This window comes from Chiloscyllium punctatum, chromosome 30 (genome assembly GCF_047496795.1).
Source record: "Chiloscyllium punctatum isolate Juve2018m chromosome 30, sChiPun1.3, whole genome shotgun sequence".
NCBI classification, from domain to species: domain Eukaryota; kingdom Metazoa; phylum Chordata; class Chondrichthyes; order Orectolobiformes; family Hemiscylliidae; genus Chiloscyllium; species Chiloscyllium punctatum.
This window is the reverse complement of record NC_092768.1, coordinates 24,938,496-25,082,674: the sequence shown is the minus strand read 5'-3', so window position 1 is coordinate 25,082,674 and position 144,179 is coordinate 24,938,496. Positions and strand designations below refer to the sequence as shown.

The 144,179-nt window shown below is 45.5% G+C and overlaps 1 protein-coding gene and 2 pseudogenes across 2 annotated transcripts; all 3 read right to left on the bottom strand.

The window, feature by feature from the left end:
• Positions 1–29,693: 29,693 nt before the first annotated feature.
• LOC140455325 (nuclear factor 7, brain-like) lies at positions 29,694–47,387 on the bottom strand (annotated as a pseudogene).
• Positions 47,388–66,236: 18,849 nt separating this feature from the next.
• LOC140455321 (nuclear factor 7, brain-like) lies at positions 66,237–85,304 on the bottom strand (annotated as a pseudogene).
• A 13,889-nt stretch (positions 85,305–99,193) lies between these two features.
• LOC140455315 (zinc-binding protein A33-like) lies at positions 99,194–126,804 on the bottom strand. 2 transcript variants are annotated; one of them, XM_072550093.1, is made up of 6 exons: positions 126,166–126,804; positions 125,968–126,063; positions 125,641–125,874; positions 121,894–121,916; positions 120,665–120,780; positions 99,194–104,228 (listed from the first exon to the last, which is right to left on the bottom strand). In XM_072550093.1, the coding sequence occupies exons 1-6, from the start codon at positions 126,574–126,576 to the stop codon at positions 103,678–103,680; spliced, it is 1,431 nt and encodes a 476-aa protein (XP_072406194.1). In that variant the 5' UTR covers positions 126,577–126,804; the 3' UTR covers positions 99,194–103,677. The 2 variants fall into 2 exon arrangements, with proteins under 2 accessions (XP_072406194.1, XP_072406195.1); XM_072550094.1 differs by having other exon boundaries at positions 125,974–126,063.
• Between the last annotated feature and the right edge of the window lie 17,375 nt (positions 126,805–144,179).

Here is a 144,179-nt window from a genome sequence, read left to right as displayed (position 1 = left end):
CAGCAAATCCTTCTACGCCAGCCTGTATGACTCGAAGCCAACCGACAGCGCGGCCTCCCAGTCGTTCCTGTCCTCTATCACGGAGGTCCTAGATGACGGAACACGAGAGAGGCTGGACCAGCCGCTATCTCTGGATGAACTGACCAAGGCCCTCGAGTCCTTCGAAAAGAATAAAACTCCCGGAAGCGACGGCTTACCGGTCGAGGTTTATTCCGCTCTTTGGGACTTGATCGGCCAGGACCTGCTGGAGGTGTATGTCAGTATGCTTCGGGCAGGTACCATGAGTGAATCCATGAGGAAAGGCATCATCACCCTCGTCTACAAGCGGAAGGGGGAGAGGGAGGAAATTAGAAATTGGAGACCGATCTCACTGTTAAATGCAGACTACAAAATCTTGTCAAAGGTCATCGCCAACCGGGTCAGGTCTGCTCTGGGATCGGTGATCCACCCGGACCAAACCTGTGCTGTACCGGGCAGGAAGATCTCTGAGAGTCTCGCACTCCTCAGGGATACGATCGCTACGTGCAGGACAGGGGGGTGGACACCTGCCTCATCAGCCTGGACCAGGAGAAAGCCTTTGACAGGATATCGCATACATATATGAGGGATGTCCTCTCCAAAATGGGCTTTGGGGAGGGAATCGGAAATTGGATCAGACTGCTCTACACCAACATTGTCAGTGCAGTCTCAATCAATGGGTGGGAATCAGATAGCTTCCCTGTAAGATCTGGAGTCAGGCAGGGATGCCCCCTCTCACCCGCCTTGTTTGTGTGTTGCATAGAGCCATTTGCCGAATCCATCAGGAAGGATGCGAGCCTGAGAGGGGTGACTATTCCTGGCAGCGGGGGCCTGCAGGTTAAGACCTCCCTGTACATGGATGACGTCGCTGTTTTCTGCTCGGATCCGCTGTCCGTGCACAGACTCGTGTGCATCTGTGACCAGTTCGAACGGGCCTCGGGGGCCAAGGTAAACCGAGGCAAGAGCGAGGCCATGCTCTTCGGGAACTGGGCCGACCAATCCTCTATCCCCTTCACCGTCAGGACTGACCACCTGAAGGTGCTGGGTATTTGGTTCGGGGGGGCTGGGGCGTGCGCCAAGACCTGGGAGGAGCGGATCAGGAAGATGAGACAGAAACTAGGCAGATGGGGGCAACGGTCGCTCTCCATCGCGGGAAAAAACCTGGTCATCAGGTGTGAGGTACTCTCAGTATTGCTATATGTGGCACAGGTCTGGCCTATCCCCAGGACCTGTGCCGCCGCAGTCACCCGGGCCATCTTCCAATTCATTTGGAGATCAAAGATGGACCGGGTCCGAAGAGACTCTATGTACAAAGACCGGTGCAATGGGGGAAAAAGCACGCCCAATGCCACCCTCACCCTGATGGCCACCTTTGTGTGTGGCTGCATCAAGCTGTGCGTGGATCCCCGGTACGCAAACACCAAGTGTCACTACGTACTGAGGTTCTACCTGTCCCCGGTGTTGCGAAGGATGGGCCTGGCCTCGCTGCCGCGGAACGCTCCGAGTAGTTGGACCGTTCCGTATCACCTGTCCTTCGTGGAGAAATTTATGAGGAAAAACACCTTTGACCACAAGTCCATCAGGAAGTGGTCAGCACGTAGCGTCCTTGAGACCCTTCGGGAAAAGGAGAGGGCGGATCCTGTCGAGCGGTTCCCTGAGCAGACTGTCAAAGCCATTTGGCAGAATGCCTCATCGCCAGAACTTTCCAACAAGCACCAAGACGTGGCTTGGCTGGTGGTGAGAAGGGCTCTGCCTGTGAGATCCTTTATGCACGCCCGGACTCTCTGCCGCACCGCACGCTGCCCTCGAAGTGGCTGCGGGGGGGAACGAGACTGTCACACACCTCCTTCTGGAATGTGCCTATGCAGAGGAAGTCTGGAGAGGAATGCAGTGGTGCTTGTCGAGGTTCGTCCCGAGCTGCGCCGTGACGCGGGACTCCGTGCTCTACGGCCTGTTCCCTGGGACTCACACCGAGACGAACATTAACTGCGCCTGGAGGATCATCAACTCGGTGAAGGACGCTCTCTGGGCGGTCCGAAACCTGTTGATCTTCCAGCTGAAGGAGTTGACCCCGACCGAGTGTTGCAGACTGGCACATTCCAAGGTCCAAGACTACGTGCTGAGGGACGCACTGAAGCTTGGGGCAGCTGCCGCCAAGGCGCGGTGGGGAAAGACCACCGTGTAAGATTGGCCTGCCTAAAGAAGAACAGGGGGCCCATGCGGACGTTTTTTTGGGCTCTGCTGATGCCTCAGCCAAATATATGTATATGTACAAGATTGAAAAATGCACAGGATTGTAAATGCGAATGACAAGGATAAAGTCGAATCTGTGTTTGTAAATATGGACATATGTATGGCATGATCAAATGTACAGACCATAAAATCATTCTATGAATAAAGTATATTTTTGAAAATAAAAAAAAAGAGTAGATTATTCAGCCAATCACAGCTCTGCCATTCAAAGTTGATCTTGGTATTTCAATACTCCATGTTTCCACCCATTTGAATTGAATTGAATTGAATTTGAATTGTCTTGAAGTTAATTTAATTTATTGTCATGTGTACCAAGGCACAGTGAAAAGCTTTGTCTTGTGAGCAATACAGGCAGATCACATAGTTAAATAATATTGATTAGCAAATATGAGGTAAACAGTTGCAAAAATAAAAACACAGGTTCAGGCGAATGTGAAAGGTTTGTGAGTTCATTCAGTATTCTAACAACAGTAGGGTAGAAACCATTTCAAAACCAGCTGATTTGTGTGTTTAGGCTTCTGCACCTTCTCCCCAATGGTCGAGGTTGTAGAAAAGCATTGCCAGAGTGGGATGGATCTTTGAGAATGCTGGTGGCCTTTCCTTGACAGTGGGCCTGGTAGATGGATTCTGTAGATGGGAGGTTAGTCATTGTGATTGTCCGGGCGAGTTCACCACTCTCTGTCACCATCTCCGATATTGAATGGTACAGTTATCATACCATATAGTGACAATCCAGGCAGAATGCTCTCGGTAGTGCACCTATAAAAGTTGGCAAGGATATTCGCCGTCATGCCAAATTTTCTCTGCTGCCTGAAGAAGGAGAGATGTTGTTGGGCCTTTGTAACCAATGCGTACATATGAAGAATCCAAGCAAGCTCGTCGTTAATGACCACTCCCAGGAGTTTGACACTCGCCCCTCGATCCACTTCTATGCTGTTTATGTCTATGGCGGGGAGGGGGTGGGGGCAACATGAGTAAAATCCTGCCAAAAATCAATCACAATTTTCTTGGTTTTGCTGGCAGAGAGAGCTAGGTTGTTCTCAGTGCACCATTTTTCCAGGTCTTCCACCTCCAGTACGTAGTCTGTCTTGTCACCATCTGAGATTCGACTGACTATGGTGGTGTCATCAGCAAACTTGTACATTGCATTAGTATGGTATTTGGCGATGCAGTCATAGGTATACAGTGAGTGCCGTTGCTGGCTGAGTATGCACCCCTGTGGGGCTCCAGTGTTGAGTGTTAGTGAGGCTGAAATATTGTCCCCAATCTTCACTGTTTGTGGCCTGTGCGTCAAGAAACTAAGAATCCAGTTGCAGACACTGGAGCTTAGTCCAAGATCACTAAGTTTAGTAATCACTCTCAAGGGACAGTAATATTGAAGGCTGAATTGTAGTCAATGAGTAGGATTCTTATGTAGATGTTCTTGGTGTCAAGATGTTCTGGGGAGGAGTGAAGGGCAAGTGATATGACATCTGACGTGGATCTGTTGGTCTGATTCCCGCCTCAGGCGACTGTCTGTGTGGAATTTGCACATTCTTCCCGTGTCTGCGTGCGTTTCCTCCGGGTGCTACGGTTTCCTCCCACAATCCAAAAATGTGCAGGTCAGGTGAATTGGCCATGCTAAATTGCCCATAGTGTTAGGTGAAAGGGTAAATATAGGGGAATGGGTCTGGATGGGTTGCACTTCGGCGGGTCGGTGTGGACTTGTTGGGCTGAAGGGCCTGTTTCCACACTGTAAGTAATCTAAAAAAGATTGCAGTGGGTCAAGAGTAGTGAGGAGGTGGAGTTGATTAACACTATGACCAGCCTTTCAAAGCATATCATGACCACAGAAGTTCGGGCCACTGGGCGGTCGTGATTGAGACATGCTGCATGAGCCTTCTTAGGCACAGGGATGATGTTGGCCCACTTGAAACAGGCAGGGTAAGTGGCCTGCTGCAGGGAGAGGTTGAAGATGTCTGAGAAAACCTCTGCCAGTTAATCTGCGCATGTTCTGCGTGCAAGGCCTGGTACTCCGTTTGTTCCCATCACTTTCTTTGAATTTACACAAAGGAAAACTGATCTGACCTCTGATGCAGTGACTAGTGGGATAGGTTCATCAGGACTTGTTCGAATAGATGTTACCTCTCTGCCAAAATTCTGTTTGAAGCGAGAATACCAAGCGTTGAGACGATTTGGGAGGGATGTGTCATCGTCTGCTATCTTGCACTGTCTCTTTTTAGAACCTGTGATATCATTCACTCCTTGCCATAATTGCCGGGTGTCTGTCTGGGTCTCTAGTTTGAATCAGTGTTGGTCCTTGGCTGTCTTAACGGTTCTGCGAAGGTCATACTTAGATTCCTTATATTTGAGTTGATCTCCTTATCTGTCCTGATTCATCCAGGGTTTCCTGTTGGGGAACACCCAGATTGACTTCCTATTGGTTTGACATGTCCCTTGATTCCTAGAGAGGTCATAAATATTTCGATCTCAACCCTTAAACTATGGACAGTTGAGAGAAAGTTCAGTAGATTAACTTCAAAGCTGAAAGGCTTGTCTTACGAGAGATTGAGTGGGTTAGGTTTCTGCACATTAGAGGTTAGAAGAATAAGAGGAGATCTAATTGAGGTCTTTAAATACTTGAGGGTGTTGACAATTTAAGACACAGAGTGGACTTTTCTTCTTGTGGCGTAATCTAGAATGAGAGGTCATAGTTTGAGGATAAGGGAGTACCAGATTTAAAGTAGAGATGAAGAGGAATTATTTCTCTCAATGGGTCATGGATCTGTGGATACTGGGACACTGAATAAATTTAATTATGTAGATTATGAAGAGTGGGCAAGAAAGTGGAGTAGAAGCCGAGATGAGATCAGCCATGATTGAATCAAATGGGGGGACAAGATCTTATTAAATGATGGAACAGGCTCAAAACTCTGCAATATCTACTCCTGTTCCTAGTTCTTGTGTTCTTATGGTGAATGTATTCCACATTCTCACACGAACATCCTTCCATCTCCTCACATTTATGTGATGTGAGACAAAGATTATCACTCCCACACCCAGTGGGGAACAGGTACAAACAATTCCTGAGGTTCTTCTCTCACAGCACCAGGGACCCGGGTTTGATTCCTGCCTCAAGCGACTGGCTGTGCGGAATTTGCACATTCTCCCCGCGTCTGCATGGGTTTTCTCTGGGTGCTCCAGTTTCCCTCCACAATCCAAAGACGTGCTTGTCAGGTGAATTGGCCATGTTAAATTACACATAGTGCTAGATGCATTAGTCAGGGATAAATGTAATGGAATGGGTCTGGGTGGGTTGCTCTTCGGAGGGTTGGTGTGGACTTGTTGGGTTTCCATACTGCATGGAATCTAATCTAATCTAAAAATAAATGGGTTAGGACCGCTCCTCAGGACTCACCAGTTTGACTACTTGTCATTAGAGAGTCTACTATTACACACCACCCATTGTCACACACTAACAGTGTCCATTAACAGCTATTCACCATCCAAACCAGATTATTATCCATGCCTTTGTATGTCTAGCTACTGTTCTCTCTCTTTGGACTCTCTCCCCAACTATTGTTTACTCCTTCTGCTCCTCCCTGCCACCCTGTCTTCTGTATATAAACCAACATTTTTCCAGCTACCACGAGTTCTGAGGAAGGGTTAGAATTCTAAACATTAAATCTGATTTCTTTCCACAGATGTTACCAACCCAGCTGAGCCAGATAAATATGTATAGGTTTAACATAGTCACATGTTAAACAAGGCAGAGATGTTTGTAAACTTCCATAAAGAACATGAGAAGGCAGTTTACAGATAGTGAAGCTAATAGAACCAGTGTGGAAGCAGGCCATTCAGCCCATTGTGTGCACAATAACCCTCTGAAGTGCTTCCCACCCGGATCCAACCTCACCATATCCCTGTAACTCCACATTTCCCGTGACTTATCCACCTAGCCTGAACATCCCTGGACACGATGGACAGTGGTTAGGAGGGAGCTGTTGATGGGACCCAAAAAGATAGTGAGAAAAGAGATAAGTCTGAGGCTGATATAGTAGTAGAGTTCCCGGGGCCTGATGGTCTACATCCCAGGGTACTGAAGGAGGTGGCTCGAGAAATCGTGGATGCGTTGGTGATTATTTTCCAGAGTTCGATAGATTCGGGATCAGTTCCTGCAGATTGGAGGGTGGCTAATGTTGTACCACTTTTTAAGAAAGGTGGGAGAGCGAAAACAGGAAATTATAGACTAGTTAGTCTGACCTCAGTGGTGGGAAAGATGCTGGAGTCTATTATAAAGGATGAAATTAGGACACATCTGGATTGTAGTAACAGGACAGGTCAGAGTCAGCATGGATTTATGAAGGGGGAACCATGTTTGACTAATCTTCTGGAATTGTTTGAGGATGTAACTCTGAAGATGGACGAGGGAGATCCAGTAGATGTAGTGTACCTGGACTTTCAGAAAGCTTTTGATAATGTCCCACATAGGAGGTTAGTGAGCAAATTTAGGGTGCATGGTATTGGGGGCAAAGTACTAACTTGGATTGAAAGTTGGTTGGCTGACAGGAAACAAAGAGTAGTGATAAACGGCTCCATTTCGGAATGGTAGGCAGTGACCAGTGGGGTACCGCAGGTATCAGTGCTGGGACCGCAGCATTTTATAATATATATTAATGATATAGAAGATGGTATTAGTAATAACATTAGCAAATTTGCTGATGATACTAAGATGGGTGGCAGGGTAAAATGTGAGGAGGATGTTAGGAGATTACAGGGTGACCTGGTCAGGTTAGGTGAGTGGTCAGATGCATGGCAGATGCAGTTTAATGTGGGAAAATGTATGGTTATTCACTTTGGTGGCAAGAACAGGAAGGCAGATTACTACCTAAATGGAATCAATTTAGGTAAAGGGGCAGTACAAAGAGATCTGGGTGTTCTTGTACACCAGTCAGTGAAGGTAAGCATGCAGGTACAGCAGGTAGTGAAGAAGGCTAATAGCATGCAGGCCTTCATAACAAAAGGGGTGAGTATAGAAGCAAAGAGGTTCTTCTGCAGCTGTACAGGGCCCTGGTGAGACAACACCTGGAGTATTGTGTGCAGTTCTGGTCTCCAACTTTGAGGAAAGACATTCTGGCTATTGAGGGAGTGCAGCCTAGGTTCACAAGGTCAATTCCTGGAATGGCGGGACTACCTTACGCTGAAAGACTGGAGCGACTGGGCTTGTATACCCTTGAGTTTAGAAGACTGAGAGGGGATCTGATTGAGACATATAAGATTATTAAAGGATTGGACACTCTCGAGGCAGGAAACATGTTTCCGCTGATGGGTGAGTACCGAATCAGAGGACACAGCTTAAAAATACGGGATAGACCATTTAGGACAGAGATGAGGAGAACCTTCTTCACCCAGAGAGTGGTGGCTATGTGGAATGCTCTGCCCCAGAGGGCAGTGGACCCCAGTCTCTGGATTCATTTAAGAAAGAGTTGGATAGAGCTCTCAATGCTAGTGGAATCAAGGGTTATGGAGATAAGGCAGGAACAGGATACTGATTAAGGATGATCAGCCATGATCATATTGAATGGTGGTGCAGGCTCGAAGGGCAGAATGGCCTACTCCTGCACCTATTGTCTATTGTCTGAAAGGGAGCAAGTTCAATGCTCAAGGTGAACAACAGCATGGCAGAGAATGAGGTCAGACTCAGAAATTAAACTGCATTTATTTAAATGAAGTTAGGACATGAACATGGAACTGGGACATCATAGCTCTTAGCGATGAAAAGTGGCACAGGAAAAGGCAGCTAATATACAGGGGTACAGATGTTATAGTAAAGATACAGTATAGAAAAAGAGGCAAGAGGGGAGGGGAGTGGCATTTTAATTTAATGACAACATTACAGCTGGACTTAGGGAGGAAATTCCTGGAAGACAGTCCAGTGAAGCTACATGGTGTTACTAAGAAATAAAAAAAAAGATGATTACCTCATCAGGATAGTAGTATAGGCCCTCAAAGAGTTCATGGGAAATTGACAAGCAACATGTATGAAAATCTCAGATATCTGTATGATACATAGGGTTGAAATGGTAGGGGATATTCATTTCCCAAACATAAATTGGGACTGCCATTGTGTTAAGGGCTTGGACAGGAGAGGAATTCAAGTGTGTCCAAATAAAATGTTCTTATTCAACATGTGAATGCACCAAATAAAGAAGGAACAAAACCTAACTTTCTTTTGGGAAACATGGCAGGGCTCATGATTGAGGTGTTGGAGGTTCACTTTGGGATAAGTGATAATAATTCTATTAGCTTAAAAATAGTTATGGCAAAGGATAGACCAAATCTAAAAGTTAAGGGTCTAAATAGGAGTAAAGACAAATCTGATGATATAAGGCCACAACTTTCAAATGTTAATTGGGCAAACAGGTCACAGGTAGAGGCATGGTTGGAAAGAGGGAAACAATAAGATAACAGGAGTTTAGAGACAGTAGTTCAAATTAGTGAGAAAGGCAAAGTTGGTAGGACAAGAGAAATTGAGGCTCTGCTCAAGAAAAATAAGGAGGCATTTGTCAGGTATTGACAGCAGGAATGGAGTGAATCCCAAGAGTGTAAGAGCAGTAGGAGAATCAGGAGGGCAAAAATGGGACTTGATATAGCTTTGGCAAATAGGTTTAAAGAGATTCTATACATACATGAAGGGAGACAATAAGGCCCCTTACAAATCAGAAAGAATGTTGATGTGGGGGACTACAAGAGATGGCTGAGATGCTAAACGAATACTTCACGTCAGTGATTTACTCTGGAGAAGGACAAAGAGCTTGTGGAAATAATTCATGATGTCTTGAAAAGTCTATATTACAGAAGACGAGGTGCCAGACACATAAAACATATAAAGATGGACAAGACCCTGGGATCTGATCAGATTTATCCCAGAACTTAATGGGAAGCTGGGCCCATTGCTGAGATATTTGTATCATCAATAGCCAAGAGTGAGGTGTGAGAAAACTGGAGGATTGTTAATGTTGTGTCATTATTTAAGAAAGTCTGTAAGTAAACGCCAGGTGACCTGTGAGCCTGACGTCACTGGTAGGTAAGTTATTGCAGGGGGTTCTGTGGGACAGGATTTATATCCATTTGGAAAGGCAAGGACTGATTAGGGATAGTCATCATTTGTGAGTGAGATCCTTTAACTCACTGATGAGGTTGATATTTTTGAAGAGGTGACAAAGAAGATTGTCCTCATGCTCTGTCTCTCCCCTCACTCTCATACTCCCTTTCCCTTCTATCCCACAATGCACATTCCTGTCAGTTCCCATCACTGTCACTCTTACCCACAGCATTATGCTCCCTTCCACCCCATTCTCCTTTCTGCCCCACACTCCAATATTATCTCTCCCCTCCACCTGGCACTGCTATTACATTGATGTTCCCTCCATATCACTTCCCAGCTCTACATCCCCATTGTTCCAAATCCCACGCTTTATTAATCTCATATTATCCCCTCCCATTCTACAACACCCTCCGTCCTCATATTTTTTCTCAGTTTCCCTGGTCCATCCTCACATCAATACAATTAACCGCAAAATAAAATAAAGAACTGTGAATGCTGGCAATCTGAAACCAAAACAGCATCTACTAGAAAAAGTCAGTAGGTGTGAGAGACAGAGTTCTCTCTAGATTCGTTCCTGAGAGAAGTTAAATTTTCCCTTCTTACTTACATGGAAAAACTGGTCACCATAAAATAAAACTGTTTCTCATTTGCTCTGTCTCCAATCCACTCCTCTTGGTCGCTGGAAAAGCGAGCCATTGTCAAACAATTCTCACTGCTTAGAATGTTCCTGAAAAAAGACAAGTAGAGAGAAATTGTATGGTGTCAGTCTTCCCACACAGTAACACCATTTATTACGCACCCATTCAATTCTCTTGCTTTGCAAACTACATGCAAATTTAGCAAAAGTCATTTCTTTATAAACTGTGGTCATTTTCTGTCTACAGTTCAAAGCAATATGTTCCAATTTTGATCCATAGTTCAAATGTACGTAATTTTTAAAAAAACATGTTGTTCCTTTCAGTAGGGAAACCTGCAATTCTATTCTGGCCTCCAGGTTTCTCCAGAGTCACAGCAAAGTGGTTGAGTGCTAACTGGCTGTGGAAGTGTACAAATCACTTGAAAATACTACAATCAAAATGGATTGTAGCAAATGGACCAAAAATGAGTGCAACAGAATGTTCTCAGGGCAATTAAGAGTAGCAATAACAAAAGGCCATGCTGGTAGTAATGACAGGCTGTCGGGATTAACAAAGTGGCTGTGGACTACATCCCAAGGATTCCCTCTTTCTTCATGCATGAGCAGAAGTAAAATGCCTGCCTTGGAATATCGATGAGAATGTGATCTTGGCAGTTCCCATCAGAAAAGATTTGCTAAAGCATCTCACCTTCTGGGCATCACTGAGCTAACATCTGTTTGAAGGAATTGTTCCGGCTGTGATTGCTATTATGTGTGAGAATCCACTATATTTCTTGCTATGTGTGGAACTCCACTACTCCATTAGTTAGAAAACACCTGTCTTTACAATGTCACAACAAATGTGTAACCACAGCTAGCAAAAGGCTTCCAGTGGTGAGCTGTGGACCAACATACAGCATGGTGTGTTACTCCCTCTATCTCCTGCACTGTAAGATAGTGTGCACTTGCACGGAGCTGCCCTCTCCTGGGCCCTTAGTTGGATTTGCAGAATTTAAGCGGTGGCTGGACGGCTGTTTCGGACACTCAGTGTGGAGGCCACAAAGCCTGCAGAAAGAGCAGCTTGCATTTGCAGATCGTTCTTTTTAAACTCTCCCTGCCAGGAAGCATCACTTCAGGGAACAGCAACCATCCTGGGGCAGAGAAAGGGGGATGGTTCATGTCCCCGAGCTAGGATCCGGGGTGGGGCGGATATTGTGTGTAATAGAACAAAGAACAATATAGCACAGGACCAGGCCCTTCTGTCCTCTAAGCCAGCGTAGATACATTTGGCCCTTCCATCCTAAAACTGTCTTCAATTGCAGGATCCATATTCCTCAATTCCCTTCCCATTCAAGTATTTGTTCAGGTGTTTCTTGAATGCTGCTATTGTGTCTGCTTCCACCATCTCTTCTGGCAGCGCATTGCAGGAACTCACTCATCTTTGCATGAGAAACCTGCCTCACGCATCTCTTTTAAATCCTCCACCCCATCCCACCAACACCTTGAACCTCTGTCCCTTAGTAATTGACCGCTCCACCCTGGGAAAAATGCCTCATAATTTTTCACTCTATCCATGCTACTCACAATCTTATAAACTTCTCTCCTGTCTCCTTTTAACCTCTTGCATTTCAGTGATCTCAAACACAATCTATTCCCCCTTTCTTCTTCGCTAAAATCTCTCATAACAGACAACATCCTGGTAAATATCCTTTTCTGTACCCTGAGCAAATCATTGATATTCTTCTGGTCGGGAGACCCAGAACAGCAATATTCCAAGTGTGGAGTAACTAAATTTCTATGGACCTGCAGCATAATGTCTTTATCCTTACACTTAGTGCTCCTTCCAATGAAGCCAAGCATGGCATAGGCCTTTTTCCTACCTTAACTACCTGCATTGCCACCTTCAGTGATCTGTGAACCTGCACACCCAAATCCTTCCCCATATTAATCCTCCTAAGGCTCTGTCACCAAAGTTTCTATCTGTAATTTTTTTCAAAAAGGCATCACCTCATGTTTGCCCAGATTAAACTACATCTGCAATTTTCTGCCCATGCCTCCATCTGATCTATATTCTGCTGTATTTTCTGGAAGTTCTCCTCACTATCTGCAACTGCACTAATCTGTTTTACGTCAGCAAACTGACGAATTATACTAGCCACGTTTTCCACCAAATCATTTATGCAGGCCACAATCAGCAGAGATCCCAGTACTGATCCCTGTGGAACCACATGTCACAACATTCCATTCTGAACAGTATCCTTCCACCGCTATCTTCTGACTCCTGTGACTAAACCAATTCTGTATCGACATTAGCAGTTCACCCCTGATATCAGGTGACTTCACCTTTCACAACAATTTGCCACTGGGGCCCTTGTGAAAGGCTTTGCAGAAGTGTGTGATGTAAATAACATCAACCACTTGTACCTCATCAATCACCGTTGTTATCTGCTCAAAAAATGCAATCAGGTTACTGAGGCAAGACCTCCCCTGCACAAAACCATGCTGGCTGCAAACAAGACCTTTCACTCCTGGGGAATCCAGTGAAGCTCTAGATCTCTGGTGAGGAAGGAAACCCAGAGAGGACAGCTGGGAGGATTACTCATAAATGTCCATGACTCCTTGAATCAGTGATTTGTTTCTCAGTCTGGAGAGCTTAGAGGTTTATAAAATCACGAGGGACATGGATGGGGTCATTAACCAATCTCTCTTTTCTTAGGTGGGACAAGCCAAAATTAGAAAGCAGAGGTTTAAGGTGAGAGGAGAAAGATTATAAAATGGCCTGAGGGATAATACACAAAGGGCAGTGCATGTTTGCAACGAGCTGCCTGGGGAAGTTCTGGAGGCAGGTATAATTACAACATTTAAAAGGGTCCGGATGGCTGGATGAATAGGAATTGTTTTGAGGGCTAAATGTTGGCAGATGGGGCTAGGTCAGACTGTGATGTATGATCGGCATGGATGAGTGGGATCAAAGCATCTGTTTCTGCACTGTATGACTCTATGATTTCTATGTTCTGAATGATCTGAACTACATGGAAAGCATTATATAACTGCAGGTTCTCCTTGGGAATCTTAATCGATAGCACCTTCCAAATCCATGACCTCTTCCACTTAGAAATGTAAGGGCAGCAGATGTAAAGGAACCTACAAGTTACCCTCAAAGTCACGTAACATCCTGATTTTGAACTATTTTGGCATTTCCTCAATTTGGTTGCATGAAAATCTTGTAACCAGCTCTGTGTACATTCCACGGATTGCACCAGCACAAAAAGTTACTTTCTTCCACCTTCCCAAAGATTGTGAGAATGGGCAACAACTGCAGGCCAAGGCCATTCTGTCCACCTCTTCCTGTGCATTGAATTGAATTTGTCCAAGTTTTAACTACATACATTCCTTTCTCAATTAGATTCCCCACAGAGTGGAAACAGGCCATTTGGCCCAACAAGTCCTCACTGATCCTTCGAAGAGTAATCCACCCAGATTCATTTCCCTCTGACTAATGCACCTAACACCATGGGCAATTCAGCATAGCCAATTCACCTAACCTGCACATTTTTGGACTGTGGGAGGGGGCTGGAGAACCCAGAGGAAACTCACGCAGACACAGGGAGAATGTGCAAACTCTACACAGGCAGTCTCCTGAGGCTGGAATTGAGCCTGGGTTCCTGGTGTTGTGAGGTAGCAGTGCTAACCACTGAGCTACTACACCATCGGATAACCAAGATAATCTGTTATTTTATCTGTCGACTTATCCAAATCAATTACCTCTCCTACTGTGTAATCAGTTGCAACTTTGGGCTTATGCATTGATTTTATCAACCAGGTTTCATGTAAGCTCCAGGTGGAGAAGCATGAGACCACTGACACAGAAGTACATATGCTCCCATTACTTGCAACTTTTTGCGGGCCCTCAGAGAGCTGGCTTGACACAGAACTCAACATATTTTGAGGGCCAAATGTTGGCAGATGGGACTAGGTTGGATTGGGATGTATGGTCAGCATGGATGAATTGGATTAAAGGGTCTGTTTCTGTTCTGTATGACTCTATGATTTCTATGCACGGAATGAACTGAACTACTTGAAAAGCAATATATAACTGCAGGTTTTCCTTGGGAATCTTAATCGATAGCGCCTTCCAAATCCATGACCTCTGCCACCTAGAAATGTATGGTCAGCAGATATAAAGCGACCTACAAGTTACCCTCGAAACTAAGTTCCATCCCGATTTTGAATTATATTGACATTTCCTCAATGTGACTGCATCAAAATCTTGGAACTAACCCTGTGCATATCTCAACATGCCAAGCATTCCACTAGGTCCAAAACACTACTTGCTTCCATATTCCCAAAGATTGTGACAATGAGATACAAATTGAGGCCTACCCCTTGATGTCCACATCTTCCGCTGTCTCTTACTGTGCAGTGAATTGAATTTGTCCAAGTTTTAACTGTTTAGATTCCTTTCCCAAGTTAATCTGTTATTTTATCATCCAACTTATCAAAATCAATTACATCTCATGGTCTGCAATCAGTTGCAAACCTGAGCTTGTGATTTGATTTTATCTAACAGGTTTCTTGTAAGCTCCAGGTGGGGAGGGTATAAAACAAGCAGCCCAAGCATTAGACCAATGACACACAAGTGCCTTTCCTCCCATTACTTGCAACTTTTTGAGGTCCTTCTCAGAGCTGACTTTGCACACAACTCATCACATTTCATCAACAAACACAGAAGTTGCTGGAAAATCTCAGCAGGTCTGGCGGCATCTTTCCCGAAACATTAATTTTGATTTATCTTCACAATGCTGCAAGACCGGCAGAGCTGTTCCAGCAACTTCAATTTTTGAGCCTGATTTACAGCAGCCAGTTTTTTTTTTGGTTTTTATTCTATTGCAGTTCATGCTTTTCTTTCCCAACAGCATTGATCAGTGTGTTGTCAATCAATGTTTGTCGATTACAAAACAGATAAAGTACTCATTTCATGCTAACGAAGGCAAATCTCCATCAGTTTATAGCTGACAGTTTATAGCAGAAAGATGAAGATGGTGTGAAATTACATGCAGGCCCTTTGAGTGATCTTAAATCTCACAGATCGTCAGTGGCATTGAATTCTTTCCACCATTCTTAGATGCTGGATTGAAGAAGGGAAAGATCCTCTCAGTGAAAGTGTGGGTGAATGTGTGGAGATGGGACATGTTGACCGCATTGTAAAATAACACCTGTCCATTCTAATAGTCCAGCAAAGTGCCAATATTCCAGGGTTTAACATTCGCGGTGAGAGGGGTCGAGAAGGTGGTGGTGTTGGCCAAACAACATTTTCCAGAGAAAAGCCACATAATCCAATAGCCAGTGTCAAGTTTCAGACAAATTTCCTTTTTCTTTTTCCTCTCCACAGACTTCCAGACTCCTCCCAGAATCCATTGTTCCCTACCTCAACCTGCCAGTATCTCCCTGATATGAATCTGTTCAAGTGAAATAGGGATTGATAGGAAGGGTGAGGGAAGTAACAAATTAAAAATATTATATATGAATGCACAAAGCATTAGAAATAAGGTGGATGAGCTTGAGGCTTATTTGGAAATTGGCAGTTACAGTGTTGTGGGGATAACTGAGACGTGGCATCAGTTGACAGGGCCTGGGAAATGAGTATTCAAGGCTATACGTACTATCATAAGGACAGACTGACTGGCAGAGGGGGTGAGATGGCCCTGTTGGTAAGGAATGATATTCAGTCCCTTGCCCGGAGGGACCTAGAATCAGGGGCTTTAGAATCGGGATGGATAGTGCCGAGAAATTTTAAGAGTGGATAGACACTAATGGGAGTTAACTACAGGCCCCGAAATAGTAGCCTGGATTTGGTGTGTAAGTTGAATAAGGAGCTGAAATTGGCCTGTCACAAAGATATTACTACAGTTGTTATGGGGGATTTCAACATGCAGGTAGACTGGGAGAATCAGGATGGTACTGGACCCCAAGAAAGGGAGTTTATGCAGTTCCTCCAAGATGGATTCTTAGAATACCTTGTGCTGAAGCCGACCAGGGAGAAAGCAATTCTGGATCTGGTGTTGTGCAACAAATCGGATTTGATCAGGGACCTCGAAGGAAAGGAGCCATTCGGAGGTAGTGACCACAATACAATAAGCTTTAATCTGCAGTTTGAAAGGGAGAGGGTAGAATCGGAAGTGACAGTATTTCAGTTGAATAAGGGGAACTATGGAGCTCTGAGGGAGGAGCTGGCAATGGTAGGGATGGCAGTGGAACAACAATGGCAGGTATTGCTGGGGATAATGTAGAAGATACAGGATCAGTTCATTCCAAAAAGGAAGAAAGATCCTAAGGGGTGGCCGTGGCTGACGAGGGAGATTAAGGACCATATAAAGACAAAAGGGAAAAAGTACAACATAGCAAAAAGATGAGTGGGAAATCAGAGGACTGGGAAGCTTTTAAAGAACAACAGAGGATAACTAAAAAGGAAATACACAAAGAAATAATAAGGTACGAAGGTAAATTGGCCAAAAATATAAAGGAGGATAGTAAAGTCTTTTTTAGGTATTTGAAAAAAAAAGTTTAAGACTAAACTTGGGCCCTTAAAGACAGAAACAGGTGAATTTATTACGGGGAATAAAGAAATGGAAAAAGAGTTGAATCGGTACTTTAGATCTGTCTTCACTGAGGAAGATGCGAGCAATCTCCCAGATGTAATAGTGGCTGAAGGACCTGAACTGAAGGGAATTTATATTAAGCAGGAAATGGTGTTGGAGAGACTGTTAGGCCTGAAGGCTGAAAAATCCCTGGGACCTGATGGTCTGCATCCCAGGGTACGAAAGGAGATGGCTCTAGAAATCATGGATGCATTGGTGAGCATTTTCCAATATTCTCTCGATTCAGGATCAGTTCCTGTGGATTGGAGGGTGGCAAATGTTGCCCCACTTTTTAAGAAAAAAGGGAGAGAGAAAACAGAGAATTATAGACCAGTTAGTCTGACCTCAGTGTTGAGAAAACTGCTGGAGTCAATTATAAATGATGAAATTACGACACATCTGGTTCGCTGTAACAGGATAGGTCAGAGTCAGCATGGATTTATGAAGGGGAAATCATGCTTGACTAATCTGCTGGAATATTTTGAGGATGTAACTCTGAAGATGGACAAGGGAGATCCAGTGGATGTAGTATACCTGGACTTTCAGAAAGCCTTTGATAAAATCCTACATTGGACGTTTTGAGCAAAATTAGGGCACAAGGTTTTAGGGACAAAACACTGACATGGATTGAAAATTGTTTGGCTGTAGTGATAAACAGCTTCCTTTTGGAATGGCAGGCGGTCACCAGTGGTGTGCCGCAGGGATCAGTGCTGGGACTGCAGCCTTTTACAATGTACATTAATGATATAGATGAAGGTATTAAAAGTAATATTAGTAAATTTGCTGATGACACAAAGCTGGGTGGCAGGGTGAAATGTGAGGAGGATGTTAGGAGAATACAGGGTGACTTGGACAGGCTAGGTGAGTGGACGAATGAATGGCAGATGCAGTTTAATGTGGACAAATGTGTGGTTATCCACTTTGGTGGCAAGAACAGGAAGGCAGATTACTCCCTAAATGGAGTCAAGTTAGGTAAAGGGGCAGTACAACAAGATCGAGGTGTTCTTGTACATCAGTCAATGAAAGCAAGCATGCAGGTACAGCAGGCAGTGAAGAAAGCTAATAGCATGCTGGCCTTCATAACAAGAGGAATTGAGTATAGAAGCAAAGAGATCCTTCTGCAGCTGTACAGGGCCCTGGTGAGACCGCACTTGGAATATTGTGTGCAGTTTTGGTCTCTAAATTTGAGGAAAGACATTCTGGCTATTGAGGGAGTGCAGTGTAGGTTCACGAGGTCAATTCCCAGAATGGTGAGACTATCTTATGCTGAAAGATTGGATTGACTGGGCTTGTATACGCTTGAGTTTAGAAGGCTGAAAGGGGATCTATTGAGATGTATAAGATTATTAAAAGATTGGACACTCTGGAGGCAGGAAGCGTGTTTCTGCTGATGGGTGAGTCCCGAACCAGAGGACACTGTTTCAAAATAAGGGGTAGGCCACTTAGAACAGAGTTGAGGAGAAACTTCTTCACCCAGAGAGTGGTGGGTATATGGAATGCTCTGCCCCAGAAGGCTGTGGAGTCCAAGTCACAGGATACTTTCAAGGAAGAGTTGGATAGAGCTCTTAAGGATAGTGGAATCAAGGGTTATGGGGATAAGGCAGGACAGGATACTGATTGAGGATGATCAGCCATGATCTTAATGAATGGTGGTGCTGGCTTGAAGGGCAGAATGGCCTACTCCTGCATGTATTGTCTATTGTCTATTGATCCCAGGACAAAGGGCCAGTTCACAAATCTCTCCAGATTGTTAGGTAGCCGTTGCATTTGTCTCCAAGTCTTCCACTACGCCAGCCCTCAGACAAGATGAACCAAGGATTCGCTGTATTGGATCCAGTATCAGAGAAACCGGAGCTGGAGAAATTTAAGTAACATAGCTATGTAAATTTGTGCTATCATATATTTAAACAATTATATTTGACAATGTCTCTCCATGTTTTGTGTGGTGTGTGAGATTTGCTGCCACAACAGGGCTTTAACCCTGTGGAGGAGATATCTCAGCCTATCGCCACACTGAATCAGGGTTTTATTGTCTGGAATCTTGGAAAACACCAGAAACAGTGTTGAAAGGAGGGGAAAGCCATCATGTGGAGCTGGGGAGACACAATCATTGTGGCAAGATGAGAAAGTATGTGAGTGGTCATAAAGGTAACAGGCGATATAAAGAGATACTGGGCTGAGAGGCAACGACGGAGAGGACCCACAATGTTTGGGGAACTGGAGAGTGTGTTGACTAGGACAATCAGAGCTCAGACAAGAGAGATACAGGTGGATAGAAGAGGTGGAAGAGGACAGGAGGATGCAAATTGATGCCATTAGGACAAAAAGCAGTTGTGGAGTAGAGAGACAACCGTGAAGGTGAGACAACTGATGAGATAAATGCACAGAAGGTATGGAGGGCTAATGAGTAGAAATGGCATCTGGAAGAGACATAATGGTGGAGAGTTTAGGCAAAGGCAATTTATAGGAGAAAGTGAGGACTGCAAGTGCTGGGGATCAGAGTCAAAAAGTGTGCTGCTAGAAAAGCACAGCAGGTCAGGCAGCACCTGAGGACCAGAGTAGATGTTTCGAGCAAAAGCCCTTCATCAGGAAATGTGGGGTTGGTGCAAGGGGCTGAAAGATAAATGGGAGATGGATGGGGCTAGTTGGAAACTAGATAGGAACATGATAGGTAGATGGAAGTTGTGGAATTATGGTGACAGGTTGGAAAGGAAGGTTGTGAAGGTAGATATGCAGGTAGGACAGTTCAAGAGGGTGGTGCTCAGTTAGAGGGTTGAATCTGGGAAAAGGTGGTGAGAGAGGAAAGAAAGAAACTGGTGAAATCTACACTAATCCCATGTGGTTGGAGACTCCCAAGGCAGAAGATGAGACGTTCTTCCTCCAGGCATCGGGTGGTTAGAGTTTGGCAGTGAAGGACGCCCAGGACCTGCATGTTCTTGGTGGAGTGTGAGGGTGAGTTCAAGTGTTTGGCCACAGGGTGGTGGGGTTGTTTAGTGCTTGTATCACTGAGTTGAGGATGGGTTGGTGGGGGCAGTGGACTTAACAATGGAGTCGCGGAGGGAATGGTCTCTGCAGAATACAGGTAGGGATGGGGAGGGAACTATATTCCTGGTAGTGTGATCTGTTTTCTAGGTGGTGGAAATGGTGGAGGATGATGCATTGTCTCCAGAGGTTGGTGGGGTGGAAGGCGAGGACCAGGGGTGGGTTCTATCCTTGTTCAAGGACTGGGGGTGTGGGAAGTGGAGGGGAATTGGGTTGAGAAACAGATCAGACATGGTTGAATGGTGGAGCAGTCCAGATGGGTCGAATGGCCTATATCATTTCAGGTCAGGATTCATGTTAATGAAAAGACACAGAATTGGTTTTCCAACTGTTTTCCAACTCCTGAAAGGCAGTTGTATAGGTTACAGCACTTCAAGGACAATTCCCAATGTTGTTTAAAGATAGAGAGCAGTTTTTACCCTCGAGCACCACGTCGAGCAGCAAGTTCAAGGTTCTTCCCCCAAACTCCGCATCCCATGGATTCCTTGCACAATGTGTTCAGCTAAACATAGCTCCTCAGAAGCTCAGCCAGGAGCTCCCTCATTCCAGAGATTTGAGAGCAAAATCCAGGTTAACACCCTCCATACAGTACAGAGAGAAAAACCTGCATTCGTACGATACCTTTCTTGATGTCAGGATGCCCCAAAGTTCTTCATAGCCAATGAAGTGATAGAATGCCGAAATGCCCCTCAACACATTCTTGTCTAGAGGCATCTCCATCATGTGATGAGGGACATTATTTTTTTTCTAATCTGCACAAGTGTATTAGGATTGATCTTTTCGTAACTTCTGTGTTATCCTTTTATTCAGTAATATCTTGTACAATTGAAAATATTACTATTTCTGACTATGCTGCAATATCAATAGAGATTGAGGTTCAGGGCAATGTCACAAGCTCTTGACACTGGCAAATGGACTTCTTCATTCTTAAGGACAGTAAGTTCATCAAATAATTCTTTAATGAATTCAGATATGGCCAGTAACTCCTTTATTCTTTGGGAGACTGCTAAGATGTATGCCAGGGGATAATTATTTTTTATTCTGCCAGATAGAAATGACAGAAGAGGGAGCAGCAATGCCTGCTTGAGGCACGGCTAAAAACAGCAGGGAAGGTATATTTTGATCGGCCCTCAGTGGCTAAGCTGCAGTGGGTTACAGCTCTTCGGTCCACCTTGAACTCCACGCTCACGCAGACAGAAAGGAAGGAACTTTCTTTTATAAAACAAAGACTGTCAGAGCATGGTGACAATCCGGGAAAGTACTTCACATTTCTTGCCAGGAGGAGTAATGCCCCCTAAACGATTACCTCAATTAGGGACGGGACTGGAATGGTTACTTGCGGTTCTAAAAAGATCAATGCTGCATTTTGGAAATTTTATTTTGAACTATACCAGTCTGAACGTTGTGAGGGCTAAGATGGAGTCCTTCTTTAAGAACCTTCCAGGCATTACCTCCGAACAGGCATCTTTCCTCAATGCCCCTTTAACAGAGCAAGAGATGCAGGAGGCTGTGAAGCAGACACAGAATGGGAAGGTGCCTGGCCCGAACGATCTTCCTACCAAGTTTTACAAAGAAATTAGAAATAGATGTTAGACATATATAACTACATGTACAGCCACGATTGCCTCCCGCCATCCTCAAGAGAGGCTAATATTTCTCTTAGCCTTAAGAAAGGGAAGACCCCAGAGGAATGTGCCTCCTATAGGTCCATCTCACATTTAAATGCTGATTTTAAAATCTTGTCCAAGGATCTTGCATTCAGTTTGGAAACTGTGCTGCCTTCCATTGTTAGAGACGACCAGACTGGTTTTATAAAAGCCCATGGATCCTCCAATAATATCTCAAAATTACTGAATATGATTCAAATGTGTCAGCAACAGTCGGTTCAGGGATTGGTGATCACCTTGGATGCAGAAAAGGCATTTGATTGGGTCGAGTGGCCATATCTTGTTTGTACCTTGAACGATCTGGTATTGGGGAGTTTTTAATTAAGTAGGTAAGGGTCCTCTACAGTGATTCTCTGACAGTGGTTCTCACCAATTGTGTGAGAACTAGTAATTTTAATATCTGTAGGGACAGTCAGCAAGGCTGTCCCCTCTCATCACTACTTTTTATATTGATGATTGAGCTGCTGGCAGAGGCTATCTGCAGGGATCCTCATATAATCCTCATATAAGCTTTTTATAAAGTCCCACACAACAGGTTAGTGAGTAAAATTAGGGCGCACGGTATTGGGGGCAAAGTACTAGATTGGATAGAGAATTGGTTGGCTAATAGGAAACAAAGGGTGGTGATTAACGGCTCCATTTTGGAATGGCAGGCAGTGACCAGTGGGGTACCGCAGGGATCCGTGCTGGGACCGCAGCTTTTTACAATATATGTAAATCATATAGAAGATGGCATCAGCAATAACATTAGCAAATTTGCTGATGATACAAAGCTGGATGGTAGGGTGAAATGTGATGAGGATGTTAGGAGATTACAGGGTGACCTGGACAAGTTAGGTGAGTGGGCAGATGCATGGCAGATGCAGTTTAATGTGGATAAATGTCTGGTTATCCACTTTGGTGGCAAGAACAGGAAGGCAGATTACTACCTCAATGGTATCAAATTAGGTAAAGGGGCTGTTCAGAGAGATCTGGGTGTTCTTGTCCACCAGTCAATGAAGGCAAGCATGCAGGTACAGCAGGTCGTGAAGAAGGCTAATAGCATGCTGGCCTTCATAACAAGAGGAATTGAGTATAGAAGCAAAGAGGTGCTTCTGCAACTGTACAGGGCCCTGGTGAGACCACACCTGGAGTACTGTGTACAGTTCTGGTCTCCAAATTTGAGGAAAGACATTCTGGCTATTGAGGGAGTGCAGCGTAGGTTCACGAGGTCAATTCCTGGAATGGCAGGATTGCCTTACACGGAAAGACTGAAGCGACTGGGCTTGTATACCCTTGAGTTTAGAAGACCGAGAGGGGATCTGATTTAAACGTATAGGATTATGAAAGGATTGGACACTCTGGCAGGAGGAAACATATTTCCGCTGATGGGGGAGTGCCGAACCAGAGGACACAACTTAAAAATATGGGGCTAGACCATTTAGGACAGAGATGAGGAGAAACTACTTCACCCAGAGAGTGGTGGCTGTGTGGAATGCTCTGCCCCAGAGGGCAGTGGAGGCCCAGTCTCTGGATTCATTTAAGAAAGAATTGGATAGAGCTCTTAAAGAGAGTGGAGTCAAGGGTTATGGAGATAAGGCTGGAACAGGATACTGATTGGGAATGATCAGCTATGATCATATTGAATGGCGGTGCAGGCTCGAAGGGCAGAATGGCCTACTCCTGAATCTATTGTCTATTGTCTATAATTGCCCCGGAAGTCGGATCAAAATCACAAAATATCGTGTTATACGCGGATGATATTCTTGTCTTCTTGTTGAATCCAGTGGTCTCAGTACCCCATTTGATACAATGTATCAATTCATTTGGCTCCTTCTCGGGTTATAAGATTAATTTCTCAAAACCGGAGGCTATGCCAATGTTGTGGGGTGGGGGGTTGGGGGGGGGTGGGTGGGTGTGGGTGTGGGGGTTTGACAAGAATATCTGATGTACAGGTGAATCATGGTTCCCCTTGAAATGGTCATAGCGGATTTGTTTTGGTATCTTTGTTCCTCTTGTTTTTGGTCAGTTGCTTAAGGACAATTTTGCCCATTTGCTTCACAGGATTAAGCAAGACCTTTCCCCAAGTGAGGTGCTTCCAATATCCTGGCTAGGCTGAGTGACTCTCACTAAAATGAATGTCCTTCCCCATTTGCTATATCCTGAACGAATGCTCCCCTTGGTTTTTCCTAGGCAAACATTCCGGAAGCGTAATGGCTGGTTTATTTCCTTTATCTGGCACCGGAGGCGGCCACTCATTAAGCTGGCTAAATTCTGCTTGCCCCATGGGTTGGGGAGAGTGGACGTCCTGATAAAAAAGATATCAACGAAGTTCTCTATTATCTTTTGTTAGTGACGGGGCTTGTGAGGATCCAGCAGAGGTATGGCTAGATATTGAGGCCTTCCAGGCAAAATGCCCCCTCATTAGCCTGTTGTATTTAGATAAATTGAAGAGAGTTCCGGAACATTTTCATCATTCTACAATTATTAATACTGTTAAAGCATGGAGGGCAACTTGGCAGAATGAGGGTAATGTATTCAAAAGGTCTTTTCTTACCTTTATAGCTGATATGCCAGGTTTTCAGCTGGGGATTATGGACCCCGTGTTTAAGCTTTGGGAAGCTATTGGAATCTCCTGTCTGGGTGTTTTATGTGAAGGTGAAATAATGATGTCCTTGGACCAAATCACCCGTAAGTATGATTCGGAGATGCCGGTGTTGGACTGGGGTGTACAAAGTTAAAAATCACACAACACCAGGTTATAGTCCAACAGGTTTAATTGGAAGCACACTAGCTTTTGGAGCGACCCTCCTTCATCAGGTGATTTTTAACTTTGTACACCCATAAGTATGGTTTGGCTGGCAATGAACTTTTTTGTTTTATTCAGGTCAGGGATTTTATTCAAAAACGGACTAAACTTTCACCCGACTCCTACAGATCTGTCACAGAGGAAAGGGCGCTTTATGCTATAATTGACTTCTCTGTTAGTACTGTTTATCATATATTCAGAAGTAATCTTTCAGAAGATGTTGAGCGGCTTTGTGGGTTCTGGGAGAGAGTGCTCAGGGTTGAGATGTCTATGGAGACATGGGAGGACATTTGTGCAAATGCGAGAAAGGTTTCAATCTGTGACAGGACCCTTGCCATGCAGGTAAAGATTCTGCACAGGGCCCATTTGACCCCAGAGCATCTCACAAAATTTAAGGTGGGAGTATCTGCCCTTTGTCCTAAATGTAAAGTAAGTATCGGGATTCTCACTCAATGTCAGTGGTCTTGCATCAGGCAGATATTGGAGTGCTGTGGCAGGAGTAATAGAGAGGTTCTTGGGAATCGAAGTCTCTCTTCTCGTGGCCCTCCTTAATTTTTTTCTTTAGATGATCATGGGAAAAATATCTTAATATTCTCACTTTTTGTGTGAGGAAAAGGATTGTGATGTGCTGGACCTCTGAAAACCCCCAGAGTCACTGTTAGTTTGGTGTTGGCTAATTATGGAACATATTCCTTTGGACTTTCTTATGAATATGGTAGGCCGAAAAACTGAAAATTTGTGCAAGATATGGCCACCCTTTTGGATTACCTGGATGTAGATTTATCTGCCATCTTAACTAGGGCTTTTGTGTTACCATAACAATCTGATTTAGTGAACTTCCTTGAAGGAAGAATTTCAAATAAATTCATGTGTAATACTCAATGCTCTCGGAGGTTGAGAGCTCATGTTACCTTGTGCTGAGCTGTTTTATTTATTTATTGCATTTACTGATTTCTTCAGTTTACACCTGAGTATAGTTGTGTTTTGTCTGCATTCTTGTTTCTAGAGAGAGAGAGAGACAGAGATAGTCGTGTTTTTTGTTGCTTTATTTTGGTTGTACTTTTGTAATTTTACAAAAAAATCCGCTTCTTTCAATAAAAATATCTGGAAAAATATAAAAGAGAAAGGACTGAAGGGGCAATGTTTTCAAAGAAACTGCCATAGGTAGTGGTGGTGACTGGTAAAATTACAAAGTGAAAAGGCACTTGGATAGGTATATGAGTAGAAAGGGTTGAGACCGTAACAGCCAAATGCTGACAAATGGGACTAGATTAATTCAGGATCTCTGATTTGCATGGACAAGTTAGATCATAGGGTCTGTTTCTATGCTAAACGTCCCTATGATTGTTGTGGTTCTGTTCGCCGAGCTGGGAATTTGTCTTGCAAACGTTTCGTCCCCTGTCTAGGTGACATCTTCAGTGCTTGGGACCCTCCTGTGAAGCGCTTCTGTGCTGTTTCCTCCGGCATTTATAGTGGTCTGTCTCTGCCGCTTCCGGTTGTCAGTTTGAGCTGTCCGCTGTAGTGGTATATTGGGTCCAGATCGATGTGTTTGTTGATAGAGTCTGTGGATGAGTGACATGCCTCTAGGAATTCCCTGGCTGTTCTCTGTTTGGCTTGCCCTATAATGGTAGTGTTGTCCCAGTTGAACTCATGTTGCTTGTCGTCTGTGTGTGTGGCTACTAAGGATAGCTGGTCGTGTCATTTCGTGGCTAGTTGGTGTTTGTGTATACGGATCATTAACTGTCTTCCTGTTTGTCCGATGTAGTGTTTTGTGCAGTCCTTGCATGGGATTTTGTACACTACATTAGTTTTGCTCATGTTGGGTATCGGGTCCTTTGTTCTGGTGAGTTGTCTGAGCGTGGCTCTTGGTTTGTGTGCTGTTATGAGTCCTAGTGGTCGCAGTAGTCTGGCTGTCAGTTCTGAAATGCTCCTGATGTATGGTAGGATGCCCAACATGTGCAAAACTAATGTAGTATACAAAATCCCATGCAAGGACTGCATAAAACACTACATCGGACAAACAGGAAGACAATTAACGATCCGTATCCATGAACACCAACTAGCCACGAAATGACACGACCAGCTATCCTTAGTAGCCACACACACAGACGACAAGCAACATGAATTCGACTGGGACAACACTACCATTATAGGGCAAGCCAAACAGAGAACAGCCAGGGAATTCCTAGAGGCATGGCACTCATCCACAGACTCTATCAACAAACACATCGACCTGGACCCAATATACCGGCCACTACAGCGGACAGCTCGAACTGACAACCGGAAGCGGCAGAGACAGGCCATTATAAATGCCGGAGGAAACAGCACAGAAGTGCTTCACAGGAGGCTCCCAAGCACTGATGATGTCACCTAGACAGGGGATGAAATGTTTGCAAGACAAATTCCCAGCTCGGCGAACAGAACCACAACAACGAGCACCCGAGCTACAAATCTTCTCCCAAACTTTGTCTCTATGATTCTTTGACTCTATAACTGAAATGAGGAGGAATTTCTTCAACCAGAGGGTGTTTAATCTGTCGAACTCATTGTTACAGAAAGATGTGGAGACCAAGTCATTGAGTGTGTTTAAGACAGAGATGGATAGCTTCTTGATTAGTAAAGGGACCAGGGTTACAGAGAGTAAGCAGGAGAATGGGAACTGAGAAATATATCAGCCACGATCAAATGGTGGAGGAGACCCGGGGTGGTTTTCAGAGATGCAACACATCACATTTCTTTGACTTCATTCAGCTGCTGCATCTTATAGTCAACAGAGGGGAAGGCTGCAACTGGATATATTCGTGACTGTCTTATATTTATAACTGCGAGTCACTGTCACAAGTGATTGAATAGATTAGGGACCCTGTCAAGTCCTGAATAACCTATTGAATGCCTCAGATAAAAAGACTGGAATTTGCAAAGCACTTGTAATGACATCTCATAGCTTCTTACAGTCTATGAAGTATTTCAAAATTATATTTAATGTTGCAAAATGGAACATAAAGCAGCCAGTCTGTACAGAGCAAGCTCCCAAAAACAGCAATGTGAACACATCATCTAATGGATTTGGTGTTGTATGGGGGATAGACATTGGCCATGGGACCTTTTTGATATTCACCCCTACATGAGGTTTGGATCAAAGTGTCATTGAATGGAGTGCAGTCCCAATACTGCAGCACTCCCCCAGTCCTGAACTCAAGTGTCAGTCTGGGTTTTTATCATCATGTCAAACACTGCAAGCTCAGACATCCACATTCCTCTCCAAATTATTATTGTACGGTGTCTCAACACAGATCACTGCACAACACTGCTGGTCACAGAAAAACACACTTCCATCGCACTCATCAATCTTCTTTGTCACTTCCTCAAAAAACTCACTGAGGTTTGTCAGGTGTCACCTCTCCTCTGCTTTGCCATTGAATAAGATTATAGCTAATCTGAGCACTCTCAAATCGACTTTGCGGCCTGAACTCCATAACTTTTGATTTCCTTCCTTGTTAAAAATCTGTTCAACTGAGCCTTGTATATCCTGAATGACCCAGCCTCAACAGCCCTCTGCAGCTTCAAATTCCACACAAGCACAGAGAATGCTGGAGAAACTCAGCAGGTTTGGCAGCAGCTGTGGTGTGAGAAATGTTTCAAATCCAGTGTGACTCTTGTTCATATCTGCTTGTGTCTGTCCAGTGGGAGGGTGTAGAAACGTGTTGATTTATGTGATGGGCTCGAGAGGCTTCAGGGTCCCTTTCTCACCACAGAGGCACAGCCCTGCAATGAAAAAGGGAATTCAAGAAGATAACGTGGAGTCCTTGGTCAGCAGTGGGGAAGTTAATGCCTCAGCCTACTTGAAACTTAACTCATCAACCCTTTAAAATGATCCGGAAGAATCTACATTTCACTGCCAATCACAAGGTTTCCAACAAAAATAAAAAAATGCTCGAGAAACTGGAGCAGTTTCACTGAACCCAAATGTTGTCTCTTCTTTCTCTCCACTCGCGCTACCAGATTGCTGATTCTCACCAGCAATTTCTGTTTTTGTAGCTCACCTTGGAAGTGAAAATTGAAGTTTGTAACACACCTAGTGTTCAACAAACAAAGAATTACAAATGCTGGAAATCTGAAACAAAACAGAAATTGATTGAGAAAATATTTTCTCTGCACAAATGCTGCCAGACCTGTGCCTGGAACAGACCAACACGGAACATTGCTGTAAAACACATCTCAAAAGTCCGATTCACTGTCACCCTGTCAAATTCATCTTCATGTTTTGATTAGATTAGATTCCCTACAGTCTGGAAACAGGCCCTTTGGCCCAACAAGTCCACACCGACCCTCCAAAGATTAACCCACCCAGACCCATTCCCCTATATCTACCCCTAACTAACGCACCTTTCACTATGGGCAACTCAGCATGGCCAATTCACCTAAATGGACATCTTTGGATTGTTGGAGGAAACCGGAATACCCAGAGGAAACCCATGCAGACACGGGGAGAGCATGTAAACTCCACACAGGCTGTCGCCCAAAGTTGGAATTGAACCTGGATCCCGTGAGGCAGCAGTGCTGACCACTGAGCCACCATGCCACCCTGGCATTATCACTGGCATTTCATTCCATGGGCTTCCATTTTAATTCTAATTCTTTCAGGTGACAATTTCTCAAAAGCATTTTCCAAGTTCAGGATCAAATTCCTTCTGAATCCTAATTGTGTCTTCAGTTGTAAGTTCAATCAACTTAATGGTCTCAAACATGGTTAAATATTATATGATCATGACATAAATGATCAGTTCACCCATCAATTTCAAATCTGAGGTTTTCAAATTTTCCAATTTTATGAAAGAGCAGCAACATTCTGGGCAATAGTTACAAACCTGAGCAAAACAAGACCAGTTTCTCAATGTTATTACATCATGTTGTTGTTCAGAAAGCATGTGGTGTTTTGGCTTTCATTAACAGGGGGATTGAGTTTAAGAGCGATGAGATCTTGTTGCAGCTGTTTAAAATTTTGGTCAGACCACACTTGGAATACTGTTCTGGTCGCCCTATTATAGGAAAGATGTGGATGCTTTGGAGAGGGTTCAGAGGAGGTTTACCAGGATGCTGCCTGGAATGGAGGGCTTATTTTACGAAGAGAGGTTGACTGGGCTCGGACTTTTTTCATTGGAAAAAAGAAGGAAGAGAGGGGACCGAACTGAGGTGTACAAGATAATGAGAGGCATAGATAGAGTTGATAGCCAGAGAATTTTTTCCAGGGCAGAAATTGTTAAAACGAGGGGTCATAGTTTTCAGCTGTTTGGTGGAAAGTATAGAGGGGATGTCAGAGGCGGGTTTTTTGCGCAGAGAATTGTGAGAGCATGGAATGTGTTGCCAGCAGCAGTTGTGGAAGCGAGGTCATTGAGGATATTTAAGAGACTGCTGGACATGCATATGGTCACAGAAATTTGAGGGTTCGTACATTAGGTTTACCTCACATAAGGACCAATGGTCGGCACAACATCGTGGGCGGAAGGGCGTGTTCTGTGCTGTACTGTTCTATGTTCTATGTATGGGGTATACATTATTGACACATGGTGGAAGTCTAAAGAAGATCGATCTGACATTTTTATTTTGATTCAGCCCAGTCCCCCTGGAAAGACCCCACTGACCCTGCAGTGAAATGATTTGGTGTCCCCCCTGGAAAGACTCCCCTGAGCCCAGTCTGAGACCCACTGACTGATTCATCTCCAACACCGTCATGTAGCGCCACCTCCCGCCTGTGGAGCAACATTACAGGCAGGAAGGTCCCCGGGTTCCTGCAGCTCACAGCTCATTCTACCCAGTCAGTCCCTCTCTACAATTGAGCTTCTATTTGTTTCTTCCCTCCCCCTCCCTCTTGCCCCCAGACTGAGACCGACCCCCATCAGTTTACGGCTGGCAGGAGGCAAGGGGACGGGGTGAAATTATGGGAAGGATCTGTCAGTGCCCTTTAATCCCGCAGATTGTCAGCGGGGCGGAGTTTTTCCCACCGTGATTCCATCCCGAATAGAAGATGGGAAAGATCCTCTCAGTGAAAGTGTGGGTGAAAGTGTGGAGATGGGACATGGTGTCCGCATTGTAAAATGACCCCTGTCCACTCTCATAGTCCAGGAAAACCCCGATCTTCCGGGGATTCACACTCGGGGAGAGGGTGGTCAGTGAGGGGGAGGTGATGGCAAAATAACCACATCTGGGTCCCAGCCACACAATCCAGAATCCAGTCTCCGGGCTCGGGGTGATCTCCCCTTTCCTCTCCACAGACTCTCGGGCCAGTCCCAGACCCCACTCCATCTTCTCTCCCACCTCCACCTCCCAGTAATGTCTCCCTGATGTGAATCCCTCTGATCCAAGGACACATTCCCAGGGATCAAATCTCTCCGGGGAGTCAGGGAGCGGCTGTTCTGTATCTCCGAGTCTCACACTGGTCCGGTCCTCAGACAGGATGAGCCGGGGATGGGCTGTGTTCGGATCCAGAGTCAGAGAGGCTGGAGCTGGGGGAGAGATCAAATAACACCGTCAGAGAGAGGGAGCAGGTAGTGAGGGACGAAGCGATAGAGGGTGTGGGAGTGAAAGGGAGATGGAGCGAGTCGGGAAAAGGTGAATTGATGGAGGGGAGGGACAGGGAAAGAGGAGTGAGTGAGGGAGAGTGCAGTGAGTGATGAGAGTGGAGGAATGAGGTGGAAGGATGGGTGAGGCAGAGGGATGGAGAGGGAGGAGTAAGGGAGGGGAGGTGAGAGGGCTCATTTGGAGGAGAGTGGGTGGGGAAATGAAGTGCATAGGAAGAACAGAACCCTAAACCTAACCCTATCGCAGGATGGAGGGCAATGTTAAAAAGAGGGGGAGAGTGAGTAGATGTGGGATAGAGGGTGGAAAGTGAGGAGATGTGGGAGTGAGAGGAGAGGAGAGTGAAGAGGTGGTATGAGAGCGAGAGAGATGTAGAGAATGAGGGGAGCTCAGAGGGGGGATGAGCACCGGAGGGTTGAGTGCTCAGATGAGAGCGATGGGAAGGGGTATCCCTCGGGATGAGATCATCCGGGGAGCCAGGAGGAGCGGGCAGAAGATGGGAAAAGTGTGATGGTAGTGGCAAGGGAGAGTGTGGTGGAGAGAGTAAACTGAAACAGAAGGTGAGGGGAAAGTGAGGGGCAGAGAGTGTGGCAGAGTTAGAGGGAGAAGAAGCACTAGGGGGTGGGAAAGGTGAGTGAGAATGAGGGGAGAAAGTAGCATAGAGTACAATAGGTGAATGTGGGTGGGGATGGAGGTGATATGTCAGAGAGGAGGGTGGGGGAAGGTAGCAAAGAGTACAATGGGTGAATGGGGGTGGGGATGAAGGTGATATGTCAGAGAGGAGGGTGGAGTGGATAGGTGGAAAGGAAGATAGGCAGGTAGGACAGGTCATGGGGACGGTGCTAAGCTGAAAGCTTGGAGCTGAGGTGAGGTGGGAGAAGGGGAAATGAGGAAACTGATGAAGTCCACATTGATGCCATGGGGTTGGAGTGTTCCGATGCAGAAGATGAGGCATTCATCCTCCAGGTGTCAGGTGGTGAGGGAGTGGCGGTGGCGGAGGCCCAGGACCTGCATGTCCTCAGCAGAGTGGGAGGGAGAGTTGAAATGTTGGGCCACAGGGCGGTGTGGTTGATTGGTGCGGGTGTCCCGGAGGTGTTCCCTGAAGTGCTCTGCTAGGAGGCATCCAGTCTCCCCCATGTAGAGGAGACCATATCAGGAGCAACAAATACAATAAATGATATTGGTGGATATGCAGGTAGACCTTTGATGGATGTGGAAGGTTCCTTTGGGGCCTTGGATGGAGTTCAGTGCCCAGGTTTTGCAATTCCTGCAGTGGCAGGTGAGGGTGCTAGGAAGGGAGGGTTGGTTGTTTGGGACGTGGACCTGACCAGGTAGTCACGGAGGGAATGGTCTTTCCGGAAAGCAGAAACGGATGGGGAGGGAAATAAAATCCTTGTGGTAGGGTCTGTTTGGAGGTGGCGGAAATGTCATCAAATGATGTGGTTTATGCGAAGGTTGGTAGGGTGGAAGATGAGCACCAGTGGGGTTCTGTCCTTGTTACAGTTGGAGGGGTGGGGTTTGAGGGCGGAGTGGTGGGATGTTGACGAGATGCGTTGGAGGGCATCTTTAACCATGTGGGAAGGGAAATTGCGGTGTCGAAAGAAGGGAGGTCATCTGGTCTGTTCTGTGGTGTAACTGGTCCTCCTGGGGGCAGATAAGGCAGAGGCGGAGAAATTTGGAATAGGGGATGGCATTTTTTCAGGAGGTAGATTGGGAAGACATGTAATCCAGGTAGCTGTGGGAGTCGGTGGGTTTATAAAATCTGTCGGTGTCAAGTCGGTTGTCATTAATGGAAATAGAGAGGTCCAGGAAGGGGAGGCAGGTGTCAGAGATGGTCCAGGTGAATTTAAAGTCGGGGTGGAATGTGTTGGTGAAGTTAATGAACTGCTCAACCTCTTCACGGGAGCATGAGGTGGCGCCAATGCAGTCATTAATGTAGTGGAAGAAGAGGTGGGGAGTGGTGCCGGTGTAACTACAGAAGATGGACTGTTCTACATAGCCAACAAAGAGACAGGCGTAGCTGGGGCCCATACGGGTGCCCATGGCAACCCCTTTGGTCTGGAAGAAGTAGGAGGATTTGAAGGAGAAATTGTTAAGTGTGAGGACCAGTTCAACCAAACGAATGAGAGTGTTGGTATAAGGGTACTGTGGGGACATCGGGAGAGGAAGAACCAGAGGGCTTGGAGGCCCTGATCATGGCAGATGGAGGCGTAGAGGGATTGGATATCCATGGTGAAGATGAGGCATTGGGGGTCAGGGAAACGGAAGTCTTGGAGGAGGTGGAGGGCATGGGTGGTGTCTCAAACGTATTTGGGGCATTCCTGGACTAGGGGGGATTGGACAGTATTGAGGTAGGTAGAGATGCATTTGGTTGGGCAGGAGAAAACTGAGGCAATGGGTCGGGCAGGGTGACCAGGTTTGTGGATCCTGCGAAGGAGGTGAAATTGGACAGTGCGGGGTTCCCGGACTATGAGGTTGGAAGCTGTGGGTGGGAGATCTCCTGAGGTGATGAGGTTCTGTACGGTCTGGGAGATGATGTTTTGGTGATGGGGGGGTGGGGTCATGGTCGAGGGGGCGGTAGGAAAAGGTGTCTTCGAGTTGGTGTTTGGTTTCAGCGGTGTAGAGGTCAGTGCACCAGACTTCCACTGCGCCCCCTTTATCTGCTGCTTTGATAGTGAGGTCGAGTTGAGATGTTGGAGTGGGGGAGGGAGGTCAATAGGTTGCGGCGGTTAATGTCTCGGCGGCAATTGGAAATGAAGAGGTCGAGGGCGGGTCATAGGCCAGCGCGGGGTGTCCAGATGGATGGAGTGTGCTGGAAGCGGGCAAAGGGGTCCTCAGAAGGTGGAGTCCTGATTGTGAAAGTAAGTAAGAGGCGGACGTGGCAGAAGAAGTGTTCGATGTCACGGTGTATATTAAATTCATTGATGCGTGGGCGGAGGGGGATGATGGTGAGGCCTTTGCTGAGGACTGATCGTTCATCCTCAGTGAGGGGGAGATAAGGGGGAATGTTGAAAACTTGGCAGGGCTGGGAGCTAGGACCGGGTGAAGATGTGGAGCTGAGAGTGGGGGCAGAGCCTGTAACTGGAGTGGGGTGTAGTGTTAGAGGGAATGGGGGTGGAGTCATGAGCAGGGGTGGTGTTCCCCTCAGGGTCCTGGTGGGCAGGGATGGTAACAGTGGGATCTGTGGGGGGTGGGGGGGGTGCATGTCAGCAGAATACAGGTGAGTAGCATTGATGAGGGGCGGAAGTGGTGGTGAACATGGCAGTGGGGCTGTGGAAGTCACTGAGCGTGTGACATCAGCGATGATGTGAGGAGCAGAAGTGATGTCACATGTGGTGCATGAGGAATTGTGAGGGGCGGAACTGGCTGTGGGAATGGCTGTGGGAGCTTGAAGTGTTCCGAGGCGGAAGATGAGGCGTTCTTCCTCTAGCCGTCAGGTGGTGAGGGAGCAGCAGTGGAGGAGGCCCAGGACCTGCATGTCCTTGGCAGAGTGGGAGGGGCAGTTGAAATGTTGGGCCACAGGGCAGTGGGGTTGATTGGTGCAGGTGTCCCAGAAATGTTCGTTGAAGCGCTCTGCTATGAGGCGTCCAGTCTCCACAATACAGAGGAGACCACATCGGGAACAACGGTTACAATAAATGATATTGCTGGATGTGCAGGTAAAGCTTTGATGGATGTTGCATTTTGTTCGGCCAAACCAGGCCAGAGTAATACAGTTGATGGTATGGCCCTGGGGGGTGTTATTGAATGGGAGGCCTGGGGGTGCAGGTACATGGGGTAGAGTTGCAGGGAGACACGGTGGTGAAGAGAGAGTATGGCATGCTTGCCTTCATTGGTCGGTGCGTTGAGTATTGGAGTTGCGACATCATGTTGTGGCTGTGCGGCACACTGGAGTGTGATTCTGGTCACCCTACCATGGGGTAAGTATGTTGTGAGGCCTGAGAGTGTGGAAGGAATTTGCAGCACTGTTTCTGGGACTGGAGGGTTTGAGTTATAAGGAGTGGCTGAATAGGCTGGGGCTTTTTTCCCTGTAGCATTGCAGGCTGAGGGGTGACCTTTTAGAGATTTATAAAACCGTGAAGGGCATGGAATGGGTGAATACCTCATGTATTTTTCCCAGGGTAGGTGACTCCAGAACTGGAGGGCTCAGATTTAAGGTGAGTTGGGAAAGATTCCAGAAGAACCTGAGAAACAACTTGTTCATGCAGAGGTTGGTGCATGTATGGAATGGTCTGCCAGGGGAAGTGGTGGAGGTTGGTCTCATTACAACATTTAAAATGCATCAGGATGGCAATATGAATAGGAAGGGTTTCGCGGGATTTGGACCAAATGCTGGCAAATGGGATGAGGATCTGTTTGGGATATCTGTTCTGTGTGGACTCATTCGATGGAAGAGCCTGTTTCTATCCTGTGTGACTCTATCACTCCATCTGAATAACTTCCTAAATGTTGCAAAGATTTCTGTCTCCTTTCAGGCAGTGAGGTCCTGATGCCAACTGAGATCTTGGGTAAAAATATTATCCTTAATTCCCCTTGAAAACCCCTGCTCCTTCTCTTAAATCTATGCACCTGTTATTGTCCAATCCATTCCTCATAACTTTCTACACCTTCATCAGGTTCTCCCCTCAGCCTTCTCTGCTTCAATGAAAACATCTCCAGCCAATCAAGTCTGTCTTCAGAGGTGAAACGCTCCAGCCCAGGCAACACCTTGGTGAATCTCAGCTGTTCCAGACTTGCCCTGTCTCCTGTTGGATCTTCGACACACTCCTCAAAAAGATTAAGTGGAGACATTTTAAGAATTTTGTCCTGTCTAAGCCCTTCACAATCTGCCTGTCCCAGTTCATCCTGGGGAGGCTGAATTCCTCTGATGTAACAACCCTTTTGTTTTTTCACTTGTCTGAGATTTGTCTGCCTGTTAGCATTTAATCTCTGACTGGGGTGGGTCTATGGTACATTCCTAAGAATGTAATCCCCAATTTTTATAATGTTCTCCCCATGTGGCTTCAGCAGAATGGAAAATAAGATGTTGCTAGAGTCATTAAGGTATCCAGCATGGAAACAGACCTTTTGGACCAACTCATCCAAATTAATCTCGTCCCATTTGCCAGCAGTTGGACTTAACTGTAAAAACCTTCTAAACCTTCCTGTGGTATATAAGTAAAGCAGTTGCTTCTGAGCTAATTTACACAATTGCATATTTGTTTCAGCAAAGAGCTGAGTTAGCTAAACTTGCATGCAAAGATGAAACTATATGAAGGGAGTCAGTTAAGATTAGGACGAGCAACAATTGAATATGTTAAGGACGAGTAGATAAGGAAGATGGTAGGAAGAAAAGGACACTGAGCCACACCAGCTCAGCAGATTGCCTTCACGTCGGCACCAGAATGAGCCAAGTTAGTTACAAATAAGGGATAAAACAAACAAGAGTAAGGGACGCCAGGCTTAGAGTAGTGGGAGAATTAAACAAGGGTGGAGTGCAGCTCGGCAGGAGCGGAATACAATAAGGAATAGTGATAGGTTTGACGCATAATATGCTAGGCCAATGAAGTAAACAGGGAAGTACCGAGAGAAACTCAGTTAAACTGTATAAATTGTGAAATAAGTTTTGGATTGGTGTGCCTACTTGTTAGCCACCCGTTTAGCTAGAACATTTCAATAAAGTTCGCTGCTTCAGAATTTGACTCGGACTGAAATTTATTGATACGTGAGCTTTGTTCCTCACACTTCCTATTTGTGTAACCATCAAGATGCCTTTGAAATTTTGGAATCGTACCACCACTTCCTCTGTATCTCACTGCATACACGCAGCAACCTTTGCATGAAACATTTGCCCCTTAGAGCCCTTTTAAACCTTTTCCCTCTCACTATAGACCTCTGCCAACTAGTTCTGGACTGCCCCACTCCTACCTTGTCTGTTTGCCCTTTCCATGCTCCTCATGATTTTATAAATCTCAATACGTTCACCCCTCAGCCTTTGACACTCCAGGAACACAGGTGCACCTGCATATTGAATAAGAAAATTTTCTTGGACACACATAGACTCCTATCCATCCAACTTCTTAGCACAATGGAATTCCCAGTTTACGCTTGGAAAGTTAAAATTCCCAATTATTGCAACCCTATTAACCTTACGGATATCTGAGATCTCCCTGCATGTTGCTTCTCAATTTTCCACTGTCTATTTGACAGCTTATACTACAATCCCAATGAGGTCTTTCCGAGTTCCACCCAAATAATGTCCCTTGATTGTCCCCAGGAGTATTCCCTTGAAGTGCAATCATAATGTAATCTTTAATTAAAAATACCACACCCCTCCTTTCTTGCCTCCCTTTCTATCTTTAGTATGACCCCCTTCCGTTCCCTGAGCCACGTTTCACCACTAATAGCTATGATATTCCAATCCTATGTTCCCAACCATGCCCTAAGTTAATCGGTCTTATCTTTCGGGCCTCTTGCATGAAATAAATGCAGTTCAATTGCTCATTCTTACCTCATTCTCTGCTGTGCTTATGCCGACCTTGAGTACTTAACTTACTCCCTTTATCTACTGCACCTTATTTCTTATCTCACTATCTGAGTCCCATCAATACATTCCCTCCCTGCTTACCAGTTTAAAGTCTCCCAAGTCACACGAGCAAATCTCCATGCCAGAATACTGATCCCCCTCCAATGCAGGAATGCAGGTGCAACCCATCTGTCTTCTACAGGTCTATTCCAACAAAGGTTCCAGTGGTCCAAAAATGTGAATTCTTGCTCCTTACTTCAGCTCCTTAGCCACACATTGTCCTACTGCTCCTACTCTCACTCGCATATGGTACTGGGAATAATCTAGATATTACTACCATTGAGGACCTCTTTGTAATCTCCCGCATCACCATTAGGAACAAAACAATGTATTAGTTTCCTCGGTGTCACTGAACCTTTCCACCACAACTGAGATAATCAAAACTGATGACTTTTCATCATCACACTGCTGTTTCTGTGACATCACTGTTCACAGATTAATTCTCTAATTTAGAGTCAGAGAGATGTACAGCACAGAAATAGACACTTCAGTCTGACTCATCTGTGCTGACCAGATATCATAACCGAATCTAGTTCCATTTGCCTGCACTTGGCCCATATCCCTCTTGAATCCATCCTCTTCATATAACAATTCAGATGCATTTTCAATGTTGTCATTGTGACAACCTCCTCCACTTCCTCTGGCAGCTCATTCCATAGATGGACCATCGTTTGCATGAAAACGTTTCTCTTTAGGTCCATTTTAACTGTTTTCCCTCTTACCCTAAACCTATGCCTTTTACTTGAGACTCCCCGACCCCAGGGAAAAGACTTTGCCAATTTACACTATCCATGCCCCTCATAATTTTGTAAACCTCTATAAGGTCACCCTTCAGCCTCTGACGCTCCAGGGAAAACAGTCCCAGCCTATTCAGCCTCTCCCTCTAGCTCAACTCCTCCAATCCTGGCAACACCCTTGTCAATCTTTTCTGAACTCTTTCAAGTTTCACAACAGCCTTCCAATAGGAGGGAGACCAGAACTGCACACAGTATTCCAAAACTGGTCTAATCACTGTGCTGTACAGTTGCAATATTACTTTCCAACTCCTATATTCGATGCTCTGACCAAGAAAGGAAAGCATACCAAATGTCTTCTTCACTATCCTATCTACCTGCGACTTCACTTTGAAGGAATTATGAACCTGCACTCCAACGTCTCTTTGTTCAGAAACACACCCCAGGACCTGACCATTAAGTGTGTCAGTCGTAACAACCTCACTAGCTGCAAGCTGGCTTTTCACCCTCCCCTTATGGAAGTTTATAAGTATCTGCTTTGTTTAATATTTGGCTATGTTACACTCATAGATATTTATCAGGTTCAACAGGTCTGCCAGCATCTGTGCAGAGAAATCAGAGTGAACATTTTGGATTGAGTGATGTTTCCTCAGAACTGGTGGTAGCTAGGAAATGTCAGTTTATATACAGGAGATATGGTGGGGGAGAAGGGGTGAAGAGTAAATGATAGGTGGGGATTGAGCCCAAAGAGAGAGAAGAGCAGTTAGACAGACAAATGAGAGGATAACAATCTGGCTCGGGGGGTGAATAGCTGTTAATGGAGACTGTTAGTGGCTAACAATGGTTTGTATGTAATAGCAGACTCTGTGATAACAAGGCCTGGTGGTGTGAGAGCGCAGATCCCAAAGTTATTCAATTTGATATTGGGCCTGGAAGGCTGCACGATCCCCAAGCTGAAAGTGACGTGCTGTACTTCCAGCTTGCATTGAGCTGCATTGGAGCACTGCAGTAAGCCTGAGGCAGAGGTGTTGGCAGGTTACAGCGATCTTTGGTTGCTGCCTGACCTGCTGTGCTTTTCCAGCAACACATTTTTCAGGTCTGATCTCCAGCAACTGCAGTCCTCACTTTCTCCCATTGTTTTTACCTCGATTTTAACCCTATTGCGAATCCTCTTGCAAGGATGCCTGCCTTGAAGAAGTTTTCCTCCTCTCTCTACAAGAATCTCAGGGAGTCCCTGTCCCACTGCAACTCTCAGATCATTTCCTACCTATCATCTTCATCCCCTCCCCCACTCACCTACTGTACTCTATGCGACTTTCTCCCCACCCCCATCCTCATCTCAGTTAACTCTCCACTCTGCAGGCTCTCTGCCTGGCTTCCTGATGAAGGGCTTTTGCCCGAAACGTCGATTCTCCTGATCGTTGGATGCTGCCTGAACTGCTGTGCTTTTCCAGCAACACATTTTACAGCTCTGATCGCCAGCATCTGCAGGCCTCACTTTCTCCCATTGTTTTTACCAGGTTACAGGGAAGTGTGTTAAAAGGCATCTGGAATTTCAGGGTCTTTTTTGGCAAGCAGAATGCAAGTGTTCTGAAGTCGACCCTTCATATCCCCAATAGAAAGGAGGCTGCACTGTGAGCAGTGGATACAGTAGACTAGATTGTGAGAAGTGCAGGCAGGTGAAGGTGTGTTTGGGCCCTTGGATACTGAGGAGGGAGGAAGTAAATTGACAGGTGTTCCACCTTCAGCAGTTGCGGGGAAGGTGCTATGACATTGTGAGGGGGCGTTGGAAGTAAACAGTGTCCCAAAGGGAATGGTTCCTGTGGAAGGGGAGGTGTGTGGTGTCTGGTGGTGACATCTCACTGGAAACGGAGGAAATGGCAGCTGATGATCCTCTGGAGATGGATGCTGTTGTGATGGTAGGTAAGGACAAGGGGAACCCTATCACTGTTGCAGAAGGGAAGAGAGGGGGTGAGGGCTGAAGTGTGAGAGATGGGTTGGTCCCACTTGAGGGCCCAGAGGAATCCTCGGTTGAGGAAAAAGGTGGACATTTCAGAGGATCCCTTGCCAAAGTTAACATCATCGGAACGAATATGATGGAGACGGAATAACTAGGAGAATGGAATGGAGACTTTACAGAGAGCAGTGTGTGAGAACGTAAAGGCCAGGTAATTGTGGGAGTCGGAGGGTTTACTGTGGATATTAGTGGCCAATCTATCCCCAGAAATAGAAATAGAGATGTTGAGGAAGGGAAGGGCGGATTCAGAGAGCGACTGGGTGAAGATGAGAGTAAGGTGGAAGTTGGAAAGAAAATCGATAAACCTTTTCAATTCTGAATGGTAGAGGGAAGCAGTACCATGCTCAATGCCTTCAGATCCAAACCTGACTTTGTGATTAAACCTGCTGATCAGGGTGGTGTTATAATAGTCAGCAAACTGACCACTGCATTGCAGAAGCTGAGATACCTCTCAGCTACCTCCTCCTATCTGCTTCTCGTCTGTGACCCCATGATGGAACATCAGGCCATTGTGCGAACCACGGTCACCAACCTCATTTCATCTGGGGATCCGCGCCCCCACTCCAACTGCCTCCAGCTGATCGTCCCCCAATCCCACACAACTTGCTTTTACCTCTTTCCCAAAATACACAAACAGGATTACCTGGGCAGACCCATTCTTTCTGCCTGCTCCTGCCTCACAGACCTCATCATTTCCTACCATGACGTAGTCCCTGCTCACTTGCAAATACCATTCCTCAAACAGTATGCCCATTCCAAAATTTCCTGCTTATGACGCTAGCTGCCTCCTCTTTCCCGTGGATATGCAATCTCTCTTCCTGAACCATGGATTCCCCAGCACTGTTGTTGACAAGGTCCTCAACTGGGTCCAACCCATCTCTGGCATTTTAACTCTTACCCCTTCTCTTCCCTCCTGCAACACTGATAAGATTCCCCTTGTCCTCATCAACAATCCCACCAGCACCAACATCCAGAAGATCATCAGCCATAATTTCTGTCACTACCAGACACCTATTCCTCTCCCCTCCCTTGTCCACCTTCCACAGGGACTGTTCCCTCCAGGATGCCCTGGTCTATTCTTCCCTCACTCCCAACAGCCCCCCACAGCCTCATGGCACCTACCCCTGAGACTGCTGAAAGTGGAACACCTGTCCGTTTCCTTCCTCCCTCCTCAGTATTCAAGGATCCAAACAGACCTCCAGGTGAAGCAATGCCTTATCTGCACTTAGAGTCAGAGAGTCATAGGGATGTACAGCATGGAAACAGACCCTCCTGTCCAACCCGTCCATGCCGACCAGATATCCCAACCCAATGTAGCCCCACCTGCCAACACCCGGCCCATATCCCTCCAAACCCTTCCTATTCATATACTCATTCAAATGCATCTTAAATGTTGCAATTGTACCAGCCTCCACCACTTCCTCTGGCAGCTCATTCCATACACATACCACCCTCTGCGTGAAAATGTTGCCACTTAGGACTCTTTTATATCTTTCCCCTCTCACCCTAAACCTATGCCCTATAGTTCTGGACTCCCCGGCACCAGGGAAAAGACTTTGCTGATTTACCCTATCCATCTCCCTCACAATTTTGTAAACCTCTATAAGGTCACCCCTCAGCCTCTGACACTCCAGGGAAAACAGCCCCAGCCTGTTCGGTCCCTCCCTATAGCTCAAATCCTTCAACCCTGGCAACATCCTTGTAAATCTTTTCTGAACTCTTTCCGGTTTCACAACATCTTTCCAATAGGAAGGAGACCAGAACTGCATGCAATATTCTAACAGTGGCCTAAGCAATGTTCTGTACAGTTGCGACATGACCTCTCAACTCCTGTACTCAATACACTGGCCAATAAAGGAAAGCATACCAAATGCCTTCTTCACTATCCTATCTACCTGTGACTCCATTTTCAAGGAGCTATGAACCTGCACTCCAAGGTCTCTTTGTTTAGCAACACTCACTAAGACCTGACCATTAAGTGTATAAGTCCTGCTAAGATTTGCTTTCCCAAAATGCAGCACTTCGCATTTATCTGAATTAAACTCCATTTGCTACTCCTCAGCCCATTGGCCCATCTGGTCCAGATTCTGTTGTAATCTGAGATAATCCTCTTCGCTGTCCACTACACCTGCAATTTTGTTGTAATCTGTAAATTTACTAACTGTACCTCTTATGCTCGCATCCAAGTCATTTATGTAAATAACAAAAAGTAGAGGACCCAGCACCAATCCTTGTGGCACTCCTCTGGTCACAGGCCTCCAGTCTGAAAAACAACCCTCCACCACCACCCTCTGTCTTCTATCTTTGAGCCAGTTCTGTATCCAAATGGCGAGTTCTCCCTGTATTTCATGAGATCTAACCTTGCTAATCAGTCTCCCATGGGGAACCTTGTCGAACGCATTACTGAAGTCGAAATAGATCAGATCTACTACTCTGCCCTCATCAATCCTCTTTGTTACTTTTTCAAAAATCTCAATCACTTCACTCAATCGAATCTACTGCATTCACTGCTCACAATGTGGTCTCCTCTACATTGGGGAAATAAAGCATTGACTGGGTGACAGCTTTGCTGTACACTTGCATTCTGTCTATGAAAAAAACCCTGAGCTTCCAGTTGCCTGCTCCTTTAACACATCACAGATGCTGCCAGGTGTGCTGAGCTTTTCCAGCAAATTCTGTTTTTGTCTCTTATTTACAGCATCCACAGTTCTTTCAATTGATATTTATTTGCTGCGGTTTTCATCATTGATCACTTCAGTAAGACCATCCAAAATCTTCTCTTATAAAAGGTAGTCTCTCAGTGTTTCCAACTCCTTCTCTTTGTTAAACTATCTAAATTCCACCTTCCCCACTTGACCATCCTCTCCCCCAATTCTGACACTGCCAATTATCAACTTCCATCCCACCCCCACCGCCACCTAGTCGATCACTGATTCCTCCTTTTTCTTTCCTTGGCATGTCTGTTTCCATTTCTGGGGACAGACTGAACAATAATATCCACTATAAACCCGACTCCCCTAGCTACCTAAAGTATACATCCTTGTATCCTGCTTCCTGTAAACAATCTTATTCCATTCTCCCAGTTCCTCCGTCTCCATTCTCATCTGCTCCGACAAGGCAAACTTTGACAAGGGAGCCTCGGAAATGCCCACATCCTTCCCCTACTGAAGTCTCCATAGCAATGTTGTTGAGAGTGCCCTCAATTGGGTCTGACCTACCTCCCACACTTCAGCCCACACCCCCTCTCTTTTCTGCCACAACAGTGATAGCATTCCCCTCATCCTAACCTACCATCCCACCAGCATCCACAACCAGAAGAGCATCAGACAGCATTTCTGCCACCAGGCACATATTTCCCTCTGCTCCCTTGTCAGCCTTTCACAGGGACCGTTCCCTTCCATTCACCCTGGTGCACTCTTCCTTCACTCCCAACACCCATGCACAGCCCCACAGCAACATCCTCAGCAACTGCCAAAGATACAACACTTGCCCATTTACCTCCTCCCTCCTCAGTATCCAGGGTCCAACACACCCACAAGGTGAGTAGCACTTTCACAATGTCGTGTCCTTCATTCACTGCTCACAATGTGGTCTCCTCTGTATTGGGGAAACAAAGCATCTGTGTTCTGCCTGAAAAAAAAGGACCCTGAGCTTCCAGCTGCTTACCACTTTAACTCAGCTTCCTGTTCTCTGGGCAACATCTCTGTCTCAAGCTTGTTGCAGAGCTCCACTGAAGCTCAGTGCAGGCTGGAATAACAACACTTAATTTTCCACATCCGGACCCTGCAAGTCTTTGGACACAATTTCAAGTCCAATAATTCTAGGCCCAGAGCTCTACCATGAACTAGACCACTACCCCACATATCAGGTCTTGTTATCACTGCCGTTACACTCTGCCTATTATTCGGCATTAACAGTCTTCATCACCAGGTATTCACTCTCCTAACCTAATCATTATCTACTCTTTTGTCTTTCTAACTGTTCTTCTCTCTCTTTGGGGTCGATCCCAACCTATCATTTCCTCCTTACCTCCTCCCCACTGTACCTTCTGCGTATAAACTGACTTTTCCCAGCTACTATCAGTTTTGAGGAAAGATCATTCAATCTGAAAGTTTAACTCTGATTTCTCTCCGCAGACCTGCTGAGGTTTTCAAGCAATTTCTGTTTTTGTTTTTCTCACAACCCCCATGAGATATGTGTCTTTTAACACTGGCTCTTTAATGTCTACATGCCTTCCTGATATTATGATAAAAACTGTTCCTCCAATGTCACTCCAGATGCAGCCAGCCCAGTCTCCTCTCGAAATCCTGTTTCCGTGCTCAATCCTCTGGTGAGACAGAACCCTTCACTGCTCTGACACACAGAGCTGGTGGCTTCAGACACTTACCCAAATGGACCCACAGAAAGTACAATGTTTCCAGGGAGAGTCTTCCAGAATTAACAACTAGTGATGTGAAGATGTAAACTGGGGACTTGGAGACCCTGCACATCTGAATCTATCATTAGGAAAATGAATGCACGTGTTTACCTGGGTGAATGGTGTGTATCATTTCTCTCCAGACAGTGTACTGTAAAGGGCCGGTGAACTGTCCCAGAGACAGAGAGGCATCAGCAGCTGAGAGTGTCATCTTCTCATCACTAATCCTGTAAACATTAAACAGATGACACGATAACCTCTGCTTTGTTCCAACATTGATGAAAACATTTAAGTATTCAAGCTTTCCGCATTTTTCATGTTTGAGTCCCTGGGTTAGAAAGTGAAATGTTCCTCTTATTTTTGTAACTGATCCAACAAGAATTTGACAATGCACGGGCAAGGATTGGAAATGTCCAGGTCCAGAGAAAGGCCCATGTCCTGACAACAGAATAGTAACTGAGACTTCACACACCATGGAGATGATATACATTTCCCCATCCCCTTGCTGTATTCTAAACAGAGCTTGTGGAACAGAAGCAAAAAACCTGAAACATCGAAAAGCCCCACGTCCATCTGTGCAATACATGGGTCCCACAACCCTCAGAGAGTCCTACTTCTCCGGCCTTCTGACCATCTCTGATTTTAGTCTCTCCCCCCATTGGATGTTGGACCTTCAGCTGCTGAGATCCTCAGCTCTGGAATTCCATTCCCCCAGACTCTCCATCTCTATATTCCTTTTTCTTCCTTTAAATTCTGCTAAAACTCACAGCAAACATCTGGATTAAAAGCTCAGTGACACTTTTCTACACTTTCCAACTCTCCTGTAAAATACCTCAGAACATTAGATTGTACTAATTAAAGACCTTTTTATTTTTGCATTTATTGTACCTTTTATAAAAGCTACGGTGAGAGTTAGTATTGTAAAAGGTAAAACAAAAATGATTTGCCCTTTAAACTCTGACTGTCTCAAGTTGGTCAGGAGCCATGCAGGGACAGGGATGGCCATTTCCTGGAAACATGGGCAGTGTGTCTCTCACAGGGTCAGGGGAAGGTCACAGTCAGGCAAACAGCCCAAGTCAGGGCAGTGATCACTTCCAGCCTGAGAACCAGGCTGTATTCACAGGCATCTTGTCATTGTTTACAATATTGTAGAACAGTTTTATAAAATGTAATACTGTTTAAAACCTGTAACAATATTCTTCTTATAAAAACAATCATGTATGAATCATAACCGAAGTTACTGTTATCCGATGAATCACCCTTTGAAGCGGTGACAATAACCAGGAAATAACCCCATAATAACCCGTCCCTGAGTTATTGAGCAAACTGTGCAGAGTTTGAGTAAAGCGTATGTCCTACCTTCTCTTCCGACAAGCTTCCTCCTGAAAGAAATGAATCACAAACAGTGAGGATGGCAGTAACAGATTTCAGGAGGAGACAGACACGCTGCTGAAATGAGCAGACACAACACGGAAGTGTAAAGTGATCAATTTTGGAAGGAAGATTGAGGAGAGTGTAAAATAAACTGGAACTAGCCATCAGTCCCGCTCACAGATCCAGTGACTCCCATTATACCAGTCACACCCACACACTATCCACATGGAACTGGAACTGGATTACAATGGGAGTTCCAGGAGATAATTAAAATTGGGAAACACGGAGATCATAACAAAACAAATTTTGTTCCAAAAAAATTACTGGAAAATCTCAGCAGGTTTGGAAGAATCTGTGGAAAGAAATCAGAGTGAACGTTTCGGGAGCATTGACCCTTCTTCAGTGTCAACAGCAGAAAGCCAGTGTGCTTCCAAGTAAATCTGTTGGTATAACCTAGTGTTGTGTGATTTTTAACTTTGAACAGCAGAACCGTCCGGACAGTCACAAGGTCAGTTCATTTTTTTACACGACATTCCATATTATTTTTACAGTTGTCATCATGTCCGAAATCTGTCTGAAATAACCTGCAATATATTCCCTCACCTTCAGAAACATCAGCTCGTCTTTTTGCTCCATCTGTTTCTGCAACTTTGAGAGATTCTCCTCAATAGAATTTAAATTCTCCTGAATCTCTCGAAGGTTTTTCTCCATTGGTTCCACAATCCTCTCCTCTTCTTCCCTGAGATCTCTGAGTAAACGCTACTCTTTCTCAGTGAGAATCTGGTGCATTTTAGTGAACTCGGATGTGATGTGGGTCTGCAGACTGCTCGCCTGTTCCTACCAAATGAAATGTGAAACCTCATTAATGTCCCGCGATAAAGGGAACAAAACTAACCCAGATCCCAGAGAATCAGCACAGGGAGAGCTCACCCTCACTTCGGTAATCTTCCGTTTCTGGGTCAGTTCTGTTTGTAGAACCGACGATTTCTTCTCAGTGAGAGAATCAAAGGAAGATTTCAGCTGATCCTGTGATTGAAAAAGAAATTGAAAAGTTAGCTGTGTTCGGTCTGGTGTGGGATCAGGGATATGTGATGAAACACGCTGTTTATAAAATATTCTCTCTTTTACCTTGTATATTTCAAAAGCCTCATTAATCGGCAGGAAGCGGTGCTCTCTGTGTTCCCGCGAATCTCTACAAATCAGACAGATCAATTTCTTGTCAGTTTCACAAAACAGTTTCAGATCTTCCTGATGTTTCTCACAGTGAGGTTTACTTTCCTTCTCTTTCGGATCCAGCTTTAATTTTCGATACTCCTCGGCCAGATTCGCTAAGGCCCGATTTACCCTGAGGTTTCTTTTCGGAAATTCCTCTCTACATTCCGGGCAGGAGTTTGCCTCCTTCTTTTCCCAACTCTTGGTGATACAGGAGCGGCAGAAGTTGTGTCCACACTCCAGTGTAACCGGATCGGTGAAGAAATCCAGACAAATGGGACAAATTACCTCCTCGATCAGTCTCAGGAGCTGCTGTTTGGAAGCCATGATCAATCTCAGCACTTTCTGTTTCAAACCACTTTCAGTTTCAATGTGACTGCGCTGGTGAACAAATTCAGTTCAATCATTTACTGATGGATTTCACGGCAAATGTCAGAGAAGAGTATTTAGTAACTATGTTTTATGAAGATTTTGACCTGGGAACCAGTGAAAGACAATATTTTGAGTTGAAACAGTTTTAGTCCGCCGAGGGGGACTTCACCCTGGCCGGGAGGGTTACCTTTGGGGGAGGGACAGTGAGAGAGAGGGCGGGAGGGAGGAGAGAAGGTGTGTAAGATGGGCTGGGACCCAGGTTTCACGAATCTCACTGCCGATCATAAACCCTTTGGTGAAACTCAGGGTCAGATCGGGATCCGGAACCTGAATTGTGTGAATGATTATAGGCACTCAACCTCAAACAAAAAGAATTATAAAATGACCAGATGATACTGCGGTGACAGATGCAGAAATGGGTCTGTGAGTTTCCTGCATTTATGTAGCGCCGATCACAACAACTGAAGCCATTCAGCCCCTCTGAAATTTTTTTAGATTAGATTATTTACAGTGTGGAAACAGGCCCTTCAGCCCAACAAGTCCACAACTATCCTCCGAAGAGCAACCCACCCAGACCCATTCCCCTATATTTACCCCTTCAACTTACACGACGGGCAATTTAGCACGGCCAATTCACCTCACCTGCACATTTTTGTGGGAGGAAACCGGAGCACCCGGAGGAAACCCACGCAGACACAGAGAGAATATGCAAACTCCACACATGTACTGACCAAAGTGATGAAGGAAATACATCAGGCACTTGAAGCCCAGCAATGACGTGAACCTGATCAATCCCCGAGATCTCTAAACATTTGTTCCCCTTGATAGCAGTGTCGCTGTCCCTGTGAAAACAAAACCCTGATGTCAATAAAATTGGTTGATGTCGACTAATTCAGAGCCAGTGAAACACTGCAGAATGTATCACACATTAACAGAGAATTCTAATATTTCCTTTGAGAAAAAAAGTCAAAACAACAAGTTTTAAAAGGGAGCAGCACAGACAAAGGAAGCACATGGTGAACACAGTGCAGCAGAGAGGGTATCTGCACAGTTACTGCAATTGCTGTTTTGAATTCATGTATCTCTGGAGTGCGTCTAGGAAAATTAACAAAGTGAAATTCACAACTGATCGTGGAGGAACTGTTTGGGTGAAGTTCACAGCACAGAATCAGATAATTTAGTTGTTTAAGTGGCCTACAGAAAGTCTGCAGTAGTGAGTAGAGTGGGTTGTTTCTTGTTTGTATGTTTTTGGAGATATGTCTCTTGATTAAATTTAAGCCATAATTATGTATTTAACCTGGTGAAGTGTTTTGTAGAGGAATAAGAGGGTGTTATTTTCTCAGTCTGTAGATTGTGAAGGAGCAAAAATGGCCTTTATGTACTTCTTGCCAGATGTGGGAGATTAAAGAGAGTTTAAGGATTACTGTGGATATAGGATTGAGGTTAGTAAGGAGGAGGTGTCATCAATTCTAGAAGGAGTGAAAGGAGACAAGTCTCCTGTGCCAGATGAAGTTTATCTGAGGATTCTCTGGGAAGGGAGGAGATGTTGGAGCTTTTGGTCTTGACCTTTGAGTCGTCATTATCTACAGGTATAGTACCAGAGGACTGGAGGAATGCAAACATTGTTCAAGAAGGGCAGTAGAGATGACCCATGTAATTATAGACCAGTAAGCCTTACATCCGTTGTAGGAAAAGTTTTGGAAAGGATTCTAAGAGATAGGATTTAAAACCATCTAGCAAGCAACAATTTGATTTCAGATAGTCAACATGGTTTGATGTCTCACAAAATCTCATTGAGATTTTTTGAGAAGGTGACGAAGCATGTGGATGAGGGTAGGGCAGTTGACTTGGTGTACATAGACTTCAGTAAAGCCTTTGATAAGGTTCCACATAGTAGACTGTTGGAGAAATTGCAGAGGAATGGGACTGAGGTTGATTTAGCAGTTTGGATTAGAAACTGGTTTTCTGTAAGAAGGCAGTGAGTGGTGGTTGATGGAAAATATTCAGCCTGGAGTCCGATAACTAGTGGTGTGCCACGAGCACCTATTCTAGGACCACTGCTGTTTGTCATTTTTATAAATGACTTGGATTCAGGCATAGGTGGATTGATTAGTGAGTTTGCAGAGGGCACTAAAGTCGGTGGAAAAGTTGACAGTGTGGAAGAATATTGCAGGTTGCAGGGGATCATGGATAAACTGCAGAATTGGGCTGAGCGGTCGCAAATGGAGTTCAATGCAAATAAATGTCACTTTATGAAGAATAACAGGAAGACAGAATACTGGGTCAATGGAAAGATTCTTGGTAATGTAGGTGTCCAGAGGGATCTTGGAGTCCATGTACATAGACCCCTGAAAGTTGCCATCCAGGTTGGCAGCGTTATTAAGAAAGCATATGGTGTGTTCGGTTTTATTGGTAGAGGGACTGAGTTCCAGAGCCATAATGTCATGCTGTAAGTATACAAAATGCTAGTGCAGCCACACTTGGAATATTGTGTACAGTTCTGGTTGCCCCATTACAGGAAAGATGTAAAAGCATTGGAAAAGGTGCAGAAGAGATTTACCAGGATGTTGCCTGCTCTGGAGGGATGGTTTTATGAAGAAAGGCTGAGAGAGTTGGGTCTGTTCTCCTTGGAGAGAAGAAGGCTAAGAGGGTATTTAATAGGGACATACAAGATGGGTAGACAGTTAAAGTCTTTTTCCGAGAATGATGACATCAGCTTGTATGAGGGGGCATAGCTACAAATTGAGGGGTGATAGATTTAAGACAGATGTCAGAGGCAGGTTCTATACTCAGAGAATGCTAAGAGCATGGAATGCCTGCCTGCCAATGTCGTTAACTCAGCAACATTAGTGAGATTTACACAATCCTTGGATACGCACATGGCTGATGAAGGGATAGTGTAGGGGGCTGGGCTTAGATTAGTTCACAGATTGGCACAATATCAAGGGCCAAAGGCCTGTTCTGTGCTGTATTGTTTTATGTTCCATGTTTTATATGTGCCATAAATGCTGCTGGATGTGAATCTTATCAGATCAAATGGATTAGTTGGAGAGATAGTTAGAAGCAATGAGGAATTTGCAACAGCAACAGTATGTGGATGGATGGCAGTTAAAGGAGGTGAGGGCGGATGTCTCAGATACAGGCACATAGATGGGTTAACTCCAGGAAAGGTAAGAGAGGTAGGCAGCTAGTGCAGGAGTCTTTTGTGGTTATGAGCTGAAAATGTGTTGCTGGAAAAGCGCAGCAGGTCAGCCAGCATCCAAGGAGTAGGAGAATCGACGTTTCGGGCATGAGCCCTTCTTTTGCGGATATACCCATTTCAAACAGGTATGCTGTTTTGGAAAATGTAGGGGGTGATGGATTCTTAGGGGAAAGTAGCACGAACAGCCAAGTTTCTGGTATTGAGACTGGCTCCAATGCAAGGAGAGGTAAGTTGGCTTCCAAGAGATCAATTGTGTCAGGGGATTCTGAAGTCTGAGGTACAGACAGATGTTTCTGTGGCTAGCAGCAAAAAAGCAGAATGGTGTGTTGCTTCCCTTGTGCAAGAATCAAGGATATCTCAGAGAGGGTGCAGAATGTTCTCACGGGGGAGAGGAGCCAGCAAGAGGTCACTGTCCACATTGAACCAATAACATTGGAAGGGAAAAGGTTGAGATTCTGAAGGGAAATTACAGAGAGTTAGGTAGAAATTAAAAAAAGGAGGTCCTTGAGAGTAGTAATATCTGAATTACTCCCAGTGCTACGAGCTAGTGAGGGCAGGAATAGAAGGATAGAGCAGATGAATGCATGAATGAGGAGCTGGTGTAAGGGAGAAGGATTCACATTTTTGAATCATTGGAACCTATTTTGGGGGAGAAGTGGCCTGTACAAGAAGGACGGATTGCACCTAAATTGGAAGGGGACTAATATACTGGCAGGGAAATGTGCTAGAGCTACTCAGGAGGATTTAAACTAGTAAGGTTCGGGGGGGCAGGGGGATACCCAGGGAGATAGTGAGGAAAGAGATCAATCTGAGACTGGTACAGTTGAGAAGAGAAGTGAGTCAAACAGTCAGGGCCAGCAGAGACAAGGTAGGACTAATAGATTAAACTGCATTTATTTCAATGCAAGGGGCCTAACTGGGAAAGCAAATGAACCCAGGGCATGGTTAGGAACATGGGACTGGGACATCATAGCAATTACAGAAACATGGCTCAGGAGTGGGCAGGACTGGTAGCTTCATGTTCCAGGATGCATGCTACAGGAAGGATAGAAAGGGAGGCAAGAGAGGAGGGGGAGTGGCTTTTTTGATAAGGGATAGCATTACAGCTGTGCTGAGGGAGGATATTCCCAGAAATACATCTAGAGAAGATATTTGAGTGGAACTGAGAAATAAGAAAGGGATGATCACGTTATTGGGATTGTATTATAGGCCCCGTAATAGTCAGAGGGGAAATTGAGAAACAAACTTGTGAGGAGATCTCAGCTATCTGTAAGAATAATAGGGTGGTTATTATAGGGGATTTTAACTTTCCAAACATAGACTGGGGCTGCCTTCGTGTTAAAGGTTTAGATGGAGAGGAATTTCTTAAGTGTGTGCAAGACAATTTTCTGATTCAGTATGTGGATGTACCTAATAGGGAAGGTGCAAAATTTGACCTACTCTTGGGAAATAAGGCAGGACAGATGACTGAGGTGTCAGTGGGGGAGGACTTTGGGGACAGCAACCATAATTCTATTAGATTTAAAATAGTGATGGTAAAGGGTAGATGAGATTTAAAAGTTGAAGTTCTAAATTGAAGAAAGTCCAATTTTGATGGTATTAGGCAAGAACTTTTGAAAGCTGACTGGGGCAGATGTTTGCAGGTTAAGGGATGGCTGGAAAATGGGATGCCTTCAGAAATGAGAAAATGAGAATCCAGAGAAAGTATATTCCTGTCAGGGTAAAAAGAAAGGCTGGTAGGTATAGGGAATGCTGGATGACTAAAGAAACTGAGGGTTTGGTTAAGAAAAAGAAGGAAGCATATGTAAGGTATAGACAGCATAGATCGAGTGAATCTTTAGAGTATAAAGGAAGTAGGAGTATACTTAAGAGGGAAATTAGGAGGGCGAAAAGGGGACATGAGATTGCTTTGGCAAATACTGTTAAGGAGAATCCAAAGGGTTTTTACAAATACATTAAGGACAAAAGGGTAACTAGGGAGAGAATTGGGCCCCTCAAAGATCAGCAAGGCGGCCTTTGTGTGGAGCCTCAGAAAATGGGGGAGATACTAAATGAATATTTTGCATCAGTATTTACTGTGCAAAAGGGTATGGAAGATATAGACTGTAGGGAAATAGATGGTGACATCTTGCAAAATGTCCAGATTACAGAGGAGGAAGTGCTGGATGTCTTGAAACGGGTAAAGGTGATAAATCCCCAGGATCTGTGGGAAGCTAGAGAAGTGATTGCTGGGCCTCTTGCTGAGATATTTGTATCATCGATAGTCACAGGTGAGGTGCCAGAAGATTGCAGGTTGGCAAACGTGGTGCCACTGTTTAAGAAGGGTGGTAAGGACAAGCCAGGGAACTATAGACCAGTGACCCTGACATCGATGGTGCGCAAGTTGTTGGAGAGAATCCTGAGGGACAGGATGTATGTGTATTTGGAAAGGCAAAGGCTTATTAGGGATAGTCAACATGGCTTTGTGCACGGGAAATCATGTCTCTCAACTTGACTGAGTTTTTTGAAGAGGTCATAAAGGGGATTGATGAGGGCAGAGCAGTAGATATGAATTATATGGACTTCAGTAAGGTGTTCAACAAGGTACCCCATGGGAGACTGATTAGCAAGGTTAGATCTCATGCCAGCCGGAAGAGCTAGTCATTTGGATACAGAACTGGCTCAAAGGTAGAAGAGAGAGGGTGTGGTGGAGGGTTGTTTTTCAGACTGGAGGCCTGTGAACCAGTGGAGTGCCACAAGGTTCGGTGCTGTGTTCTCTACTTTTTGTCACTTACATAAATGATTTGGATGCGAGTGTAAGAGGTACAGTTAGTAAGTTTGCAGATGACACCAAAATTGGAGGTGTAGTGGACAGTGAAGAGGGTTACCTCAGATTACAACAGGATCTTGACCAGAAGGGCCAATGGGCTGAGAAGTGGTAGATGGAGCTTAATTCAGATAAATGCGAGGTGCTGCATTTTGGGAAAGCAAATCCTAGCAGAACTTGTACACTTAATGGTAAGGTCCTAGGGAGTGTTGCTGAACAAAGACACCTTGGAGTGCAGGTTCATCATTCCTTGAAAGTAGAGTCGCAGATAGATAGGATAGCGAAGAAGGCATTTGGTATGCTTTCTTTTATTGGACTGAGTTTGAGTACAGGAGTTGGGAGGACATTGGTAGGCCACTGATGGAATATTGCGTGCAATTCTGGTCTCCTTCCTAAGATGTTTTGAAACTTGAAAGGGTTCAGAAAAGATTTACAAGGATATTGCCAGGAGGATTTGAGCTATTGGGAGAGGCTGAACAGGCTGGGGCTGTTTTCCCTGGAGCTTCAGAGGCTGAGAGGTCACCTTATAGACGTTTGCAAAATTATGAGGGGCAGGATAAGGTAAATAGGCAAAGTCTTTTCCCTGGGGTCAGGGAGTCCAGAGCTAGAGGACATAGGTTTTGGGTGAGAGGGGAAAGATATAAAAGAGACCTAAGGGGCAACTTTTTCACACAGAGGTTGGTATAGATATGGAATGAGCTGCCAGAGGAAGTAGTGGAGGCTGGTTAAATTGCAACATTTAAGATGCATTTGGATGGGTATATGAGTAGGAAGGGTTTGGAGGGATATGAGCTGGGTGCGGGTAGGTGAGACTAGGTTGGGTTGGGATAAATGGTTGGCATGGACGGATTGGACCAAAGGGTCTGTTTCCATGCTGTACATCTCTATGACTTTATGATGTGATATTCATTACGCTGCTACCAGTTCATATTTCTCAGTGATGATCATCCAGCAATCCTCACTTGCAAAAGGATTAACTATTTTCTCATTTCATTTTCTGATTGTACTTTTCAGGATCGCACTTTGTACACATTGCCCGCTCCATTTCCTTCATTCATTTCCGAGGGAGTCATTTTCTGGGATGGATTGAGGCACTGTGTTTTTTTTATTCATTCACGTGATGAGGGCTTCAGGCAGCATTTATTGTCCATCACTAATTACCCAGAGGGCAGTTAAGAATCAACCACATTGCTGTGGATCTAGGGTCACATGTTGGCCAGACCAGGTCAGGATGGCAGTTCTCTTCCCTAATGGACATTATTGAACTAGGTGGGTTTTCCTAACAATCAACAATGGCTTCATGGTCCTCACTAAACTCCAAGTTTCAAGATTTTTGTTGAATACAAATGTCACCATCTTCCATAGCGGTATTTGAACCGGTTACCTAGACCATGACCAGGGTTTCTGGATTAATAGATCCAACGATAAAACTGAACTTGACGATCACGGAAAACAATGAGAACCCAAGTGTCACGCTCACGATAATTTATTCCCGGAAAGATATCGGTATTTCTGGGATTTCACAGACAGTGGGCAAGTGCAGGAATTCGATGAAAATAAAACACACAGCCTCCCTCTAAAAGCACAAAACCGTTTCTCAGAAACTTAGAACAAAATTGTTTAATTTTGTCCCTGCTTTCCAGTAAAAGTACAGCCTTGCAATTCTCTCAGAGAGTCCTTGGCCATTCGGGCTAGTAACTATCAAAGGCATTGTTGGATTTTATTTTTGGTTTGAGGAACGGTCACCGGACTCGAAACGTTAAATCTGATTTCTCTCCACAGATGCTGCCAGACCTGCTGAACTTTTCTTGTTTCTGATGTACAGCATCCACAGTTCTTTGGGTATTCTCCTTTTCGTGCTCTTTTCAGTGAACATTTTCTTCCTGCAATTGTGAAGGGCTGTCAGCAGGTGGCAGCCATGCATCGTGTAACAAAGAAAGTCCGGCATCTCCACCCATTCCAGCCTCCGTGAATTCGGGAAATGGAGCAGCCATTACATACAAAGTACGGTCTTGAAAAGCACAATCAGGAAATAAAACGGATAGTCGGTTAATGTCTCTTGGAAGCTTACAGTTGTCTGAAAATAACTCTTCTTGTCTTGACCCCGGGAGAACACCCTGCTCCTCTAGACAGTGGGATCTGAAACTTCTGGTCCATCGAGCCTGCACTGACCTTTCTCAGCTCTTGATTTGGAGATGCCTGTGTTGGACTGGGGTGTACAAAGTTAAAAATCACACAACACCAGGTTATAGTCCAACAGGTTTAATTGGAAGCACACTAGCATCTGGTGGTGATGAAGGAGCGATGCTCCGAAAGCTAGTGTGCTTCCAATTAAACCTGTTGGACCATAACCTAGTGTTGTGTGATTTTTAACTTTCTCAACTCGTTCACTTCCCAGCAATTGATCCATAACTGTGAATGTTATGATAGCTCAAGAGTTCATCCAAGGACTTTTTCAAAGCTCATGAGGTTTCCTGCCTCAACTACCATCCCAAGCAATGCATTCCACTGAGGGAAAAATATTTTCCAGAAATCCCCTCTAAAACTCCTGCTATTCATCTTGAAATTAAAGTCCTCGGTATCCACCATTCAATTCTCCGATTAATGGGTTCAGATCCTCTCTGCCCAGCCTGTTCATGCCCTTTTAATCGTATACTCCTCAGTTAGGTCCCCTCTCACCCTTTCGTCGCTCTAAAGAACACAACCCTAGCCTATCCAGCTTCTCTTCAGAGCTAAACTACTCCATCCTGTGAATCTGGGCTGCACCTCCTCCAAGACAACAGTAAACTTCACTGTGAGCAACATCGAGAAGATCTGAAGCTGTTTTCTGAAACTAAGAAGAAATTGATCTGACTGATTTGTCGGGATTCCCGGGAGAACAGACAGCACCGCTTCCTGTCGATTACTGAGGCTGTTGCAATCTACAAAGTTGAAAACCATACAACACCAGGTTCTCGTGCAACACATTTATTGGGAAGCACTAGCTTTCGGAGGGCTGCTCCTTCATCAGGTAGCTGTGGAGCAGGTTCACAAGACACAGAGTACAAAGAAAAATACGGTGTCATGCAACTGAAACGATATACAGAGGAGTATACGATTAAAAGGGCATGAACAGGTATTGAACAAATCAAGATTGCTGTGGAGGTGTTGCTCCTGGCCAGAGTGAGCTGTGAGCTGCAGGAACCCTGGGACCTTCCTGCCTGAAATGTTGCTCCACAGGCGGGAGGTGGCGGTACATGACGGTGTTGGAGATGAATCAGTCAGTGGGTCACAGACTGGTTCTGGATTAGTGATGCTGGAAGAGCACAGCAGTTCAGGCAGCATCCAAGGAGCTTCGAAATTGATGTTTCGGGCAATAGCCCTTCACAGACTTTGCTCAGCGGGTCTTTCCAGGTGGACAGCATGGGCACAACGGACCGAATGGCTTCTTTTGCTGCTGTGAGCCATCGATAATCCAATAACTTTCCTGCATTTGATTTAATCCAGATTGATTTGTACCTCAACATAATTTGGAATACCTGTTCCAATTGAAAATTTATCCCAACTATAATCGATAAGGAATATGAGCAGCAATCTTCTCTCTCTCCTATCAGGGGCAGCAGAACCTGAATTCTGTCTATTATCACATTGAGACTCAGACCACAGCACGTGACAAAGAGTGAGGGAGACTTGATTCTGGGAAAATTGGAAGGCTACTAGCCATAGAAAGTGGGAGGTGGGTGATGGGAAGGAGGGGTAGGAGGGGAAAAGTAGGATAGGGTGAGGAGTGGTAGGCAGGGCGTGAGGTGGAGGAGTGGGAGGATTGGTGTGAAGATATGGATTTGGGGCTAAGTAGAAGGTAACAGATGGGGAGGAAAAGGATGCCCTATTCTGGCAATAGTACTGCTCCAGGAGTTACTGCATCCCTCGCTAAGCTGGCAATATTGGCAGCTACCTCATAATGTGAAACATTACACAGTTATGTCCTGTCCATACAAAACAGAACAAATCCAATCCAGCCAAATACTGCCCCATCCACATACTCATGAACATAAAAAAGTGATGAACAGTGGTCTCAAGTAGACTCTACTCAGTGACAACCTACTCAGTGACACCTAGTTTGGGTTCCACCAGGGCCACTCAGCTCCTGACCTCATTACAGTCATGGTTGAAACATGGAAAATGAAGTGAATTTCAGGGGTGACGTGACAGTGACTGCCCTTAAAGTCAAGGCTGCATTTGACTGAGGTGGCATGGGGGAGCCCTGGCAAAACTGCAGTCAATGGGAATCAGGAGGATCAATCTCCACTGGTTAGAGTCATACTCAGCACAGATAGAGGCTGGTAGTGGCTGTTGCAGGTAAATCATCTGAGTTCCAGGATATCAGAGGAAGGAATTTGCAGGATGGTGTCCTTGGCACAACCATCTTCAGCTGCTTCATCAATGACCTTCCCTTCATCATAAGGTCAGAAGTCGGGATGTTTGCTGATGATTGCACAAAGTTCAGCACCATTCGCTACTCATCAGGTACTGAAGCTGTTCATGCCCTAATGAGGCAACACTTGGGCAATATCAAGGCTTTGGCTGACAAGTGGCAAGTAACACTGATGCCACACAAATAATAAGCAATGATAGAATCTAACCTTTTGATATTCAATAGCATTACCATGACAGAGTTCCCTGCCATCAACACATTGCAGATTACCAATGAACAGAAATGAAACGATCCTCACCATATAAATACAATGGCTACACGTTCAAGTCAGAGGCTTGAATGACGTTGGGAAAAACTCCACCCCGCTGGCAATCTGCGGGATTAAAGGCACTGACAGATCCAACCCATAATTTCATCCTGTCCCCCTGCCTCCTCCCAGCTGTAAACTGATGGGGGTCGGTCTCAGTCTGGGGGAAAGAAGGAGTGGGGAGAGAAGAAACAAATAGAAGCTCAATTGTAGAGAGGGACTGACTGGGTAGAATGAGCTGTGAGCTGTAGGAACCCGGGGACCTTCCTGGCTGTAACGTTGCTCCACAGGTGGGACGTGGCGCTACATGACGGTGTTGGAGATGAGTCAGTTAGTGGGTCTCAGACTGGGCTCAGGGGAGTTTTTCCAGGGGGATACAAAATCATTTCTCCCGCGTGGGATTGAGGAACTCATGGGGGCTGGGTGATGAGGGAACGAATGGAAAATTGCAACAAATGCCACGTTCTGTAAGTTACCACAAGTTTGTCTTATTCTGGCATGGTGAGTGTGAAAGCCCTTGACATCAAAGCCATATTTCATCCAGTGTGGTATCAAGGAACTCCAGCAAATCTGGAATCCGTGACAATGAGGGGTGGAGGGCATCAAACTTTCCACTGGTTACCTGGCACATGGGAAGATGAACATGAACATGAATGTCATCAGTTGCTTCATCAGTGACCTTCCCTCAGTAATAAGGTCAGAAGTTGGCATGTTCGATGACTGTGCAATCTTTAACACTATTCATGTCTCTGCATATTCTGAAACATCACATGTACAAATGCAGCAAGACCTTGAGCAAAATCGAAGTTAAGGCTGATAGGTGTGAATTCAAATTTGTGCCACACTAATGCTGGGTCATGACCTTCTCCAATGACAGTCAATCCAGCCACTGCCCATTGACATAGAATGCCTTCATGAAATTTCCTGCTAAAAACATCCTAGGGGGAACCATTAACCAGATGTGCACCTGGCCTCACCATATAAATGAAGTAGTTTCAGATCAAGTCAGAGGATCAGAATACTGCGTGAAGTCACACACCTCCTGACTCCCAAAAGCTTGTCACTCGTCTGCAAGGCACAGATGGAATCTGCCCCATTTGCCTGGATGGGTGCAGCTCCAACAATACTGATGTGCAGGGTGAATCACAGTTCCCCTTTAAATGGTCATTGTGGATTTCTTTGTTTTGGAATCTTTGTTAGGCTTGTTTTTGGTCAGTTTCTTAAGGGCAATTTTGCCTATTTGCTTCACAGCATTAAGCAAGATCCTTCCCAATGTGAGGTGCTTCCAATATCCTGGCTAGGCTGAGTGGCTCTCATTAAAATCAATGTCCTTCCCCATTTGCTATATCCTGAACGAATTCACCTCTTGGTTTCTCCTCAGCAAACATTCTAGAAGCATAATGGTTGGTTTAGTTCCTTTATCTGGCACCATAGGCGGCCACTCATTAAGCTGGCTAAATTCTGCTTGGCCCATGGGTTGGAGAGAGTAGACCTCCCGATAAAAAAGATCTCTATTATCTTTTGTTAGCGACTGGGCTTGTGAGGATCTGGCAGCGGTATGGCTAGATATTGAGGCCTTCCAGGCAAAATGCCCCCTCATTAGCCTGTTGTTTTTAGATAAATTGAAGAGAGTTCCGGAACATTGTCATAATCCTACAATTATAAATACTGTCAAAGCATGGAGGGCAACTTGGCAGAATGAGGATAATATATTCAAAAGGTCTTTCTTACCTTTATAGCTGGTATGCCAGGTTTTCAGCTGGGGATAATGGACCCCGTGTTTAAGCCTTGGGTAGCTAGTGGAATCTCCTGTCTGGGTGTTTTATGTGAAGGTGAAATAATGATGTCCTTGGACCAAATCACCACTAAGTATGGTTTGGCTGGCAGTGAACTTTTTTGTTTTATTCAGGTCAGGGATTGTATTCAAAAAAGGACTATGCTTTTGACCGACTCCTACAGATCTGTCACAGAAGAGAGGGCGCTTTATGCTATAATTGACTTCTCTGTTAGTACTGTTTATCATATATTCAGAAGTAATCTTTCAGAAGACGTTGAACTGCTTTGTGGGTTCTGGGAGAGAGAGCTCAGGGTTGAGATGTATATGGAGACACGGGAGGACATTTGTGCAAATGCGAGAAAGGTTTCAATCTGTGACAGGACCCTTGCCATGCAGGTAAAGATTCTGCACAGGGCCCATTTGCCCCCAGAGCATCTCACAAAATGTAAGGTGGGAGTATCTGCCCTTTGTCCTAAATGTAAAGTAAGTATCGGGATTCTCACTCATTGTCAGTGGTCTTGCATCAGGCAGATATTGGAGTGCTGTGGTAGGAGTAATAGAGAGGTTCTTGGGAATCGAAGTCTCTCTTCTCGTGGCCCTCCTTAATTTTTTTCTTTAGACGATCATGGGAAAAAAATCTTAATATTCTCACTTTTCGTGTGAGGAAAAGAATTGTGATGTGTTGGACCTCTGAAAACCCCCAGAGTCACTGTTAGTTTGGTGTAGGCTAATTATGGAACTCAGTTTGCACCTGAGTATAGTTTTGTTTTGATTGCATTCTTGTTTCTTCTTTTTATTTATATATATATATAGAGAGAGAGAGACAGAGATAGTCACGTTTTTTGTTGGTTTATTCTGGTTGTACTTTTGTAATTTTACAAAAATATCTACTTCTTTCAAAAAAAATATCTGGAAAAATATAAAAGAAAAAGGACTGAAGGGGCAATGTTTTCAAAGAAACTGCCATAGGTAGTGGTGGTGACTGGTAAAATTACAAAGTGAAAAGGCACTTGGATAGGTATGTGAGTAGAAAGGGTTGAGAGGGTAACAGCCAAATGCTGACAAATGGGACTAGATTAATTCAGGATCTCTGATTTGCATGGACAAGTTAGATCATAGGGTCTGTTTCTATGCTAAACGTCTCTATGACTCTGACTCTATAACTGAAATGAGGAGGAATTTCTTCAACCAGAGGGTGTTTAATCTGTCGAACTCATTGTTACAGAATGATGTGGAGACCAAGTCATTGAGTGTGTTTAAGACAGAGACGGATAGCTTCTTGATTAGTAAAGGGACCAGGGTTACAGAGAGTAAGCAGGAGAATGGGAACTGAGAAATATATCAGCCACGATCAAATGGTGGAGGAGACCCGGGGTGGTTTTCAGAGATGCAACACATCACATTTCTTTGACCTCATCCTGCTGCTGCATCTTATAGTCGACAGAGGGGAAGCCTGCAACTGGATATATTCGTGACTGTCTTATATTTATAACCGCGAGTCACTGTCACAAGTGATTGAATGGATTAGGGACCCTGTCAAGCTCCTGAATAACCTATCGAATGCCTCTAAAAAAAGACTGGAATTTGCAAAGCACTTGTAATGACATCTCAAAGCTTCTTACAGTCTATGAAGTATTTCAAAATTGTATTTAATGTTGCAAAATGGAACATAAAGCAGCCAGTCTGTACAGAGCAAGCTCCCATAAACAGCAATGTGAACACATCATCTAATCGATTTGGTGTTGTATGGGGGATAGACATTGGCCATGGGACCTTTTTTATATTCACCCCTACATGAGGTTTTGATCAAAGTGTCATTGAATGGAGTGCAGTCCCAACACTGCAGCACCCCCCCAGTACTGATCTCAAGTGTCAGTCTGGGTTTTTATCATCATATCACACACTGCAAGCTCAGACATCCACATTCCTCTCCAAATTATTATTGTACAGTGTCTCAACACTGTAAATACGATGCTTCAATTTGTAAATATGCTGCTGTAAGACAGGATCTGAGGAGCATAAGTTGGGAGCATAGGCTGTCAGGGAAGGATGTCGTGGAAATGTGGAACTTTTTCAAGGAACAGATACGACGTGTCCTTGATATGTATGTACCTGTCAGGCAGGAAAGAGATGCTCGTGTGAGGGAACCTTGTTTGACGAGGGAGGTTGAATGTCTTGTAAAGAGGAAGAAGGAGGCTTACATAAGGTTGAGGAAGTAAGGTTCAGACAGAGCATTGGAGGGATACAGGATAGCCAGAAGGGAGCTGAAGAAAAGGATTAGGAGAGCGAAGAGAGGGCATGAAAAATCTTTGGCGGATAGGCTCAAGGTTAACCCCAAGGCATTTTATGCGTATGTGAGAAACATGAGAATGACGAGAATGAGGGTAGGTCCGATCAAGGACAGTAGTGGGAGACTTTGTATTGAGTCGGAAGAGATAGGAGAGGTCTTGAATGAGTACTTTTCTTCAGTATTTACAAACGAGAGTTACCGTATTGTTGAAGAGGAGAGTGTGAAACGGACTGGTAAGCTAGAAGAGATACTTGTTCGGAAGGAAGATGTGTTGGACATTTTGAACAACTTGAGGATAGACAAGTCCCCCAGGCCTGACGGGATATATCCTAGGATGATGTGGGAAGCAAGAGAGGAAATTGCAGAACCGTTGGCAATGACCTTTTCGTCTTCACTGTCAACGGGGGTGGCACCAGGGAACTGGAGATTGTCGAATGTTGTGCCCCTGTTCAAAAACGGGAATAGGGATAACCCCGGGAATTACAGGCCAGTTAGTCTTACTTCGGTGGTAGGCAAAGTAATGGAAAGGGTACTGAGGGATAGGATTTATGAGTATCTGGAAAGACACTGCTTGATTAGGGACAGCCAGCACGGATTTGTGAGGGGTAGGTCTTGCCTTACAAGTCTTATTGAATTCTTTGAGGACGTGACCAAGCATGTGGATGAGGGTAGAGCAGTGGTTGTAGTGTACATGAATTTTAGTAAGGCATTTGACAAAGTTCCCCATGGTAGGCTTATGTGGAGAGTCAGGAGGCATGGGATAGATGGACATTTGGCCAGTTGGATAAAAAACTGGCTAACTGGTCAAAGTCAGAGAGTGGTAGTAGATGGTAAATATTCAGCCTGGAGCCCAGTTACAAGTGGAGTTCCGCAAGGATCAGTTCTGGATCCTCTGCTGTTTGTAATTTTTATTAATGACTTGGAAGAGGGAGTTGAATGGTGGGTCAGTAAATTCGCAGATGATACGAAGATTGGTGGAGTTGTGGATAGTGAGGAGGGGTGTTGTCGCCTGCAAAAGGACTTAGATATGATGCAGAGCTGGGCTGAGGAGTAGCAGATGGAGTTCAACCCTGTCAAGTGTGAGGTTGTCCATTTTGGAAGGACAAATAAGAATGCGGAATATAGGGTGAACGGCAGGGTTCTTAGTAAGGTGGAGGAGCAGAGGAATCTTGGGGTCTATGTTCATAGATGGTTGAAAGTTGCCACTCAGGTGGATAGAGCTTGTAAGAAGGCCTATGGTGTATTAGTGTTCATTAGCAGAGGGATTGAATTCAAGAGTCGTGAAGTGATGTTGCAGCTGTACAGGGCCTTGGTTCGGCCACATTTGGAGCACTGTGTGCAGTTCTGGTCACCTCACTTTAGGAAAGATGTGGAAGCTTTGGAGAGAGTGGAGAGAGTGCAGAGAAGATTTTCCAGGATGTTGCCTGGAATGGAGAATATGTCGTACGAGGACAGGTTGAGAGTGCTAGGCCTTTTCTCATTGGAACAGTGAAGGATGAGGGGTGACTTGATAGAGGTTTATAGGATGATCAGAGGAATAGATAGACAGTCAGAAACCTTTTCCCCGGGTACAACAGAATGTTACAAGGGAAGGTAAATTTAAGGTGAAGGGTGGAAGGTATGGGGGAATGTCAGGGGTAGATTCTTTACCCAGAGAGTGGAGGGGGGGGGCATGGAATGCGCTGCCTGTGGGAGTGGCAGAGTCAGAATCATTGGCGACCTTTAAGCGGCAATTGGATAGGTACATGGATGGGTGCTTAAGCTAGGACAAATATTCGGCACAACATCGTGAAGGGCCTGTACTGTGCTGTATTGTTCTATGTTCTATGTTCTAACACAGGTTACTGCACATCACCGCTGGTCACAAATCTCCAGTCAGAAAAACACACTTCCATCGCACTCATCAATTTTCTTTGTCACTTCCTCAAAAAAACTCACTGAGGTTTGTCAGGTGTCACCTCTCCTTTGCTTTGCCATTGAATAAGATTAGAGCTAATCTGAGCACTCTCAAATTGACTTTCCGGCCTGAATTCCATGACTTTTGATTTCCTTCCTTGTTAAAAATCTGTCCATCTGAGCCTTGTATATCCTGAATGACCCAGCCTCAACAGCCCTCTGCAGCTTCAAATTCCACACAAGCACAGAGAATGCTGGAGAAACTCAGCAGGTCTGGCAGCAGCTGTGGTGTGCGAAATGTTTCAAATCCAGTGTGACACTTGTTCAGATCTGCTTGTGTCTGTCCAGTGGGAGGGTGTAGAAACATGTTGATTTCTGTGATGGGTTAGACAGGCTTCAGGGTCCCTTTCTCACCACAGAGGCACAGCCCTGCAATGTAAAAGGGAATTCAAGAAGATAACATGGAGTCCTTGGTCAGCAGTGGGGAAGTTAATGCCTCAGCCTACTTGAAACCTAATTCATCAATCCTTTGAAATGATCTGGAAGAATCTGCATTTCACTGCCAATCACAAGGTTTCCTACAAAAATAAAAAAATGCTCGAGAAACTGGAGCAGTCTCCCTGGACCTAAATGTTGTCTCTTCATTCTCTCCACTCACACTGCCAGATTGCTGATTCTCACCAGCAATTTCTGTTTTTATAGCATCCTTGGCAGTGAAAATTGAAGTTTTGTTACACGCCTGGTGTTCAACAAACAAAGAATTACAAATGTTGGAAACCTGAAACAAAATAGAGATTGATTGAGAAAATATTTTCTCTGCACAAATGCTGCCAGACCTGTGCCTGGAACAGACCAACACAGAACATTGCTGTAAAACTCATCACAAAAATCCTCATTCACTGTCACCCTGTCAAATTCATCTTCATGTTATGATTAGATTAGATTCCCCACAGTGTAGAAACAGGTCCTTTGGCCCAACAAGTCCACACCGACCCTCCAAAGATTAACCCACCCAGACCCATTCCCCTATATCTACCCCCAACTAACTCACCTAACATTATGGGCAACTCAGCATGGCCAATTCACATAAATGGACATCTTTGGATTGTTGGAGCAGACCGGAATACCCAGATGAAACCCACGCAGACACGGGGAGAGCATGTAAACTCCACACAGGCTGTCGCCCAAAGTTGGAATTGAACCTGGATCCCGTGAGGCAGCAGTGCTGACCACTGAGCCACCATACCGCCCTGGCATTATCACTGGCATTTCACTCCATGGGCTTCGATTTTAATTCTAATTCTTCCAGGTGACAATTTCTCAAAAGCATTTTCCAAGTTCAGGATCAAATTCCCTCTGAATCCTAATTGTGTCTTCAGTCAAAAACTCAATCAACTGAATAATTTCAAACATGGTTAAATATTATATGATCATGACATAAATGATCAGTTCACCCATCACTTTCAAATCTGAGGTTTTCAAATTTTCCAATTTTATGAAAGAGCAGCAACATTCTGGGCAATAGTTACAAACCTGAGCAAAACAAGACCAGTTTCTCAATGTTATTACATCATGTTGTTGTTCAGAAAGCATGTGGTGTTTTGGCTTTCATTAACAGGGGGATTGAGTTTAAGAGCCATGAGATCTTGTTGCAGCTGTTGAAAATTTTGGTCAGACCACACTTGGAATACTGTGTCCAGTTCTGGTTGCTCAATTATAGGAAAGATGTGGATGCATTGGAGAGGGTTCAGAGGAGGTTTTTTCATTGGAAAAAAGAAGGAAGAGAGTGGACCTAATTGAGGCGTACAAGGTAATGAGAGGCATAGGTAGAGTTGATAGCCAGAGATTTTTTCCCAGGGCAGAAATTGTTAAAACGAGGGGTCATAGTTTTAAGCTGTTTGGTGGAAAGTATAGAGGCGATGTCAGAGGCGGGTTCTTTACGCAGAGAGTTGTGAGAGCATGGAATGCGTTGCCAGCAGCAGTTGTGGAGGCAGGGTCATTGGGGATATTTAAGAGACTGCTGGACATGCATATGGTCACAGAAATTTGAGGGTGCATACATGAGGATCAGTGGTCGGCACAACATCGTGGGATGAACGGCCTGTTCTGTGCTGTACTGTTCTGTGTTCGATGTATGGGGTATACATTATTGACACATGGTGGAAGTCTAAAGAAGATCAATCTGACATGTTTATTTTGATTCAGCCCAGTCCTCCCTGGAAAGACTCCACTGACCCTGCAGTGAAATGATTTGGTGTCCCCCCTGAAAAAAGACTCCCCTGAGCCCAGTCTGAGACCCACTGATTCATCTCCAACACCGTCATGTAGCGCCACCTCCCGCCTGTGGAGCAACATTACAGGCAGGAAGGTCCCCGGGTTCCTGCAGCTCACAGCTCATTCTACCCAGTCAGTCCCTCTCTACAATTGAGCTTCTATTTGTTTCTTCTCTCCCTCTTTACCCCAGACTGAGTCCGACCCCCATCAGTTTACGGCTGGCAGGAGGCAGGGGGACGGGGTGAAATTATGGGATGGATCTGTCAGTGCCCTTTAATCCCGCAGATTGTCAGCGGGGCGGAGATTTTCCCGCCGTCATTCCATCCCGGATAGAAGATGGGAAAGATCCTCTCAGTGAAAGTGTGGGTGAAAGTGTGGAGATGGGACATGGTGTCCGCATTGTAAAATGACACCTGTCCACCCTCATAGTCCAGGAAAACCCCGATCTTCCGGGGATTCACACTCGGGGAGAGGGGGGTCTTCAAGGAGGAGGTGGCGGCTAAATAACCATCTCCAGGAAACAGCCCCACAATCCAGAATCCAGTCTCCGAGCTCGGGGTGATCTCCCCTTTCCTCATCACAGACTCTCGGGCCACTCCCAGAATCTACTGGGTCTTCTCTCCCACCTCCACCTCCCAGTAATGTCTCCCTGATGTGAATCCCTCTGATCCCAGGACGAAAGGCCAGGGATCAAATCTCTCAGGGGAGTCAGGGAGCGGCTGCTCTGTGTCTCCGAGTCTCACACTGGTCCGGTCCTCAGACAGGATGAGCCAGGGATTCGCTGTTTTCGGATCCAGAGTCAGAGAGGCTGGAGCTGGGGGAGAGATCAAATAACACCGTCAGGGAAAGTGAGCAGGCAGTGAGGGGCGCAGGGAGTGAGGGGCTGAGCGAAAGAGGGGGGTGGGAGTGAAGGGGAGATAGGGCGAGTCTGGAAAAGGGGAGTTGATGGAGGGGAGGGACAGGGAAAGAGGAGTGAGTGAGGGAGAGTGCAGTGAGTGATGAGAGTGGAGGAATGAGAAGGAAGGATGAGTGAGGCAGAGGGCTGGGGAGGGAGGAGTAAGGGAGGGGAGGTGAGAGGGCTCATTTGGAGGAGAGTGGGTGGGGAAATGAAGTGCACAGGAAGAACAGAACCCTAAAACTAACCCTATCGCAGGATGGAGGGCAAGGTTAAAAAGAGGGGGAGAATGAGTAGATGTGGGATAGAGGGTGGAAAGTGAGGAGATGTGGGAGTGAGAGGAGAGGAGAGTGAAGAGGTGGTATAAGAGAGAGAAGTGTAGAGAATGGGGGGGAACCTCAGAGGGGGAATGAGCAATGGGAGGATTGAGTGCCCAGGTGAGAGCAGTGGGAAGGGGTATCCCTCGGGATAGGATCATCTGGGCAGCCGGGAGGAGTGGGGAGAAATGAGGAAAGTGTGATGGTGGTGGCAAGGGGAAGTGTGGTGGAGAGAATAAACTAAAACAGAAGGTGAGGGGAAAGCAAGGGGCAGAGAATGTGGCAGAAATCGAGGGAGATGAAGCACTCAGGGGTGGGGAAGGAGAGTGAGGGGAGAGCAACAGGGTATTGGACAGCATAGTGGAGTGTCAGATGGTGGGGGCCAGGAGGGGGAGGGGAGAGTGATGAGCAGAGTGAGGGGTACAGGAGAGGTGGGGGTGATTGAAGAGGTTAGTCAGACTGAACGGTATGGACAGAGTTGGGGAAGGCATCGTGAGGGAGAGAACAGAATGAGAGAGAGAGGGATGGGTCATGGACTGGAAGGGGAGATGGCTGGGTCCAGGAAGAGACAAATTAAGAGGGAAGGATGAGTAGGGGAGTGTAGGTGACAAAATGGGGAAGGGAAAGTGAGAGAAAGGGATGAATGAGAGGAGGGGAGAATGCTGGGAAAGTGAGCTTGAGGAGTGTGATAACAAGAGGAAGGGAGCACGTGGAGGAATGGAAAAGAAGATTGGGGCAGGTGGGGATAGAAGTGGAAGGTAGGTGAATGCAAGGGAAAGAGGAGAGCGAAGTGATGTGAATGGGTGGGAAGGGGGACAGTGAGGGGAGGTAGGAGAGATGGGCAGCAAGGCAGAGGGGAGACTAAGGGAGGGTAGAGTGGGGTTGCATTTGTAGGGGAAGGTTTATGGAAGGGGAAAGGGAGCATCAAGGAGAATGGGAGAAAATGAGGGAAGGTTTTTAATCTCAGGAGAGGGAATGAAAGAGTGAAGACATGGAGTAGGTGATGGAGGAGGGAATGATTGGAAGCTGAATAAGGATATGGGAGAGGGTATGGAGGTTTTTTCAGGGGATGTGACTGTTTGGGATGGGGTAGGAGAGAGTGAGTGACAGTATAGAATGGGAGGATGACAACAGGAGGTCTGCAAAATAAGTGGACATTAGAGGTTTGGAGATCGGGAGAGTGAGTGGGATGGTTGAGGAATGGAAATGCAGTGAGTGAGGGGAAGAGAGAAAGGGTGTTGAGAGTGAGGAGGAAGGGATGGCTGAGCTGGAGGGGAGAAATACAGGTTCACTGTCCCCTATAGCTCAAAGGGGAAAGGGAGTCTTCACAAGGAAGACGGTCGAGTAAAAGCAAGGACTGCAGATGCTGGAAACCAGAGTCTAGATTAGGGTGGTGCTGGAAAAGCACAGCAGATCAAGCAGCATCCGAGGAGCAGGAAAATCGATGTTTCGGGCAAAAACCCTTCATCAGGAATAGAGGCAGGGTGCCTGCAGAGTGAAGAGATAAATGAGAGGGGGAATGGAGGTGGGGAGAAAGTAGCATAGTGAATGGGAGTGGGGATGGAGGTGATAGGTCAGAGAGGAGGGTGGGGGAAGGTAGCAAAGAGTACAGTGGGTGAATGGGGGTGGGGATGAAGGTGATATGTCAGAGAGGAGGGTGGAGTGGATAGGTGGAAAGGAAGATAGGGAGGTAGGACAGGTCATGGGGACGGTGCTAAGCTGGAAGGTTGGAGCTGGGGTGAGGTGGGAGATGGGGAAATGAGGAAACTGGTGAAATCCACATTGATGCCCTGGGGTTGGAGTGTTCCGACGCAGAAGATGAGGCATTCTTCCTCCAGGCTTCAGGTGGTGAGGGAGGAGCAGTGGAGGAGGCTCAGGACCTGCATGTCCTCAGCAGAGTGGGAGGGAGAGTTGAAATGTTGGGTCACAGGGAGGTGGGGTTGATTGGTGCTAGTGTCCTGGAGATGTTCCCGAAAGTGCTCTGCTAGGAGGCATCCAGTCTCCCCAGTGTGGAGGATACCACATTGGGAGCAACGGATACAATAAATGATATTGGTGGATATGCAGGTAGACCTTTGATGGATGTGGAAGGTTCCTTTGGGGCCTTGGATGGAGGTGAGGGAGGAGGTTTTGCAATTCCTGCAGTGGCAGGTGAGGGTGCCAGGAAGGGAGGGTGGGTTGTTTGGGGCGTGGACCTGACCAGGTAGTCACAGAGGGAAAGGTCTTTGCGGAAAGCAGAAATGGGTGGGGAGGGAAATAAAACCCTGGTGGTGGTGTCCGTTTGGAGGTGGCGGAAATGTCGTCGGATGATGCGGTTTATGCAAAGGTTAATAGGGTGGAAGATGAGCACCAGGGGGGTTCTGTCCTTGTTACAGTTGGAGGGGTGGGTTTTTTTGTGGGCTGAGGGGCGGGATGTTGATGAGATGTGTTGGAAGGCATCTTTAACCACATGGGAAGGGAAATTGTGGTCTCTAAAGAAGGGAGGCCATCTGATGTGTTCTGTGGTGGAACTGGTCCTCCTGGGAGCAGATAAGGCGGAGGCGGATAAATTGGGAATATGGGATAGCATTTTTGCAGGAGGTAGAGTGGGAAGACATGTAATCCAGGTAGCTGTGATAGTCGGTGGGTTTGTAACAAATGTCGGTGTCAAGTCAGTCGTCATTAATGGAAATGGAGAGGTCCAGGAAGGGAAGGCAGGTGTCAGAGATGGTCCAGGTGAATTTAAAGTCGGAGTGGAATGTGTTGGTGAAGTTGATGAATTGCTCAACCTCCTCACGGGAGCATGAGGTGGCGCCAATGCAGTCATCAATGAAATGGAGGAAGAGGTGGAGAGTGGTGCCGGTAAAACTACAGAAGATGGACTGTTCTACGAAGCCAACAAAGAGACAGGCATAGCTGGGGCCCATATGGGTACCCTTGGCTACCCTTTGGTCTGGAGGAAGTGGGAGGATTTGGCAGTGGCTGAGGACCAGTTCAACCAAACAAATGAGAGTGTCGGTGGAAGGGTACTATTGGGGACTTCGGGAGAGGAAGAACCAGAGGGCTTGGAGGCCCTGGTCATGGCGGATGGAGGTGTAGAGGGATTGGATATCCATGGTGAAGATGAGGCATTGGGGGCCGGGCAACGGAAGTCTTGGAGGAGGTGGAGGGTGTGGGTGGTGTCTCAAATGTATTTGGGGCGTTCCTGGACTAGGGGGGGATAGGACAGTGTCGAGGTATGTAGAGATGCATTTGGTGGGGCAGGAGAATACTGAGGCAATGGGTCGGGCAGGGTGACCAGGCTTGTGGATCTTGTGAAGGAGGTAGAACCGGGCAGTGCGGGGTTCCCAGGCTATGAGGTTGGAAGCTGTGGGTGGGAGATGTCCTGAGGTGATGAGGTTCAGTACGGTCTGGGAGATGTGGTTTGGTGATGGGGGGGTGGGGTCATGGTCGAGGAGGCAGTAGGAGGAAGTGTCTTCAAGTTGGCATCTGGCTTCAGCGGTGTAAAGGTCAGTGCGCCAGACTACCACTGCACCCCCTTTATCTGCTGCTTTGATGGTGAGGTCGGGATTGGAGCAGAGGGAGTGGAGGGCTGCGCATTGTGAGGGTAAGAGGTTGGAGTGGCGGGGGGCATTGATAGGTTGAGCCGGTTAATGTCTCGGCGGCAATTGGAAACGAAGAGGTCAAGGGCAGGTCATAGGCTAGCGCGGGGTGTCCAGGTGGATGGAGTGTGCTGGAGGCAGGCGAAGGTGTCCTCGGAAGGTGGGCAGGAATCCTGATTGTGAAAGTAAGCTCGGAGGTGGAGTCGGCGGAAGAATTGTTCAATGTCACAGCGTGTATTAAATTCACTGATGCGTAGATGGAAGGGGATAAAGGTGAGACCTTTGCTGAGGACTGATCGTTTATCCTCAGATGAGTTAGAGATCGGGGGAATGGTGAAAACTTGGCAGGGCTGGGAGCTAGGACCGGGTGAAGGTTTGGAGCTGGGAGCCTGTAACTGGAGTGGGGTGTAGTTTTAGGGGGAATGGGGGTGGAGTCATGAGCAGGGGTGGTGTTCCCCTCAGGGTTCTGGTGGGCAGGGGTGGTAACAGTGGGATCTGTGGGTGGCGTGTCAGCAGAATGCAGGTGAGTGGCATTGGTGTGGACAGAAGTGGTGGTGAACATGGCAGTGGGGCTGTGGAAGTCACTCAGCGTGTGACATCAGCGATGATGTGAGGGGCAGAAGTGATGTCATGTGTTGTGCATGAGGAATTGTGAGGGGCAGAAGTGGCTGTGGGAGTGGCCATGCCATTGGCTTGAAGTGTTCCGAGGCAGAAGATGACGCATTCTTCCTCTAGCCATCGGGTGGTGAGGGAGTGGCAGTGGAGGAGGCCCAGGACTTGCATGTCCTCGGCAGAGTGGGAGGGGGAGTTGAAATGTTGGGCCACAGGGCGGTGGGGTTGATTGGTGCAGGTGTCCCAGAAATGTTCCCTAAAGTGCTCTTTTCTGAAGTGTCCACACTCTCCAATGTAGAGGAGACTGCATCGGGAGCAACAGTTACAATGAAAAATATTGGTGGATGTGCAGGTAAAACTTTGATGGATGTTGCATTTTGTTTGGACAAACCAGGCCAGAGTAGTACAGTTGATGGTGTGGGCCTGGGGGGCTGTTACTGAATGGGAGGCCTGGGGGTGCGGGTACATGGTTCTTTGGAGTAGAGTTGCAGGGAGACACGGTGGTGAAGAGAGAGTATGGCACGCTTGCCTTCATTGGTCGGTGCGTTGAGCATTGGAGTTGCGATGTCATGTTGTGGCTGTGCGGCACACTGGAGTGTGATTCTGGTCACCCTACCATGGGGTAAGTATGTTGTGAGGCCTGAGAGTGTGGAAGGCATTTGCAGCACTGTTGCTGGGACTGGAGGGTTTGAGTTATAAGGAGTGGCTGAATAGGCTGGAGCTTTTTTTCCCTGTAGCATTGCAGGCTGAGGGGTGACCTTTTAGAGATTTATAAAACCATGAAGGGCATGGAATGGGTGAATAGCTAAAGTATTTTTCCCAGGGGAGGTGACTCCAGAACTGGAGGGCTCAGATTTAAGGTGAGTTGGGAAAGATTCCAGAAGAACCTGAGAAACAACTTGTTCATGCAGAGGTTGGTGCATGTATGAAATGGCCTGCCAGGGGAAGTGGTGGAGGTTGGTCTCATTACAACATTTAAAATGCATCAGGACGGCAAGATGAATAGGAAGGGCTTCGCGGGATTTGGACCAAATGCTGGCAAATGGGACGAGGATCTGTTTGGGATATCTGTTCTGTGTGGACTCATTCGATGGAAGAGCCTGTTTCTAAACTGTGTGACTCTATCACTCCATCTGAATAACTTCCTAAATGTTGCAAAGATTTCTGTCTCCTTTCAGGCAGTGAGGTCCTGATGCCAACTGCGATCATGGGTAAAAATATTATCCTTAATTCCCCTTGAAAACCCCTGCTCCTTCTCTTAAATCTATGCACCTGTTATTGTCCAATCCATTCCTCATAACTTTCTACACCATCATCAGGTTCTCCCCTCAGCCTTCTCTGCTTCAATGAAAACATCTCCAGCCAATCAAGTCTGTCTTCAGAGGTGAAACGCTCCAGCCCAGGCAACACCTTGGTGAATCTCAGCTGTTCCAGACCTGCCCTGTCTCCTGTTGGATCTTCGACACACTCCTCAAAAAGATTAAGTGAAGACATTTTATAATTTTGTCCTGTCTAAGCCCTTCACAATCTGCCTGTCCCAGTTCATCCTGGGGAGGCTGAATTCCTCTGATGTAACAACCCTTTTGTTTTTTCACTTGTCTGAGATTTGTCTGCCTGTTAGCACTTAATCTCTGACTGGGGTGGGTCTATGGTACATTCCTAACAATGTAGTCCCCAATTTTTATAAAGTTCTCCCCATGTGGCCTCAGCAGAGTGGAAAATAAGATGTTGCTAGAGTCATTAAGGTATCCAGCATGGAAACAGACCTTTTGGACCAACTCATCCAAATTAATCTCGTCCCATTTGCCAGCAGTTGGACTAAACTGTAAAAACCTTCTAAACCTTCCTGTGGTATATAAGTAAAGCAGTTGCTTCTGAGCTAATTTACACAATTGTATATTTGTTTCAGCAAAGAGCTGAGTTAGCTAAACTTGCATGCAAAGATGAAACGATATGAAGGGAGTCAGTTAAGATTAGGACGAGCAACAATGGAATATGTTACGGACGAGTAGATAAGGAAGATGGTAGGAAGAAAAGGACACTGAGCCACGCCAGCTCAGCAGATTGCCTTCACGTAGGCACCAGAATGAGCCAAGTTAGTTACAAGTAAGGGATAAAACAAACAAGAGTAAGGGACGCCAGGTTTAGAGTAGTGGGAGAAGTAAATAAGGGTGGAGTGCAGCGAGGCAGGAGCGGAAGACAATAAGGAATAGTGATAGGTTTGATGCATAATATGCTCGGCCAATGAAGTAAACGGGGAAGTACCGAGAGAAACTCAGTTAAACTGTATAAATTGTGAAATAAGTTTTGGATTGGTGTGCCTACTTGTTAGCCACCCGTTTAGCTAGAACATTTCAATAAAGTTCGCTGCTTCAGAATTTGACTCGGACTGAAATTTATTGATACGTGAGCTTTGTTCCTCACACTTCCTATTTGTGTACCCATCAAGATGCCTTTGAAATTTTGGAATCGTACCACCACTTCCTCTGCATCTCACTGCATACACGCAGCAACCTTTGCATGAAACATTTGCCCCTTAGATCCCTTTTAAACCTTTTCCCTCTCACTATAGACCTCTGCCAACTAGTTCTGGACTCCCACACTCCTACCTTGTCTGTTTGCCCTTTCCATGCTCCTCATGATTTTATAAACCTCAATAAGTTCACCCCTCAGCCTTTGACACTCCAGGAACACAGGTGCACCTGCATATTGAATAAGAAAATTTTCTTGGACACACATAGACTCCTATCCATCCAACTTCTTAGCACAATGGAATTCCCAGTTTACGCTTGGAAAGTTAAAATTCCCTATTATTGCAACCCTATTAACCTTACAGATATCTGAGATCTCCCTGCATGTTGCTTCTCAATTTTCCACTGTCTATTTGACAGCTTATACTACAATCCTAATGAGGTCTTTCCGAGTTACACCCAAATAACGTCCCTTGATTGTCCCCAGGAGTATTCTCCTGAAGTACAACCATAATGTTATCTTTAATTAAAAATACCACACCCCTCCTTTCTTGCCTCCTTTCTATCTTTACTGTGACACCCTTCCCTTCCCTGAGCCACGTTTCACCACTAATAGCTATGATATTCCAATCCTATGTTCCCAACCATGCCCTAAGTTAATCAGTCTTATCTTTCAGGCCTCTTGCATTAAATAAATGCAGTTCAATTGCTCATTCTTACCTCATTCTCTGCTGTGCTCATGCCTACCTTGAGTACTTAACTTACTCCCTTTATCTACTGCACCTTATTTCTTATCTCACTATCTGAGTCCCATCAATACATTCCCTCCCTGCTCACTAGTTTAAAGTCGCCCAAGTCACACGAGCAAATCTCCCTGCCAGAATACTGATCTCCCTCCAATGCAGGAATGCAGATGCAACCCATCTGTCTTCTACAGGTCTATTCCAACAAAGGTTCCAGTGGTCCAAAAATGTGAATTCTTGCTCCTTACTTCAGCTCCTTAGCCACACTTTGTCCTACTACTCCTACTCTCACGAGCATATGGTACTGGGAATAATCTAGATATTACTACCATTGAGGACCTCTTTGTAATCTCCTGCATCACTATTAGGAACAAAGCAATGTATTAGTTTCCTCGGTGTCACTGAACGTTTCCACCACAACTGATATCGTCAAAACTGATGACTTTACATCATCACAATGCTGTTTCTGTGACATCACTGTTTACAGATTAATTCTCTCATTTAGAGTCAGAGAGATGTACAGCACAGAAATAGACACTTCAGTCTGACTCATCTGTGCTGACCAGATATCATAACCTAATCTAGTTCCATTTGCCAGCACTTGGCCCATGTCCCTCTTGAATCCATCCTCTTCATATAACCATCCAGATGCATTTTTAATGTTGTCATTGTGACAACCTCCTCCACTTCCTCTGGCAGCTCATTCCACAGATGGACCATCGTTTGCATGAAAACGTTTCTCTTTAGGTCCATTTTAACTGTTTACCCTCTTACCCTAAACCTATGCCTTTTACTTTAGACTCCCCGACCCCAGGGAAAAGACTTTGCCAATTTACCCTATCCATGCCCCTCATAATTTTGTAAACCTCTATAAGGTCACCCTTCAGCCTCTGACGCTCCAAGGAAAACAGTCCAAGCCCATTCAGCCTCTCCCTCTAGCTCAAATCCTCCAGTCCCAGCAACACCCTTGTCAATCTTTTCTGAACTCTTTCAAGTTTCACAACAGCCTTCCAATATGAGGGAGACCAGAACTGCACACAGTATTCCAAAACTGGTCTAATCAATGTGCTGTACAGTTGCAATATGACCTCCCGACTCCTATATTCGATGCTCTTACCAAGAAAGGAAAGCATACCAAATGTATTCTTCACTATCCTATCTCCCTGTGTCTTCACTTTCAAGGAATTATGAACCTGCACTCCAACGTCTCTTTGTTCAGCAACACACCCCAGGACCTGACCATTAAGTGTGTAAGTCGTAACAACCTCACTAGCTGCAAGCTGGCTTTTCACCCTCCCCTTATGGAAGTTTATAAATATCTGCTTTGTTTAATATTTGGCTATGTTCCACTCATAGATATTTATCAGGTTCAACAGGTCTGCCAGCATCTGTGCAGAGAAATCAGAGTGAACATTTTGGATTGAGTGATGTTTCCTCAGAACTGATGGTAGCTAGAAAATGTCAGTTTATATACAGGAGATATGGTGGGGGAGAAGGAGTGAAGAGTAAATGATAGGTGGGGATTGAGCCCAAAGAGAGAGAAGAGCAGTTAGACAGACAAATGAGTGGATAACAATCTGGCTAGGGGGGTGAATAGCTGTTAGTGGAGACTGGTAGTGGCTAACAATGTAATAGCAGACTCTGTGATAACAAGGCCTGGTGGTGTGAGAGCGCAGATCCCAAAGTTATTCAATTTGATATTGGGCCTGGAAGGCTGCACGATCCCCAAGCTGAAAGTGAGGTGCTGTACTTCCAGCTTGCATTGAGCTGCATTGGAGCACTGCAGTCAGCCTGAGGCAGAGGTGTTGGCCAGGTTACAGGGATCTTTGGTTGCTGCCTGACCTGCTGTGCTTTTCCAGCAACACATTTTTCAGGTATGATCTCCAGCAACTGCAGTCCTCACTTTCTCCCATTGTTTTTACCTCGATTTTAACCCTATTGCGAATCCTCTTGCAAGGATGCCTGCCTTGAAGAAGTTTTCCTCCTCTCTCTACAAGAATCTCAGGGAGTCCCTGTCCCACTGCAACTCTCAGATCATTTCCTACCTATCATCTTCATCCCCTCCCCCACTCACCTACTGTACTCTATGCTACTTTCTCCCCACCCCCATCCTCACCTCAGTTAACTCTCCACCCTTCAGGCTCTCTGCCTGTATTCCTGATGAAGGGCTTTTGCCCGAAACGTCGATTCTCCTGATCGTTGGATGCTGCCTGAACTGCTGTGCTTTTCCAGCAACACATTTTACAGCTCTGATCGCCAGCATCTGCAGGCCTCATTTTCTCCCATTGTTTTTACCAGGTTACAGGAAAAGTGTTAAAAGGCATCTGGAATTTCAGGGTCTTTTTTGGCAAACAGAATGCAAGTGTTCTGAAGTCGACCCTTCATATCCCCAATAGAAAGGAGGCTGCACTGTGAGCAGTGAATGCAGTAGACGAGATTGTGAGAAGTGCAGGCAGGTGAAGGTGTGTTTGGGCCCTTGGATACTGAGGAGGGAGGAAGTAAATTGACAGATGTTACACCTTCAGCAGATGCGGGGAAGGTGCTATGACATTGTGAGGGGGCGTTGGAAGTAAACAGTGTCCCAAAGGGAATGGTTCATGTGGAAGGGGAGGTGTGTGGTGTCTGGTGGTGACATCTCACTGGAAACGGTGGAAATGGCAGCTGATGATCCTCTGGAGATGGATGCTGTTGGGATGGTAGGTAAGGACAAGGGGAACCCTATCACTGTTGCAGAAGGGAAGAGAGGGGGTGAGGGCTGAAGTGTGAGAGATGGGTTGGTCCCACTTGAGGGCCCAGAGGTATCCTCGGTTGAGGAAAAAGGTGGACATTTCAGAGGATCCCTTGTCAAAGTTAACATCATCGGAACGAATATGATGGAGACGGAATAACTAGGAGAATGGAATGGAGACTTTACAGAGAGCAGTGTGTGAGAATGTAAAGGCCAGGTAATTGTGGGAGTCGGAGGGTTTACTGTGGATATTAGTGGCCAATCTATCCCCAGAAATAGAAATAGAGATGTTGAGGAAGGGAAGGGCGGATTCAGAGAGCGACTGGGTGAAGGTGAGAGTAAGGTGGAAGTTGGAAAGAAAATCGATAAACCTTTTCAATTCCGAATGGTAGAGGGAAGCAGCACCATGCTCAATGTCTTCAGATCCAATCCTGACTTTGTTATTAAACCTGCTGATCAGGGTGGTGCTATAATAGTCAGCAAACTGACCACTGCGTTGCAGAAACTGAGGTACCACTATCTGCTCCTATCTGCTTCTCATCTGTGACCCCATGATGGAACATCAGGCCATTGTGTGAACCACGGTCACCAACCTCATTTCATCTGGGGATCTGCCCCCACTCCAACTGCCTCCCGCTGATCGTCCCCCAATCCCACACAACTCGCTTCTACCTCTTTCCCAAAATACACAAACAGGATTACCTGGGCAGACCCATTCTTTCTGCCTGCTCCTGCCTCACAGACATCATCATTTCCTACCGTGATGCAGTCCGTGCTCACTTGCAAATACCATTCCTCTGACACTATGCCCATTCCAAAATTTCCAGCTTATGGCGCCACCTGGCCTTTTCTGTGGATATGCAATCTCTCTTCCTGAACCATGGATTCCCCAGCACTGTTGTTGACAAGGTCCTCAACTGGGTTCAACCCATCTCTGGCATTTTAACTCTCACCCCTTCTCTTCCCTCCTGCAACACTGATAAGGTTCCCCTGGTCCTTATCAACAATCCCACCAGCACCAACATCCAGAAGATCATCAACCATAATTTCTGCCACTACCAGACACCTATTCCTCTCCCCTCCCTTGTCCACCTTCAACAGGGACTGTTCCCTCCAGGATGCCCTGGTCTATTCTTCCCTCACTCCCAACAGCCCCCCACAGCCTCATGGCACCTACGTCTGAGACTGCTGAAAGTGGAACACCTGTCCGTTTCCTTCCTCCCTCCTCAGTCTTCAAGGATCCAAACAGACCTCCAGGTGAAGCAATGCCTTATCTGCACTTAGAGTCAGAGAGTCATAGGGACGTAGAGCATGGAAACAGACCCTCCTGTCCAACCCGTCCATGCCGACCAGATATCCCAACCCAATCTAGTCCCACCTGCCAACTCCCGGCCCATATCCCTCCAAACCCTTCCTATTCATATACTCATTCAAATGCCTCTTAAATGTTGCAATTGTACCAGACTCCACCACTTCCTCTGGCAGCTCATTCCATACACGTACAACCCTCTGCGTGAAAATGTTGCCACTTAGGTCTCTTTTATATCTTTCCCCTCTCACCCTAAACCTATGCTCTCTAGTTCTGGACTCCCCGACACCAGGGAAAAGCCTTTGCTGATTTACCCTATCCATCTCCCTCATAATTTTGTAAACCTCTATAAGGTCACCCCTCAGCCTCTGACACTCCAGGGAAACCAGCCCCAGCCTGTTTGGTCCCTCCCTATAGCTCAAATCCTTCAACCCTGGCAACATCCTTGTCAATCTTTTCTGAACTCTTTCCGGTTTCACAACATCTTTCCAACAGGAAGGAGACCAGAACTGCATGCAATATCCTAACAGTGGCCTAAGCAATGTTCTGTACAGTTGCGACATGACCTCTCAACTCCTGTACTCAATACTCTGACCAATAAAGGAAAGCATACTAAATGCCTTCTTCACTATCCTATCTACCTGTGACTCCATTTTCAAGTAGCTATGAACCTGCACTCCAAGGTCTCTTTGTTCAGCAACACTCCCTAAGACCTTAAAATTAAGTGTATAAGTCCTGCGATGATTTGCTTCCCAAAATGCAGCACTTCGCATTTATCTGAATTAAACTCCATTTGCTACTCCTCAGCCCATTGGCCCATCTGGTCCAGATTCTGTTGTAATCTGAGATAATCCTCTTCGCTGTCCACTACACCTGCAATTTTGTTGTAATCTGTAAATTTACTAACTGTACCTCTTATGCTCGCATCCAAGTCATTTATGTAAATAACAAAAAGTAGAGGACCCAGCACCAATCCTTGTGGCACTCCTCTGGTCACAGGCCTCCAGTCTGAAAAACAACCCTCCACCACCACCCTCTGTCTTCTATCTTTGAGCCAGTTCTGTATCCAAATGGCGAGTTCTCCCTGTATTTCATGAGATCTAACCTTGCTAATCAGTCTCCCATGGGGAACCTTGTCGAACGCATTACTGAAGTCGAAATAGATCAGATCTACTACTCTGCCCTCATCAATCCTCTTTGTTACTTTTTCAAAAATCTCAATCACTTCCCTCAATCTAATCTACTGCATTCACTGCTCACAATGTGGTCTCCTCTGCATTGGGGAAATAAAGCATTGACTGGGTGACAGCTTTGCTGTACACTTGCATTCTGTCTATGAAAAAGGCCCTGAGCTTCCAGTTGCCTGCTCGTTTAACACATCACAGATGCTGCCAGGTGTGCTGAGCTTTTCCAGCAAATTCTGTTTTTGTCTCTTATTTACAGCATCCACAGTTCTTTCAATTGATATTTATTTGCTGCGGTTTTCATCATTGATCACTTCAGTAAGACCATCCAAAATCTTTTCTTATAAAAGGTAGTCTCTCAGTGTTTCCAACTCCTTCTCTTTGCTAAACTATCTAAATTCCACCTTCCCCACTTGACCATCCTCTCCCCCAATTCTGACACTGCCAATTATCAACTTCCATCCCACCCCCACCGCCACCTAGTCGATCACTGATTCCTCCTTTTTCTTTCCTTGGCATGTCTGTTTCCATTTCTGGGGACAGACTGAACAATAATATCCACTATAAACCCGACTCCCCTAGCTACCTAAAGTATACATCCTTGTATCCTGCTTCCTGTAAACAATCTTATTCCATTCTCCCAGTTCCTCCGTCTCCATTCTCATCTGCTCCGACAAGGCAAACTTTGACAAGGGAGCCTCGGAAATGCCCACATCCTTCCCCAACTGAAGTCTCCATAGCAATGTTGTTGAGAGTGCCCTCAATTTGGTCTGACCTACCTCCCACACTTCAGCCCACACCCCCTCTCTTTTCTGCCACAACAGTGATAGCATTCCCCTCATCCTAACCTACCATCCCACCAGCATCCACAACCAGAAGAGCATCAGACAGCATTTCTGCCACCAGGCACATATTTCCTTCTGCTCCCTTGTCAGCCTTTCACAGGGACCGTTCCCTTCCAATCACCCTGGTGCTCTCTTCCTTCACTCCCAACACCCATGCACAGCCCCACAGCAACATCCTCAGCAACTGCCAAAGATACAACACTTGCCCATTTTCCTCCTCCCTCCTCAGTATCCAGGGTCCAACACACCCACAAGGTGAGTAGCACTTTCACAATGTCGTGTCCTTCATTCACTGCTCACAATGTGGTCTCCTCTGTATTGGGGAAACAAAGCATCTGTGTTCTGCCTGAAAAAAAAGGACCCTGAGCTTCCAGCTGCCTACCACTTTAACTCAGCTTCCTGTTCTCTGGGCAACATCTCTGTCTCAAGCTTGTTGCAGAGCTCCACTGAAGCTCAGTGCAGGCTGGAATAACAACACTTAATTTTCCACATCCGGACCCTGCAAGTCTTTGGACTCAATTTCAAGTCCAATAATTCTAGGCCCAGAGCTCTACCATGAACTAGACCACTACCCCACATATCAGGTCTTGTTATCACTGCCGTTACACTCTGCCTATTATTCGGCATTAACAGTCTTCATCACCAGGTATTCACTCTCCTAACCTAATCATTATCTACTCTTTTGTCTTTCTAACTGTTCTTCTCTCTCTTTGGGGTCGATCCCAACCTATCATTTCCTCCTTACCTCCTCCCCACTGTACCTTCTGCGTATAAACTGACTTTTCCCAGCTACTATCAGTTTTGAGGAAAGATCATTCAATCTGAAAGTTTAACTCTGATTTCTCTCCGCAGACCTGCTGAGCTTTTCAAGCAATTTCTGTTTTTGTTTCTCTCACAACCCCCATGAGATATGTGTCTTTTAACACTGGCTCTTTAATGTCTACATGCCTTCCTGATATTATGATAAAAACTGTTCCTCCAATGTCACTCCAGATGCAGCCAGCCCAGTCTCCTCTCGAAATCCTGTTTCCGTGCTCTATCCTCTGGTGAGACAGAACCCTTCACTGCTCTGACACACAGAGCTGGTGGCTTCAGACACTTACCCAAATGGACCCACAGAAAGTACAATGTTTCCAGGGAGAGTCTTCCAGAATTAACAACTAGTGATGTGAAGATGTAAACTGGGGACTTGGAGACCCTGCACATCTGAATCTATCATTAGGAAAATGAATGCACGTGTCTACCTGGGTGAATGGTGTGTATCATTTCTCTCCAGACAGTGTACTGTAAAGGGCCGGTGAACTGTCCCAGAGACAGAGAGCCATCAGCAGATGAGAGTGTCATCTTCTCATCACTAATCCTGTAAACATTAAACAGATGACACGATAACCTCTGCTTTGTTCCAACATTGATGAAAACATTTAAGTATTCAAGCTTTCCGCATTTTTCATGTTTGAGTCCCTGGGTTAGAAAGTGAAATGTTCCTCTTATTTTTGTAACTGATCCAACAAGAATTTGACAATGCACGGGCAAGGATTGGAAATGTCCAGGTCCAGAGAAAGGCCCATGTCCTGACAACAGAATAGTAACTGAGACTTCACACACCATGGAGATGATATACATTTCCCCATCCCCTTGCTGTATTCTAAACAGAGCTTGTGGAACAGAAGCAAAAAACCTGAAACATCGAAAAGCCCCACGTCCATCTGTGCAATACATGGGTCCCACAACCCTCAGAGAGTCCTACTTCTCCGGCCTTCTGACCATCTCTGATTTTAGTCTCTCCCCCCATTGGATGTTGGACCTTCAGCTGCTGAGATCCTCAGCTCTGGAATTCCATTCCCCCAGACTCTCCATCTCTATATTCCTTTTTCTTCCTTTAAATTCTGCTAAAACTCACAGCAAACATCTGGATTAAAAGCTCAGTGACACTTTTCTACACTTTCCAACTCTCCTGTAAAATACCTCAGAACATTAGATTGTACTAATTAAAGACCTTTTTATTTTTGCATTTATTTTACCTTTTATAAAAGCGACGGTGAGAGTTAGTATTGTAAAAGGTAAAACAAAAATGATTTGCCCTTTAAACTCTGACTGTCTCAAGTTGGTCAGGAGCCATGCAGGGACAGGGATGGCCATTTCCTGGAAACATGGGCAGTGTGTCTCTCACAGGGTCAGGGGAAGGTCACAGTCAGGCAAACAGCCCAAGTCAGGGCAGTGATCACTTCCAGCCTGAGAACCAGGCTGTATTCACAGGCATCTTGTCATTGTTTACAATATTGTAGAACAGTTTTATAAAATGTAATACTGTTTAAAACCTGTAACAATATTCTTCTCATAAAAACAATCATGTATGAATCATAACCGAAGTTACTGTTATCTGATGAATCACCCTTTGAAGCGGTGACAATAACCAGGAAATAACCCCATAATAACCCGTCCCTGAGTTATTGAGCAAACTGTGCAGAGTTTGAGTAAAGAGTATGTCCTACCTTCTCTTCCGACAAGCTTCCTCCTGAAAGAAATGAATCACAAACAGTGAGGATGGCAGTAACAGATTTCAGGAGGAGACAGACACGCTGCTGAAATGAGCAGACACAACACGGAAGTGTAAAGTGATCCATTTTGGAAGGAAGATTGAGGAGAGTGTAAAATAAACTGGAACTAGCCATCAGTCCCGCTCACAGATCCAGTGACTCCCATTATACCAGTCACACCCACACACTATCCACATGGAACTGGAACTGGATTACAATGGGAGTTCCAGGAGATAATTAAAATTGGGAAACACGGAGATAATAACAAAACAAATTTTGTTCCAAAAAAATTACTGGAAAATCTCTGCAGGTTTGGAAGAATCTGTGGAAAGAAATCAGAGTGAACGTTTCGGGAGCATTGACCCTTCTTCAGTGTCAACAGCAGAAAGCCAGTGTGCTTCCAAGTAAATCTGTTGGTATAACCTAGTGTTGTGTGATTTTTAACTTTGAACAGCAGAACCGTCCGGACAGTCACAAGGTCAGTTCATTTTTTTACACGACATTCCATCTTATTTTTACAGTTGTCATCATGTCCGAAATCTGTCTGAAATAACCTGCAATATATTCCCTCACCTTCAGAAACATCAGCTCGTCTTTTTGCTCCATCTGTTTCTGCAACTTTGAGAGATTCTCCTCAATAGAATTTAAATTCTCCTGAATCTCTCGAAGGTTTTTCTCCATTGGTTCCACAATCCTCTCCTCTTCTTCCCTGAGATCTCTGAGTAAACGCTGCTCTTTCTCAGTGAGAATCTGGTGCATTTTAGTGAACTCGGATGTGATGTGGGTCTGCAGACTGCTCGCCTGTTCCTACCAAATGAAATGTGAAACCTCATTAATGTCCCGCGATAAAGTGAACAAAACTAACCCAGATCCCAGAGAATCAGCACAGGGAGAGCTCACCCTCACTTCGGAAATCTTCCGTTTCTGGGTCAGTTCTGTTTGTAGAACCGACGATTTCTTCTCAGTGAGAGAATCTAATGAAGATTTCAGCTGATCCTGTGATTGAAAAAGAAATTGAAAAGTTAGCTGTGTTCGGTCTGGTGTGGGATCAGGGATATGTGATGAAACACGCTGTTTATAAATTATTCTCTTTTACCTTGTATATTTCAAAAGCCTCATTGATCGGCAGGAAGCGGTGCTCTCTGTGTTCCCGCGAATCTCTACAAATCAGACAGATCAATTTCTTGTCAGTTTCACAAAACAGTTTCAGATCTTCCTGATGTTTCTCACAGTGAGGTTTACTTTCCTTCTCTTTCGGATCCAGCTTTAATTTTCGATACTCCTCGGCCAGATTCGCTAAGGCCCGATTCACCCTGAGGTTTCTTTTCGGAAATTCCTCTCTACATTCCGGGCAGGAGTTTGCCTCCTTCTTTTCCCAACTCTTGGTGTTACAGGAGCGGCAGAAGTTGTGTCCACACTCCAGTGTAACCGGATCGGTGAAGAAATCCAGACAAATGGGACAAATTGCCTCCTCGATCAGTCTCAGGAGCTGCTGTTTGGAAGCCATGATCAATCTCAGCACTTCCTGTTTCAAACCACTTTCAGTTTCAATGTGACTGCGCTGGTGAACACATTCAGTTCAATCATTTACTGATGGATTTCACGGCAAATGTCAGAGAAGAGTATTTAGTAACTATGTTTTATGAAGATTTTGACCTGGGAACCAGTGAAAGACAATATTTTGAGTTGAAACAGTTTTAGTCCGCCGAGGGGGACTTCACCCTGGCCGGGAGGGTTACCTTTGGGGGAGGGACAGTGAGAGAGAGGGCGGGAGGGAGGAGAGAAGGTGTGTAAGATGGGCTGGGACCCAGGTTTCACGAATCTCACTGCCGATCATAAACCCTTTGGTGAAACTCAGGGTCAGATCGGGATCCGGAACCTGAATTGTGTGAATGATTACAGGCACTCAGCCTCAAACAAAAAGAATTATAAAATGACCAGATGATACTGCGGTGACAGATGCAGAAATGGGTCTGTGAGTTTCCTGCATTTATGTAGCGCCGATCACAACAACTGTAGCCATTCAGCCCCTCTGAAATTTTTTTAGATTAGATTATTTACAGTGTGGAAACAGGCCCTTCAGCCCAACAAGTCCACACCTATCCTCCGAAGAGCAACCCACCCAGACCCATTCCCCTATATTTACCCCTTCAACTTACACTACGGGCAATTTAGCACGGCCAAATCACCTCACCTGCACATTTTTCTGGGAGGAAACCGGAGCACCCGGAGGAAACCCACGCAGACACAGGGAGAATATGCAAACTCTACACATGTACTGACCGAAGTGATGAAGGAAATACATCAGGCACTTGAAGCCCAGCAATGACGTGAACCTGATCAATCCCCGAGATCTCTAAACATTTGTTCCCCTTGATAGCAGTGTCGCTGTCCCTGTGAAAACAAGACCCTGATGTCAATAAAATTGGTTGATGTCGACTAATTCAGAGCCAGTGAAACACTGCAGAATGTATCACACATTAACAGAGAATTCTAATATTTCCTTTGAAAAAAAAAGTCAAAACAACAAGTTTTAAAAGGGAGCAGAACAGACAAAGGAAGCACATGGTGAACACAGTGCAGCAGAGAGAGTATCTGCACAGTTACTGCAATTGCTGTTTTGAATTCATGTATCTCTGGAGTGCGTCTAGGAAAATTAACAAACAGTGAAATTCACAACTGATCGTGGAGGAACTGTTTGGGTGAAGTTCACAGCACAGAATCAGATAATTTAGTTGTTTAAGTGGCCTACAGAAAGTCTGCAGTAGTGAGTAGAGTGGGTTGTTTCTTGTTTGTATGTTTTTGGAGATATGTCTCTTGATTAAATTTAAGCCATAATTATGTATTTAACCTGGTGAAGTGTTTTGTAGAGGAATAAGAGGGTGTTATTTTCTCAGTCTGTAGATTGTGAAGGAGCAAAAATGGCCTTTATGTACTTCTTGTCAGATGTGGGAGATTAAAGAGAGTTTAAGGGTTACTGTGGATATAGGATTGAGGTTAGTAAGGAGGAGGTGTCATCAATTCTAGAAGGAGTGAAAGGAGACAAGTCTCCTGTGCCAGATGAGGTTTATCTGAGGATTCTCTGGGAAGGGAGGAGATGTTGGAGCTTTTGGTCTTGACCTTTGAGTCGTCATTATCTACAGGTTTAGTACAGAGGACTGGAGGAATGCAAACATTGTTCAAGAAGGGCAGTAGAGATGACCCATGTAATTATAGACCAGTAAGCCTTACATCTGTTGTAGGAAAAGTTTTGGAAAGGATTTTAAGAGATAGGATTTAAAACCATCTAGAAAGCAACAATTTGATTTCAGATAGTCAACATGGTTTGATGTCTCACAAAATCTCATTGAGATTTTTTGAGAAGGTGACGAAGCATGTGGATGAGGGTAGGGCAGTTGACTTGGTGTACATAGACTTCAGTAAAGCCTTTGATAAGGTTCCACATAGTAGACTGTTGGAGAAATTGCAGAGGCATGGGACTGAGGTTGATTTAGCAGTTTGGATTAGAAACTGGTTTTCTGTAAGAAGGCAGTGAGTGGTGGTTGATGGAAAATATTCAGCCTGGAGTCCGATAACTAGTGGTGTGCCACGAGGACCTATTCTTGGACCACTGCTGTTTGTCATTTTTATAAATGACTTGGATTCAGGCATAGGTGGATTGATTAGTGAGTTTGCAGAGGGCACTAAAGTCGGTGGAAAAGTTGACAGTGTGGAAGAATATTGCAGGTTGCAGGGGATCATGGATAAACTGCAGAATTGGGCTGAGTGGTGGCAAATGGAGTTCAATGCAAATAAATGTCACTTTATGAAGAATAACAGGAAGACAGAATACTGGGTCAATGGAAAGATTCTTGGTAATGTAGGTGTCTAGAGGGATCTTGGAGTCCATGTTCATAGACCCCTGAAAGTTGCCATCCAGGTTGGCAGCGTTATTAAGAAAGCATATGGTGTGTTCGGTTTGATTGGTAGAGGGACTGAGTTCCAGAGCCATAATGTCATGCTGTAACTATACAAAATGCTAGTGCAGCCACACTTGGAATATTGTGTACAGTTCTGGTTGCCCCATTACAGGAAAGATGTAAAAGCATTGGAAAAGGTGCAGAAGAGATTTACCAGGATGTTGCCTGCTCTGGTGGGATGGTTTTATGAAGAAAGGCTGAGAGAGTTGGGTCTGTTCTCCTTGGACAGAAGAAGGCTAAGAGTGTATTTAATAGAGACATACAAGATGGGTAGACATTTAAAGTCTTTTTCCGAGAATGATGACATCAGCTTGTATGAGGGGGCATAGCTACAAATTGAGGGGTGATAGATTTAAGACAGATGTCAGAGGCAGGTTCTATACTCAGAGAATGCTAAGAGCATGGAATGCCTGCCTGCCAATGTCGTTAACTCAGCAACATTAGTGAGATTTACACAATCCTTGGATACGCACATGGCTGATGAAGGGATAGTGTAGGGGGCTGGGCTTAGATTAGTTCACAGATTGGCACAATATCAAGGGCCAAAGGCCTGTTCTGTGCTGTATTGTTTTATGTTCCATGTTTTATATGTGCCATAAATGCTGCTGGATGTGAATCTTATCAGATCAAATGGATTAGTTGGAGAGATAGTTAGAAGCAATGAGGAATTTGCAACAGCAACAGTATGTGGATGGATGGCAGTTAAAGGAGGTGAGGGGGGATGTCTCAGATCCAGGCACATAGATGGGTTAACTCCAGGAAAGGTAAGAGAGGTAGGCAGCTAGTGCAGGAGTCTTTTGTGGTTATGAGCTGAGAATGTGTTGCTGGAAAAGCGCAGCAGGTCAGCCAGCATCCAAGGAGTAGGAGAATCGACGTTTCGGGCATGAGCCCTTCTTTTGCGGATATACCCATTTCAAACAGGTATGCTGTTTTGGAAAATGTAGGGGGTGATGGATTCTTAGGGGAAAATAGCACGAACAGCCAAGTTTCTGATATTGAGACTGGCTCTAATGCAAGGAGAGGTAAGTTGGCTTCCAAGAGATCAATTGTGTTAGGGGATTCTGAAGTCTGAGGTACAGACAGATGTTTCTGTGGCTAGCAGCAAAAAAGCAGAATGGTGTGTTGCTTCCCTGGTGCTAGAATCAAGGATATCTCAGAGAGGGTGCAGAATGTTCTCACGGGGGAGAGGAGCCAGCAAGAGGTCACTGTCCACATTGAACCAATAACATTGGAAGGGAAAAGGTTGAGATTCTGAAGGGAAATTTACAGAGAGTTAGGTAGAAATTAAAAAAAGGAGGTCCTTGAGAGTAGTAATATCTGAATTACTCCCAGTGCTACGAGCTAGTGAGGGCAGGAATAGAAGGATAGAGCAGATGAATGCATGACTGAGGAGCTGGTGTATGGGAGAAGGATTCACATTTTTGAATCATTGGAACCTAGTTTGGGGGAGAAGTGGCCTGTACAAGAAGGACGGATTGCACCTAAATTGGAAGGGGACTAATATACTGGCAGGGAAATGTGCTAGAGCTACTCAGGAGGATTTAAACTAGTAAGGTTCGGGGGGGCAGGGGGATACCCAGGGAGATAGTGAGGAAAGAGATCAATCTGAGACTGGTACAGTTGAGAAGAGAAGTGAGTCAAACAGTCAGGGCAAGCAGAGACAAGGTAGGACTAATAGATTAAACTGCATTTATTTCAATGCAAGGGGCCTAACTGGGAAAGCAAATGAACCCAGGGCATGGTTCGGAACATGGGACTGGGACATCATAGCAATTACAGAAACATGGCTCAGGAGTGGGCAGGACTGGTAGCTTCATGTTCCAGGATACATGCTACAGGAAGGATAGAAAGGGAGGCAAGAGAGGAGGGGGAGTGGCTTTTTTGATAAGGGATAGCATTACAGCTGTGCTGAGGGAGGATATTCCCAGAAATACATCTAGAGAAGATATTTGAGTGGAACTGAGAAATAAGAAAGGGATGATCACGTTATTGGGATTGTATTATAGGCATCGTAATAGTCAGAGGGGAAATTGAGAAACAAACTTGTGAGGAGATCTCAGCTATCTGTAAGAATAATAGGGTGGTTATTATAGGGGATTTTAACTTTCCAAACATAGACTGGGGCTGCCTTCGTGTTAAAGGTTTAGATGGAGAGGAATTTCTTAAGTGTGTACAAGACAATTTTCTGATTCAGTATGTGGATGTACCGAATAGGGAAGGTGCAAAATTTGACCTACTCTTGGGAAATAAGGCAGGACAAATGACTGAGGTGTCAGTGGGGGAGGACTTTGGGGCCAGCAACCATAATTCTATTAGATTTAAAATAGTGATGGAAAAGGATAGATGAGATTTAAAAGTTGAAGTTCTAAATTGAAGAACGTCCAATTTTGATGGTATTAGGCAAGAACTTTTGAAAGCTGACTGGGGCAGATGTTTGCACGTTAAGGGATGGCTGGAAAATGGGATGCCTTCAGAAATGAGAAAATGAGAATCCAGAGAAAGTATATTCCTGTCAGGGTAAAAAGAAAGGCTGGTAGGTATAGGGAATTCTGGATGACTAAAGAAACTGAGGGTTTGGTTAAGAAAAAGAAGGAAGCATATGTAAGGTATAGACAGCATAGTTCGAGTGAATCCTTAGAGTATAAAGGAAGTAGGAGTATACTTAAGAGGGAAATTAGGAGGGCGAAAAGGGGACATGAGATTGCTTTGGCAAATACTGTTAAGGAGAATCCAAAGGGTTTTTACAAATACATTAAGGACAAAAGGGTAACTAGGGAGAGAATTGGGCCCCTCAAAGATCAGCAAGGCGGCCTTTATGTGGAGCCTCAGAAAATGGGGGAGATACTAAATGAATATTTTGCATCAGTATTTACTGTGCAAAAGGATATGGAAGATCTAGACTGTAGGGAAATAGATGGTGACATCTTGCAAAATGTCCAGATTACAGAGGAGGAAGTGCTGGATGTCTTGAAACGGGTGAAGGTGATAAATCCCCAGGATCTGATCAAGTGTACCCCAGAACTCTGTGGGAAGCTAGAGAAGTGATTGCTGGGCCTCTTGCTGAGATATTTGTATCATCGATAGTCACAGGTGAGGTGCCAGAAGATTGCAGGTTGGCAAACGTGGTGCCACTGTTTAAAAAGGGTGGTAAGGACAAGCCAGGGAACTATAGACCAGTGAGCCTGACGTCGATGGTGCGCAAGTTGTTGGAGAGAATCCTGAGGGACAGGATGTATGTGTATTTGGAAAGGCAAAGGCTTATTAGGGATAGTCAACATGGCTTTGTGCACGGGAAATCATGTCTCTCAACTTGACTGAGTTTTTTGAAGAAGTCATAAAGGGGATTGATGAGGGCAGAGCAGTAGATATGAATTACATGGACTTCAGTAAGGTGTTCAACAAGGTACCCCATGGGAGACTGATTAGTAAGGTTAGATCTCATGGCAAGCCCGAAGAGCTAGTCATTTGGATTCAGAACTGGCTCAAAGGTAGAAGAGAGAGGGTGTGGTGGAGGGTTGTTTTTCAGACTGGAGGCCTGTGAACCAGTGGAGTGCCACAAGGATCGGTGCTGTGTTCTCTACTTTTTGTCACTTACATAAATGATTTGGATGCGTGTGTAAGAGGTACAGTTAGTAAGTTTGCAGATGACACCAAAATTGGAGGTGTAGTGGACAGTGAAGAGGGTTACCTCAGATTACAACAGGATCTTGACCAGAAGGGCCAATGGGCTGAGAAGTGGCAGATGGAGCTTAATTCAGATAAATGCGAGGTGCTGCATTTTGGGAAAGCAAATCCTAGCAGGACTTATACACTTAATGGCAAGGTCCTAGGGAGTGTTGCTGAACAAAGACACCTTGGAGTGCAGGTTCATCATTCCTTGAAAGTAGAGTCACAGATAGAAAGGATAGAGTTTGAATACAGGAGTTGGGAGGACATTGGTCGGCCACTGATGGAATATTGCGAGCAATTCTGGTCTCCTTCCTAATGGAAAGATGTTTTGAAACTTGAAAGGGTTCAGATAAGATTTACAAGGATATTGCCAGGAGGATTTGAGCTATTGGGAGAGGCTGAACAGGCTGGGGCTGTTTTCCCTGGAGCTTCAGAGGCTGAGAGGTCACCTTATAGACGTTTGCAAAATTATGAGGGGCAGGATAAGGTAAATAGGCAAAGTCTTTTCCCTGGGGTCAGGGAGTCCAGAGCTAGAGGACATAGGTTTTGGGTGAGAGGGGAAAGATATAAAAGAGACCTAAGGGGCAACTTTTTCACACAGAGGTTGGTATAGATATGGAATGAGCTGCCAGAGGAAGTAGTGGAGGCTGGTTAAATTGCAACATTTAAGATGCATTTGGATGGGTATATGAGTAGGAAGGGTTTGGAGGGATATGAACTGGGTGCGGGTAGGTGAGACTAGGTTGGGTTGGGATAAATGGTTGGCATGGACGGATTGGACAAAGGGTCTGTTTCCATGCTGTACATCTCTATGACTTTATGATGTGATATTCATTACGCTGCTACCAGTTCATATTTCTCAGTGATGATCATCCAGCAATCCTCACTTGCAAAAGGATTAACTATTTTCTCATTTCATTTTCTGATTGTACTTTTCAGGATCGCACTTTGTACACATTGCCCGCTCCATTTCCTTCATTCATTTCCGAGGGAGTCATTTTTTGGGATGGATTGAGGCACTGTGTTTTTTTTTATTCATTCACGTGATGAGGGCCTCAAGCAGCATTTATTGTCCATCACTAATTACCCAGAGGGCAGTTAAGAATCAACCACATTGCTGTGGATCTAGGGTCACATGTTGGCCAGACCAGGTCAGGATGGCAGTTCTCTTCCCGAATGGACATTAGTGAACTAGGTGGGTTTTCCGAACAATCAACAATGGATTCATGGTCCTCACTAAACTCCAAGTTTCCAGATTTTTGTTCAATACAAATGTCACCATCTTCCATAGCGGTATTTGAACCGGGTCCCTAGACCATGACCAGGGCTTCTGGATTAACAGGTCCAACGATAAAACTGAACTTGACGATCACGGAAAACAATGAGAACCCAAGTGTAACGCTCGTGATAATTTATTCCCGGAAAGATATCGGTATTTCTGGGATTTCACAGACAGTGGGCAAGTGCAGGAATTCGATGAAAATAAAACACACAGCCTCCCTCTAAAAGCACAAAACCGTTTCTCACAAACTTTGAACAAAATTGTTTAATTTTGTCCCTGCTTTCCAGTAAAAGTACAGCCATGCAATTCTCTCAGAGAGTCCTTGGCCATTCGGGCTAGTAACTATCAAAGGCAATGTTGGATTTTATTTTTGGTTTGAGGAACGGTCACCGGACTCGAAACGTTAAATCTGATTTCTCTCCACAGATGCTACCAGACCTGCTGAACTTTTCTTGTTTCTGATGTACAGCATCCACACTTCTTTGGGTATTCTCCTTTTCGTGCTCTTTTCAGTGAACATTTTCTTCCTGCAGTTGTGAAGAGCTGTCAGCAGGCGGCAGCCATGCATCGTGTAACAAAGAAAGTCCGGCATCTCCACCCATTCCAGCCTCCGTGAATTCGGGAAATGGAGCAGCCAATACATACAAAGTACGGTCTTGAAAAGCACAATCAGGAAATAAAACGGTTAGTCGGTTAATGTCTCTTGGAAGCTTACAGTTGTCTGAAAATAACTCTTCTTGTCTTGACCCCGGGAGAACACCCTGCTCCTCTATACAGTGGGATCTGAAACTTCTGGTCCATCGAGCCTGCACTGACCTTTCTCAGCTCTTGATTTGGAGATGCCGGTGTTGGACTGGGGTGTACAAAGTTAAAAATCACACAACACCAGGTTATAGCCCAACAGGTTTAATTGGAAGCACACGAGCATCTGGTGGTGATGAAGGAGCGTCGCTCCGAAAGCTAGTGTGCTTCCAATTAAACCTGTTGGACCATAACCTAGTGTTGTGTGATTTTTAACTTTCTCAACTCGTTCACTTCCCAGCAATTGATCCATAACTGTGAATGTTATGATAGCTCAAGAGTTCATCCAAGAGCGTTTTCAAAGCTCGTGAGGTTTCCTGCCTCAACTACCACCCCAAGCAATGAATTCCACTGAGGGAAAAACATTTTCCAGAAATCCCTTATAAAACTCCTGCTATTCATCTTGAAATTAAAGTCTTGGGTATCCACCATTGAATTCTCCGATTAATGGGTTCAGATCCTCTCTGCCCAGCCTGTTCATGCCCTTTTAATCGTATACTCCTCAGTTAGGACCCCTCTCACCCTTTCGTCGCTCTAAAGAACACAACCCTAGCCTATCCAGCTTCTCTTCAGAGCTAAACTACTCCATCCTGTGAATCTGGGCTGCACCTCCTCCAAGACAACAGTAAACTTCACTGTGAGCAACATCGAGAAGATCTGAAGCTGTTTTCTGAAACTAAGAAGAAATTGATCTGACTGATTTGTCGGGATTCCCGGGAGAACAGACAGCACCGTTTCCTGTCGATTACTGAGGCTGTTGCAATCTACAAAGTTGAAAACCATACAACACCAGGTTCTCGTGCAACACATTTATTGGGAAGCACTAGCTTTCGGAGGGCTGCTCCTTCATCAGGTAGCTGTGGAGCAGGTTCACAAGACACAGAGTACAAAGAAAAATACGGTGTCATGCAACTGAAATGATATACAGGCACAGGTATTGAACAAATCAAGATTGCTGTGGAGGTGTTGCTCCTGGCCAGAGTGAGCTGTGAGCTGCAGGAACCCTGGGACCTTCCTGCCTGTAATGTTGCTCCACAGGCGGGAGGTGGCGGTACATGACGGTGTTGGAGATGAATCAGTCAGTGGGTCTCAGACTGGTTCTGGATTAGTGATGCTGGAAGAGCACAGCAGTTCAGGCAGCATCCAAGGAGCTTCGAAATTGATGTTTCGGGCAATAGCCCTTCACAGACTTGGCTCAGCGGGTCTTTCCAGGTGGACAGCATGGGCACAACGGACCGAATGGCTTCTTTTGCTGCTGTGAGCCATCGATAATTCAATAACTTTCCTGCATTTGATTTAATCCAGATTGATTTGTACCTCAACATAATTTGGAATACCTGTTCCAATTGAAAATTTATCCCAACTATAATCGATAAGGAATATGAGCAGCAATCTTCTCTCTCTCCTATCAGGGGCAGCAGAACCTGAATTCTGTCTATTATCACATTGAGACTCAGACCACAGCACGTGACAAAGAGTGAGGGAGACTTGATTCTGGGAAAATTGGAAGGCTACTAGCCATAGAAAGTGGGAGGTGGGTGATGGGAAAGAGGGGTAGGAGGGGAAAAGCAGGTTAGGGTGAGGAGTGGTAGGCAGGGCGTGAGGTGGAGGAGTGGGAGGATTGGTGTGAAGATATGGATTTGGGGCTAAGTAGAAGGTAACAGATGGGGAGGAAAAGGATGCCCTATTCTGGCAATAGTACTGCTCCAGGAGTTACTGCATCCCTCGCTAAGCTGGCAATATTGGCAGCTACCTGACAATGTGAAACATTACACAGTTATGTCCTGTCCATACAAAACAGAACAAATCCAATCCAGCCAAATACTGCCCCATCCACATACTCATGAACATAAAAAAGTGATGAACAGTGGTCTCAAGTAGAGTCTACTCAGTGACAACCTGCTCAGTAACACCGAGTTTGGGTTCCACTCAGCTCCCGACCTCATTACAGTCATGGTTGAAACATGGAAAATGAAGTGAATTTCAGGGGTGAGGTTACAGTGACTGCCCTTAAAGTCAAGGCTGCATTTGACTGAGGTGGCATGGGGGAGCTCTGGCAAAACTGCAGTCAATGGGGATCAGGAGGATCAATCTCCACTGGTTAGAGTCATACTCAGCACAGATAGAGGCTACTAGTGGCTGTTGCAGGTAAATCATCTGAGTTCCAAGATATCAGAAGAAGGAATTTGCAGGATGGTGTCCTTGGCACAACCATCTTCAGCTGCTTCATCAATGACCTTCCCTTCATCATAAGGTCAGAAGTCGGGATGTTTGCTGATGATTGCACAAAGTTCAGCACCATTTGCTACTCATCAGGTACTGAAGCTGTTCATGCCCTAATGAGGCAACACTTGGGCAATATCAAGGCTTTGGCTGACAAGTGGCAAGTAACACTGATGCCACACAAATAATAAGCAATGATAGAATCTAACCTTTTGATATTCAATAGCATTACCATGACAGAGTTCCCTGCCATCAACACATTGCAGATTACCACTGAACAGAAATGAAACGATCCTCACCATATAAATACAATGGCTACACGTTCAAGTCAGAGGCTTGATTGACGTTGGGAAAAACACCACCCCGCTGGCAATCTGCAGGATTAAAGGGCACTGACAGATCCATCCCATAATTTCACCCCGTCCCCCTGCCTCCTGCCAGCTGTAAACTAATGGGGGTCACTCTCAGTCTGGGGGAAAGAAGGAGGGGGAGAGAAGAAACAAATAGAAGCTCAATTGTAGAGAGGGACTGACTGGGTAGAATGAGCTGTGAGCTGCAGGAACCCGGGGACCTTCCTGGCTGTAACGTTGCTCCAGAGGTGGGACGTGGCGCTACATGATGGTGTTGGAGATGAATCAGTCAGTGGGTCTCAGACTGGGCTCAGGGGAGTCTTTCCAGGGGGATACCAAATCATTTCTCCCGCGTGGGATTGAGGAACTCATGGGCGCTGTATGATGAGGGAATGAAAGGAAAATTGCAACAAATGCCACGTTCTGTAAGTTACCAGAAGTTTGTCTTATTCTGGCATGGTGAGTGTGAAAGCCCTTGACATCAAAGCCATATTTCATCGAGTGTGGTATCAAGGAACTCCAGCAAATCTGGAATCCGTGACAATGAGGGGTGGAGGGCATCAAACTTTCCCCTGGTTACCTGGCACATGGGAAGATGAACATGAACATGAATGTCTTCAGTTGCTTCATCAGTGACCTTCCCTCAGTAATAAGGTCAGAAGTTGGCATGTTCGATGACTGTGCAATCTTCAACACTATTCATGTCTCTGCATATTCTGAAACATCACATGTACAAATGCAGCAAGACCTTGAGCAAAATCGAAGTTAAGGCTGACAGGGTGTGAATTCAAATTTGTGCCACACTAATGCTGAGTCATGACCTTCTCCAATGACAGTCAATCCAGCCACTGCACATTGACATACAATGCCTTCATGAAATTTCCTGCTGAAAACATCCTAGGGGTTACCATTAACCAGAGGTGCACCTGGCCTCACCAGATAAATGAGGTAGTTTCAGATCAGGTCAGAGGCTCAGAATACTGCGTGAAGTCACACACCTCCTGACTCCCAAAAGCTTGTCACTCGTCTGCAAGGCACAGATGGAATCTGCCCCATTTGCCTGGATGGGTGCAGCTCCAACAATACTGATGTGCAGGGTGAATCACAGTTCCCCTTTAAATGGTCATTGTGGATTTCTTTGTTTTGGAATCTTTGTTAGGCTTGTTTTTGGTCAGTTTCTTAAGGGCAATTTTGCCCATTTGCTTCACAGCATTAAGCAAGATCTTTCCCAATGTGAGGTGCTTCCAATATCCTGGCTAGGCTGAGTGGCTCTCATGAAAATCAATGTCCTTCCCCATTTGCTATATCCTGAACGAATTCACCTCTTGGTTTCTCCTCAGCAAACATTCTAGAAGCATAATGGTTGGTTTAGTTCCTTTATCTGGCACCATAGGCGGCCACTCATTAAGCTGGCTAAATTCTGCTTGGCCCATGGGTTGGAGAGAGTAGACCTCCCGATAAAAAAGATCTCTATTATCTTTTGTTAGCGACTGGGCTTGTGAGGATCTGGCAGCGGCATGGCTAGATATTGAGGCCTTCCAAGCAAAATGCCCCCTCATTAGCCTGTTGTTTTTAGATAAATTGAAGAGAGTTCCGGAACATTGTCATAATCCTACAATTATAAATACTGTCAAAGCATGGAGGGCAACTTGGCAGAATGAGGATAATATATTCAAAAGGTCTTTCTTACCTTTATAGCTGGTATGCCAGGTTTTCAGCTGGGGATAATGGACCCCGTGTTTAAGCCTTGGGTAGCTAGTGGAATCTCCTGTCTGGGTGTTTTATGTGAAGGTGAAATAATGATGTCCTTGGACCAAATCACCCCTAAGTATGGTTTGGCTGGCAGTGAACTTTTTTGTTTTATTCAGGTCAGGGATTGTATTCAAAAAAGGACTATGCTTTTGACTGACTCCTACAGATCTGTCACAGAAGAGAGGGCGCTTTATGCTATAATTGACTTCTCTGTTAGTACTGTTTATCATATATTCAGAAGTAATCTTTCAGAAGACGTTGAGCAGCTTTGTGGGTTCTTGGAGAGAGAGCTCAGGGTTGAGATGTATATGGAGACATGGGAGGACATTTGTGCAAATGCGAGAAAGGTTTCAATCTGTAACAGGACCCTTGTCATGCAGGTAAAGATTCTGCACAGGGCCCATTGCCCCCAGAGCATCTCACAAAATTTAAGGTGGGAGTATATGCCCTTTGTCCTAAATGTAAAGTAAGTATTGGGATTCTCACTCATTGTCAGTGGTCTTGCATCAGGCAGATATTGGAGTGCTGTGGCAGGAGTAATAGAGAGGTTCTTGGGAATCGAAGTCTCTCTTCTCATGGCCCTCCTTAATTTTTTTCTTTAGACGATCATGGGAAAAAAATCTTAATATTCTCACTTTTCGTGTGAGGAAAAGAATTGTGATGTGTTGGACCTCTGAAAACCCCCAGAGTCACTGTTAGTTTGGTGTAGGCTAATTATGGAACTCAGTTTGTACCTGAGTATAGTTGTGTTTTGTTTGCATTCTTGTTTCCTCTTTTTAGTTATACATATATATATATATATAGAGAGAGAGAGACAGAGACAGTAGCGTTTTTTGTTGGTTTATTCTGGTTGTACTTTTGTAATTTTACAAAAATATCTACTTCTTTCAATAAAAATATCTGGAAAAATATAAAAGAAAAAGGACTGAAGGGGCAATGTTTCCAAAGAAACTGCCATAGGTAGTGGTGGTGGCTGGAAAGGTATATGAGTAGAAAGGTTGAGAGGGTAACAGCCAAATGCTGACAAATGGGACTAGATTAATTCAGGATCTCTGATTTGCATGGACAAGTTAGATCATAGGGTCTGTTTCTATGCTAAATGTCTCTGTGACTCTGACTCTATAACTGAAATGAGGAGGAATTTCTTCAACCAGAGGGTGTTTAATCTGTCGAACTCATTGTTACAGAATGATGTGGAGACCAAGTCATTGAGTGTGTTTAAGACAGAGATGGATAGCTTCTTGATTAGTAAAGGGACCAGGGTTACAGAGAGTAAGCAGGAAAATGGGAACTGAGAAATATATCAGCCACGATCAAATGGTGGAGGAGACCCGGGGTGGTTTTCAGAGATGCAACACATCACATTTCTTTGACCTCATTCCGCTGCTGCATCTTATAGTCGACAGAGGGGAAGCCTGCAACTTGATATATTAGTGACTGACTTAAATTTATAACCGTGAGTCACTGTCACAAGTGATTGAATGGATTAGGGACCCTGTCAAGCTCCTGAGTAACCTATTGAATGCCTCAAATAAAAAGACTGGAATTTGCAAAGCACTTGTAATGACATCTCAAAGCTTCTTACAGTCTATGAAGTATTTCAAAATTGTATTTAATGTTGCAAAATGGAACATAAAGCAGCCAGTCTGTACAGAGCAAGCTCCCATAAACAGCAATGTGAACACATCATCTAATCGATTTGGTGTTGTATGGGGGATAGACATTGGCCATGGGACCTTTTTTATATTCACCCCTACATGAGGTTTTGATCAAAGTGTCATTGAATGGAGTGCAGTCCCAATACTGCAGCACTCCCCCAGTCCTGAACTCAAGTGTCAATCTGGGTTTTTATCATCATGTCACACACTGCAAGCTCAGACATCCACATTCCTCTCCAAATTATCATTGTACAGTGTCTCAACACCGTAAATACGATGCTTTAATTTGTAAATATGATGCTGTAAGACAGGATCTGAGGAGCATACGTTGGGAGCATAGGCTGTCAGGGAAGGATGTCGTGGAAATGTGGAACTTTTTCAAGGAACAGATACGACGTATCCTTGATATGTATGTATCTGTCAGGCAGGAAAGAGATGGTCGTGTGAGCGAACCTTGTTTGATGAGGGAGGTTGAATGTCTTGTAAAGAGGAAGAAGGAGGCTTATATAAGGTTGAGGAAACAAGGTTCAGACAGAGCATTGGAGGGATACAGGATAGCCAGAAGGGAGCTGAAGAAAGGGATTAGGAGAGCTAAGAGAGGGCATGAAAAATCTTTGGCGGATATGCTCAAGGTTAACCCCAAGGCATTTTATGCGTATGTGAGAAACATGAGAATGACGAGAATGAAGGTAGGTCCGATCAAGGACAGTAGTGGGAGACTGTGTATTGAGTCGGAAGAGATAGGAGAGGTCTTGATTGAGTACTTTTCTTCAGTATTTACAAACAATAGGGACTGTATTGTTGAAGAGGAGAGTGTGAAATGGACTGGTAAGCTAGAAGAGATACTTGTTAGGAAGGAAGATGTGTTGGACATTTTGAACAACTTGAGGATACACAAGTCCCCCAGGCCTGACGGGATATATCCTAGGATGATGTGGAAAGCAAGAGAGGAAATTGCAGAACCGTTGGCAATGACCTTTTCGTCTTCACTGTCAACGGGGGTGGCACCAGGGGACTGGAGAGTGGCGAATGTTGTGCCCCTGTTCAAAAAAGGGAAGAGGGATAACCCCGGGAATTACAGGCCAGTTAGTCTTACTTCGGTGGTAGGCAAAGTAATGGAAAGGGTACTGAGGGATAGGATTTATGAGTATCTGGAAAGACACTGCTTGATTAGGGACAGCCAGCACGGATTTGTGAGGGGTAGGTCTTGCCTTACAAGTCTTATTGAATTCTTTGAGGAGGTGACCAAGCATGTGGATGAGGGTAGAGCAGTGGTTGTAGTGTACATGAATTTTAGTAAGGCATTTGACAAGGTTCCCCATGGTAGGCTTATGCGGAGAGTCAGGAGGCATGGGATAGATGGACATTTGGCCAGTTGGATAGAAAACTGGCTAACTGGTCAAAGTCAGAGAGTGGTAGTAGATGGTAAATATTCAGCCTGGAGCCCAGTTACAAGTGGAGTTCCACAGGGATCAGTTCTGGATCCTCTGCTGTTTGTAATTTTTATTAATGACTTGGAAGAGGGAGTCGAAGGGTGGGTCAGTAAATTCGCAGATGATACGAAGATTGGTGGAGTTGTGGATAGTGAGGAGGGCCGTTGTCGCCTGCAAAATGACTTAGATATGATGCAGAGCTGGGCTGAGGAGTGGCAGATGGAGTACAAGCCTGTCAAGTGTGAGGTTGTCCATTTTGGAAGGACAAATAAGAATGCGGAATATCGGGTGAACGGTAGGGTTCTTAGTAAGGTGGAGGAGCAGAGGGATCTTGGGGTCTATGTTCATAGATGTTTGAAAGTTGCCACTCAGGTGGATAGAGCGTGTAAGAAGGCCTATGGTGTATTAGTGTTCATTAGCAGAGGGATTGAATTCAAGAGTCGTGAAGTGATGTTGCAGCTGTACAGGGCCTTGGTTAGGCCACATTTGGAGCACTGTGTGCAGTTCTGGTCACCTCACTTTAGGAAAGATGTGGAAGCTTTGGAGAGAGTGGAAAGAGTGCAGAGAAGATTTACCAGGATGTTGCCTGGAATGGAGAATAGGTCGTACGAGGACAGGTTGAGAGTGCTAGGCCTTTTCTCATTGGAACAGTGAAGGATGAGGGGTGACTTGATAGAGGTTTATAAGATGATCAGAGTAATAGATAAACAGTCAGAAACTTTTTCCCTGGGTACAACAGAATGTTACAAGGGAACGTAAATTTAAGGTGAAGGGTGGAAGGTATGGGGGGATGTCAGGGGTAGGTTCTTTACCCAGAGAGTGTGGGGGGGGTGTGTGTGCATGGAATGCGCTGCCTGTGGGAGTGGCAGAGTCAGAATCATTGGCGACCTTTAAGCGGCAATTGGATAGGTACATGGATGGGTGCTTAAGCTAGGACAAATATTCGGCACAACATCGTGGCCTGAAGGGCCTGTACTGTGCTGTATTGTTCTATGTTCTATGTTCTACGTTCTAACACAGGTCACTGCACAACACCGCTGGTCACAAATCTCCAGTCAGAAAAACACACTTCCATCACACTCATCAATCTTCTTTGTCACTTCCTCAAAAAAACTCACTGAGGTTTGTCAGGTGTCACCTCTCCTCTGCTTTGCCATTGAATAAGATTATAGCTAATCTGAGCACTCTCAAATTGACTTTCCGGCCTGAATTCCATGACTTTTGATTTCCTTCCTTGTTAAAAATCTGTCCATCTGAGCCTTGTATATCCTGAATGACCCAGCCTCAACAGCCCTCTGCAGCTTCAAATTCCACACAAGCACAGAGAATGCTGGAGACCTCAGCAGGTCTGGCAGCAGCTGAGGTGTGCGAAATGTTTCAAATCCAGTGTGACACTTGTTCAGATCTGCTTGTGTCTGTCCAGTGGGAGGGTGTAGAAACATGTTGATTTCTGTGATGGGTTAGACAGGCTTCAGAGTCCCTTTCTCACCACAGAGGCACAGCCCTGCAATGTAAAAGGGAATTCAAGAAGATAACATGGAGTGCTTGGTCAGCAGTGGGGAAGTTAATGCCTCAGCCTACTTGAAACCTAATTCATCAATCCTTTGAAATGATCTGGAAGAATCTGCATTTCACTGCCAATCACAAGGTTTCCTCCAAAAATAAAAAAATGCTCGAGAAACTGGAGCAGTGTCACTGGACCTAAATGTTGTCTCTTCATTCTCTCCACTCGCGCTACCAGATTGCGGATTCTCACCAGCAATTTCTGTTTTTGTAGCATCCTTGGCAGTGAAAATTGAAGTTTGTAACACACCTAGTGTTCAACAAACAAAGAATTTCAAATGTTGGAAACCTGAAACAAAATAGAGATTGATTGAAAGAGCAGTAACATTCTGGGCAATAGTTACATACCTGAGCAAAACAAGACCAGTTTCTCAATGTTATTACATCATGTTGTTGTTCAGAAAGCATGTGGTGTTTTGGCTTTCATTAACAGGGGGATTGAGTTTAAGAGCCATGAGATCTTGTTGCAGCTGTTTAAAATTTTGGTCAGACCACACTTGGAATACTGTGTCCAGTTTTGGTTGCTCAATTATAGGAAAGATGTGGATGCATTGGAGAGGGTTCAGAGGAGGTTTACCAGGATGCTGCCTGGAATGGAGGGCTTATTTTACGAAGAGAGGTTGACTGGGCTCGGACTTTTTTCATTGGAAAAAAGAAGGAAGAGAGTGGACCTAATTGAGGCGTACAAGATAATGAGAGGCATAGGTAGAGTTGATAGCCAGACATTTTTTCCCAGGGCAGAAATTGTTAAAACGAGGGGTCATAGTTTTGAGCTGTTTGGTGGAAAGTATAGAGGCGATGTCAGAGGCGGGTTCTTTATGCAGAGAGTTGTGAGAGCATGGAATGCGTTGCCAGCAGCAGTTGTGGAGGCAGGATCATTGGGGATATTTAAGAGACTGCTGGACATGCATATGGTCACAGAAATTTGAGGGTTCATACATGAGGATCAGTGGTCGGCACAACATCGTGGGATGAAGGGCCTGTTCTGTGCTGTACTGTTCTATGTTCTATGTATGGGGTATACATTATTGACACATGGTGGAAGTCTAAAGAAGATCAATCTGACATTTTTATTTTGATTCAGCCCAGTCCTCCCTGGAATGACCCCACTGACCCTGCAGTGAAATGATTTGTTCTCCCCCTGGAAAGATTCCCCTGAGCCCAGTCTGAGACCCACTGACTGATTCATCTCCAACACCGTCATGTAGCGCCACCTCCCGCCTGTGGAGCAACATTACAGGCAGGAAGGTCCCCGGGTTCCTGCAGCTCACAGCTCATTCTACCCAGTCAGTCCCTCTCTACAATTGAGCTTCTATTTGTTTCTTCTCTCCCCCTCCCTCTTTCCCCCAGACTGAGACCGACCCCCATCAGTTTACAGCTGGCAGGAGGCAGGGGGACGGGGTGAAATTATGGGATGGATCTGTCAGTGCCCTTTGATCCCGCAGATTGTCAGCGGGGCGGAGTTTTTCCCGTCGTCATTCCCTCCCGGATGGAAGATGGGAAAGATCCTCTCAGTGAAAGTGTGGGTGAAAGTGTGGAGATGGGACATGGTGTCCGCATTGTAAAATGACACCTGTCCACCCTCATAGTCCAGGAAAACCCCGATCTTCCGGGGATTCACACTCGGGAAGAGGGGGGTCGGTGAGGGGGAGGTGGCGGCTAAATAACCATCTCCGGGTAACAGCCCCACAATCCAGAATCCAGTCTCCGGGCTCGGGCTGATCCCCCCTTTCCTCTCCACAGACTCTCGGGCCAATCCCAGACCCCACTCCATCTTCTCTCCCACCTCCACCTCCCAGTAATGTCTCCCTGATGTGAATCCCTCTGATCCCAGGACGAAAGACCAGGGATCAAATCTCTCCGGGGAGTCAGGCAGCGGCTGCTCTGTGTCTCCGAGTCTCACACTGGTCCGGTCCTCAGACAGGATGAGCCAGGGATTAGCTGTGTTCGGATCCAGAGTCAGAGAGGCTGGAGCTGGGGGAGAGATCAAATAACACCATCAGGGAAAGTGAGCAGGTAGTGAGGGGCGCAGGGAGTGAGGGGCTGAGCGAAAGAGGGGGGTGGGAGTGAAGGGGAGACAGGGCGAGTCTGGAAAAGGGGAGTTGATGGAGGGGAGGGACAGGGAAAGAGGAGTGAGTGAGGGAGAGTGCAGTGAGTGATGAGAGTGGAGGAATGAGGAGGAAGGATGGGTGAGGCAGAGGGCTGGGGAGGGAGGAGTGAGGGAGGGGAGGTGAGAAGGCTCATTTGGAGGAGAGTGGGTGGGGAAATGAAGTGCACAGGAAGAACAGAATCCTAAAACTAACCCTATCACAGGATGGAGGGCAAGGTTAAAAAGAGGGGGAGAGTGAGTAGATGTGGGATAGAGGGTGGAAAGTGAGGAGATGTGGGAGTGAGAGGAGAGGAGAGTGAAGAGGTGGTATAAGAGAGAGAAGTGTAGAGAATGGGGGGGAGCCTCAGAGGGGGAATGAGCAATGCGAGGGTTGAGTGCCCAGGTGAGAGCAGTGGGAAGGGGTATCCCTCGGGATAGGATCATCTGGGGAGCCAGGAGGAGTGGGGAGAAATGAGGAAAGTGTGATGGTAGTGGCAAGGGGAAGTGTGGTGGAGAGGATAAACTAAAACAGAAGGTGAGGGGAAAGCAAGGTGCAGAGAATGTGGCATAAATCGAGGGAGATGAAGCACTCAGGGGTGGGGAAGAAGAGTGAGGGGAGAGCAACAGGGTATTGGACAGCATAGTGGAGTGTCAGATGGTGGGGGCCAGGAGGGGGAGGGGAGAGTGATGAGCAGAGTGAGGGGCACAGGAGAGGTGGGGGAGATTGAAGGGGTTAGTCAGAGTGAACGGTATGGACAGAGTTGGGGAAGGCAGCGTGAGGGAGAGAACAGAATGAGAGAGAGAGGGATGGGTCATGGACTGGAGGGGAGATGGCTGGGTCCAGGAAGAGACACATTAAGAGGGAAGGATGAGTAGGAGAGTGTAGGTGACAAAATGGGGAAGGGAAAGTGAGAGAAAGGGATGAATGAGAGGAGGGGAGAATGCTGGGAAAGTGAGCTTGAGGAGTGGGATAACAAGAGGAAGGGAGCACGTGGAGGAATGGAAAAGAAGATTGGGGCAGGTGGGGATAGAAGTGGAAGGTGGGTGAATGCAAGGGAAAGAGGAGAGCGAAGTGATGTGAATGGGTGGGAAAGGGGACAGTGAGGGGAGGTAGAAGAGATGGGCAGCAAGGCAGTGGGGAGACTAAGGGAGGGTAGAGTGGGGTTGCATTTGTAGGGGAAGGTTTATGGAAAGGGAAAGGGAGCATCAAGGAGAGTGGGAGAAAATGAGGGAAGGTTTTTAATCTCAGGAGAGGGAATGAAAGAGTGAACACATGGAGTAAGTGATGGAGGAGGGAATGATTGGAAGCTGAATAAGGATATGGGAGAGGGTATGGAGGTTTTTTGAGGGGATGTGACTGTTTGGGATGGGGTAGGAGAGAGTGAGTGACAGTATAGAATGGGAAGGTGACAACAGGAAGTCTGCAAAATAAGTGGACATTAGAGGTTTGGAGATCGGGAGAGTGAGTGGGATGGTTGAGGGATGGAAATGCAGTGAGTGAGGGGAAGAGAGAAAGGGTGTTGAGAGTGAGGAGGAAGGGATGGCTGAGCTGGAGGGGAGAAATACAGGTTCACTGTCCCCTTTAGCTCAAAGGGGAAAGTGAGTCTTCACAAGGAAGATGGTCGAGTATAAGCAAGGACTGCAGATGCTGGAAACCAGAGTCTAGATTAGGGTGGTGCTAGAAAAGCACAGCAGATCTAGCAGCATCCGAGGAGCAGGAAAATCGATGTTTTGGGCAAAAACCCTTCATCAGGAATAGAGGCAGGGTGCCTGCAGAGTGAAGAGATAAATGAGAGGGGGAATGGAGGTGGGAAGAAATTAGCATAGTGAATGGGGGTGGGGTTGGAGGTGATAGGTCAGAGAGGAGGGTGGGGGAAGGTAGAAAAGAGTACAATGGGTGAATGGGGGTGGGGATGAAGGTGATATGTCAGAGAGGAGGGTGGAGTGGATAGGTGGAAAGGAAGATAGGCAGGTAGGACAGGTCATGGGGACGGTGCTAAGCTGGAAGGTTGGAGCTGGGGTGAGGTGGGAGATGGGGAAATGAGGAAACTGGTTAAATCCACATTGATGCCCTGGGGTTAGAGTGTTCTGATGCAGAAGATGAGGCATTCTTCCTCCAGGCGTCAGGTGGTGAGGGAGCAGCAGTGGAGGAGACCCAGGACCTGCATGTCCTCAGCAGAGTGGGAGGGAGAGTTGAAATATTGGGTCACAGGGAGGTGGGGTTGATTGGTGCTAGTGTCCTGGAGATGTTCCCTGAAGTGCTCTGCTAGGAGGCATCCAGTCTCCCCAGTGTGGAGGATACCACATCGGGAGCAACGGATACAATAAATGATATTGGTGGATATGCAGGTAGACCTTTGATGGATGTGGAAGGTTCCTTTGGGGCCTTGGATGGAGTTGAGGGCACAGGTTTTGCAATTCCTGCAGTGGCAGGTGAGGGTGCCAGGAAGGGAGGGTGGGTTGTTTGGGGCGTGGACCTGACCAGGTAGTCACAGAGGGAACGGTCTTTGTGGAAAGCAGAAATGGGTGGGGAGGGAAATAAAACCCTGGTGGTGGGGTCCGTTTGGAGGTGGCGGAAATGTCGTCGGATGATGGGGTTTATGCAAAGGTTAATAGGGTGGAAGATGAGCACCAGGGGGTTCTGTCCTTGTTACAGTTGGAGGGGTGGGTTTTTTTGTGGGCTGAGGGGCGGGATGTTGATGAGATGCGTTGGAGGGCATCTTTAACCACATGGGAAGGGTAATTGTGGTCTCTAAAGAAGGGAGGCCATCTGATGTGTTCTGTGGTGGAACTGGTCCTCCTGGGAGCAGATAAGGCAGAGGCGGATAAATTGGGAATATGGGATAGCATTTTTGCAGGAGGTAGAGTGGGAAGACATGTAATCCAGGTAGCTGTGATCATCGATGGGTTTGTAACAAATGTCGGTGTCAAGTCAGTTGTCATTAATGGAAATGGAGAGGTCCAGGAAGGGAAGGCAGGTGTCAGAGATGGTCCAGGTGAATTTAAAGTCGGGGTGGAATGTGTTGGTGAAGTTGATGAGTTGCTCAACCTCCTCACGGGAGCGCGAGGTGGCGCCAATGCAGTCATCAATGTAGTGGAGGAAGAGGTGGAGAGTGGTGCCGGTGAAACTACAGAAGATGGACTGTTCTACGTAGCCAACAAAGAGACAGGCATAGCTTGGGCCCATACGGGTACCCTTGGCTACCCTTTGGTCTGGAGGAAGTGGGAGGATTTGGAGGAGGCTCAGGACCAGTTCAACCAAATGAATGAGAGTGTCAGTGGAAGGGTACTGTTGGGGGACGTCGGGAGAGGAAGAACCAGAGGGCTTGGAGGCCCTGGTCATGGCGGATGGAGGTGTAGAGGGATTGGATATCCATGGTGAAGATGAGGCATTGGGGGCCGGGCAACGGAAGTCTTGGAGGAGGTGAAGGGTGTGGGTGGTGTCTCGAATGTATTTGGGGCGTTCCTGGACTGGGTGGGGGGGCATAGGACAATGTCGAGGTATGTAGAGATGCATTTGTTGGGGCAGGAGAATACTGAGGCAATGGGTCGGGCAGGGTGACCAGGCTTGTGGATCTTGTGAAGGAGATAGAACCGGGCAGTGCGGGGTTCCCAGACTATGAGGTTGGAAGCTGTGTATGGGAGATGTCCTGAGGTGATGAGGTTCAGTACGGTCTGGGAGATGTGGTTTGGTGATGGGGGGTGGGGTCATGGTCGAGGGGGCGGTAGGAGGAGGTGTCTTCAGGTTGGCATCTGGCTTCAGTGGTGCAAAGGTCAGTGCGCCAGACTACCACTGCACCCCTTTATCTGCTGTTTGATGGTGAGGTCGGGATTGGAGCAGAGGGAGTGGAGGGCTGCGCATTGTGAGGGTGAGAGGTTGTGGGGGGGGGCATTGATAGGTTGAGGCGGTTAATGTCTCGGCGGCAATTGGAAATGAAGAGGTCGAGGGCAGATCATAGGCCAGCGCGGGGTGTCCAGGTGGATGGAGTGTGCTGGAGGCGGGCGAAGGGGCCCTCGGAAGGTGGGCAGGAATCCTGATTGTGAAAGTAAGCTCGGAGGTGGAGTCGGCGGAAGAATTGTTCAATGTCACAGCGTGTATTAAATTCACTGATGCGTGGATGGAAGGGGATAAAGGTGAGACCTTTGCTGAGGACTGATCGTTTATCCTCAGATGAGGTAGAGATCGGGGGAATGGTGAAAACCCGGCCGGGGTGGGAGCTAGGACCTGGTGAAGGTGTGGAGCTGGGAGTGGGGGCAGAGCCTGTAACTGGAGTGGGGTGTAGTGTTAGGGGGAATGGGGGTGGAGTCATGAGCAGGGGTGGTGTTCCCCTCAGGGTCCTGGTGGGCAGGGATGGTAACAGTGGGATCTGTGGGGGGCATGTCAGCAGAATGCAGGTGAGTGGCATTGGTGTGGACAGAAGTGGTGGTGAACATGGCAGTGGGGCTGTGGAAGTCACTCAGCGTGTGACATCAGCGATGATGTGAGGGGCAGAAGTGATGTCATGTGTTGTGCATGAGGAATTGCGAGGGGCAGAAGTGGCTGTGGGAGTGGCCATGCCATTGGCTTGAAATGTTCCGAGGCAGAAGATGACGCATTCTTCCTCTAGCCATCGGGTGGTGAGGGAGTGGCAGTGGAGGAGGACCAGGACTTGCATGTCCTCGGCAGAGTGGGAGGGGGTGTTGAAATGTTGGGCCACAGGGTGGGGTTGATTGGTGCAGGTGTCCCAGAAATGTTCCCGAAAGTGCTCTTTTATGAAGTGTCCACACTCCCCAATGTAGAGGAGACTGCATTGGGAGCAACAGTTACAATGAATAATATTGGTGGATGTGCAGGTAAAACTTTGATGGATGTTGCATTTTGTTTGGACAAACCAGGCCAGAGTAGTTGATGGTGTGGGCCTGGGGGGCTGTTACTGAATGGGAGGCCTGGGGGTGCAGGTACATGGTTCTTTGGAGTGGAGTTGCAGGGAGACACGGTGGTGAAGAGAGAGTATGGCACGCTTGCCTTCATTGGTCGGTGCGTTGAGTATTGGAGTTGCGATGTCATGTTGTGGCTGTGCGGCACACTGGAGTGTGATTCTGGTCACCCTACCATGGGGTAAGTATGTTGTGAGGCCTGAGAGTGTGGAAGGCATTTGCAGCACTGTTGCTGGGACTGGAGGGTTTGAGTTCTAAGGAGTGGCTGAATAGGCTGGGGCTTTTTTTCCCTGTAGCATTGCAAGCTGAGGGGTGACCTTTTAGAGATTTATAAAACCGTGAAGGGCATGGAATGGGTGAATAGCTCATGTATTTTTCCCAGGGTAGGTGACTCCAGAACTGGAGGGCTCAGATTTAAGGTGAGTTGGGAAAGATTCCAGAAGAACCTGAGAAACAACTTGTTCATGCAGAGGTTGGTGCATGTATGGAATGGTCTGCCAGGGGAAGTGGTGGAGGTAGGTCTCATTACAACATTTGAAATGCATCAGGATGGCAATATGAATAGGAAGGGTTTTGCAGGATTTGGACCAAATGCTGGCAAATGGGACTAGGGTCTGTTTGGGATATCTCTTCTGTGTACACTCATTCGATGGAAGAGCCTGTTTCTCTCCTGTGTGACTCTATCACTCCATCTGAATAACTTCCAAAATGTTGCAAAGATTTCTGTCTCCTTTCAGGCAGTGAAGTCCTGATGCCAACTGCGATCTTGGGTAAAAATATTATCCTTAATTCCCCTTGAAAACCCCTGCTCCTTCTCTTAAATCTATGCACCTGTTATTGTCCAATCCATTCCTCATAACTTTCTACACCATCATCAGGTTCTCCCCTCAGCCTTCTCTGCTTCAATGAAAACATCTCCAGCCAATCAAGTCTGTCTTCAGAGGTGAAACGCTCCAGCCCAGGCAACATCTTGGTGAATCTCAGCTGTTCCAGACCTGCCCTGTCTCCTGTTGGATCTTCGACACACTCCTCAAAAAGATTAAGTGGAGACATTTTAAGAATTTTGTCCTGTCTAAGCCCTTCACAATCTGCCTGTCCCAGTTCATCCTGGGGAGGCTGAATTCCTCTGATGTAACAACCCTTTTGTTTTTTCACTTGTCTGAGATTTGTCTGCCTGTCAGCACTTAATCTCTGACTGGTGTGGGTCAATAGTAAATTCCGAACAATGTAATCCCCAATTTTTATAAAGGTCTCCCCGTGTGGCCTCAGCGGAATGGAAAATAAGATGTTGCTAGAGTCATTGAGGTATCCAGCATGGAAACAGACCCTTCGGACCAACTCATCCAAATTAATCTCGTCCCATTTGCCAGCACTTGGACCATGTCCTTCTAAACCTTCCTGTGGTATATAAGTAAAGCAGTTGCTTCTGAGCTAATTTACACAATTGCATAATTGTTTCAGCCAAGAGCTGAGTTAGCTAAACTTGCATGCAAAGATGAAACTATATGAAGGGAGTCAGTTAAGATTAGGACGAGCAACAATGGAATATGTTGCGGACTAGAAGATAAGGAAGATGGGAGGAAGAAAAGGACACTGAGCCACGCCAGCTCAGCAGATTGCCTTAACGTAGGCACCAGAATGAGCCAAGTTAGTTACAAATAAGGGATAAAACAAACAAGAGTAAGGGTCGCCAGGCTTAGAGTCGTGGGAGAAGTAAACAAGGGTGGAGTGCAGCTAGGCAGGAGCGGAATTCAATAAGGAATAGTGATAGGTTTGATGCATAATATGCTAGGCCAATGAAGTAAACGGGGAAGTACCAAGAGAGACTCAGTTAAACTGTATAAATTGTAAAGTAATTTTTGGATTGGTTTGCCGACTTGTTAGCCACCCGTTTAGCGAGAACATTTCAATAAAGTTCGCTGCTTCAGAATTTGACACGGACTGAAATTTATTGATACGTGAGCTTTGTTCCTCACACTTCCTGTTTGTGTTCCCATCAAGATGCCTTTTAAATTTTGGAATTATACCACCACTTCCTCTGTATCTCACTGCATACATGCAGCAACCTTTGCATGAAACATTTGCCCCTTAGATCCCTTTTAAACCTTTTCCCTCTCACCGTAGACCTCTGCCCACTAGTTCTGGACTCCCCCACTCCTACCTTGTCTATTTTCCGTTTCCATTCTCCTCATGATTTTATCAACCTCAATAAGGTCACCCCTCAGCCTTGGACACTCCAGGGAAAACAGGTGCATCCGCAGAAAATTTTCTTGGACACACATAGACACCTATCCATCCAACTTCTTAGCACAATGGAGTTCCCTGTTTAGGCTTGGAAAGTTAAAATTCCCTATTATTGCAACCCTATTAACCTTACAGATATCTGAGATCTCCCTGCATGTTGCTTCTCAATTTTCCACTGTCTATTTGACAGCTTATCCTACAATCCCAATGAGGTCTTTCCGAGTTACACGCAAATAACGTCCCTGGATTGTCCCCAGGAGTATTCTCCTTAAGTACAACCATAATGTTATCTTTAATTGAAAATACCACACCCCTCCTTTCTTGCCTCCCTTTCTATCTTTACTATGACACTGTACCCTTCCCTGAGCCACGTTTCACCACTAATAGCTATGATATTCCAATCTTGTGTTCCCAACCATGCCCTAAGTTAATCGGGCGTATCTTTCAGGCCTCTTGCATTAAATAGATGCAGTTCAATTGCTCATTCTTACCTCATTCTCTGCTGTGCTCATGCCTCCCTTGAGTACTTGCTCCCTTTATCTACTGCACCTTATTTCTTATCTCAATATCTCTTTGAGTCCCATCAATACAATCCCTCCCCGCTTACGAGTTTAAAATCTCCCAAGTCACACGAGCAAATCTCCCTGCCAGAATATTGATCCCCCTCCAATGCAGGAATGCAGGTGCAAACCATTTGTCTTCTACAGGTCACGTCTATTCCAACAAAGGCCCCATTGGTCCAAAAATGTGAATTCTTGCTCCTTACTTCAGCTCCTTAGCCACACATCATCCTACTACTCCTACTCTCACCAGCATGTGGTACTGGGAGCAATGTAGATATTACTACCATTGAGGACCTCTTTGTAATCTCCTGCATCACTATTAGGAACAAAACAATGTATTAGTTTCCTGAGTGTCACTGAACGTTTCCACCACAACTGATATCGTCAAAACTGATGACTTTACATCATCACAATGCTGTTTCTGTGACATCACTGTTCACAGGTTAATTCTCTCATTTAGAGTCAGAGAGATGTACAGCACAGAAATAGACACTTCAGTCTGACTCGTCTGTACTGACCAGATATCATAATCTAATCTAGTCCCATTTGCCAGCACTTGACCCATATCTCTCTTGAATCCATCCTCTTCATATAACCATCCAGATGCATTTTTAATGTTGTCATTGTGACAACCTCCTCCACGTCCTCTGGCAGCTCATTCCATAGATGGATCATCGTTTGCATGAAAACGTTTCTCTTTAGGTCCATTTTAACTGTTTTCCCTCTCACCCTAAACCTACGCCCTCTACTCTCGACTCCCCGACCCCAAGGAAAAGACTTTGCCGATTTACCCTATCCATGCCCCTCATAATTTTGTAAACCTCTATAAGGTCACTCCTCAGCCTCTGACGCTCCAGGGAAAACAGTCCCAGCCTATTCAGCCTCTCCCTATAGCTCAAATCCTCCAACCCCGGCAACACCCTTGTCAATCTTTTCTGAACTCTTGCAAGTTTCACAACAGCCTTCCAATATGAGGGAGACAAGAACTGCACACAGTATTCCAAAACTGGTCTAATCAATGTGCTGTACAGTTGCAATATTACTTCCCAACTCCTATATTCGATGCTCTGACCAAGAAAGGAAAGAAATGTCGTCTTCACTATCCTATCTACCTGCGACTTCACTTTCAAGGAAATCTGAACCTGCACTCCAACGTCTCTTTGTTCAGAAACACTCCCCAGGACCTGACCATTAAGTGTGTCAATCCTGCTCAGATTTGCCTTTCCAAAGTGCAGCACCTTACATTTATCTAAAGTCTATCTGATACTCCTCAGCCCATTGGCTCCATCTGATCATGATCCTGTTGTGTCACCTGCAAACGTGCTAACTGTCCCTCCTATGTTTACAGTCAAATCACTTTTATAAGTGATGACAAGTAGTGGACCCAGCCCCGATCCTTGTGGAACATCACTGGTCACAGGCCTCCAGTCTGACAAGAAACCCTCGACCACCACTCTCTGTCTTCTACCTTCAAGCCAATTCTGTATCCAAATGGCTAATTCTCCTAGTAGTCCGTGCAATCTAACCTTGATAACCAGTTTATCATGAGGAACTTTGTCAAATGCCTTACTGACGTTCATTTAGATCACATTCACTGCTTTTCCCTCATCAATCCTCTTTGTAACTTTCAAAAAACAAGAGGGGATACTTCATCTAGCAAAAATGTAAATTTCAAAAGGATAAGGAGAAAGGAAAGTGTGATGGGGTACCATTGTTGATTTGGGATGCACTAAATACAACAGCAAGAAATAATCTGAAATCAGAAGAATATAGACTCCACATGAGTGAAGGCAAGAAAAAAAGTAAGATGATTGGCAGAAATGGTCTGTAAGATCCCAAACAGTAGCAACACGGTTGGGCAGAGAATAATCAGGAGATAAAAAGTGCAAGAAACATTAAACTGGGGTGACTTTTATCAACATGTTCATTTAAACATTGAGATTAGCAGAGGGAGCCATGAGCACATAGTTTCCTGGAATAATAATATTGTGAATCCAACCATACATTTGGCTATTTTGAATCTGGTGATGTTGACTGAGGGAGGTTTAATAAATGATGAGGGTCAACACTGACATAACATGGAGGAATGGAGCATTCAGTTTGAAAGGGAGGATCTTGGTTGGGAAATAACTGTGCTAAGCTTAAACAAGGGTCATTGCAAAGGAATGAGGGCTGAGCTTGCTGGAGTGGACGAGGGAAGGTATTTGGCAGCAAAGAAATTTGAGAATCAATGGCAGACGCTTAAAAGAACAGTATATGACTCACAGCAAAGATATATTTCAGTGAGAAAAAAGATTTCTAGGAAGGGGATAAGCCAGTGATGGTTAACTAGGGAAGTTAAGCACTTATGAAGAGTCATTTAGACTCAAAATGTTAGATTGCTTTCGAGGTTCACGTGAAGATTTGTAGCTCGGGTGGCTACTCATTGCTCATTTGCTCCCATATTCTCAACATTCCAAATTACATCCTTCCCTCACCTGAGGTGATAGCAGTTTTCCAGGTAACTGCTCCCTCCTGCAGGACCATCCTGTGCCTTCTCACATTCTGGACCCTTGGAAAACTGACCAAGAACATTACATTGAATAAGAAGCTTCAGATTGAATTGGACCTCTCCAAAACTTCATGGAGCAGCCATTGGGTTTACTGCTTGATCAATAGGATTACTGAAAATATTGGAACAGTCGCTTCGTGATTATAACTGCTGTCTCACAGCACCAGGGAGCTGGGTTCAATTCCAGTCTCAGGTAACTATATGAAGTTTGTACATTCTCCCATGTCTGCATTGGTTTCCTCCCACAGTCCAAAGGTGTGCAGCTTTTGTCCATTGTGTCCAGGGAAGTGCAGGCTTGGTGGATTAGCCATGGGAAATATGGAATTAAAAGAGTATGCGAAGGCGTTAGGTCCTGGTGGGATGCTTTTCAGAGGGTCAGTATGGAGTCGATGGGTTGAATAGCCTGCTTCCACACTAGAAGGATTATGTGATTCTAACAATCTTACGAGCTGCAAGCTGGCTTTTCATCCTCCCCTTATGGAAGTTTATAAATATCTGCTTTGTTTAATATTTGACTATGTTACACTTAAATATATTTTTCAGGTTCAACAGGTCTGCCAGCATCTGTGCAGAGAAATCAGAGTTAACATTTTGGATTGAGTGACGCTTCCTCAGAACTGGTGGGAGCTACGAAATGTCAGTTTATATACAGAAAATATGGTGGGGGAGAAGGGATGAAGAGTAAATGATAGATGGGGATTGAGCTCAAAGAGAGAGAAGAGCAGTTAGACAGACAAAGGAGTGGGGTGAATAGACAATCTGGCTAGGGGGGTGAATAGCTGTTAATGGAGACTGTTAGTGGCTAACAATGGTTTGTATGTAATAGCAGACTCTGTGATAACAAGGCCTGGTTGTGTGGGTTGGGGTAAGGACATGGGAGAGCTCAGACCCCAAAGTTAGTCAATTTGATATTGGGTCTGGAAGGCTGCAGGATCCCCAAGCTGAAAGTGAGGTGCTGTTCTTCCAGCTTGCACTGAGCTGCTTTGGAGCACTGAGGAAGCCTGAGGCAGAGGTGTTGGCCAGGTTATGGGGTAGTGTGTCAAAAGGCATTTCAGGGTCTTTTTTGGCAAACAGATGCAAGTGTTCTAAAGTCAACCCTTCATATCCCCAATGGAGAGGAGGCTTCACAATGAGCAGTGAATGCAGTAGACGAGATTGTGAGAAGTGCAGGCAGGTGAAGGTGTGTTTGGGCCCTTGGATACTGAGGAAAGAGGAAGTAAATGGACAGATGTTACACTTTCAGCAGTTGCAGGGGAAGGTGCTATGACACTGTGAGGGGGTGTTGGAAGTAAACAGTGTCCCAAAGGGAATGGTTCCTGCGGGAGGTGAGGTGTGTGGTGTCTGGTGGTGACATCTCACGGAAAATGTGGAAATGGCAGCTGATGATCCTCTGGAGATGAATGCTGTTGGGATGGTAGGTAAGGACAAGGGGAACCCTATCACTGTTGCAAAAGGGAAGAGAGGGGGTGAGGGCTGAAGTGCGAGAGATGGGTTGGTCCCACTTGAGGGCCCAGAGGAATCCTCGGTCGAGGAAAAAGGTGGACATTTCAGAGGATCCCTTGTCAGAGTTAACATCATCGGAATGAATACGATGGAGACGGAATAACTAGGAGAATGGAATGGAGACTTTACAGAGAGCAGTGTGTGAGAATGTAAGGCCAGGTAATTTTGCGAGTCTGTGTGTTTATTGTGGATATTAGTGGCCAATCTATCCCCAGAAATAGAAATAGAGATGTTGAGGAAGGGAAGGGCGGATTCAGAGAGCGACTGGGTGAAGGTGAGAGTAAGGTGGAAGTTGGAAAGAAAATCGATAAACCTTTTCAATTCCGAATGGCAGAGGGAAGCAGCACCATGCTCAATGTCTTCAGATCCAATCCTGACTTTGTTATTAAACCTGCTGATCAGGGTGGTGCTATAATAGTCAGCAAACTGACCACTGCGTTGCAGAAACTGAGGTACCACTATCTGCTCCTATCTGCTTCTCGTCTGTGACCCCATGATGGAACATCAGGCCATTGTGTGAACCACGGTCACCAATGTCATTTCATCTGGGGATCTGCCCCCACTCCAACTGCCTCCAGCTGATCGTCCCCCAATCCCACACAACTCGCTTCTACTTCTTTCCCAAAATACACAAACAGGATTACCTGGGCAGACCCATTCTTTCTGCCTGCTCCTGCCTCACAGACCTCATCATTTCCTACCATGATGAGTCTTGTCTCCCCTGCTCCAGTCTCTGCTCACTTACAAATACCATTCCTCTGACACTATGCCCATTCCAAAATTTCCAGCTTATGGCGCCACCTGGCCTTTCCTGTGGATATGCAATCTCTCTTCCTGAACCATGGATTCCCCAGCACTGTTGTTGACAAGGTCCTCAACTGGGTCCAACCCATCTCTGGCATTTTAACTCTCACCCCTTCTCTTCCCTCCTGCAACACTGATAAGGTTCCCCTGGTCCTTATCAACAATCCCACCAGCACCAACATCCAGAAGATCATCAAACATAATTTCTGCCACTACCAGACGCCTATTCCTCTCCCCTCCCCTGTCCACCTTCCACAGGGACTGTTCCCTCCAGGATGCCCTGGTCTATTCTTCCCTCATTCCCAACAGCCCCCCACAGCCTCATGGCACCTACCCCTGAGACTGCTGAAAGTGAAACACCTGTCCGTTTCCTTCCTCCCTCCTCAGTATTCAAGGATCCAAACAGACCTCCAGGTGAAGAAATGCCTTATCTGCACTTAGAGTCAGAGAGTCATAGGGACGTAGAGCATGGAAACAGACCCTTCGGTCCAACCCGTCCATGCCGACCAGATATCCCAACCCAATCTAGTCCCACCTGCCAACACCCGGCCCATATCCCTCCAAACCCTTCCTATTCATATACTCATTCAAATGCCTCTTAAATGTTGCAATTGTACCAGACTCCACCACTTCCTCTGGCAGCTCATTCCATACACATACCACCTTCTGCGTGAAAATGTTGCCCCTTATGTCTCTTTTATATCTTTCCCCTCTCACCCTAAACCTATGCCCTATAGTTCTGGACTCCCCGACACCAGGGAAAAGCCTTTGCTGATTTACCCTATCCATCTCCCTCATAATTTTGTAAACCTCTATCAGGTCACCCCTCAGCCTCTGACACTCCAGGGAAACCAGCCCCAGCCTGTTTGGTCCCTCCCTATAGCTCAAATCCTTCAACCCTGGCAACATCCTTGTAAATCTTTTCTGAACTCTTTCCGGTTTCACAACATCTTTCCAACAGGAAGGAGACCAGAACTGCATGCAATATCCTAACAGTGGCCTAAGCAATGTTCTGTACAGTTGCGACATGACCTCTCAACTCCTGTACTCAATACTCTGACCAATAAAGGAAAGCATACTAAATGCCTTCTTCACTATCCCATCTACCTGTGACTCCATTTTCAAGGAGCTATGAACCTGCACTCCAAGGTCTCTTTGTTCAGCAACACTCCCTAAGACCTTAAAATTAAGTGTATAAGTCCTGCGATGATTTGCTTTCCCAAAATGCAGCACTTCGCATTTATCTGAATTAAACTCCATTTGCTACTCCTCAGCCCATTGGCCCATCTGGTCCAGATTCTGTTGTAATCTGAGGTAACCCTCTTTGCTGTCCACTACACCTGCAATTTTGTTGTAATCTGCAAACTTACTAACTGTACCTCTTATGCTCGCATCCAAATCATTTATGTAAATAACAAAATGTAGAGGACCCAGCACCAATCCTTGTGGCACTCCACTGATCACAGGCCTCCAGTCTGAAAAACAACCCTCCACCACCACCCTCTGTCTTCTATCTTTGAGCCAGTTCTGTATCCAAATGGCTAGTTCTCCCTGTATTCCATGCGATCTAGCCTTGCTAATCAGTCTCCCATGGGGAACATTGTCGAACACATTACTGAAGTCTAAAAGATCACATCGACTACTCTGCCCTCATCAATCCTCTTTGTTACTTTTTCAAAAAACTCAATCACTTCACTCAATCTAATCTACTGCATTCACTGCTCACAATGTGGTCTCCTCTACATTGGGGAAATAAAGCATTGACTGGGTGACAGCTTTGATGTACACTTGCATTCTGTGTATAAAAAAGGCCCTGAGCTTCCAGTTGCCTGCTCCTTTAACACATCACAGATGCTGCCAGGTGTGCTGAGCTTTTCCAGCAAATTCTGTTTTTGTCTCTTATTTACAGCATCCACAGTTCTTTCAATTGATATTTATTTGATGCGGTTTTCATCATTGACCACTTCAGTAAGACCATCCAAAATCTTCTCTTATAAAATGTAGTCTCTCAGTGTTTACAACTCCTTCTCTTCGCTAAACTGTCTAAATTCCACCTTCCCCACTTGACCATCCTCTCCCCCCATTCTGACACTGCCAATTATCAACTTCCATCCCACCCTCACCGCCACCTAGTCGATCACTGATTCCTCCTTTTTCTTTCCTTGGTATGTCTGTTTCCATTTCTGGGAACAGACTGAACAATAATATCCACTATAAACCCGAGTCCCCTCGCTACCTAAAGTATACATCCTTGTATCCTGCTTCCTGTAAACACTCTTATTCCATTCTCCCAGTTCCTCCGTCTCCATTCTCATCTGCTCCGACAAGGCAAACTTTGACAAGGGAGCCTCGGAAATGCCCACATCCTTCCCCAACTGAAGTCTCCATAGCAATGTTGTTGAGAGTGCCCTCAATTGGGTCTGACCTACCTCCCACACTTCAGCCCACACCCCCTCTCTTTTCTGCCACAACAGTGATAGCATTCCCCTCGTCCAAACCTACCATCCCACCAGCATCCACAACCAGAAGAACATCAGACAGCATTTCTGCCACCAGGCACATATTTCCCTCTGCTCCCTTGTCAGCCTTTCACAGGGACCGTTCCCTTCCATTCACCCTGGTGCACTCTTCCTTCACTCCCAACACCCATGCACAGCCCCACAGCAACATCTTCAGCAACTGCCAAAGATACAACACTTGCCCATTTACCTCCTCCCTCCTCAGTATCCAGGGTCCAACACACCCACAAGGTGAGTAGCACTTTCACAATGTCGTGTCCTTCATTCACTGCTCACAATGTGGTCTCCTCTGTATTGGGCAAACAAAGCATCTGTGTTCTGCCTGAAAAAAAAGGACCCTGAGCTTCCAGCTGCTTACCACTTTAACTCAGCTTCCTGTTCTCTGGGCAACATCTCTGTCTCAAGCTTGTTGCAGAGCTCCACTGAAGCTCAGTGCAGGCTGGAATAACAACACTTAATTTTCCACATCCGGACCCTGCAAGTCTTTGGACTCAATTTCAAGTCCAATAATTCTAGGCCCAGAGCTCTACCATGAACTAGACCACTACCCCACATATCAGGTCTTGTTATCACTGCCGTTACACTCTGCCTATTATTCGGCATTAACAGTCTCCATCACCAGGTATTCACTCTCCTAACCTAATCATTATCTACTCTTTTGTCTTTCTAACTGTTCTTCTCTCTCTTTGGGGTCGATCCCAACCTATCATTTCCTCCTTACCTCCTCCCCACTGTACCTTCTGCGTATAAACTGACTTTTCCCAGCTACTATCAGTTTTGAGGAAAGATCATTCAATCTGAAAGTTTAACTCTGATTTCTCTCCGCAGACCTGCTGAGCTTTTCAAGCAATTTCTGTTTTTGTTTTTCTCACAACCCCCATGAGATATGTGTCTTTTAACACTGGCTCTTTAATGTCTACATGCCTTCCTGATATTATGATAAAAACTGTTCCTCCAATGTCACTCCAGATGCAGCCAGCCCAGTCTCCTCTCGAAATCCTGTTTCCGTGCTCTATCCTCTGGTGAGACAGAACCCTTCACTGCTCTGACACACAGAGCTGGTGGCTTCAGACACTTACCCAAATGGACCCACAGAAAGTACAATGTTTCCAGGGAGAGTCTTCCAGAATTAACAACTAGTGATGTGAAGATGTAAACTGGGGACTTGGAGACCCTGCACATCTGAATCTATCATTAGGAAAATGAATACACATGTTTACCTGGGTGAATGGCGTGTATCATTTCTCTCCAGACAGTGTACTGTAAAGGGCCGGTGAACTGTCCGAGAGACAGAGAGCCATCAGCAGCTGAGAGTGTCATCTTCTCATCACTAATCCTGTAAACATTAAACAGATGACACGATAACCTCTGCTTTGTTCGAACATTGATGAAAACATTTAAGTATTCAAGCTTTCCGCATTTTTCATGTTTGAGTCCCTTGGTTAGAAAGTGAAACGTTCCTCTTATTTTTGTAACTGATCCAACAAGAATTTGACAATGCACGGGCAAGGATTGGAAATGTCCAGGTCCAGAGAAAGGCCCATGTCCTGACAACAGAATAGTAACTGAGACATCACACACAGATATACATTTCCCCATCCCCTTGCTGTATTCGAAACAGAGCTTGTGGAACAGAGGCAAAAAAACCTGAAACATCTCAAAGCCCCACCTCCATCTGTGCAATACATGGGTCCCACAACCCTCAGAGAGTCCTACTTCTCCGGCTTTCTGACCATCTCTGATTTTAGTCTCTCCACCCATTGGAGGTTGGTCCTTCAGCTGCTGAGATCCTCAGCTCTGGAATTCCATTCTCCCCGAGACTCTCCATCTCTCTATTCCTCTTTCCTCCTTCAAGATCCACTAAAACCCACAGCAATCATCTAGATTCATAGCTCAGTGACACATTTTCTACACTTTCCAACTCTCCTGTCAAGTACCTCAGAACATTAGATTGGACTAATTAATTATCATTTTTATTTTTGCATTTATTATACCTTTTATAAAGGCTACGGTGAGAGTTAGTATTGGAAAAGGTGAAACAAAAATGATTCGCCCTTTAAACTCTGACTGTCTCAAGTTGGTCAGGAGCCATGCATTCCCTGGAAACATGGGCATTGTGTCTCTCACAGGGTCGGGGGAAGGTCACAGTCAGGCAAACAGCCCAAATCAGGGCAGTGATCACTTCCAGCCTGAAAACCAGGCTGTATTTACAGGCATCTTGTCATTGTTTACAATATTGTAGAACAGTTTTGTAAAATCTAATACTGTTTAAAACCTGTAACAATCTTCTTCTTATAAAAACAATCATGTGTGAATCATAACCGAAGTTACTGTTATCTGATGAATCACCGTTTGAAGCGGCACCATTAACCAGGAAATAACCCCATAATAACCCGTCCCTGAGTTATTGAGCAAACTGTGCAGAGTTTCAGTAAAGAGCATGTCCTACCTTCTCTTCCGACAAGCTTCCGCCTGAAAGAAATGAATCACAAACAGTGAGGATGGCAGTAACAGATTTCAGGAGGAGACAGACAGGCTGCTGAAATGAGGCCCTGTCTCAGCTGAGGGTCACACTCTCTCAGAATTGCAAAGGACCCACTCTGTACTACATCCTCAGGAGAATTCATAATCTCAACAAACAGTATTTCAACTCCATCTCAAACATCAGCAACTGTAAATACAACAAACTTTTATCTACCCACCTCCACAACCAGCACTCCTCAAACATTCCAGTAGATTCCCCGGCCTCTGGAACTGCTCAGACGCCATTAGCCATGCGGCTGGTGCAGCTCTCCCCCTCGCTGATTGATGATGTCTCTTCTGCCCCCAGCATGGCCACTCCCACAGCCACTTCCACCCCGCACAATTCCTCATGCACCACATGTGAAATCACTTCCGCCCCTCACATCATTGCTGATATCACATGCTGAGTGACTTCCACCACCACCCACCAACACCACTCACCTGCATTCTGCTGACACGCCCCCCCCCCTCCCCACACATCCCACTGTCACCATCCCTGCCCCCCAGAACCCTGAGAGGAACACCACCCCTGGTCATGACTCCACCACCATTCCTCCAACACTACACCTACTCCAGTTACAAGCTTCACCCCCACTCCCAGCTCCATACCCACACCAGGTCACAGCTCCCAGTCCTGCCGTGTTTTCACCATCCATCCAGACCTTTGCCTCACTGAAGACGAATGATCAGTCCTCAGCAAATGACTCACCTTCAACAACCTCCGTCCACGCATCAATGAATTTAATACACGCCGTGACATCGAACAATTCTTCCGCCACCTCCGCCTCTGAGCTTACTTTCACAATCAGGACTCCCACCCACCTTCCGAGGACCCCTTTGCCCACCTCCAACAAACTGCATCCACCTGGACACCCCGTGCTGGTCTGTTCCCTGTCCATGACCTCTTCATTTCCAACTGCCGCCGGGATGTTAACCACCTCAACCTATCTATCCCCCTCCCCCACTCCAACCTCTCACCCTAACAATGCACAGCCCTTCAATTCCTCTGCTCCAATTCCTCCAATCCTGACCTCACCATCAAGCCAGCAGATAAAGGGGGCGCAGTAGTAGTCTGGCGAACTGACCTCTACACCGCTGAAGCCAAACGTCAACTCGAGGACGCATCTGCCTACCACCCCCTCGACCATGACCCGACCCCCCATCACCAAACCATCATCTCCTAGACCATACAGAACCTCATCACATCAGGAGATCTCCCACCCACAGCTTCCAACCTCATAGTCCGGGAACCCCGCACCACCCGTTTCTACTTCCTTCCCAAGATCCACAAGCCTGACCACCCTGGCCGACCCATTGTCTCAGCATGCTCCTGCCCCACTGAACTCATTTCTACCTACCTTGACACTGTCCTATCCCCCCTAGTCCAGGAACTCCCCACATACATTCGAGACACCACCCACGCCCTCCACATGCTCCAAGACTTTTGTTTCCATGGCCCCCAGTGCCTCATCTTCACCATCGATATCCAATCCATCCATACCTCCATCCGCCATGACCAGTGCCTCTGTTTCTTCCTCTCCCGACTTCCCCAACAGTACCCTTCCACCAATACTCTCATTCGTTTGGCCGAACTGGTCCTCACCCTTAATAATTTCTCCTTTGAATCCTCCCACTTACTCCAGACCAAAGGGGTAGCTATGGATACCCATATGGGCCCCAGCTATACCTGTCTTTTTATTGGCTACGTAGAACAATCGATCTCCGATAATGACACTGGCACCACTCCCCACCTCTTCCTCCACTACATTGATGACTGCATTGGCGCCACCTTGTGCTCTCGTGAGGAGGATGAGCAATTCATCAACTTCACCAACACATTCCACCCTGACCTTAAATTTACCTGGACCACCTCTGACACCTCCCTCCCCTTCCTGGACCTCTCCATCTTCATTAATGATGACCGACTTGATACCAACATTTTTTACAAACCCACCGACTCCCACAGCTACCTGGATTACACCTCTTCCCACCCTACCTCCTGCAAAAATGCCACCCCCTATTCCCAATTCCTCCGCCTCTGCCGTATCTGCTCCCAGGAGGACGAGTTCCACCACAGAACATATTAGATGGCCTCCTTCTTTAGAGACCGCAATTTCCCTTCCCACATGGTTAAAGATGCCCTCCAACGCATCTCGTCCACATCCTGCACCTCCGCCCTCAGACCACACCCCTCCGACCGTAACAAGGACAGAACGCCACTGGTGCTCACCTTCCACCCTACCAACCTTCGCATAAACCAAATCATCCGCCGACATTTCCGCCCCCTCCAAACAGACCCCACCATCAGGGATATATTTCCCTCCCCACCCCTTTCCGCCTTCCGCAAAGACTGTTACCTCCATGACTACCTGGTCAGATCCACGCCCCCCCCCCCTTTAACACACCCTCCCATCTTGGCACCTTCCCCTGCCACCGCAGGAATTTCAAAACCTGAACCCACACCTCCTCCCTCACCTCCATCCAAGGCCCTAAAGGAGCCTTCTACATCCATCAAAGTTTTACCTGCACATCCACGAATATCATTTATTGTATCCGTTGCTCCCAATGCAGTCTCCTCTACATTGGGGAGACTGGATGCCTCCTCACAGAGTGCTTTAGGGAACATCTCTGGGACACCTGCAACAATCAACCACACCGATCTGTGGCCCAATATTTCAACTCTCCCTCCCACTCTGCTGAGGACATGGAAGTCCTGGGCCTCATTCACTGCTGCTCCCTCACCACCAGACGCCTGGAGGAAGAATGCCTCATCTTCGGCCTCGGAACACTTCAACCCCAGGGCATCAATGTGGACTTCAACAGTTTCCTCATTTCCCCTTCCCCCACCTCACCCTCGTTTCAAACTTCCAGCTCAGCACAGTCCCCATGACTTCTCCGACCTGCCTATCTTCTTTTCCACCGATCCACTCCACCCTCCTGCCCCGACCTTCATCCCCTCCCCCACTCACCTATTGTACTCTATGCTACTTTCTCCCCACCCCCACCCTCCTCTCATTTATCTCTCCACCCTTCAGACTCTCTGCCTGTATTCCTGATGAAGGACTTTTGCCCTAAACGTCGATTTTACTGCTCGATGCTGTCTGAACTGCTGTGCTATTCCAGCACCACTAATCCAGAATCTGGAGCTAACCATCAGTCCCGCTCACAGACACAGTGACTGTCACACTCCCACTGTACCAGACACACCCACACACTCTCCACGTGGAACTGGAACTGGATTACAATGGGAGTTCCAGGAGGTAATTAAAATTGGGGAACACGGAGATCATAACAAAACAAATAAAAACATCCAACCCATTCTCGGGAGAATGCCAGCGTGCCCGAGAATCTGCAGAGAGTGTGGCAGCGGTTACAAAACAAAAAGAAATTACTGGAAAATCTCAGCAGGTTTGGAAGAATCTGTGGAAAGAAATCAGAGTGAACGTTTCGGGAGCATTGACCCTTCTACAGTGCCAACAGCAGAAAGCCAGTGTGCTTCCAAGTAAACCTGTGGGACTATAACCTGGTGTTGTGTGATTTTTAACTTTGAACAGCAGAACCGTCCGGACAGTCACAAGGTCAGTTCACTTTTTTACATGACATTCCATATTATTTTTACAGTTGTCATCATGTCCGAAATCTATCTGAAATAACGTGCAATATATTCCCTCACCTTCAGAAACATCAGTTCGTCTTTTTGTTCCATCTGTTTCTGCAACTTTGAGAGTTTCTCCTCAATAGAATTTAAATTCTCCTGAATCTCTCGAAGGTTTTTCTCCATTGGTTCTACAATCCTCTCCTCTTCTTCCCTGAGATCTCTGAGTAAACGCTGCTCTTTCTCAGTGAGAATCTGGTGCATTTTAGTGAACTCGGATGTGATGTGGGTCTGCAGACTGCTCGCCTGTTCCTACCAAATGAAACGTGAAACCTCATTAATGTCCCGCGATAAAGGGAACAAAACTAACCGAGATCCCAGAGAATCAGCACAGGGAGAGCTCACCCTCACTTCGGAAATCTTCCGTTTCTGGGTCAGTTCTGTTTGTAGAACCGCCGATTTCTTCTCAGTGAGAGAATCTAATGAAGATTTCAGCTGATCCTGTGATTGAAAAAGAAATTGAAAAGTTAGCTGTGTTCGGTCTGGTGTGGGATCAGGGATATGTGATGAAACACGCACTTTATAAAATATTCTCTCTTTTACCTTGTAGATTTCAACAGCCTCATTGATCGGCAGGAAGCGGTGCTCTCTGTGTTCCCGCGAATCTCTACAAATCAGACAGATCAATTTCTTGTCAGTTTCACAAAACAGTTTCAGATCTTCCTGATGTTTCTCACAGTGAGGTTTACTTTCCTTCTCTTTCGGATCCAGCTTTAATTTTCGAGCCTCCTCGGCCAGATTCGCTAAGGCCCGATTTACCCTGAGGTTTCTTTCCGGAAATTCCTCTCTACATTCCGGGCAGGAGTTTATCTCCTTCTTTTCCCAACTCTGGGTGATACAGGAGCGGCAGAAGTTGTGTCCACAATCCAGTATAACCGGATCGGTGAAGAAATCCAGACAAATGGGACAAATTGCCTCCTCGGTCAGTCTCAGGAGCTCCTGTCTGGAAGCCATGATCAATCTCAGCACTTCCTGTTTCAAACCACTTTCAGTTTCAATGTGACTGCGCTGGTGAACAAATTCAGTTCAATCATTTACTGATGGATTTCACGGCAAATGTCAGAGAAGAGTATTTAGTAACTATGTTTTATGAAGATTTTGACCTGGGAACCAGTGAAAGACAATATTTTGAAGTAGAAACAGCTTTCGACCGCCGAGGGTGAAGGTGCCCGGAGAGTTACCTTTGGGGGAGGGACAGTGAGAGAGAGGGCGGGAGGGAGGAGAGAAGGTGTGTCAGATGGGCTGGGACCCAGGTTTCACGAATCTCACTGCCGATCACAAACCCTTTGGTGAAACTCAGGGTCAGATCGGGATCCGGAACCTGAATTGTGTGAATGATTACAGGCACTCAGCCTCAAACAAAAGGAATTATAAAATGACCAGATGATACTGCAATGACAGATGCAGAAGTGGGTCTGTGAGTTTCCTGCATTTATGTAGCGCCGATCACAACAATAGAACATTCTGAAGCCATTCAGCCCCTCTGAATTTTTTTTTAGATTAGATTATTTACAGTGTGGAAACAGGCCCTTCAGCCCAACAAGTCCACACCTACCCTCCGAAGAGCAACCCACCCAGACCCATTCCCCTACATTTGCCCCTCAATTAACACTCCGGACAATTTAGCACGGCCAAATCACCTCACCTGCACATTTTTGTGGGAGGAAACCGGAGCACCCGGAGGAAACCCACGCAGACACAGGGAGAATATGCAAACTCCACACATGTACTGACCGAAGTGATGAAGGAAATACATCAGACACTTGAAGCCCAGCAATGACGTGAACCTGCTCAATCCCCGAGATCTCTAAACATTTATTCCCCTTGATAGCAGTGTCGCTGTCCCTGTGAAAACAAGACCCTGATGTCAATAAAATTGTTTGATGTCGACAAATTCAGAGCCAGATACACTGCAGAATGTATCACACATTAACAGAGAATTCTAATGTTTCCTTTGAAAAAGGCAAAACAACAGCAGTTTTAAAAGGGAGCAGAAAAGACAAAGGAAACATGGTGAAGACAGTGCCGGTGCGAGGGAGGGCACCTGCACAGTTACTGCAATTGCTGTTTTGAATTCATGTATCTCTGGAGTGCGTCTAGGAAAATTAACAAACAATGAAATTCACAACTGATCGTGGAGGAACTGTTTGGGTGAAGTTCACAGCACAGAATCAGATAATTTAGTTGTTTAAGTGGCCTACAGAAAGTCTTTAGTAGTGGGTAGAGTGGGTTCTTTATTCTGTATATGTTTTTGAAGATATGTCTCTTGATTAAATTTAAAATATAAGCCAGAATTATTAATTTAAAGTGGGGCAGTGTTTTGTAGAGGAATACGAGGGTGTTATATTCTAGGTGTGTAGATTGTGAAGGAGCAAAAATGGCCTTTAGTACAGTGATATGTACTTCTTGTCAGATGTGGGAGATTAAAGAGAGTTTAAGGGTTACTGTGGATTCTAGGATTGAGGTTAGTAAAAAAAAAAAGAGTTGTCATCAATTCTGGAATGAGTGAAAGGAGACAAGTCTCCTGAGCCAGATTAGATTTATCCAAAGATTCTCTGGGAAGGGAAGAGATGTTGGAGCTTTTGGTCTTGATCTTTGAGTCATCATTATCTACAGGTTTCATACCAGAGGACTGGAGGAATGCAAATGTTGTCCAAGAAGGGCAGTAAAGATGACCCAGGTAATTATAGACCAGTAAGCCTTACATCTGTTGTAGGAAAAGTTTTGGAGAGGATTCTAAGAGATAGATTTTAAACCATCTAGCAAGCAACAATTTGATTTCAGATAGTCACCATGGTTTTGTAAAGGGCAGGTTATATCTCACAAACATCATTGAGTTTTTTTGAGAAGGTGACCAAGCATATGGATGAGAGTAGGGCAGTTGACTTGGACTTCAGTCAAGCCTTTGATAATGTTCCACATAGTAGGCTGTTGGAGAAAATGCAGAGGAACGGGACTGAGGTTGTTTTAGCAGTTTGGATTAGAAACTGGTTTTCTGTGAGAAGGCAGCGAGTGGTGGTTGATGAAAAATATTCAGCCTGGAGTCTGATTACTGGTGGTATGCCACGAGGATCTATTCTAGGACCACTGCTGTTTGTCACTTTTATAAATGACTTGGATGCAGGCATAGGTGGATAGATTAGTAAGTTTGCAGAGGACACTAAAGTCAATGGAAAAGTTGGCAGTGTGGAAGAATATTGTAGATTGCAGGGGATCTTGGATAAACTGCAGATTTGGGCTGAGAGGTGGCAAATGAGTTCACTGCAGATAAATGTGAGGTGATTCACTTTGGGAAGAATAACAGGATGGCAGAATACTGGGTCAATGGAAAGATTCTTGGTGATGTGGGTGTCCAGAGGGATCTTGGAGTCCATGTACATAGATCCCTGAAAGTTTCCACCCAGGTTGATAGCGCTGTTGAGAAAGCATATGGTGTTTTCAGTTTTATTGGTAGAGGTATTGAGTTCGACAGCCATAATGTCATACTGCAACGATGCAAAATGCTAGTGTGGCCACACTTGGAATATTGTGTACAGTTCTGGTTGGCCATTACAGGAAAGATGTAAAAGCATCGGAAAAGGTGTAGAAGAGATTTACCAGGATGTTGCCTGCCCTGGAGGGATGGTCTTATGAGGAAAGCTGAGAGACTTGGTCTGTTCTCCTTGGAGAGAAGAAGGCTAAGAGGGTATTTAATAGAGACATAAAAGATGGATAGACAGTGAAAGTGTTTTTATGAGGATGATGACATCAGCTTGTACGAGGGGGGATACCTACAAATTGAGGGGTGATAGATTTAAGACAGATGCCAAAGGCAGGTTCTGTACTCAGTGAATGCTAACGGCATGGAATGCCCTGTCTGCCAATGTCGTTAACTCAGCAACATTAGTGAGATTTAAACAATCCTTGGATAAGCACATGGATGATGAAGGGGGATGGGCTTAGATTAGTTCACAGACTGGTGCAATATCAAGGGCCAAAGGGCCTGTTCTGTGCTGTATTGTTCTATGTTCCATGTTTTATATGTGCCATAAATGCTGTTGGATGCGAATATTATCAGATCAAATGGATTAGTTGGAGAGACAGTTAGAAGCAATGAGGAATTTGCAACAGCAACAGTATGTGATAGATGGCAATTATAGGAAGGCGCGGGGATAAGTCTCAGATACAGGCACATAGATGGGTTAACTCCGGGAAAGGTAAGAGAGGTAGGCAGCTAGTGCAGGAGTCTTTTGTGGATATACCCATTTCAAACAGGTATGCTATTTTGGAAAATGAAGTGGGTGATGGATTCTGAGGGGGAAGTAGCATGGTGGGAGAGGTGGGGAGGGTGCAGGAGACCCAGGGAGATAGTGAGGAAAGAGACTGGTACAGTTGAGAAGAGAAGTGAGTCAAAAAGTCAGGGCAAGCAGAGACAAGGTAAAACTAATAAATTAAACTGTATTTATTTCAATGCAAGGGGCCTAACAGGGAAGGCTGATGAACTCAGGGCATGGTAGGAACATGGGACTGGCACATCATAGCAATTACAGAAATATGGCTCAGGGATGGGCAGGACTGGCAGCTTAATGTTCCAGAATACAAATGCTACAGGAAGGATAGAAAAGGAAGCAAGAGAGGAGGGGGGAGTGGCATTTTTGATAAGGGATAGCATTACAGCAGTGTTGAGGGAGGATATTCCTGGAAATACATCGAGAGAAGGTATTCGGGTGGAACTGAGAAATAAGAAAGGGATGATCATGTTACTGGGATTGTATTATAGACCCCCTAATAGTCAGAGGGAAATTGAGAAACAAACTTGTGAGGAGATCTCAGCTATCTGTAAGAATAATAGGGTGGTTATTGTAGGGGATTTTAACTTTCCAAACATAGACTGGGGCTGCCATAGTGTTAAAGGTTTAGATGGAGAGGAATTTCTTAAGTGTGTACAAGACAATTTTCTGATTCAGTATGTGGATGTACCTACAAGAGAAGGTGCAAAACTTGACCTACTCTTGGGAAATAAGGCAGGACAGGTGAATGTCAATGGGGGAGCACTTTGGGGCCAGCGACCATAATTCTATTTGTTTTAAAATAGTGATGGAAAAGGATAGACCAGATCTAAAAGTTGAAGTTCTGAATTAGAGAAAGGCCAATTTTGACCATAGCAGGCAAGAACTTTTGAAAGCTGTTTGGGGCAGATGTTCGCTGGTCAGGGGATGGCTAGAAATGGGATGCCTTCAGAAATGAGATAACAAGAATCCAGAGAAAGCATATGATTGTCAGGGTGAAAAGAAAGGCTGGTAGGTATAGGGAATGCTGGATGACTAAAGAAACTGAGGGTTTTTTTCAGAAAAAGAAGAAAGCATATGTAAGGTATAGACAGCATAGATCGAGTGAATCCTTAAAGAGTATAAAGGAAGTAGGAGGATACTTAGAGGGAAATCAGGAGGGCAAAAAAGGGGACATGAGATAGCTTTGGCAAATAGAATTAAGGAGAATCCAAAGGGTTTTTACAAATACATTAAGGACAAAAGGGTAACTAGGGAGAGAATTGGGCCCCTCAAAGTTCAGTAAGGCGGCCTTTGTGTGGTGCCACAGAAACTGGGGGAGATACTAAATGAGTATTTACTGTGGAAAAGGGTATGGAAGATATTGACTGTAGGGAAATAGATGGTGACATCTTGCAAAATGTCTAGATTACAGAGGAGGAAGTGCTGGATGTCTTGAAATGGGTAAAGGTGGATAAATCCCCGGGACCTGATCAAGTGTACCCGAGAACTCTGTGGGAAGCTAGAGAAGTGATTGCTGGGCCCCTTGCTGAGATATTTGTATCATCAATCGTCACAGGTGAGGTGCCAGAATACTGCGAGTTGGCAAACGTGGTGCCACTGTTTAAGAAGGGTAGTAAGGACAAGCCAGGGAACTATAGACCAGTGAGCCTGACCTCGGTGGTGGGCAAGTTGTTGGAGGGAATCCTGAGGGACAGGATGTACCTGTACTTGGAAATGCAAAGGCTTATTAGGGATAGTCAACATGGCTTTGTGTGTGGGAAATCATGTCTCTCAACTTGATTGAGTTTATTGAAGAAGTAACAAAGAGGATTGATGAGGGCAGAGCGGTAGATGTGAATTATGTGGACTTCAGTAAGGCATTCGACAAGGTTCCCCATGGGAGACTGATTCGCAAGGTTAGATCTCATGGAAAACAGGAAGAGCTAGTCATTTGGGTACAGAACTTACTCAAAGATAGAAGACAGAGGGTGGTGGTGAAGGGTTGTTTTTCAGACTGGAGGCCTGTGACCAGTGGAGTGCTGCGAGGATCGGTGCTGTGTCCTCTACTTTTTGTCATTTACATAAATGATTTGGATGCGAGCGTAAGAGGTACAGTTAGTAAGTTTGCAAATGACACCAAAATTGGAGGTGAAGTGGACAGCAAAGAGGGTTACCTCAGATTACAACAGGATCTTGACCAGATGGGCCAATGGGATGAGAAGTGGCAGATAGAGCTGAATTCAGATAAATGCGAGGGGCTGACTTTTTGAGAAAGCAAATCCCAAATGTTTAGTCATTTCATTTTCTGATTTTACTTTTCAGGATCGCACTTTGTACACAGTGCCCACTCCATTTCCTTCATTCATTTCTAATGGAGTGATTTTCTGGATTGGATTGAGGCACTGTGTTTTTTTTAATTCATTCACGTGATGAGGGCCTCAGTCAGCATTTATTGTCCATACCTAATTGCCCAGAGGGCAGTTAAGAGTCAACCACATTGATGTGGGTCTAGAGTCACGTGTAGGCCAGACCAGGTCAGGATGGCAGTTTTCTTCCCTAAAGGACATTAGTGAACTAGGTGGGTTTTCCTAACAATCGACAATGGATTCATGGTCCTCATTAAATTCTAAGTTTCCAGATTTCTGTTGAATACAAATGTCACCTTCTTCCATAGCAGTATTTGAACCGGGTCCCCAGACCATGGCCAGGCTCTCTGGATTAACAGGTCCAACGATAATATTATTCAGCCATCACCTCCCCTACCAAGATGGCACTCACCGTGTGTCTCCTCTCTGGGAACAATCCTATCTCAGAGCGCATTGCTCATGCTTTAGATGTTCACAAACGGCACAAAAGGCTGCAAGGTTTAGCTGTATGAATCTGCATCTTGTTTCCCCCTCCAGATTTCTTTTTTATTTCAAAAATTTACTTCATTCGGTAAAAAAAGACATGCACAGTCACTTAAGCCATTCAAGTCTGTTCAGTCTTTGGACAACAAAGGCTTTCCCAACAGTTCCAACGAACAAACCATGGAGATTTTTACATGTGCAATATGTTATTTCCTGGAGGGAGCAGGAGGTTCCAAAAACTGAACGGACCCCAAAAGATAGATTGGTACGGATGTACAGCATGAAACAACCCCTTCAGTCCAACTTGTGCCTGCTGACCAGAAATCCTAAATAAATCCAGTCCCATTTGTTTGCACTTGACCCATACCCCTCTAACCCTTTCAATTCATAAACCCATCCAGGTATCTTTTCAATGTAGTAATTGTACCAATCTGCACCATTTCTTTGAGCAGCTCATGCTATCCATGCAACACCCCCTTTCACAACCTGTGAAAGAGTTGCACCTTATGCCCCTTTTAAATCTTTTCCCTCTCACCCTAAACCTCTAGTCCTGAAACCACCCAACCTAGGAAAAAGTCCTTGTCGATTTACCCTATCCATGACCCTCATGATTTTTTGAAATACCCATAAGGTCCCTATTCAGCCTTCGACTCTCCAGGGAAAACAGCCCCAACCTATCCAGTGTCTTCATACAGCTCAAACTCTTCAACCCAAGAAACAGCCCTGTGGATCTCCTCTGAACCCCCTCAAGTTTGTCATCTTTCTCATAGGAGGGAGACCAAGAATTGCACACGATAATCCAAAAGTAGCCTAAAGACTGTCCTGTACAGCCACAACATGACCTTCCAACTCCTTTTTCAATCTAATGACCAATAAATGCAAGCATACCAAACTCCCCCTTCACTCTCCTACCTACATGTGACTCCACCCTCAAGGAAATATGAAGCTGCACTCAAGGACTCTTTGTTGAGCAACACTCCCCAGGATCTTACTCTGAAGTGTACAAGTCCTGGCCTGATTTGTCTTTCCAAGTCGCAGTACCTCACATTTATCTAAATTAAGTTCCATCTGCCACCTCTCGGTCCACTGGCATTCTATGCATCTATGTAGTGACATGAATGCCCTAAACAATTGAACTATAACATTCCTACTTTGATAAAAACATAATACTGCATTTGTGATGATGTAAAATAAAACAGAAATTGCTGGTGAAACTCAGCAGGACTGGCAAGATCTGTGAAGAGAGATGACATGTGAATGCTGATGGTCTACGCTATCATGCAATGATACTTGCATTGTTTTCATAACACGAGATGTGGGTCGCATAGTACTGAAGAATTCAAGCAATTTTTAGTCCAGTACTTGTTATCTGCACCACCACTAAATCCATTTGCACGACCAGGCTTAAGCTGAACAATTCATATGCATTACTGCATGCTTCACTTGGCATGTCATGTTGCAAAAGGACCGAGTTCAGTAAGTTAGAGACTGAGAGCTTCAAGTCACATGTTATGATATAGTGATGATATGAACATGTTATTGAAGGTACATTAGACTTCTGCTGTGAGACATAACACAATATCTCAAAAGTTTCCAAAAAGATATCCCACATCGATAAACAATGTTGTGCATAACTACACATTGTCAATTCTGTACCTATACAGATATGTATGAACAAAGTTAACAGATTAACAACTTAAATTTTGACATAATATTTTTCACAGTATGCCCTGATCTGATAATTATATGCCCATTTGTAGAGGTATGTGTTATTTACGGTTCCTCTTGGTCATCTTGATGCTGGCATCATCACACAATCATGACCTTTAGTCTTCTATTCCGAACTCTCAGCACATCTGACATTGCTCTGGAGTTGGCTTTTGTTGTTTTACAATGTAGCGTGGTGATCAATCATGATCTCATACAACATGGGTTGATTGTATATCTTAGAAACGTTTCCTGGTATCCAAGCACTTGTGACTGGATTTCTGATCCATTCTCTGTGTCCGGTGCCTAATTGTGGTGGTCCTTCCAAGTCTAAGTTGTGTTGGGGATGATAGTCCTTTCCCAATTAGTGTTGAACATTTGGCATTGCCATGAGAAAATCTTGTTTTTATGGTCGACACTTGAAGTATATGAATTTGATGTATGCATCATTAGTTGTGCTAAATTTGATTATGGGATGACAATATGATATGAGTAACTCCCCAATTAACATACATCTTGATATGCTTTGCCAGTGAAATGTGTTTTTTGTCAGAGACAATTTGCGTTGGCACAGTGAATAAGCTGATAATCGAAGTCTTTGTTTCAATGATGGTTGCACTCATTTTGTTGCTCAGACCATTGAACTTTAAGAAATTTACAAAAGCAATGTCACAAGGATGTGATTTTCCCCATGTACTGTCAGTAAATCTGTTACTATTTTTTTCCCGAAGACTGGAAATAACAATGTATGGATGTAGAAGCACCTCCCACTGCTCGGGTTAATCATTTTCAAACAGCCAGGAGGCTGGAAGAACACAAGAAGCGAGGCATGATCAGGATTTGGAGAAGTCAATATTTCGGATATAATCCTTCTTCAGAACGGGGTGGGGTTAAGGGGAGCTGCAGAAAATGGAGTGGGGGGAAGAGGGGGAGGGTTTGTGGGGGAGAAGGGTGGAGGGGAAGTGATGAGGTAGTGACAGATGAACACAGGTAGAGGGTCTGACCTGATTGGCAGATGGGAGGAATGAATCCATTTGGTAGCTGGAGGGAAGGATCACACAGAGGATTGGGAGGAAGGAGGATGGTTTGGAAAGGGAGTCAAGGGAAAGGAAGGGAGGTTAATCATTTGGTGTGCTTCATGTGCATTCATGAGTTGTTGGATATCCCCATTCATCCCTGGCCAGTTTAAAGATTCATGTGCTAGCCTTCTGTATGTTCAGTACCTGTTATTCTTGGTATAACATGGCCATAATATCTTGGTGTAATGCTTTTGATATTATCACTTTCTTGCTCTTGAAAACTACTTGGTGTGAAATGCCAAGTTTATCATCTCTGGCCAAAATGTGTAATATTCTTAGGAACTTTCTTAATAATGTCAGGATACCCTTGGTTGCTTTTGGCAACTCTTCTTTGTGTAGGCAGTTGCCGACTGCAGCGGTACAAGTGGTTCCAACCAAAACACTTGCTTGGCTGCATTTGGAGCATTATATGCAGTTTTGGTCATCACTGTACCAGAAGGATATGGAAACTTTGGAAGGAGTGCAGAGAAGGTGCGCCAGGATGTTGCCTGGTCTCACGGCAATGGCAATGAGAAAATGTTTAAAAAAGACTAGGATTGCTTTCCCTGCAAAGATGGCAGCTGAGAGAAGACTTATAGAGGTCTGCACAATTATGAGAGGCATAGATAGGATATACAGTCAGAGGCATTTTTCCAGGATTAAAATTTCAATTACAAGGGGGCTCAGATTCAAACTGAGAGGGGGAAAGTTTAAGGGGGAGAAGTGAAGAAATTTTACACATAGACAGTGATCGGTGCCTGGAACACGTTGCCATAAGAGATGGTGGAAGCAGGCACATTGGTGAAACATCTGGATAGTAACATGAACAGTGAGGGAATAGAGAGATACAAACTGAATAAAGGCAGATTTTTTTAGATTAGCTCGGGCATGATGATTGGCACGAGGAGGCTTGGAAGGCTGAAGGGCCTAATCCTCTGGTGTATATCTCTATGTTCTTTGTAACAGATCAACCTTGAGAAATCCAGAATATCCATGAACTTCTTGCCGATTAAGTAGATATGAAATTTCAATTTGATATGATTCATTATTGCCACGTGTACCAACACACTGTAAAAGTATGGTTGTGCATGCTGTCCAGGCAAATGATACCTTACAGAAGTACATCAGGGTAATAGAAAAGAATGCAGAATATAATCCTATAGCTACAGAGAAGGTGCAGAGAAAGATCGACTCTAATATATGAGAGGTCTGTACCAGGGCTAAAATCGAATGTTTTCGACTGAAGTAATTCTCGATAAACAAAAGAAATAAGATTTTTATGTTGCATCTAAGAATGTTACACAGCTCCATTGTGGGGTGGCACAGTGGCACAGTGCTGCCTCACAGCACCAGGGCCATGCGTTCAATTCCCACCTCGGGCAATTGTCTGTCCAAAGATGTGCAGGTTAGTTGAATTGACCATGCTAAATTGCCTGTCGTGTAAGGTGAAGAGGGGAATGGGTCGGTGTGAGCTTGTTGGGCCGAAGGGCCTGTTTTCACACTGTAAGTGATCTAATTATAATATTGAATTGATTAATTATTGTTACATGTACCTACATACAGTGAACAGTATTGTTTTGCATGCTATACAGACAAATTCAGACCTCTTTGTTCTTGTATTCAGTGCCCTGAGTAATAGAAACAAGTATCTCATATACCATCACCTAACTGTCCTGCTGCCTTCAATGAGCTGTGGAGATGCAAATCAAAATCCCTCTGATCCTCTGAACCTACTGGGTCCTACCATTCACCATGTAATCACTGGCCTTGTTGGTTGTCCCACAATGAATCACTTCATAATTATAGGGACTAAATTCCATTTGCCACCATTCATATATTGTCAGGACACAACGCGGACTCCACTATACATAATTGGAAGCTTCCAATTAAACCTGTTGGACTATAACCTGATGTAGTGTGATTTTTAACTCTGTACACTCCAGTCCAACACTGGCATCTCCAAATCATGTCCACTATCCAGAAAAGACTTGCAATTTCTGCTGTCACTCCTCTTGGATCCACTGAGCCGGTTAGTTTCCTGTTCACACACGCTCTCCAATGTCTGTGTGCTCTCCAGCAAACACACTGATCAAAATCCTGCTCAGGTGTCCGACCGCCTAGACAAGCTCGAGTTCGCATCCTGAGATCCGTGCTCCCTTCCTGTGTTTATCCAGACCCCCTTCACTGTTAATAAACACAGCACTGGGAACTTCAGTCACTTACTCAGAGGAACCCACAGAAAACAAAATGTGAAAAGGCATTAACAGCCGGCAACGTGAGTATTTAATACGAGGCCTTGGGCCCCCTGAGAACTTTCAGAACAGGATTTATCAGCAGACTTATTATTAGAGCATTACCAGAGTGATTAACATCTGTCATTGCTCTCCACACGGTGTCAGTGCCTTTAAACTTTCTGACAGGCAGGGCGCTATCAGCGACTGAGATGATTATCACTCAGTCTGTAATTATTGAACAGTCGATGTAATGAATTTGACTTTCCTGGAATATTTAAGAATTGATTTCAGTGATCACTGTCCCCGCTGACAGCCTCTGTATTAACCAGGAAATAAATCCTCATCAGCAATTTCACTGAACGGCTTTTCTTTAAAGAACGTGTTGTTCGCTTTCCACAAACTTCCTCCTGAACTAACTCCAAACTGAAACAGTGAGCCTGACAGTAACAGACCCACGGGAAGATGTGGTGAAATGAGCGGAGACAGAGCAGATGGGAATGAACAGGGGAATGGAAATGGATAAACTTTGGAAGGAAGGTTGAGGAGTGACAATAGAAACTGAAACTTAACACTAGTCCCCGGTTACGTTGATAGCGACTGTCACACACCCACTGTATCAGGGAGGAGAAAGCGAGGGCTGCAGATGCTGGAGATCAGAGTCGAGAGTGTGGTGCTGGAAAAGCACAGCGGGTCAGACAGCCTCCGTGGAGCAGGAGAATCGACGTTTCAGGCAAAAGCAAAATGTCGATTCTCCTGCTCTTCGGATGCTGCCTGACTTGCTGTGCTTTTCCAGCACCGCACTCTCAATTCGTAGCAGGGAGCCACTGACATTCACAACACGTAGCTATGACTGGATTAACATGGGGGTTCCTGCACCTAACTGACCAAAGGAATGGTAAGGATGCAAAAATATATGTCAACCTTTAGGTGTTCAAACTTTGTGAGAAGATTTGTAGCTCCGGTGCTTGTTGTTGTGGTTCTGTTTGCCGAGCTGGGAATTTGTGTTGCAGATGTTTCGTCCCCTGTCTAGGTGACATTAGAGAGGATGAAAAGGACAACCAACTCCCATTCCTAGACGGGATGGTACAGAGAACACCGAACAGAGAATTCACCACAAAGGTTTACAGGAAAGCTACACACACAGACCAAGTCCTAAACTATGAAAGCAATCACCCAACACACACAAAAGAAGTTGCATCAAGACACTGTTCAAAAGGGCCACAACACACTGCAGTACACCAGAAGTGCAAAAAGAGGAAGAAGAACACCTATACAATGTATTCGCCAAAAATGGATAACCCCGCAATTTCATCAACAGATGCCTAAGGGAAAGACAACGGAATGTGGACATGCCACAACCCAAAGGGCTAGCCATGCTACTATACATCAAGAACATTTCTGAACTGACAGGCAGACTACTACCACCACTAGGACGCATAACAACACACAAACCAACAGCCACTCTCAGACAACAACTCACCAGGACAAAGGACCCGATACCCAGCATGAGCACAACCAACGTAGTGTACAAAATCCCATGCAAGGACTGCACAAAACACTACATAGGACAAACAGGAAGATAGCTAACGATCCTCATCCATGAACACCAATTTGCCATGAAAGACACGACCAGCTATCCTTAGTAGCCACACATGCAGATGACAAGCAACATGAGTTCGACTGGGACAACACTACTATTATTGGACAAGCCAAACAGAGAATAGCCAGGGAATTCCTAGAGGCATGGCACTCATCCACAGACTCTATCAACAAACACATCGACCTGGACCCAATATGTCGGCCACTGCAGCGGACAGCTGGAACTGACAATCGGAAGGGGCAGAGACAAACCACTATAAATGCCGGAGGAAACATCACAGAAGTGCTTCACAGGAGGCTCGCAAGCACTGAGGATGTCACCTCGAGAGGGTGCAACACAAATTCCCAGCTCAGCGAACAGAACCACAACATATGTCAACCTTTGCAGATTATAGCTGTCAGGGCATTAAACGTCGCTTAGTTGAGGATGATGCAAACTCTGTAGGTTTTACAGTGTCATGCTCACACTGGGCTGTGTGAGAGTATCAGATACACATTGGGTTGTTATGAGAATTTCAAATACACATCGGATTATAGAGTCATAGAGTGATACAGCATGGAAACAGACCCTCCACGTAATTCATGGTCCCAAACTAAACTAGTCCCACTTGCCTGCGTTTGACCCATATACCTCCAAATTTGTCGTACTCATGAACTCAGCGAAATGCCTTTTAAATGTAGTTACTATACCTGTATCGACCACTTTGTCTCGCAGTTAATTTCACACATGAACGACTCTGTGTAAAAGAAGGTTGCCCCTCATGTCCTTTATAAATCTTTCTCCTCCCATCTTAAAATACTTTTGATCTCCCCACTCCGGGGAAAACAGCTATTCTCCTTATCCATGGCCCTCTTGATTTTATAAACCTCGGTCAGGACACCCCTCAGCCTCCTACATTCCAGTGAAGAAAGTTCCAGCTCATTTGAATAACTCAAACGCTCCTTTCCTGGAAACATCCTGGTAAATCTTTTCCGAACCCTCTCCAATTTCATAATATCCCGCAATGGTCAGTACTGCAGAAGACGCTTTGAACATTGTAGGCAACAACCACTTACGTTTATGTATCACCTTTAACCAACTCAGACCATCCCAGGGCACGGTCCTGTATTATAAAACAAAACCCAGCAGCCAGGCCCTTTTGGAGCTAGAAAGTCTTTTGTTGCTGTGAGCCATCGATAATTCAATGATTTTCCTGAATTTGATTTAATCCAGATTGATTTGAACCTCAACATAATTTGGAATAACTGTTCCAATTGTACGTTTATCCCAACTATAATCGATAAGGAATACGAGCGGCAACCTTCTCTCTCACCTGTCAGGGGCAGCAGAACCTGGAATTCTGTCCATTATCACATTGAGATTCAGACCACAGCACGTGACAAAGAGTGAGGGATTCCTGATTCTGGGAAAATTGGAAGGCTACTAGCCATAGAAAATGGGGGTGTGGTTGATGGGAAAGTAGGAGGGGAAAAGCAGGTTAGGGTGAGGAGTGGTAGGCAGGGCGTGAGGTGGAGGAGTGGGAGGATTGTTGTGAAGATATGGATTTGGGGCTAAGTAGAAGGTAACAGGTGGGGAGGAAAAGGATGCCCTATTCTGGAAATAGTACTGCTCTAGGAGTTACTGCATCCCTAGCTAAGCTGGCAATATTGGCAGCTATCTGACAATGTGAAACATTTCACAGTTATGTCCTGTCCATACAAAACAGAACAAATCCAATCCAGCCAAATACTGCCCCATCCACATACTCATGAACATCAAGTAGAGTCTACTCAGTGACAACCTACTCAGTGACACCTAGTTTGAGTTCCACCAGGGCCACTCAGCTCCTGACCTCATTACAGTCATGGTTGAAACATGGAAAATGAAGTGAATTTCAGGGGTGAGGTGACAGTGACTGCCCTTAAAGTCAAGGCTGCATTTGACTGAGGTGGCATGGGGGAGCCCTGGCAAAACTGCAGTTAATGGGAATCAGGAGGATCAATCTCCACTGGTTAGAGTCATACTCAGCACAGATAGAGGCTGGTAGTGGCTGTTGCAGGTAAATCATCTGAGTTCCAGCAGCATCCGAGGAGCAGGAACGACTTTTCCCCAAAACATCGATTTTCCTGCTCCTTGGATGCTGCCGGACCTGCTGTGCTTTTCCAGCACCACTCTAACTTCGAAGCTAATGTCTCAGCCTACTTGAAGCCGAATTCATCAACGCTTTGAAATGGCCCTGAGGAACAACAATGAGTCAGAATACAGGAAGGAGTTAGAGTGCTTAGTGATGTGGTGCAATGATAAACAATCTCTCTCAGTCTTGGAAATGCAAAAGAACTGATCATTGACTTCAGGGAGAAAGGAGGACGACACACCACTATCTACAGCAACAGAGCTGAGGTGAAGAGAATAGAGAGCGTCAAGTTCGTAGGAGTGATGATAACCAACAATCTGTTCGTGGCCTCCCATGTAGTTGTGTAGGTCAAGAGGGTTCCACAATGCCTCTCCTTCCTCAGGCAGTTTAGCAAATTCAGCACGTCCATAAGGACCCTCATCAACCTTTCCAAATGCACCAAATTCTTTCTGAAAGCATTCTATCTGAGTGCATAATGGCCTTGTATGGCAAATGTTCTGCCCAGGACCAAAAACTACGGAACGATATGTGCAAAGTCCAAACCATCATGGAAGCCAGTCTTCTATCCATGGACTCCATTTCCACTTCTTGTTGCTGTGGAAAGCTGCCAATATCATCAAAACCCCTCCCATGCCAGTAATGCTCTCTTTTAATCTCTCCATCAGGGAGAAGATACAGAGGCTTGATCACACACAGCAACAACACGTTCAAGAACAACTTTTTCCCTGCTGTTAGCAGTCTGCTGAACTAATTTTAAGTATATTGATCTTGTTCGTGTTGATCTTGCTTTGTGCACCTCCTGTGCTGTTGTAACCTTGTATCCCTCGCTCTGTTCAAGCACCCGATGAACTATATGTCCTTGTTGACTATCATCTACCTGTGTACCGCTCCCAAAATGAAACTTTTCACTATACTTTGTACGAGTGACTACAATAAACCAAATCAAATCAACATGTCACCGCCAATCACAAGGTGTGTGAAAAAAACAGAAATTGCTGGTGAAACTCAGTAAGTCTGGCAGACTCAGTAGAGGGAAAATAGAGTCAATGTTTCATGTCCAGTGATCCATTTACAGAACTGGAGAAGTATACTCAACCTGAAATCTTCACTCTGCTTTCTCTTCATTCAGTCAAGATTAGAGTGGTGCTGGAAAAGCACATCATGTCAGACAACTTCCAAGGTGCAGGATGCTGCCTGACCTGCTGTGCTTTTCCAGCACCATTCTAATCTTGACTCTGATCTCCAGCATCTGCAGTCTTTCCTTTCACCTTTCTCTCCATTGAGGTTGCCAGACCTGCTGAATTTCTCCAGCGATTCCTGTTTTTGTTTCAGATTTCCAGCAGTGGCAACTTTTTATTTGTTTGTTTGTTCACAATGTGCGCTAGTCTGACACGTTTCCTTATCTCAATGATTATTCTGAAGATTTTATCTTTGTCCAGTGTCTCCCATCAGCAGGTTATTAAACAGGCTCTCTAACCATCTACTATGTAGTTCGTTACACCTGATTGTTAATAATCTCATTGTTTCTATCAATTATCCCCACCTTCCTGGACTGGCTAAACAAAGATCTCAAAATTCTGCTGGATGTTATGCATCCATATAAACCCAACTATCTTGGGGAGACTGGGCGCCTCCTAGCAGAGCGCTTTAGGGAACATCTCCGAGACACCCGCACCAATCAACCAAACCACCCTGTGGCCCAACATTTCAACTCCCCCTCCCACTCTGCCGAGGACATGGAGGTCCTGGGCCTCCTTCACCGCCGCTCCCTCACCACCAGACGCCTGGAGGAAGAACGCCTCATCTTCTGCCTCGGAACACTTCAACCCCAGGGCATCAATGTGGACTTCAACAGCTTCCTCATTTCCCCTTCCCCCACCTCATCCTAGTTTCAAACTTCCAGCTCAGTTACTGTCTCCTTGACTTGTCCGACCTGCCTATCTTCTTTTCCACCTATCCACTCCACCCTCTCCTCCTTGACCTATCACCTTCATCTCCTCCCCCACTCACCCATTGTACTCTATGCGACTCTCTCCCCACCCCCACCCTCCTCTAGCTTATCTCTCCATGCTTCAGGCTCACTGCCTTTATTCCTGATGAAGGGCTTTTGCCCGAAACGTTGATTTCGCTGCTCGTTGGATGCTGCCTGAACTGCTGTGCTCTTCCAGCACCACTAATCCAGTATATCATTGAGGCATTGTCTACTGCATCCAAAGAAACTGATCAGGCAGAAGGTTCAACATGCCAGATAAAGTGAAGCAAGATTTTAAAAGTAAGTGATACATTTTTTCCTCTGTCATGTCACATAGATACTGCGTTGAGTTGAGGCACATTGTGTGAATAAAGCAAGGCTGCTGAAATTGGCTTTTATCTATGTCGGAGAAATTCAGTCCAATGAGGGGGAGTGGTGGCTTGCTGAACAAAGAGACCTTGGAGTGCAGGTTCATAGCTCCTTGAATGTGGAGTCACAGGTAGATAGGATAGTGAAGAAGGCGTTAGGTATGCTTTCCTTTATTGGTCAGAGTACTGAGTATAGGAGTTGGGAGGTCATGTTGTGCCTGTACAGGACATTTTTTAGGCCACTGTTGGAATATTACATGCAATTATGGTCTCCTTCCTATTGGAAAGATGTTGTGAAACTTGAAAGGGTTCAGAAAAGATTTACAAGGATGTTGCCAGAGTTGGAGGATTTGAGCTATAGGGAGAGGCTGAACAGACTGGTGCTGTTTTCCCTGGAGCTTTGGAG

What these genes read in the sequence shown, in the direction of transcription:
- LOC140455315 (XM_072550093.1), bottom strand. Translation starts at nt 126,576, where the DNA reads ATGGCTTCCAGACAGGAGCTCCTGAGACTGACCGAGGAGGCAATTTGT. An exon ending in GGAAGATTTCCGAAGTGAGG is followed by an intron (nt 125,875 to 125,967) that starts GTGAGCTCTCCC and finishes TTCATTTGGTAG; the next exon opens with GAACAGGCGAGCAGTCTGCA. An exon ending in ACGAACTGATGTTTCTGAAG is followed by an intron (nt 121,917 to 125,640) that starts GTGAGGGAATAT and finishes CATTTCTTTCAG; the next exon opens with GCGGAAGCTTGTCGGAAGAG.